Below are 138,650 nucleotides of genomic sequence, written 5' to 3'. Positions count from 1 at the left end.
AAGCGCGGGGGTGCGCGCTAGACGGTCTCACTCAGCCGGCGGCAGCAGACCTGGCAGCTTCGCGTTCCCCAGCACCGAGAGAAGCCGCCTCCTCCCCGCAGGTACTGCCCGCTCCCCGGGCCAGGGGGTCCTTGGGCCGGCCGGCCCGCGGGGTGCCCGGCCGCCTCCTCCGCCGGCTCGAGCCCCGCAGCCGCCCATTGCGGCCGCCTCGCCGGAGGGGGGCGAGCACGGGGCTCTCGCCCGGCGGGCCCCAGAGCAGCGCGCGTCTCTCTCTCTCACCCCCCCCCCCCCCCAGTCCGGTTCGCGGTGGTATCGCCCGGCCAGCCGTTTGAATGGCGCGAGTCTGTGGGTGGGCCCTGGCCGGGCAGGGGCTGTGATTGGTCCCGCTGGCGGTGACGTCACGAAGCGGGAGATTTGAATGGGCGGGGGGGAGGGCGCTGCGGCTGTTGGGGGAGGGCGGGACTGCTGCTTGCGCGGGCGAGGCTCCGTGGGGCGGGGCTGCCCGTGGCCCGGGGAGGGGGGTGCAGGGACAGCTGGGCGGGGCAGCCCGCAGCCTCCTCGTTGCTCTGGCAACAGGCCCCTGGGGCTCTGGGTGGGGCGCCCCGGGCAGGGGAGGGGGGCGGCTGGGCCGGGCCCCAGCCCTGACCCTGCTGCCCTCTCCCTGGAGCTGACCCCCCCCCCCCCCGGCTGCTGGGGTGGGGCCTGGCTGCTGGGGCAGGACTGTGATGGGCCCTAAAACGGGGCCTGACCTGGGGGGGCTCGATGCTCCTGGCCAGCGCAGCCTCTTGTGGCCAAAAGCTTGAGTCTCTTGGGGGGGGGCCCTTGGGTGCAGGCCCTAAGGCGGCCCACGCCCTGGGCCATGACTGGGTGGTGGTCCTGACCCCGGTGGTGGTCCGGGGCTGAGTGGCAGCTGGTGCGCTGGAAGAGGGCTGGATCTCAAGTGTTGCTGACCCAAGGCTGTTCCTGTTTCAAGCAGATTCTCCAAGATGGAAGAAGAAATTGCAGCGCTCGTCATTGACAATGGCTCTGGTATGTGCAAAGCTGGCTTTGCCGGAGATGATGCGCCTCGGGCTGTGTTCCCCTCCATTGTTGGACGCCCAAGACACCAGGTTAGTAGCCCAGCAGTGGAATGAGTGCTGTTCAAATGAGAGCATTCTAGTAGAAGACTGCCAGATATTATAAAGATGGGGGTTCTTAAACTTAGGGCTTCTCTTTTTCGTTTTAAAGGGTGTCATGGTTGGCATGGGGCAAAAGGACAGCTATGTAGGTGATGAGGCCCAGAGCAAGAGAGGTATCCTGACTCTGAAGTACCCTATTGAACACGGCATTGTCACCAACTGGGATGACATGGAGAAAATCTGGCATCACACTTTCTACAATGAGCTTCGTGTGGCACCTGAGGAACACCCTGTTCTGCTGACAGAAGCTCCCCTGAATCCCAAGGCCAACCGAGAGAAGATGACACAGGTACCCTTGCTACAGTACAACAGTGATCTACTTTCATCTGTTTTTTCACAAACCATCTCTGAGTTATGACATCTTTTAAAAACCAAGTGTTCTTTCAATATTTTCAGGATTCTGTACTCCTGGCATTTCCTTCTTGAAGTCTCAGGTTTCTTTTGTCTATTTCTGCCTGCTTTCTTTGCTTTTTCCTTTCTCAACACATCAATTTTTGCATGCCAGCATGTTTTCTAACATTGGCTTGAGGGATTTTTATTTCTTGTAGTAAAACAACTTTTCTCTTTCTAGATCATGTTCGAGACCTTCAACACCCCAGCCATGTATGTTGCTATCCAGGCAGTGTTGTCCCTGTATGCCTCTGGCCGTACCACTGGTATTGTTATGGACTCTGGTGATGGTGTTACCCATACTGTGCCCATCTATGAAGGTTACGCTCTGCCCCATGCCATCCTGCGTCTGGACTTAGCTGGCCGAGACCTGACAGACTACCTCATGAAGATTCTGACAGAAAGAGGCTACAGCTTCACCACAACAGCTGAAAGGGAAATTGTACGTGACATAAAGGAAAAGTTGTGCTATGTTGCACTGGATTTCGAACAGGAGATGGCTACTGCTGCTTCATCTTCCTCCCTGGAGAAAAGCTACGAACTGCCTGATGGTCAGGTGATCACCATTGGCAATGAGAGGTTCAGGTGTCCAGAGGCCCTCTTCCAGCCATCCTTCCTGGGTAAGTATCTGCCAAACCATATTGAGGACCAATCCTTGTCTGGAACACTAGTGATTCAGTGAGACTCATGAACAGCAAGTGTTATCTTTCCAGTTTGCCTGTGATTGCAACCTAAAGCTGGGGTTGGGATGGTGCTTTTGTAGTTGAGTAGCTACCTGTGTACTAAGTCTGACCACTCCTGTCTCTAGGTATGGAATCCTGTGGCATTCATGAGACCACTTTCAACTCTATCATGAAGTGCGATGTAGATATTCGAAAAGACCTGTATGCCAACACAGTATTGTCTGGGGGTACCACAATGTACCCTGGAATTGCTGACAGAATGCAAAAGGAAATCACAGCTCTGGCACCCAGTACAATGAAAATTAAGGTAAATAATTCTCTCTGAAAGAATAGAGCAATGTGTTATGGAGGGTGACTATCTAGAAAGGCAATCTTGGCAACTGACTGACATCTCCTCTTGTTTACATTTAGATTATTGCTCCACCTGAACGTAAATATTCTGTCTGGATTGGTGGCTCCATCCTGGCTTCCCTCTCTACCTTCCAGCAGATGTGGATCAGCAAGCAGGAATATGATGAGTCTGGCCCATCCATTGTCCACCGTAAATGCTTCTAAATGGACTGCTAGCAGATGCACAGCATTTGCTGCATGAATTTTCACTAGTATATGTTTGCCTGGGCAAATTTATACACTTCATGCTAGCCTCATAAAACTGGAATTAAGCCTTCTTTCAAAAGAAACTTGCCCTTGGAAAGTCTGTATCTGAGACAAAGATCGGTGTTGGATTGAGCTGTCACTGATTTGACCCTGTAGTCAAGTTAACTGGTCCCTTGGTATACATATTAGCATAATACCCTGTACATATCTGACCTAAACCTTGGTACAGGTGCCATCACTCCTGTGACAAAATGCTAGGGATAACTTGTATTTGTGGAAGAGAATCTGCCTGTGACACTGTAGTTCTGATAGCTGGCTAGTATTGACTAGTGGCACCTCATTTAAACTCTGCAGGGCTTGAGACTGATTTGTACAGGGTATTTGAGGTCAGACTTCCAATACATACAGCGCTAAGTATTCCAGATTTTGGTATAGAGGCTGGTAGGAGTTCATCAAAGAACTTCTGTTGCTGCCGTTCTAGCAAGGCTGGAAAAAATTGTCCAAGCCTTATGAACCAGTTTTCATTTTCTTAGCCCTCCTGTACCCCAGCAGAACATCCTTGGGGCAAAAGTTACTCAACTTAAGTTGCTGCAACTTTGCATTTACACCTGTAAATTTTACACCAAGTTTAATTTATGTAAGATTTTTGTATGTTGCCTTAATGTTCTCACATGACAGTAGAAAACCAAAATTTGTAAGTCATCCTGAAGTTGAGAAATTGTAATGCCCAAGACATCGTGTAAGGGAGAATAAAGCGCTGCAGTAAACTATTCTGGGTGTGTGTCTCTTCAGAAGGGGAGAAGGATCTTGGACTCCCATGTCCTGGGTTAGACTTAAATAGTGTGCAAGTTTTGTTAAACATTCAGTGACATTCTCAGTTTCTTGTACAGGCTTGTCTGACAGCTCGATTTGTCAAGCTCAAACTGGCTTCCTTGGCCTACGCTGGCTCTAAAGCCAAACCTCTCCTTTCCTACCTTAATTGCTAGCTTTTTTTCAGACAATGACTTGATCCTAATCTAGAGCTCTAAAAATGGAATTTCCTTGCCAAGGAAGTCTGATTTATTAGGTAATGTCTCAAGCTGGTCTAGATCCACAGGCTTCAGAATAATTTCAAGTTCTTGGTCTCTCTGTGGTCTCTAGTACAGGTATGAGAAACATCCCCTGGCTTGTGTGGCCTGGTGCCACTAAACACCAACAGCATAACGAATCAACATTGATCCGGCCCTACTGGCTTACGTGGGGGGAGAGAGGATACTGAATGTCCATTAATGTTTCTGACTTCTGTTAAGCCAGCTTGAATTTTGCATAAAGAGCAAAGCAGGGTGAATGTCTCTCTAGGACACATGAGAGCTTCAGAGATGTTACATCAGTTGGTGATCCTTGAAGATAGGAGTGGACTACTCCATTGGGCCAAGCAAACCTTCTTGGGCTCACTAACTCCCTCAAAGCTAGTGGAGGGGCAAGAAAGCATCTTTAGTTAGGACAGCCCTTCTTCCCTACTGCAGGAAAGGTGATCTGTTAACACCATTATTCATGGAGATCCTGCTGTGAAAGGGGCACACAACAGAATCACAGTCCTGGGAGCTTGGCTCCAGGGCTACCCAACTCCCTAGCAGTGCTGAGTCAACTCTTCCCTGTAATGACTCATACTGGTGCACAGAGCAGTAACTAGATGCCTGATTATTCCCCTCTCCATCAGAAAAACCCAGCAGCTCCTGGTAACTTGAGTAGTATAAACATGTTAATGTACTTCACTACCTGAATTTCTGAACCTTCCTTTCACTGCATATATAATGGTTGTAATAGCTAGGGGCCTTGATGCCCCATGCATAGGTCTTGGCCCTAGAAATGCTAGTAACTTCTGGCCTGTGTTCAGGAGTGATCCTGCAAACGACCCATTTCAGTCTGTGGCTTAAACTTCAGTTGCTCTTTGGCAGGGTTGTTGGAAGTTGATGAATTCAACAAGTGTGCCTACTTTTGCCAAGGATGAAAGTTCTGATGGATGGAAACCTATAGGGTTTGAAATAGACAGCTCACTTCTAGAGCTTAGCATCAGTGTGCTTCCAGTTGGTAGGCAGTTGCCTTGTTGCAGAAGAGATGAGTTTTCAGCCATATGCAAAGGTGCCATGTAGAAAACTAGATGGTTTCCATAACATGGAGCATTCAACAGAAGGCTGTAAATTTCAATGTGCTGCACAAACAGTAGCTCATAGAAAATCCCTGCATGGTAAGTATTGTTCTAAACGGGAGAAGAGATGCTAATTAATTGAAATACTGAAGGTCTTGCAGTGAGTCAGTGGCAGAGCTGCAATTGGGTTCTTGCATTTGCTTCTCTAATTACTGCTGTACCACTGTTCAAAACCTTGCAGTTAAATGTTAATCAGTGGTGCTGCTGTGTTAAAGCTCCATGGCAACTGGGTTTACAGTCTAACATAACTTTCCTTGTCACACACAAGCTGCTGTGGCAAATAAATCAGCTTTGCAGTTGGGGTTTTGTACAATGATGCTCTGATGAACTGCGTGCTTCTCAGCCACTTAGTCTTTCCTTGCAAATAGAAATAAGATGATCAGCCACCCCTGGGGCATGTGATGATGTGGGGTAATGAGTATGGTGAGGTTGGGGCAGGGAGGGCAATAAGCATAGGCTATTGGGGTGGCTGCAGATGTAGGGGATTGGGCTGTTACCTTATGGGTGTTTTGGAGTCCTAAGCTAAGGAGAGCAAAATCACATGATTTGAAAAGCAGAACTCAACAAGGCTGCTTGGCCCAGATCCACAGAGGTATTTAGGCTCCTCCTTTCCATTGGTCATCTGGGCCCTTGTCACTCACAGCTAGCCAGAACTTGGGCACTGTTTGGGAGGTTCTCCAGGGACTTCAATTTTCTTGGATTTTTTTATTCTCCCTTTCCAAGGCCTCCTGCATAGGTCTTTTCTGTATTTGCCTTTCCCACCATTACAGGGATTCTTACCTGACCTTAGCAACAGTGAGTGGGATTAGTGCTTTGTGTAGCCCCAGCCATAATGACATGCCCTGGAATTCATTCCTTCTGTTCCCCTCCTGATGGAGGCAAGGGGCTCCTCACTGACCTGGAGAGGGAAAGCCCAGTCTTGGGGCTGAGGATCCCACCTGAGTCTGTTGGTCTTGACTCCTGATGGCAGCTGGGTACAAATACCTATGTTAATTAAAAACTTCACTTCCAGGCCTGTCTCCCTGAGGGCAGGTGCTGAATGCTTCCAACCAATCAAGCTTTCAGATCTGCGGGCTGAACAAAATGCTAAGGGAGGAGCAGCTTGCTTTCAATGGAAAGTATTTCCATGCAAAATCCTACCTTAAACAAGCATGTTTTCATCAATTGCTAATTTAGAACTGGCCAGATCAAACTTGGGGTTCGTCTAGCCCAGTGTTTTGTCTCTGACAGTGGCTGGCACCAGATGCTTCAGAGGAAGAAATCCTGCATGAGGCAACCTGCCTGCAGGGAAAGTTTCTTCCTGACTCCCACCAGCTAGAGATCAGCTGGGCCCTGGAGAATGAGGGTTTATATACCTGCCAGAGCTCTTCGGCCTGGTCTACACTAAAAAGTTATATCACTCGGGTGTGAAAAATTCACACCCCTGAGTGACATTAAGCCGACTAATCCACACTGTAGACAGTGCTAAGTCGATGGAAGAATTCTGTCAGCCTAGCTACTGCCTTTCAGGGAGGTGGAGTACCTATGCCCATGGAGAACCCTTCCTGTGGACGAAGGGAGTGTCTACACAGAACTTTTGAATCCTCTTACACACCTGGCTGCCGTTCTAACTTGTGCACAGTGCTGAGTCCCACTGGAGGGCTTGGGGCTAGTGCCCTGTCTCTGGTGCATTTAGGCATTTCCACTGGCACAGCAGGCTAGGTTTTCACCGTGGGGGTGGATTTGAAAAACACCAGGTGGCAATGTTTGCCAAGCTGTTCGGTGCCATAATAGAGTCATAACCTGTCTCACGTGTGATTTGCCAGGGAGATGGGGGTGGGGGGAGGGAGCCAACGTGTCCTGTTCATCCATGAATATCCTTAAAAATGAGCAAGAGGGATGGGTAACTCCCAACCAGAGTGGAAGGCTGGGTTGTGGATACTGTGGGGCAGGAAGATTTCCTCTGCCATGGAAAAACAATTCAGTCTTCAGAGATGCCGTTTGGAATGCCTAACAGATGTCAAGCTAAATACGCGGAATCTGTTGGAGAAATTTTAGTTGGCAGCCAGCCGCTTGCTTCTATGTATCCACAAAGGCCTTAGCTCTAAATCCCCTTTCAAGTGTTCGCATATTACAGGATATGATGTACTGTTCTTAACCTCCTAGGTAGAATGTTTGCACATTAATCACTCCAGGAAAAAAAAGAACGAAAGAAAGTCTGCAGGGGAATGTGCAGGAGGAGCGGAAGGATGTGGCTGCTTAGTCAGAGCAGCTGGTACTCTGCATCCCAGACCAGTGAGCTGTGAGATCATCCTGCACCTTCATATTAGAGCTGCAGGCGTTCCGGCCAAGGGCGGCTTCTCACGTCGCTTGCCACATCCCATCGGTCTCTTGCTGGACATATATGGCAATGCCACAGGGGCGAGGCACTCGGGGCCTCCCAAAGCACCTTGGGTTTGTGTGGCAAGGGGGGGGGGAGGGAAGGGACGCGCTGAGCCAGCCCTTGGAATGATGTGGGGGGAGGAGGTTGCAGTTTCTGAACTCCTGTGGGACAGCTGCTCCATCGGTTGACTTGTGTGGCTTCGTAGAGCTACACCGATTTACGCCAGCTGAGGAGCTGGCCCTATGCTGGGATTTCTTAGTGATCCCAATCCTGAATTAATGCAAGTGTGTGACCGTCCTCAGGCTCCTGCAGATAAAGGGGTGTTGTGCTGTTTGCCTCTCTCTGCCTTCGGTGGGCTTGTTAGGATATATTCAGGCCTGTCTGTAAGGGCCTATACTCTAAGAATTTAGGTGTATTCTTATCACTTGGCTAGTTAGAGGTATAAAAGAAAGAATCAAAGTCACTTTCTGCTGGTGTAAGGGCCTTCTCTTACTGTGACAGTCTGAGGCCCTGTGCTTAGGCTAAGGCCTTTGGCTAAGCGACAGAGGCAGCCATAAGCTGGGAAGCGACTGGTCACCTCCTCACATCCCAAACTCGTCACCTTGAAAGAAGGTGCTATTGGGCTGTTAGGAATACAATCCTGTCCTGATAGTGCCTGTTGCCTCCAGAGAAAGGGAAGTGCCTAGAAGATGTAAAAGGAAACTTAGTTTGATAGCATCCTGTCTGGCAAGAACTCACTTATCAATAGCTGGGATGTGAAATCCTCATTTCTGTGTTTGTTCTATCACTGTAGTCCCCATTTCCCTGTTGTTTGTCTGTACAATCTCTGTCTGGTTCTGTGATTGATTCTGTCTGCTGTATAATTAATTTTGCTGGGTGTGAACTAATTAAGGTGGTGGGATATAATTGGTTAAATAATCATGTTACAATATGTTAGGATTGGTTAGTTAAATTTCAGGAAAATGATTGGTTAAGGTATAGCTAAGCGGAACTCAAGTTTTACTGTACAGTCTGCAGTCAATCAGGAAGTGGGTGGGTGGATGGGGGAAATGGGAACAGGGAATGGGGAAATTGGAGTCATGTTTGGCTAAGGGCAGGAATGGGAACAGGGATACAAGTGTAAGGCTCTGTGGTGTCAGAGCTGGGAAGGGGGACGCTAAGGAAGGAAACTGGAATCATGCTTGCTGGAAGTTCACCCCAATACACATCGAATTGTTTGCACCTTTGGACTTCGGATATTGTTGCTCTCTGTTCATGCGAGAAGGACCAGGGAAGTACGTGGGTGAAGGAATAAGCCCCCTAACAGGGCTTTCCCCTGTCTAAGGGCCAGGCACAGGCTCTACACCCTAGAGAACCCTTTCTCTTGCTCTTAGACAGGACGGTCCAAGGATTAGGGCAGTAGCCTGGGACTCAGGAGACCTGGGTTCTGTTCCTGGCGCAGCCACTGACCTGGGGCACTTGCTTGCCCTCCTGGCTTTGGCCAGTTAGCTTGTAAGCTCTTGAGGGCAGGGACTGTCTCATGGTACGTGCATGTTCCTGTTCTCAGCCAGCTCCTTTAGGCACTGCAGTGAGACACACAAATAACGCTATGTACTAGCCTGAGCCATGTCAATGGACATCCATTAATTGTGTTACCATAGCACCTAGGAGCCCCAGTCCTGGGCCAAGCACCCATTGCGCTAGGTGCTGTACATTTGCAGTGCTAGAAGGTGTATTAGTAGCACGTAGGGGCCTGGCCCATGACTGGCGCCCCATCACTCTAGGCCCTGTACAAACCCAGAACAAAGAGCTGACAATCTAAGAGCTGAAAATACTAGAACCCAGAACTGGACACAGGATCCCAGCTGCGGTCGCACCAGTGCCCAGAACAGCAGTGACATAACCTCTCTGCTCCTCCAGGTTCCCGTTGTGCATCCCACGATCCCATCGGCGCTTTTGGCCAGTGTTGCACTGGGAGCTCACGTTCAGCTGATCCCCCCCTCCCAAAATCTTTTATAAAGTCACTGCTCCCCAAAACAGCCCCCCAGCCTGGCATCATGGCCTGCCTTCTCTGTTCCCAGATATGTAGTTATATGTACTTGCACTATAAGGTGGGTAGAAAGCTGGCTTGATTGTCGGGCTCAACGGGTAGTGATCAATGGCTCCATGTCTAGTTGGCAGCCGGTATCAAGTGGAGTGCCCCAGGGGTCGGTCCTGGGGCCGGTTTTGTTCAATATCTTCATAAATGATCTGGAGGATGGTGTGGATTGCACTCTCAGCAAATTTGCGAATGACACTAAACTGGGAGGAGTGGTAGATACGCTGGAGGGGAGGGATAGGATACAGAAGGACCTAGACAAATTGGAGGATTGGGCCAAAAGAAATCTGATGAGGTTCAATAAGGATAAGTGCAGGGTCCTGCACTTAGGACGGAAGAACCCAATGCACAGCTACAGACTAGGGGCCGAATGGCTCGGCAGCAGTTCTGCGGAAAAGGACCTAGGGGTGACAGTGGACGAGAAGCTGGATATGAGTCAGCAGTGTGCCCTTGTTGCCAAGAAGGCCAATGGCATTTTGGGATGTATAAGTAGGGGCATAGCGAGCAGATCGAGGGACGTGATCATCCCCCTCTATTCGACATTGGTGAGGCCTCATCTGGAGTCCTGTGTCCAGTTTTGGGCCCCACACTACAAGAAGGATGTGGATAAATTGGAGAGAGTCCAGCGAAGGGCAACAAAAATGATTAGGGGTCTGGAACACATGAGTTATGAGGAGAGGCTGAGGGAGCTGGGATTGTTTAGCCTGCAGAAGAGAAGAATGAGGGGGGATTTGATAGCTGCTTTCAACTACCTGAAAGGGGGTTCCAAAGAGGATGGATCTAGACTGTTCTCAATGGTAGCTGATGACAGAACGAGGAGTAATGGTCTCAAGCTGCAGTGGGGGAGGTTTAGATTGAATATTAGGAAAAACTTTTTCACTAGGAGGGTGGTGAAACACTGGAATGCGTTACCTAGGGAGGTGGTAGAATCTCCTTCCTTAGAGGTTTTTAAGGTCAGGCTTGACAAAGCCCTGGCTGGGATGATTTAACTGGGAATTGGTCCTGCTTCGAGCAGGGGGTTGGACTAGATGACCTTCTGGGGTCGCTTCCAACCCTGATATTCTATGATTCTATGATTCTATGTAGTTGTATTCAAACACCCATTGTTTGCTTGCACCCAGGTTACCAAGTGATACCAGCTGGCTGTGTATCAGTGACCTGGCCTCTGCATTATTTCCCACTCCCCCAGTTTTTGAATCATCAGTAAACTTTATTAGTGATGAGTTTCTGTCTTCTCCCGGGTCAATGGTAAAAATGTTAAATAGCGAAGGGCCAAGAACCGATCCCTGTGGGACCCCACTTGTAACACGCCCACTCCATGGTGATTCCCCGCTTACTGGTACATGTTCAGACTTACGGTTGTCCAGTTTTTAATCCATTTTGTGTGTTTTGGGTTAATTTTGTATCAGGAGAACCCGGCCCTGTCTGCCGAGGGGGACTCCCAGGGCTGTGGGAGGAATAGGCCGGGCCTGAGGCCATGGCATGGCATTTGTTGAAGGCTCGACAGCTGCCGCAGTGAATGAGGATGCTCAAGCGAGAGCAGAGGGCCCCTCCGAAAGGCACCGGTGAGCAGTGGCGCTCTCTCCCAGCGGCTGCCAAGGGACTGATCACCCACGAGGGGTTTCACAGAACAGGAGGTGAGCACCCGGCTCAGCAGCAGTTCCACGGAAAAGGAGCCAGGTACAAGGAGAACCCTGCCAGGACGTGTAGTGGCTGCCATTAACTGCATCAACCTGGTATAATAAATAAAATGGGGGTAGCTTCCTTTTATGGACACCCAGCCAGCCAGTTAGTTATCAAGGCCCTCTTGGTAGCTGTTCTCTACTTGCTTTACCTGTAAAGGGTTAAGAAGTCCCTCAGGTAAAGGGGAAAAAAGGTGGGCACCTGACCAAAAGAGCCAATGGAAAGCCTAGAACTTTTTAAAATGGGGAATGAAACTTTCCCTTTGTCTGGTTTCAGAGTAGCAGCCAGGTTAGTCTGCATCCGCAAAAAGAAAAGGAGGACTTGTGGCACCTTAGAGACTAATGCTCAAAGAAATTTGTTAGTCTCTAAGGTGCCACAAGTCCTCCTTTTCTTTTTCCCTTTGTCTGTTGCTCTCCTGGAAAGAGGGGAACAGAGGGCAGCAGGAATGCAGTGTAAAGCTTAAGCCAGGTATGATCATAAATCATCAGATCATACCTAGAACTACTTATCCGAACTTCAAATGTGTACGTAGATCAGAATGTTTAGCTAGACGTGATCAGGTTTATTTCTGTTTATTTTTTCAGGCTTGTGGATCTTCTCTGTGCTAACCCCTGATACTTTTGTTTGCTTGTAACCTTTAAGCTGAACCCCCAAGAAAGCTGTTTTGGGCGCTTCATTTTTATAATTGTTTCTTTTAAGATCTACCAAAAAGCCTGAGTTCCAGATAGATTTTTCCCCTTTTTGTTTTTAATAAAATGTACCTTTTTTAAGAACAGGATTGGATTTCTGGTGCCCTAAGAGGTTTGTGCATGTTGTTTGATTAGCTGATAGCCACAGTTAATTTCCTTTGTTTTCTTTCTCAGCTCTTCCCTGGAGGGGGGTGTGAAAGGGCTTAAGGGTACCTCACAGGGAGGAATTCGCAAGTGCTCCTTCCTGGGTTCAAAGGGGTTTTTTTTTGCATTTGGGTGGTGGCAGCGTTTACCAAGCCAAGGTCAGAGAGAAGCTGTAACCTTGGGAGTTTAATGCCAGCCTGGAGGGGCAAGTATTAATTTTTAAAATCCTTGCGGGCCCCCACCTTCTGCACTCAGAGTGACAGAGTGGGGATTCAGCCTTGACACGTGGTAAAGGTCAAACACTACTTTGTGGGCTCCCTGCCCTGCCGGGGCCTCGGTAGGAATGGAGCGACTCATCTCCCCCAGTCCTGAGAGAAATGAAATGCATCAATATCATGGCTACTGCTGCTGTGTGGGCATGTTGGGGGTGGGGAATGGGATGAGGGGGTGGGGGGAAGGATTGGGGGAGGGGGGAGAGTGGGGAAAGGTTAAGGGAGTGAGTGGAGGGGTAGGGTAGGGAGAGAGGGAAGATGGAGGCGGGGGTGGGGAGGGGAAGGGAGTGAAGGCAAGATTGGGGGAGGGGGGACTGGGAAGGGGTAGGGTGAGAAATGGGACTAGGGAGAGAGGGGAGGGGTGGAGAGGAGGTGACTGGTGGAAACTTTACCAAAGCTTCGAAGTCCTGCAGGCTAATGAGGTGAGTGGGGAAGACAATCGAATCCAACGTCCTGAGAATAGCAGGTGGCTAGTGACCTCCTCATTCACACGTGTACATGTTACTCCGTGGGTGACTCTCAGCCCGTGAGACTGGTCCCATTGACAACCACAGGGCTGCCTGCGGGAATAAATTCGACACCCCGGGACTCTGCACCGGAGCTAGGCCTGGGTGTAAATGGGAGGTGAGCGTCAGGACTGGCTCGGCGTGTTACAGATCTCAGGGACGCCGATGGAGACAAGAGGTAATGACGGCCAAGTCTGGAGGGGTTAGGGTTAGGGGTTTTCGTCAAAAAACTGAAAATTGTGGCTCTGAAGCCAAAGCACAGGGTGGGGAGTGGGTTTCATTGACAAACATGGACATTTTTTCACTGACATTTCCATTTAGGTGAACTCCTGGGCTCTTGGCAGTCTGGCCGCTGCTGTCGCTGCCAGGGGTGGAGCACTTGAACCATCTGGGCAAAGTGACTTGGCTGGGGTCACCGAGTGAGTCTGTGGCGAAGCTGGGAGTTGAACTTGGCTTTCCTGAGACACAGCACAGGTTGTAAGCACTAGGCCGAGCTTCCTCTTGCAATTGGTGCTCAGTCCCTCCCTCCCCGGAGTCACTTGGAGTTCTGCTTGAGCAAAGACCAGGCCAAAATAGCATCAACACCTTGGATTTGACCCTTGGAAATTCCTGATGCTGCTGCCCAAGTGCTGCATGGCCCTCCCTCATGCAGGCAGTCCCAGGGGCTCCGGGTCAGTCCTGCTGATGTCACGGCAGTGGACACCCGCTGGCCATGGCCGTTCTCCGTCTCCCTCTGAGCCCTGGTGCCAGAGGACGTTCAGGAGCCAAAGGTGACTCTGCAGAGATGTGGAATTCTTCTTCTCTTCTCTTCTCTTCTCTTAGTATTAACCATTTGCCTGACAGGAAGATTTAAAGAAAAGGAAGAAAAAAATCAATAACCCCACTCTGCTGAAAAGTCCTCCGGGCTTTCTCAGCAGGGCTTTGCGAACCTGCGCTAAGTCATTTCACCAGACGGGGCTCGGGTCAGAGCTGGGCTTATTCTGGTAGCGAATCCCCAGAGCAGATTCGGCTTCAGGAAAATTCTCCCAGCACCTTTTCCTCGCCACAGCCTGGCAGCAGTATGCAGGCGGGAGAGCAGGGTCGGTGGCGATGGCTGCCTGTCCGAGGTGCCGAGCCGTGTGCGATAAGCCGATGGGTAATGTGATTAGAGCGGCTGCAGAGAGCCCGACATTGTGTTCTGGCCTCCCGTTGCTCTCTTGATTCCAGGCTCTTTCTGTTCCCAACTCTCTGGGCTTGACAGGGTCCCCGCGGTGCCAGCATTCCCTGCCTGGCCTCTCTTTTGTCTCGGGATAAAGGGCCTGTCCTCTCGGAGAATTCAGCAGCCAGATGTCACATGTGGAGCCCCAGAGGGGTCTGTCTAATAAATTCTGCTCTCCCCTTTTATAGGGAAATATTGATTCTCTTCTGCCAATAAGGCTGCGCTAGCCCAGCAAATGCCCGTGGTGCCAGGTCCTTGTGGGTGGGGGAGGTGGGCATGGGGGTGCTGTGCCAAGGGGCCAACATCTGGTTAACATGCTCAGAATTAGCAGCCTTGGTTAGGAGAAACAGTCCATGGGAGCCAGGTGGCATCTCATTGCATCAGCTGGGCATGTGGTGGGCTCCAGCCGGGGCGCTGGTTCCGGTCACAGGGATGGTGCAGATGTGCCAGGAGAGGAGTGCGGTGCGCTCCGTGTGTAAGAATCCCCTCCCCTCCCACCTGCTTCTTCCGTTGGCCTTGGGAGCGATTCTCCTGCCACAGCCTGGCCTCCGACCCTTCCCAGGCCCTGCCCCGCTCCAGGTAAGAGGCACAGAGACCTGTGTATGAAAGACCAATCTCCTGCAGCTTCCCACCCCTGCTCCGTTCCTACGCTCAGGGGGCAAGGGCTGTGGCCGGCTGTGCGGGTTTGCAGCCTGCCCAGAGGGCTGCCCCTGGCCTCTGTCTGCAGGGATCCATCCCAGTGTGCCCACCGGGGAGCATTGCTGTGGCTTTCGGGGGATACACCCCCACACACAGCCCCAAGGAGCAGTTTTAGTCTTAGTGTTTGTTTTTTAATCTTTTCAAAGATTTTGTAGGGGTAACTTAGAACCGGCAGTCCTGACCTGCAGTTCCCCTAGATCCTAGTCCTGGGCTCACCCCACTCTGCTGATGCCCCTCAATCCTGACTCATAGCCCCCTGCTATCCCAGCCCGGGCTCACCCCTGTCTGTCGCAGCTCCTCAATCCCGACCCACGGGGCCCTCGGACAGGGCTGAGTTGCTCAGTGGTTTTGTTCAGATGCCAGCTAGGCTGGTCTCTCAGGACCAGGCTGGAGAGCAGGGGCCCTGCTGGCTTCCTGAGGGGAAAGACGGGGGCCCTGCACGGGGTCCCATTTACACTCTTTTACAGCTACTGGGCGCACACAGTCTCCTCCCTCACCCTATGCAGGTTCGTGTTCCCAGCCGCCTGCTTCCGGCCATGGTCACGCCTGGGATCTTGCTGCCCGGAGAATGGGGGCTGCAGGGGTAGGTCAGAGTTCAGGCTGTCGTAATTCAGCCATGCGGACTCAGCAGCCTGCATCGCTCTGCCCACGCCAGGTGCTCTGCGTCCTCCCCCCCGGCCCCCTGAGCTGTAGCAGTGTAGGCCTTGGACACAGGGGCGAGCTGCTCCCGTTCCATCCCGCAGAGAACGGTGGTCATCCAGGTGACACACACGTGCACCCACTTCACCCCAAGCTGCTCTGTGGATGAATCTGAGTTGTTTGACTCAGCAGGGGCATGAAATCCTCCCTGGGGGGCAAGTGGAAGAGGGAAGGGGGCGTTGCGGGTAGTTGGGGCCGTGCTCCCCAGAAGCAGAACGGCTGAGCGTTGGGGAAGGGCCTGTCTCATACAGAACAGACACCTGCCCCTTCCCCACCTCAGACGCTGGTGCCCTCCCCCCAGCCCAAACTGCCTACCCCTGGGTCTCGCCCGCTGAGCAGGGCAATCCCGCCCTGGGTCCCCAGAGCCGGTACCGCCACGTGGTGCCAGGGGCCCTGTGGGTATTACAGAGCCCTAGGAAAGAGGGGGCCTGTCCTCAGGGGGCTGAAATCTCTCAGCCTTTGGAACCTGCAGGAACTCCCCCTGGACGGGGTGACCCTGGGGTGCTGCAGCCTTGGGCCTGGCTTGGCCTGCTGCTCTCACACACCTGAAGGGCACGCCGGCTCCTTGACCCCCTGCTGCTCTAGCTTTACCCCGCAGCGGCCCAGGCCCGGGCCAGCCCAGAGTGACGAGGGACAGCCCCCTGCGTGCTGCCCAGCAGCCCAGGAAGGGCTCCTAGCATGCCCCCCAGTGCCTGTCGGAGAGCCGCTCTCTCGCGGGGACCCAGGAGTTGGAGGCAGATATGTAGCACACCCGCCCACCGCACCTCTCTGCAGTGCCAGCTCCCCACAGATCCCCCCGTCACTCGGGGGGCTGAGTGCTGGCAGGCCTCCCCAGGTGGTGCGATTACCCTGAGTTTGCCGGCTGTGCAGGAGAATGGTTAGTGCTGGGGAGACCAGCTGGGCTGGGGCGTGGAGGGGGAGCGGGGCAAGTTGCCCAGTCTCTCTGGTTAGAGTCCATGCCCGAGGCAGAGCTACTCCCTGGGAGATGGGACAGCCCCATCCCCTGCCCCTGGCTGCGGGACCCGGGAAGGGGATGGAGGTGAGCTGCAGCCTCTGCCCCAGGGCTCACCGCCTCAAGCAAACACAGGCCAGAGCCAACGGGCAAATGCTGCCCTGGCTCATGCACTGCGTAGGACTCTGGCCAGCTCCTGAGACCTGACATGGGCTCCTCTCCTGCGTGGTTATGGGAGGGTCACTCAGAGCACGGGGCTGGATGGTGCATCGCCCTGCACTCATGTGGTGACATTTCCCCGGCTGGAGCATGCCGCCGTTTGGACCCAGGTGCATTTCACACCTGCTTCAGCCCAGTGGCAACGAAGAGCCAGGTAACGAGGACTCGGGCCCTGCAATTTGCTGCCATCATGGCCCACAGCATCGACTCCAGCCTCCAGGTTCTGGGCGTCTCCCCAGGCCGCTGTCCCCCAGGTACCTGGGGCATCGCGGTGGGTCACTAGCTGCACAGTTCGGACGCTTAGCCTGCTGCACCCTGTGTTCCCAGAATCCCGGGGCTTGGCACTGCTGGATCCCAGCTCGGGCCGGGCGGTGCTTTCCCCTGGCGCCAGAAGGGTGGCAGCATCCAAACAAGACTCCACGGGGTATCGGGTAATGCAGTGACGGCCCTGCTAATAGCTGCCTGGCACAGTCATTAATGTTAACCCGCCTGGGAACTGCAGGCTCATCAATGCAACGTCTGACCCCCCCCCACTCAATTCCCCGGGGGCTGCTGGTCACAGGGAGCCAGCAGTCACTGGGTCCCATCTGGGCCAATGTCTGTCTGTCTGACCAGTCATTTATTTGCTAGGAACAGAAAAATCAGAGTACAACCCAGCAACTCAAATGCTGCCCTTGGTTGGATCAGCTCCTGAGAGCTCCAACCGGGGAGGGCCAGGAGGAATTTCCCACGTCAGACTCCCGTCAGCCAGGTAAGGCCACCATATTGCTGGTTTGTTCTTTATCTTCACCAGTGCAGTGCAGAGGAACCCCAGCATGGCCCAGGACCCCGCGGCGCTAGGCACTGTACAAACAGCACAGAGACGGTCCCTGCCCCAAAGAAACACCAGCTGGAGACAGACAGACTAACGGGGGAGCACAAGTTCACACAGACAGTTAGTGTCACTTTCTGGTTCTGGTCGATTTCACAGCTCATCCCCTGGGCCCATCCTACCAGTGATTCCTGCACTGAGCCCAGTAGCTGATGGTGAACCAGAGCCCAGCTCTGAGCTAGAGATGGCCACTTTCCATGTGAGACCTCGCGTCCTGGAGACTCCCTGGTGTCCCTTGCGAAGTTCTTCCCGGAGTCACCATCAAGGGCACGCCTTGTGGCCAGTTTGCATCTCCTCGCTTCAGCTGCCCCCCCGCTGGGCTTTGGGGCGCCCTGAGGTGCGTGTTATATTCAAGAGCCCTCCTGCACCAGCACGAAGTGGCACCGTTTGACTCCTCCCCACCCCTCAGCATTTCTGGTGAAAGTTTAAACTTTTTTTTTAAAACTGGTTTAAACAGAAATTAACAAAGTCATTCATGAAACTATTTCCATTCTGGCTGAGGGGAGGGGCTGATTATTTTTAAGGCCCACGTCTATTACAATCAAATTGAAATTGGGGCCTGACACTAGTGAAAAATAGCTCCCTGGCTCCCTGTTTTGTTGAAGTAACTTGGAGTAGAACATAGCCCTGGTATTTTTTGTTCAGATTTTTTAACAAACTATGGGGACTTTTCCTGCTCTCTTCCCCCAGAGCTCCTCCAGGCAAGCGTATTTCATTGAGAGTAAAGGAGCTGTTAGATTTCTCCCCAAATGTCCCTGATCTAGCCATCTGTCTGTCTGTCTGTCTGTCCCATCCCATCCCCATCTGCCTGCTGGTCTGTGGAGGCTGCCGAGACAGAAGCAATCTCTGTCCCTGGCTGATGTGTCTAGCCTCACTTCTACAGCTGTGCGTGTCAGTTTTCCCCAGGCGAGTGTAACCATAGTGGCTGGGTTCGCTTGGGTAAATATCCTTGGAGGCTGGGCCAGTAAAAGCTATTACCTCACCCTCCTGGTCTCGCTAATATCCTGGGGCCAACACAGCTCCAACGGGCCTGCAAACAGCTTGGTGGGTTTGTGTGTTTGGCTCCTGCGCTGTTTGCAACCAAGTGTAGAACATGGGCCGGAGGCAGGTGGCAGGGCAGCGTTTCCTGCCAGAGAAGACCTGGGAGTGTTTTGATCACCATCCCCTTCCCATGCCACGAGCAATCTGAACCCAACGCTGATGAGTTTCCGCTCCAAACCCAGTCTGTCATCCCCAGGGTGCACACTAGAGGGCAGTGCAGCACTGCTCCAGCCGGCCAGGCGTTTCGGGGTGCCATGCGGGAGATGGCTCTCTGGGTTCTCCTCTGACTTTAGCCACTGGAGCAATGACGGGGGGGGGGGTGCACAGACACGTGCCTAGGGCTTCGGCTTCTCCCAGCTGGCAGGCCTCGCCAGGCCGGTCGTTATTGTTCTGGTAGCGCCCTCAGGCCCCAGCGTGCCGGGTGCTGCACAGAGTGGGAGATGGTTTCTGGCCGGAAGCGCTCGCTGCCAGCAGCTGCGCTCATGCAGTTGGCAAGGACGGCGGCTGCCTCCCTGCTGAGCCATGCGGAGCCTGGTGCCCGGCAGGCGCTGGCCCTGGCCCAAGCCAGGCTCTCTGCTCTGAGAGCCTGGTAGAAACGGCTCCCTCTCTCCTGGTCCTGGCTGACAGCCCCAGCTTGGGGGTAGGGGGTGGAAATCCCCTCCCTGCCCTAGGGCTGGTCCCTCCGGGGCAGCCTGGAGTGGGGGTGGGGGCAGAGGGCCTTGAACATAACTGCAGGGAAAGGCAGCCAGCATCTCTGGCTCCTAGTGCTGGGCCAGCATTAACCCATTGGGCCCCACAACCCACTGTGTTTTAGATCAGTCTCCTTGGGGGAAACTGAGTCACACAGCAATCTAGGCCCAAATGTCCAGCGAGTTTGCATGCCCAGGCTGTGGGCTGGTTTTCAGGGGGTGCTGAGCCCCCAACCTGCTGCCAAAGAGCACTGAACACCACCTGCCTCCCTCAGGAATCAGCCCTGCACGCTAGGGGATGAGCACCCAGCCACCCCCGGCTCCAGCCGCAGCCTACGTCACCTGTCTGCTATAGGGCAGGGTTGAGGGGCACTGACGGACCTCGGTGGATGCAGAGGAGGGAGCCCAGGGCTGGGCTGGCTGGGGGGCCTGCCGGCAGGATTATGGAGGATCAGCAGAGATGGGGTGGGCGAAGCCAGCCAGCCCCATCAGTCCCCCACCCTTATGAGCCGCAAACGTTCACCAAGAAATACCAAGCAAAGTTCCTTAGTGTAAAAGCGAATGGCTGGCTGGGGGACCGGTGGGGGGGCTACTGCCCCATAAGGGATGTGACAGCTCTGGCACTGAGGTTCCTGGAGGCTACGTGCCCCTGGCACAGCAGCTGGGGTGGGGAGAGCAGGCCGGCAGGTTTAGTGCTAACAGGTGAGCGGAGTGGTGGGATTAACACTCCTCAGACCCAGTGTGCAGATGCCCATCTGAGCCACTGCCCCGAGAGGGAAGCTGCCTGGGGTGCTCCTGTTGGGGTGCTGGGTTCCAGTCAGTGTGCAGGGGCCCCACTGGGTTGCTGGGAAGACCCTGCCAGGGTTTTGGGTCCTGTCAGGGCACTGGGGATTTGGGGGTCCCACCAGGGTGCTGGGAAGACTCTGTCAGGGTTTTAGGGTGCTGTGATGGTGCTAGGAACACCCCCTTGGGGCACTGGGATCCAGTGGGGTTAGGGGGACTCGCTGGGGTGCTAGGACATTGATTGGAGCCTTTTCATGGAAGAAGGGAAAGTCTGTAGCTCAGACGTGTCTCCGTGGGGTGTCCCGAGCCCGCAGCGGGACTCAGTCGGTGACTGGGACTCCCTGCCCCCCCTGCAGAGCGGGTGCTAAGGGCTGTCCCAGGGCTCCATTGGGGCACCGTGCCCTGGCAATTGCAGTGGGCACACCAGCTCTCTCTGCCTGTTGCTGTGACATGGGGGGGGGGGAGTTACTTGGGTGAGGGCAGGGAGTGGGGTGAAGAGATGACCCCCTCCCACACCTCCTGCAATCCCCCCTTGGCCGTGAGCCTACGTAAGCCTGGCTGCTTCACCATCCATGCAGGGTTTGGACTCTCCGCCCGTGGGGGTCCCAGCAAGGAGTTCAGGGAAGTAGGGGAGTCAGCCAGGCCCTCGCTGTTCCTAGGACAGATGCTGTCACGTCCTGCTTCCTCCCTGTCCCCCAGAAACCCCTCTCCCTCAGGTTCTCCTGCTCCAGGCAGCGCTCGCGTCGCATTCTGCCCAGTGGCCAGTCTCGGCCCCAGCTGCCTCGGCCCCAGCGTGTGACTAGATCCATCTGTGTGCTCAACTGCCTGCACATCCAATCTGGCCGCAGTCTGGCCCCCGGGCCTTGGGCTAGGCCTGTTTCACTTTTTACTGCTCTAGCCTGGTAGAATTTATAGCTGCTTCTTGGCAAAGTCCTGAGCTGCACCATCCCCAATGTGGTTTGAATTATTAATATTGCCCATTGTCTGATACCGCAGCATGAGTGTTATTGATAATGTGCCAGGCACTCGCTATCCCGCAGGCAGGACAGGCTACTGCAGCCGTGCCCCCTGCCACCCGTGGTGTGGGAATGCCAAACGTTGGCATGGACATCTACAAGGAAATAGCCGATGTCCAGGAGCAAATTTCATTTATCAAAGACATCACCTGTGCCAACAATGCAGAGCCCCAGTCCGGGTCGAGCTCACTCCGCCCCCATCAGCCTGTTCTCCCAAGAAAGAAGCAGCAAAATGCATTTGCTTTATGAACAACAATCCTACATGGTAAAAAAACAACCACCATGATTGGCTTGAAAATAATTTTATTTATTTTTGTAATGAAGTTTGGGTCCTGGTTTGTTTCCTTCTGGTTCTGGAGCCTGTTGGTTGCACCCAAAGTCACAATTTCAGGTTTTTCTCCAGTCACAAGGGCTAGAAACGTCTTGATTTTTTTCAATGAAAGCCAAGATTCTCAGTGACTCAGGACTCCAGGAGCTGGGGTTTTATGAAGACCATCATCAAATTACAAGCACTGGCTGCACTGTGTTTGTGTCCAAATTGCTCCTGCCTTGTGCTCGTCTCAAACAGTTTCAAACCAAAAGGAGGGGGCCTCACATTGGTGCAACCATGCGCCCCACTTTCAGTGGGCCTGCTTCACTGCTAGGCTACGCCTTGGATCAGCACTTACTCCAGTGCAAAGCAAGGGTCTGATTTCCCCCCATGCTGGGCATGCATGTAAATGCATGTATGCGGCAGAGAGACCCCACCAAACCTTACTGCGGCAGAGAGGGCCCAGATACCTCGATGATGGGCATAGGATTGTTGGCTGGAGACACAGATATTTCAATACAGGAGGCCTCTGTGCAAGTTTTGCACCATTAATTCATGGAACCAGAATCAGCAGAAGTTATGGTGAGCTCAGCAAACTGCCCAAGGGGCTACCAGCTGTGAAGGGGGAGCAGAGCCCCCCCAGCTCATCCCAGCTGGCACTGTGGTGGGGATCATCCTGCCCTTCCCCTTCCCCCATTTCAGAGCCAGTGTCTCTCGACACTGCCACCATCCTGCGTCAGTTATGGGGAGATGCCGATGCTGGTGTGTCTGGGAGTGACAGACGTGCCGATGGGGCTCCGCACTCCCCATCAGGTTCCACAGAGTAAGGGAGGCCGGGGGCTGGTCACAGGCTGGCCATGGAGGGATGTTTGCCCAGATCTGAGGGGACCTGCTTGCTCGCTGACTGCTGCTGAGCAGGGGTCGGTCTCTCTGGCCCACCTGCGAGGATCTGAGTCCCAAGGCCCAGCTCTCCCCTGGCATGAGTGGGCACAGGGCAGCCACCTGCCCGTCTGCCACCTCTCCCTTTGCTCCTCGGGAGCCGCTGGAGGAGCCTAGGACAAACCACAGAAGCTGTGATCCAGGCAGACTCCGAGAGGTGTCGGCTCCGGGCCCTGGGGGTTCTGCGGCAGCCAATGCCATTGCTGGCACCGTGAGGGGGGTGTGCCTTCCATGCAGGCCAGGGCATGAGGGATGCCTCCACTCTTGCAGGGTAGATGCCAAGGTCGGGGCTTGGTGAGCAGGAGAGGGGGTGAGCGGCAGTTGCTCTTTGCCGGCACTCTGGGCCCCCTCCAGCTCCCAGAGGAGCCTGGCCTGCAGGGCTCAGGCCCTGGGCCTGACCCTGGCGTGGGGAGAGACCCCTGGCTCCTGCCCCTCAGGCCTGGTGCACGGAGAGCAGGGGACGGTGCATGGCAATGTCAGTTTCCACGTGGCGAGTGGGGCCCCTGCCACTCCGTCACCATGGCCAGGGCTTGCCCCCTCCCCAAACAGGGGCTGTCCCTCGCATCCTGAGAGAGACGGGTTGCAGGGAGAGGGGCTCCTGGGAGCAGGACAGGCTGGGAGACCCCCCTAGATCCAGCGGGGGCAGCCTCAGGAGGGGGGTTGTGGCTGTGTGGCGTTGGGAACCAGACTGGGTGGTGCCCGCCCCCCATTTTTTCGAGATTCTCTCTTGTTCTTGGCAGATGGCGGTATTTCCAGCTCCCTTGGGCGTGAGGCAGGTTGGTCAGCAGGGTGCATGGAACTAGCTGAGTGGGAATGGGTGATCCACAGGGACAGCTTTCCCCGCAACACCACTCCCTATATAAGGAGGAGGGGGAGCTATACCAATCCTTTAGCTCCCAGGGTAGGGAGCTGCTGTGTTGATCCCAGGGAAGGTAAGGGGCTGATTTCAGGGTGGGGGCTTGGTGTCTGGAACATGATGTCTGGCTCCTAACAGGTGTGTCCATGCACTTTGTAGGGAGCCTGGCTGGACGGAGAAGATCAGGGACCCAGGGCCATCACCAGCTCCAGGTCGGTGCATCTGATGGGGGAACAGGGCTGAAGATGTGGCGGTCCCTAGAGAGGGGGACAGTGTCCTTTTCTGTGACGCCCCCTGCTGGCTGCACCCCCTGTCTGAGAGCTGGGCTGCTGGCAGGGGGCGTTTACCGCATCACGGTGCATGCGGTAATGGCCTTTCTGGATGGGGCGCTGTGCCTTGCAGCCCATCCAGAAGGGCCCCACAGAAAAGGGCAGCCCTGGCGCAGTACAGGAGGTACGCGTTGGGGAAGGGGGGGGAGCCGGGGAGGGATGCCGGCTGCATCTGTCAAGGCCCCCCTGGCCCCGGTCTGCACGCTGTGCCTTGCGCCCGGCTGGCTGGGCAGTAGCGATCCCACCACAGCCCTTGCTTGTCTCTCAATTGGCATTCGTCACGGCTTCACCGTAGCCAACTTGGCTGCGGTTGATTGTTCACTTGTTAACTTGCTTAGTCGGTGACTTTTTATACCGTGGTGTTGGAAGGAATTCCCGGCCTGCCTCCCTGCGCCGGGCAGGGGCGGGGGTCCCTGTGGCTGCTGAGTGATGGGTGGCGGGCTTAACCCTTCGTTGGCCTGTAGCCAAACCCAGGGGCTGGTGCTGCAGTGACTGTCGCGCTCAGGGCCATCTGCTCCCTGCCTCGGGGAGGGAACATCTCTCCCCAGCCCAAGGAGCAGCTGCCGTGTGTGGGGTTCCCATTCCTTCCTCCCAAAGAGGTAATGCGCTGTGGGTCTGGGCACCCAGCCCTTCTCCTGGGCCCTGCCTCCCCTGTGCAGCAAAGCAACCTAGACCCTCCATGCCCACGGTGTCCCCAACATGGAGCCAACCAGCAGCTGCCCTCCCTGCTGGGCATCCTCAGGCTCCTGTGGCTGCCTGTCTCCTCCCCTGGCCCCGGTTCAGAAGCCCTGGGTCTCCAGGACTCTCAGCCACCCCACACCCAGCTGCCCCCTGCCCTTGGCGATGGCCTGCTGGGTGCCACCTAGTGGCGGAAACTGGGATAGATTTGTGTGGCTCAGCCTGGGGATGCCGGAGAGAGGCCCTGGTGGGTGGGTGGGTGGGTGGACGGAGGGCTTCCCCGGGCAGCCTTGCAGCCTTATAGCCTGGGGCCATGCGCACCCATGATGCTGGGTGGGTGCCATCTAGGCTCAGGCTTCCTGTGCAGAACCTAAGTGGCCAGATGCATGCCCAGTGCAGCGCCTGGTAGCCCCCAAAGATGAAGCTGCTGGCTGTGCCAGTGCCCAGATCCATCCCTCTCACTGTCCTGCCTAGCTTCTCTGTCCGGCACAGAGCCAGGCAAACGGGGCAGCTGGAGCTCTGCTGTCGGGGCAGTGGGGAGAGCCATTAACAGCCCCAGTGACCTCCTGCCAGCATCCCAGCAGGGCCTAAGGGATGTTGGGCTCACCTGCCCCCGTGTGTGGTACTGTCCTGGGTGCAGAGGATCTGGCTCTGCTCGAGCAGTGGGTTCAATTCCTTTGGCCTGGGGGGGCTGGTCACCGGCCTCCCATGGCCCATCTGTGGCACTGGGGAGGGTGGGGGTCATCGTGGCTCTGCCCCAGTGTGCTGGGGTCACACACTAGTAAGCTGTGTGACCCCCCCATAAAGCTCCCGTAATGGTTTCCCCCACCCATCTGACTGATCTGGGAGCTTCCTGGGCTGCATTTTTGCCCTGGTGGGGAGGAAGTGGGGGCATTATGGGGGTCCTACTGAGTACTCCCCATTGCATCCCTGCCCTGTGCACCACTGAGCCACCTGCAGAGCATGCACCCCTGCCAGCAAGGGGGATTGCAGGGGAAGAGCTTCTGCAGAGAGCCCACCCCCTAGCTAGGTTTCAGAGTAGCAGCCAGGTTAGTCTGTATTCGCAAAAAGAAAAGGAGGACTTGTGGCACCTTAGCTAGGAAGCCAAGGGCATTGTGCCCCGCTGGCAGGTCTCCCCTTTTCCCAGCTTGTTGCCCTTGGGAGTGATGCTGGCTCTGTCCGGCTAGGAGCACCCTGGCTTGCGCTGGCTTTCTGGGGGGCTCCGTCGGGGCGAAGGACATGCTGCCGCCCATAGGCCCAGGCGCTGGCTGAGCCCTGGATCACTGCTTGCCACCGTGAGTCTCCCTGGTCTGTGGCGCTGAGGGGTGGGTAAAGGGCCCCGCGCAGGCTCCTGGGGGGGGTCTCTGCACAGCTGCCTGTGGGACCTGGCCCTTGTCCACCCGCCCCCATTACTCTCCCTGGAGCACGCTGCTGATTCCCCAGCTCCGGGGGCGGCTGGAGCCCTGGCAATGCCCTGCCCTGCAGGGGGCTGGTGCAGGGCTGCCCTCACCCCAGGGGCACGTGCTAGTCCCGGGGCGCCTGGCTCAGCCAGCGCCCCCTGGAGGACAGCGGCTGCCGCGGCCCAGCCTGCGGGGAGGGAAGTGTTAACTGCACCAGGGTGGCGAGAACAAAAGGGAGCCGCGCTGGCCAATGGTCGCGCAGAGCTGCGTTTTGACGCTCTCTGGTTGGCTGCCGCGGGGCCAATGGCGGGTAGACGCTGGCCGCCTGTCCTGCCCCACGTGGGGGAAGGAGCCGCGAGTCGGGTCTCCATTGGCTGGCTGGGGGCCCGTCCATCGCTCAGACCTGTACACGTCACCCCGCGTCAATGAGCCGCGTGCGCGCGCGGCCGGCGTGGGGGATGGAGGGACCCTGTGGGCGGGGCCTCGCGCTCCTCCCTCTCGGAGGCGGGGGCCGGCCCACGGCCCGATGCCCCGGGGATGGGCGCCGCGGGGCAGGGATCGGGGGGGTCGGTCCCGCTCTGGGCGGGCTCCCCGCAGCGCTGCGGGCGCGGGCTCCCCCTCCTCCCCCCCCTGCACAGGTGGGGAAACTGAGGCAGAGAAGGGCCGCGGTTTGGCCCAGGACAGGGAGCTGCCCCCTCTCGTGGCCCTGTGCTGGGGGTGGGTGCGAGGTGGGGATGAGGCGGGCTCATCCCTTGGGCGTGTCCAGCTTCCCCAGCCTGGCAGGGGCGTTCCCGGCTCAGCGCCTCCTGCTGGTGGGAACGAGGAGATACGGGCAGGCCGGGGCGGCTGCTCTCGGGTCTAGTTTAACCCCTTGGCTGCTGGAGGAGGGCATGTCTCCAGGGCCAGGCTGCACTCACCCTTCCTCCTCCCAGTGCAGCAGCTGGAGGGAGCAACTCCCTGGGTCTCAGAGGGAGCCCCCCATGCATCCGCCCAGGCTTGGTGCTGTATGGGGGCGGGGGTGGCTGCAGCCTCGCTTGTGGGGTTCTGGGGGATACGCCTGGTTCTCTGCCCAGGCCCGACCCTGCCCTGGCGCCATCTCCCAGCCGCTCAGAGGCCTGCAGCTGGAAGTGCTTTAGAAACTCTTCCCTGTGCTGGTGTTTGGGTCCTCGGGCCACCGCACCTGAGGGTCTGCAGGCCCCAGCTTGCCCCTCCCCCAGCCCCTCTGTGCAGCATGGCAAAGCTGTCACTGCCAGGCTCTGTGGGGATGGCGTGCTGATTGCAGGTCTGACCCTGTGGCATCCCGGGTGCCTCTCCCTGAAGGCATGAGCCTTCTCCTGGAGCTGTGCCCGTGCTCTGCCCCAGCTGCCCGCGAGGCTGGCTTTCCTCTCCCCCTCGGTGCCAAGCCCTGTGCTGCCACGCGTCCTTGAGACAGGCTGGCTCCAAATCAGCAGGTTTGCCCGAGCCTGGTCCTCAAGCTGTACCCCCACTGCTGGGGGGCCATGCTTTCCCTGCCCCTGGTCCTTGCCCGCTGGGGCCCCCTCCCCTAGCTCAACCCATGGTGCCCCTGCCCTGGCGGCTGCACTAAAAGCAGCGGTGGGGTAGCCTGTGAGCAGGGGCCCCGAACTAGGGGGGAAGGGGTGTCATGGGGCATGGGGGAGTCCAAGCCCTTCACCCCCCTTCCTGGGATTCACCGTGATTCTCAGCCAGCCTGTAAAACAGGTTTATTGGACAATAGGAACAGTCTAAAACAGAGCTTGTGGGTACAACCAGGACCCCTCAGTCAAGGCCTTCTGGGGGGCAGGGAGCTTAGACCCCAGCCCTGGGATTCCCTGCGTTCCAGCACCAAACTGAAACCAAAACCCCTCCAGCAGGCTCCCTCCTGCAGCCTTTGTCCAGTTTCCCGGGCAGAGGTGTTACCTCCCCCCTTCGCCTCCTGGCTCAGGTTACAGGCTCTCAGGTATCCCATCCCCAGTGAAACTCCCCTGCCACATTCCCAGGTCAACACTCCCGCTCCCTGCTGCATCACAAGGGGGATCCATGGGTTCCAGAGTTCCGGGGGAGCTCAGCCTGGTGAATTTCTCGCCCCTCTGAGGCCTGGTGAGCTCTTCATCTGAGCGCAGACTCGAGGCTCTGGGAGGCTCTTTAATCTAAAATCCCCTGTAGCTCTCACTGCCTTCACTTTTGATCCTATAAGCAAAACCAGCCTGGATCTGCTGTCCAGGCCCCACCAAGCTGCTGGCAGCTTCCCCCTCCCCTCCCCCCTGCTTGGGGCAGGGGGGGGGGGCTTTGGAGGGGTCACTTCCCGCTCCTGCTGGCCCCGACCCACTTCTCGGATGGCCCCGTGATCAGCCCCCAAAGGCAGCACTCCTCCCGTCCCCACTCTGCGAGGTGGCCTTCCTCAGCACAGGCTGCAGCGAACCCCCTGCCTTGTGCCATTGGGTCATTATGGCTTTGACTTGAGGAAGGTGATGCTGTGGGGCTGCTGGTCGGGAGTGAGGGGCACCGGCAGAGCTGTGGGGGTGGGGAAGCCCAGCGCTGGCCATGCCAGGGTGCCCAGCCAGGCCCATGAGGGAGGGGTGGGGGAGCCCTGCCATCCCCGTGACACAGGGCTATTTTGTTGGCAGGTTCCGGGGCGGTTCGGCATCCTTGCTCTGTGCTGGGGCATCTCCCCCACTGGGCGGCTCTGCTGAGCTGCAGGGTGGGACGTGCCATGCCAAGGGCTCATCTCTTCCCGCAGTTCTCGGGCAGTGAGCTGCTGCCTGAAATACAAAGGAGGAATCCCATGCCACGGGTGCCTGCTGGCCACCTGCAGCTGGCCCATCGGAGCCGTGGGGAAGGGCAGCAACAGGGACTGCCCAGGGATCAGGCTGGGAGGGGAAGGGCGTGGCACTCTGGTTCTCCCTGCATGGCTGGGGCAGCATCTGGCATCAAAGGGCAGAGCCTGACACTGGGCCCCAGTCTCTGCTCAGGCAGCTCACAGTCCAGCCTGATGGGGAGTCTCAGAGGGGGGGTTAGTTGAGAAGCCGCAGACTAACCTGGGTGCAGGGAGCCTCGCCTGGCCCAGCCAGGGGTCCCTCCTGTCCCTCTGTTAGCCACTGGGGCCGGCTCCCTGACGTGGGATCCCTGTGGGGCCAGTGCATTGGGCTGTGCTCCGCTCGGCTGTCTGAATGGGTGGGGAGTCCTTGGGCCAGGCAGTGCTTGGGAACAATGGCTGTGTATGGGGATGAACTGACACCCCTCAGAGTAGGCCCCCCATGTGCGTGAACAAGGAGAGGTTCAGGACTGACTTGTTCCTTTCCAGGCCCTGGCTGCCCATGCTGGGGAGCAAGACTCCAGGCCTTTCTCTCTCAGGTTGCAGCAGCAGCCTTCTCCAGCCCTCCCCAGAACAGAGGGGACCTGGCCGGTCTCTGCCTGAGGGGCTCTGGGGATAGGTGGGAGGTGGACCAGGGTCTCACAAGGAAAGGGGGTTTGGGCCTCAGACCTCATCCCAGCTCCAAGCTTTTGGCTGGGGCTTTGTTTGCAGCACCCCCTGCGCCTGTGTGGGCACCCCAGGCATCGTGCACCAGAGCTTGCCCAGCGTGGAGCCCCCATTAGCGGGTGAGTGAATAGCAAAGGCTCCCTCTGTCCAGCCTGGCGCAGCCTAGCTCCCACAACAGCCCTGGCCTGCCAGCAGCTGCCTGGCCACCAGCCAGCTCTGCTGTGGCTGATTCAGTGTTACAGGGCACCAGTGAGAAATCCCCTGGGGCTGGGGAGCTGCAGTGGGACCTCATCAAGCCAGGCTCCCTGGGGTCGTGTGGGGAGAACTCCCCGTGGTGCAGCCCCTTGATCTTACCTGCCCTCGGGAGCCTCCAAGCAGCCCCTGTGTGCAGATACCAGAGCCAGCGGCTGGCCTGTGTCCCGTTTGGGTGAGCTGTGCAGGGAAAGGGGTAAGCTAGGCTGGGACCCAGAGATATCTGCCCTCTGCTGATAACAGGCAGGGTTATCTGTGTCTGTCTCAGCTGTAGCCTGTACCCCTACTGGGGGGCAGAGAGAGAGACCCCCCCAGGTCCCCATCCACTTCACTGGGCAGTGCAGAGAACAGGAGCTGGGCCATAGCGCTGGGTCACCCCAGCCCAGCCTGTGGGCTTGGGATAGGGTGGGGAGCAACAGCTCTTATGGGCCCTAGGAGAAAGTGGGAATTTTCTGTAATATTTTCAGTTTCCCCTGTGCTGTATTGGTACCCAGTGAGCCATTTGCTCCGGGGTCAGACATGGCTTCAGACCCGAGATCAATGGAGCATCTGTGAAGACAGTGGCAAAGCCAGTCATCAGGATGTGATCACCTACCAGCTGATGCTGCAAGGGAGCTGGATTTCCCTGCCTCTGCTTAAGGGAGCTGAGCGAGGATCCCCGCTTGAGCACAAAGGCCGGGAGGGGACAAGAGCTGGCTGTTGGAAGGAGTCGGGGTCTCACCTGGAGTCTGGCCGGGCAGAGAGGGAGCCAGAATATGGATTCACTGCAGCTTAGCCGGGCTCTGGGTTGACCAGGAGGCTCTGCTTTCACTGTTCTCTGTGCCACCCTGGGGGTTTCCTGGGCGGTGCTGGGTGACTAATAAACCAACTGTTTTGCCAACAGTATGTGTCACTGTCGTTATGGGTGAGGGGTGTTAATCCTGCACAGGGGACAGGCCCTGAGGTGCAGTCTAAGGAGGTGGGAAACCACAGGGCTTCCCCTGAGAAGGAGTGAGACCCAGAGGGGCTTGGGCCCACTGACAGGCTTCTCCTAGGGGCTGTTCCAAAGCTGGGTCCATGATGGTCCCTAAACAGACCCATCCTGCCTGGCCCTAGCGTCAATGGGGGAGCGAAAGCGCAGGCTGGAGTGATGCAAGCTTCCCCGATGTCCCTCCGTCCTGACCCGCAGGCCCCTGCTAGCCCAGCCCTGCCCCCGGGCCCTTTGATAGGCGGGTTGGCTAGTCCCTGTTGAGCTGCTGTTCTGTAGCTCCTGCCATCCAGCACTGCGGCTCCTTGGCACCCCCCCGGCTCCAGCCTTGGGGTGCTGCTGGCCCCAGCGTGGGAGGAGCAGCCCCTCAAACTGCTCGCTGGGTCCTTCCTGTAGACCATCTCTACTGCCTGGCACTGGGCCCGGGAGGTGCCTGCAGGGACTGTCCAGCCAGAAAGTCACCCCTTGCCCTGACTTCCCTGGCCATGGCCAGTAGCCCTTCCCCTTCAGCGCCTCGTGCCCTGGGGTGGCAGTTCAGGGCCCTCTGCTCGCTGGCTTGGCTCATGGGGCCTCTGGCAGGGTCTCCTGAGCAACTGGCTCAGGTTTGGTGCCAGGGAGCTGCTACCCCGGCTGCTTGGGATCACACACAGTGCTGCCCCTGGCTTCAAGACCCTTCTCCCAGGAGTGTCTCACAGCCTGAGCTGGCTGCATGGGGCCTGCTCCCAGGTGCACAGGAAGTCTGGACTGGTGTCCAGCCAAAAGTGCTTGCTAGGCTCCCCTCTGAGCTGGCAGCAGGGGTGGGAGCCTGGGGCTACCCGTGGGTCTGACTGGATGGTGCCCCCTTCCCGGGAGCTTCCCCAGCCTGGCCTAGAGAAATGGCTGGGGAATATGGAGGCACTACCCAGGCCAGGAGGGGCCCCATGAGCACGCAGGGCCCTGCAGAGCATTGCTCCCCTTGGTTCTAGATGGGGCATCACCTCTCGTGTGCCGGGGGCAGCTGAGGGTGGAAGACAGAAATCCCAGCTCCCTGCCCTAAGCCCCAAGGCTGTAACAGGTGCTGCAAGGCTCCAGTGCCCCAGGGAAAGACGGTGGCCAGTCCCGCCCCGTGGAGTGAACCCCTGGGTGCTGCCTGCTGGGGCCTCTGGTGCAGCTTGGCACTTTCAGGAATGGCTGCTCGGCGTGGTCTCTGCTGAACTTCCTGGGGTTTAACCCCTGTTCCTTGGCAACCCCCTCCCCTCTGCCCTGGAGCCAGCTGGGCTGCGGCAAGGCCTTTTCTGGAGTGACAGGGCTGCCCCCACTCTGGCCTCGGAGCTCCTTGGGACAGGGACCCTCCCCTCTGCCTGGCAGCACCCTGCACTGGGTCACTGTCCAGGTGGAACATGATGCCCTCTGGGGGCCAGGCTGCCCAAGGGAGTTAGGGGCCTAAAGGTGCAGGCAGGCACCCTGGGTGATTTTCAAATGTGCCTGGTATTCTCTGTATCTTGGGGCCCTAATTCCCTTGGACAATCTGGACCCCAGTGCCTGCTGGCTCTGTAGGCACCAGGGTGCGTGCTGGGACTTTCAGGCTTTCTGTCTTCAAGATAAAACAGTGCTCTGCCCTCTCCCCCCACGCTCATGCCTCTTCATGTCCCATTGCCCCTGTTCCCCCACTAGGCTTGGCATCTCCCCTCCCGCCATGATCACTGCCTGACCAGGTGGAAGCTGCAGGTGGCTGTTATGGCCCATCAGGGCCAGCCTGGAGCTGGGCTGGGCAGGGCAGGAGGTTGGGCCCCTCGCCTTTGCCCCCGTGGGATTAGCCCGTGATGGATCCTCCTGCCCTGGGGCTGCAGGGGCTGTGATGGAGGTTGTGGGGGGCCTGGGCGACAGCTGGCACTTGACAAGGGGGTCTGGGTGCATGGGGCTGCCAGCCCCAGAATGGGATTAACTCCAGCCCCACCATCCAGAGGGCACTGGGGGCAGAGAGGAGATGTGGGCGGCTTGACCAGTCTGTGCTCGTCATGGGCTGCTGGTGGGAGTCAGCTCATGCCTGACAGGTGAGAGGTGGCAGCTGCCTAGGGGGCGGGAGGCTGCCCATGTGGCGCTTGGAAGCTTGGGGGGGGCGCGTGTCTGGGAAAGCCCCTCCCCACTCACCCTTCTCCGCTTTGCCCTTGACTGACCCAAGAGCCCATTTCCGCAGGCAAGGCTGGGCGGGCACCTGGCTGGGTGACGCGGCACCCTGCGGTGCCCATTAGGCCCCCTGGGAGAATCTCTGTCCATCGGCATCCCTGCGGACCCCCCCTCCTCTGGCTGTGGGGCACCGGCCAGGGGTGCCTGCTGCTCTCTGCGCAGCTCGGTAGGAGGCGAGGCCAGTGCTTGGTGGATGAATAATTAACGTGCCCTCGTCCCCAATTGGTTTGTGGTATTAAAAACTAATTGCGATCGGCCCCGCTTGTCATCTCTACCTGCGCCAATGTCCCGTTTATTGATCAAAGTCACCCGGTGCCACCATTTATCTTGCTGCGGCAGCTCCCGTAATGCCTCGTTTGTCTTGGTCACAGGCCAGCGCTTCGTTTTTAACCCTGTGTGTTCTGGGAGCTGCCCCCCACGCAGTGCGGGCCCTGCTCCGGGCGGGAGGGCACAGGGGAGACAGGCGTGGGGCAGAAAGCGGGAGGGGAGTTGCACCTGGCCATGGCCTTGGTGGGTGGGGAGAGGAATTTGATCCTGTACTAGCTGGGATGGGCGAAGGAGGGATGGAGACCTCGGGCCCTGACCCCAGGGGCCTGTGGGCCCTGACCCCAGGGGCCTGTGGGCCCTGGCTGGGATGAAGGTGCATGGGACACGGAGAGGTGACATGGTCCCCGGCGCTTGCTGGCACCTGGGCCTGCTCCCGGCTGGTGAGCGTCAGTGGTTGGCTGGCCTTGGAGGACTCTGCCCAGGAGGCATGGCTGCATGGCCCCTTGGGCCCGCCTGAGATGAGGGCGGCTCGCCCCGTGGGGCCCGTCCCCTGGTATCAAGCCAACCATCAGCGCTTCCTGGTGCCCACCCCCAGCTTGGGACGGGGTAGAGCCAGGCCTGTGGCCATGCAGCTCCCCGCTCCACGCCAGGCTCGCTGCGGGCTGGGCCGGCTCCTGTTTAATTTCATCTCTCTTCGGCTGGGCAGAATTAAGCTGAGCCGGCTGTCAGGACAAAGGGGCTGGTGTGGCCTGGGGGGCCCGGGCAGCAGTGCTGGGCTGAAAGCCGAATCCCCGGCCTACATGCTGGCCTCCCCTGGGGCGGGATCACTTTCCACACAGCGCGGAAACACGAGCAGCTGGGCCGGTGGGGAAGGGGGGCAGGCAGCTGGGGTGCTGTGGCTGGCAGTGAGAGGAGGAGACAGAACATTGGACCCCTGCCCCCCAGCAACATGCCCCCACTTCTGGGGGCATTCACACCCCTGCCCGTCGATGCTTGTGGGGAGCCACAGTTGCCCCCATCCTGGTGTCTCACTGCTGGGGTTAGATCTGCCCTGTCTGGGTCCCAGTGCTGTGCTCTGGCCACACCAGCCCCAAAGCCCCATGCAGCGTCCCTGCAGAGGCCTGGCAATGGGGTAGCATCCCTGGCATGGGAGGGGGCCGGGAGAGGACAGCCAGAGAGGAGCTGGGTGCTGCTTGCTGCCCTGGCGAATGGTATTCTATGGTCGTGCTGGGGCCTGGGGGGTTGAGCGTGGCACTGGCAGTCGGGCTCCTGGGGGCTGTAACTGGTCTGCCACTGACTCACAGTGTGACTGTGGGAAGTCAGGTCCCAGCTACGTGCCTCAGTTTCCCTGTCTGGAGAATGCGGGTTGGAACTGAGAACACCCTAACATTTCACCAGCCCCCCCCCCGTTGCCTGTCATCAGTGCACCCATTAATTTCACTGCACCAGCCCGTGTATCAATTTATCCCACCCCCGGTGTCTGTCTGTCGAGCTCGGGGAGCAGATGTGTTTGCCATGGCTGCAGGAGGACTAGGGCCAGCAAGACCCCGCTTGCACTGGGCATCCGGACCGCCCTGTGCCAGCAGCAGGTCCAGCCCCCTTCCTGAGCGTGGTGCTGGAGCCGGGCCCGGCGGGCAGGGGGCTGGCGGTAATTGCATTGGCTGCTAATTACACCTCTCGGTCTCTGCGCTCGGGAAGAGGGCAATAAAATTTTGAATTAAGATATAAAACTAAGTCATTAGCCAGCAGCTGCGGGGGGCCGTGCTGGGATTTACAGCCCCCATGCTGCAAGTGGCTCGGCTGGGAGGGGGCCTGGCCTGCAATCAGGCCATGGGGTGACCCTGACCCCACACTGCTGGAGAAGGGGGTGGGCTGCACCAGGCCAGCCAAGGCCTGAACCCAGGCAGTGCTCAGCCTTCCTGCTCTGCCAAGGATCTCAAAGCACGCCCCTGTGTGAGTCCCAGTCTCTCCTCTGGGGAGGCCACTGAGACTCCTCAGGCAGAAGGGGAAACTGAGGCACAGAGCCACCCTCCCCACCTCCCAAGGGACTTGTCTGCAGCCGCAGAGGGCCTCAGTGGCAGAACTGGGAACTAGAAGCTAGGTGTCTTGTCGGCCTGCTCTGAGTAGTGCTAAGGCAAAGCGAGGTCACATGGAGATGGGTCCTGGCATCCAGCTTTCCCCAGTGCAACACTTGACCCTTGGCTGTCACCGTAACCCCGCCCATGTTACTGATGCCCCTTGGCATGCCCCCCCAGTGCACGGCACCCCCAAATCCTCCCCCCCCAGTGCACGGCACCCCCAAATCCTCCCCTCTGATCCTCACCCCAACATTCCCCAAATGCAGGGCACCTCTGATCCTCCCTCTAATGCCCCCCCACCCGCGCAGGGCACTCCCCATCCGTTCCCCTCACAGCCCACCCCCAGGGCTTGGCACCCCCCGTACATAGGTTAGAGCCCTGCCCCGGTGCCCCGTGCTTGTCTGCCCCTGTGGGGCTGGTTCCTCGCCCCATCCCACAAGGCATGAACACCTGGCGCCCAGCAAGGTTTCATATATTTATTCATAAGCCAAGTTATCGATAGAAAAGTTCCATACTAAAAGGCCTTTACATCGTCTGCTGTTCAGAAAACTGGGGTGTTTCCCCCTTTTTTTGTTGTAGTTTTTTAGTGTTTACATTGAAAAAAACCCTCCCCTCGGCGCAGAACGGCCCTTTACACATTTACAGCATAGCGTGGCCAGGGGGAGGGGGGCACGGCCACTCGAGGGGGAGGGTCCGGGGGGAGTCTTGCACGCTCAGCAGGAATCTGGGTTACTCTGAGACCACCGGGGGGAGGGGAGGCTCCTTTCTCTTCTATCTGGAGCTTTAGGGGGGGCTGGGACGAGCCAGCGTCCCCCTGCCCCAGTGAGGGCGCGGGTCCCCGACTGGAGTGGGCAGAAACCACAGACAGCAAAGTATTGGGCGAGTGGGGGCTGCGGGGGCACCTCAGAACACATTACATCAGCCCCTGCTGCGGCCCTGGGAGTTGGGACGACTGCCAGGCCCTGGGGCAGCACGGGGCCTTGGGGATGTCTGGTCCTTGGTTGGGGGTGCCCAACCCGCTCAGTGGGGCCATGCTACCCCGAGCTGGCATGGGCCACACGGAGCCCAGTAGTGTGCCCAGCGGGTGCCACCTCCCTGCAGGGCAGGGCTGTCATGGGGGGAGTCGGAGACCCCTGGGGGGGAGAGCTGGGATGGCTGCACATCACCCCCACAGAGCAGGCGCGGGGGCCGGCCACGGCAGGGGCCTGCTCCTGAGTGTCCCAGCCGGTTCCCAGCGTAGCCCCCGTGGGGGTGGGTGAGCAGGGGGGTGGTGCTTTGGTTTGACTGCAGGAAGCCACCCACTGCCCCTCTGGCTAACTCGGCACGCCAGGGCAATGGGATCTAAGCAGGGTGCCATACCCACTCCCGGCTGACTCAGCCTCACCTGCCTGGGCACCTGCTCACTGGGGTCTGCTTTCGGAAAAGCCCCAATTGCCCTGCGTGAGCAGCCCGGCTGGGGGGTGGCTGAGCCCCACTGCCAGAGCTGCAAGCCCGAGGGCACTCAAAGGGGAAAGAGACATCTCGGCCCCAGCTGGGCCCCAGACCAGGGCATCGGGGCAGCCACGGCCCATGGGCCGCGCTGGCTCCAGCCAGGCCCCTATGTCTTATCCTGAGAGGGTCTGGGTTAGTTTGGTTTAATGGATTAATGGGATTCAGAAAAGAGGTTTGGGGCTGCCCGGCCTCAACTGAGAGGGGGTGCGGTGCTGTCAGGCACCCCTGCGCTTTGTCCTCTCAGCACCCGCGCACCCCTCCGCGTGCCCACCCCTCCGCGTGCCCACCCTGCCACGTGCCCACCCCGCCGCGTGCCCACGTCCACATGCGAATGCCCCCCCCTCCCACCGTCTGCACACATCCACCCACGTCCTTTAACCGGGGTCCCGGCGCGGCTGGGAGCCACAGGGAGACGCCTAGCCCGGCTCTGTCTCCTGCTTGGGTGGGGCGCGGGTGCATGCAGGAGCGGCAGGTCTGTGCGTGTGGCGGCTGCATGCGTGTGCATGGCGGGCGTGTTTGGTTCCCGAGGGAAGCTAGCTCGGGCTGTGCGCTCCCTGCCGAGCATGGCCTGGCCTCACTGCCCAAGTTTATAATAATATATATACTCTCTCTGTTCCCCCGTCACAGGGCTCGTGCCCCCCGACAGAGCACCGGGGGCACTAGCATCAGAATAAGAATAATAATAATACACCGAAGGACCGAGGGAGCGTGCCCCAGGGGGTCTATATTACACAGTCCGGCCAGGCGGGCGCCGTCCCATCCGCGGGGTGAGCGCGCCGGGGCCCTCCCTGCTCCCTCCCTATGTACAGAAAACCCCAGCTGTCCTCGGCCTCAGCCAGGCTGGGGGCAAACAGTGCATTGCAACCCCCCCGCCCCCCGTTTGTCTGTCGGTTTCTCTGTTTCCATAAAACTTCCCGGAAGAAATACAATATTTACACGAGAAATAAATAGAATAATACACCTGATTTCTGCTTTACCTGCTGGCAAACAGTCCGAGGTACTAGGGACAGTATGGCTTGAATTCAAATCTCTCCGTGCCTGCCAACGGGAAGGAGAGCTCTGTGTGCAGGTCTCTGGTGAGCCAGGCTGGCTCTGCCCTGCGGCCGGGATCCGGGTCGCTGCTCCGCGGGAGCTGCCGGGGTCGTGCCGCTGGGGGGCGGGGGTTTGCATAATTACCGGGCCTGGCTCCAACGGGCAGAGGTGGTGCTGCTGGGAGAGCTTCCGCGATGTCAGCGCAGCCCTTCCGTTGGCCAGCCCACCCAGAGAGGGAGGCAAAAGGCCCCAGGATGCCCGGCCACTCCTGGCCCCAGTTCCCGGCTCCTTTCCCCTGCGTGTTTGCCAGTGAGTGGCCGGGGGGTGGTTGGTTCGCCCCTGACGGGGTCAGCACAGAATGGGGACGCCGTCGGCAGTCACCAGCCGGCCCGTGGTGGGATCGTAAGTCCCCGCTAGATAATAGAGGTCCTGGCGGTCCTGGTACTTCTTGCTCCTGGTCAGCTGCTCATAGTGCTCCCGCCCCACCACCTGGCACTTGTGCGAGATGGTCTGCACGTCGTTCTCATCCTCGTGGCACGACTGGTACAGTGCGTTCTGCGGGCAGAGGGCAGGATGAGGGTCCCCTGCAGGCCCCAGGGGCTTCAGCCACTGGACGGGCTGCTGGCCCGGCCCAACACAGACACTGGGCCCTGTCCGCCATGCTGGGAGCTCCGTGGCACCCTGTTCTGAGCACAGCCCTCGGGTTCTCGGGAAAGGGGCCGCCCTGCGCCCATCCGCCCAGTGCCCCGTCCTGTGCCGGTCCGCCCAGCAACCCCCATTTTGTGTCCGTCTGCCCAGTGCCCCCTCCCATGCCTGACAGCCCAGCACACCATCCTGTGCCCATCTGCCTTGCAACCCCCATCCCATGTCTGTCCACCCAGCTACCCCAATCCCATGCCCAGCCACCCCGTCCTGTGCCTGTCTGCCCCATGTCCCATCCCCTGCCCATCTGCCCAGTATCCAAATCCTGTGCCCATCTAGCTAGTAATCTCTGTCTCATCTCTGTCTGCCCAACAACCCCCATCCCATGCCGGTCCATCCAGCGCCCCATCCCATGCCTGTCTGCCTAGCGCCCCAATCCTGTGCCCATCTGCCTGGCAACCCCTGTCCCATGCCCAGCTGCCCCATCCCATGCCTGGCTGCCCAGCGCCCCCATCCACCCAGCTGCCCCTGTCCCGCACCCATCTGCTCAGCACCGCTGCCCATGTCCAGGATCCATGCCCGGCCACCCGCCCCATCCAGGGTCCATGCCCAGCCGCCCACCCCCTCACCTTGCCGTCGCTCTGCCGCTTGCCCAGCTTGGTCTCCTCGGGGTGGTAGAACCACTTCACCTTCACCACCATGTTGCTGCCCCACGACTCCCACATGCTCTCGATGCGCCCGATGTAGGGCAGGTTGGGCCGGCCGGCCGAGAGGAACACGGCACAGTCGCCGATGCGCAGCGTCTCCTTGCCCCGCACGATGGCCTTGTAGAACAGCTTCCGGGCCTTGCCTTTCATGCCCCTTCTCTGCGGGGGGTGGAGATGCAGTCAGTCCCCAGCTCGCGACCCTCCCGCCCCACACTGGCATCCCGGGCACGGCTGCCCTGGTGAGATGGCGGGGGGCTGGTAGCGATGCAGCGGCTCCAGGCCCCCTCAGCGAGTCCATGGGCTCCCAGCAGGACAGGGCAGGCCCAGGGCTAGCGGTGGGGATGGGGTGCCCCTGGCAGGGGTGGGGCAGTTCTGCCAAGCCCGTGCCCCCTCAGGCAGTGACTGTGCCTCCCTGGCAGGGGTCTGCTTGTGGAGGTGCTGGCCTGTTCCAGCAGCTCCCCGACCCAAGGCATCCCCGTTAAGGGCGCGCCCTGCCCCTCGTCCCACCTACAGGCAGTGCCCACGCTAACAAGCCAGGGACAATCGCATGGGAGGCCTCTACCTGCCCTGTCCTTGAGGCTTCCTGGGGGTGGGGTCAGACATACCAGGGGCGGGGCCAGATGTTTCCAGGGGCGGGACCAGATGTACTGGGAGGCGGAGGCAGATACAGCCAGGGGCGTGGCCAGATGTACCCAGGGGTGGGGCCAGATGTACCTGGAGGTGGGGCTGGACCTACCTGGGTGGGGTTCCCCGACCACTTCCAGAGCTGCCGTGCCGGCAGGAAAGCGGAGATCTTTGGCCGATTTTCCACCGACGGCAGCCGCTGCCTCCGGGAGAACTCTTTGGCTTTGGAGAAGCTCAGGGCCTCCTTGCGCTTCAGCTTGGCCTTGGCGCTGGCGGCGGCGGCCTTGGCGATGAAGCACCTCTGTGGGGTGCTGCTCTTGGAGTGCAGGGCCTGGGGCTGTGCCAGCAGGGTGGGCACGGGGTGGGTGAGGCAGGTCTGCAGCAGCAGGGTGGAGTCCTCGTCGTCGGAGCTGCAGGAGGAGTCCTCGTTGTCGGAGGAGCACAGGCTGGAGGTGGAAATGGAGCCAGAGGAGGAGGAGGTGGAAGAGCCGGAGGAGGAGGAGGAGACCGAGAGGCGCGTGATGAAGCGCGAGGGCACGTTGGCGCCCAGCCCGCCGGCCTCCTCGTCCTCGTCGGAGTAGGAGCTGTGGCAGTCGCTGTCACAGTTCAGGGCGTAGTCGGCCTGGCCCGAGTACTTGCGCAGAGCCAGCCCCATGGGCAGCTGCTGTATGGGGGCCCGCCCCTTTTTGTCCTTGCCCACCAAAGCTGGGTGGGCGTAGCCATGGCTGGGCAGGGGCCGCTCCAGCTTGGGCCCAAAGTCCTTCTCGCTCATCAGCAGGGCCTTGCAGTTCTTGTTCTTGGGGGACGTCACACCCTCATGGTCCAGCTTGACCAGGTACTCGCTGCCCGACTTCCTCCTGCCCCCCTTGCCCACCTCCGCCTCCAGCCTCTCCACCTTCTTGGCCCGCAAGAGCTTCTGGGCACCGGGCAGAACCAGGCCGGCGCCAGCACCGAAGGAGGCGTACGAGCTGGCGATTCTGCTGAAGGAGTCGGCACCGAAGCCGTTGCCGAAGATGGGGGTGGCCACGCTGTGCACGGGGAAAAGCGCCTCTTTGGCCCGCAGTTTCTTGCTGCTGCCATTGAGCTGGAAGAGGTTCTGCAGCACGGCTGGGTTCTTGCTGGCCGCCTTCCGCTTGGTCTGGGCCACCGCCGACCAGCTCAGCAGGGGGCTGCCACGCCGGCCCAGGAAGTGATCAGCCGGCGGCAGCGCCTTGGCACCCATGGCCAGCACATCGGCTTTACCTGCCGGGGGGGGAAAACAGCCAGGTCAGGGCGATGGCTGGCCCTGGGTGCCAAGGCGCTGCTGTGGCTGGGAACAGCTCCGGGCTCTGCCAGGCTCCTGATCCACAGCCAGAGCCTCCCAACTGTGCCACCCCCGGCACCGAGCCCCGCACACGCGGGTCCCCAGGCATGGCTGTGCCAATTCAGCTCTCAAGTCGGGGACAAATGCGCTGGTTGGAGAGGATCAGGATGCCAGCAGGGTGCATGTGGCCCCCAAGGTGCAGCTCTGCCAGCCCAGTCTGACTTGCAGCCCCCGGCTACCCAGCCGTGGGCTCCACCACCCCAGCTCTGCTGGTGCCCCTCACTCCCGACCCGCAGCTCCCTGCTAGGCCAGTCCCAAGCCCCTATGGAGTTTCCCTCCAGGGAAGAGCGTAGCTCTGCTGGCTGGCTTTAGCAGAGCAGGCGAGGGACCCTTGGCCCATTGGGAGGCTAATTCCCAGCCCCTAGCTCTACCTACCGGCTTTCTCTTTGCCAGCGGCCTTCTTGCTGGAGTTTTTGGCTGGCTCGGCGCTCTCACGCCCGTCCACACACAGGCTGGGGACCGCCTCGCTGGGCGGGGGGGCATCGCTGGAAGACCGCTTCGTCCGCCGGCATGTGCTGGATACCAGCAGGGCGGGGGAGGGCTCTGTGCCTGTAACCACAACGAGCGTCAGGGCTGGGGAGGAGACTCGTGCCCACAGCCAGATGGGCCAGCCCAGGCCCCAGGGGCAGGGAGACCTGGCTGAGTCCCTGCCCGGCCCCCTGGCAGTGTGAGGCCAGTACTCTGGCCCCTGGCCCTGCATACCCAACTTGTGCCTCTCTGCGGGGCTTCCCCCCAGCCCCAGGCAGGGCACGGCCCCCCGCCCCCCTTCGGGGCCCAGCTGGGCGGCTCACACTGGATCTGGTAGTCCGGTGGCAGCAGGCGGATGTTGGACACCGAGATGTGGCCCGTGTCCCCGTCGTCAAACTCCACCACCACCGAGTCCAGGTCCTCCTCCTCCTCATCGCTGGAGGGACCTGGGGGGACATGCTGTCAGTGCGGGCAGAGGGGAGGGGGAGCCCCAGCGCTGGGCGAGTGGGGGGGGCCACCCCACTGCCAGAGCAGCCTGGTGCCCCGCTGAGGACAAGGCCCTGAGTAGGTGAGGCTGCACCAGAGGCAGCAGACGAGGGAGGGACGCGCTGATGGCATGGGCATCTCTGGGCCACAGTCGCATCCGCATGCCGCACGAGCGTCCTCCTTCAGCCAGGCCCATCCCCAGCTCCCCCGGCCCGGCACTCGCTCTGCGCTCTCTCTGTCTAGCCCCGGCATGTCCGCAGGGCCGTGTCCCTGGCAGAGCTGAGCTCCCAGCTGTGTGCCAGGGAGATGCTAGCCGTGCTGACCTCCCCTCTCGCTGCCCCTGTCCGGAGACCCCTGCCTGGCACCTGAGCACCCACCAGCCGTAGCTCTGCATTTCTTAGCAGAACCAGGAGTGCTCGCCCTGCCCCACAGCCCAAATGGCTCCTACCCCAGCGCCTGGGGCCTGGCCTGGACACTGCGGGCGCCTCACCTCGCACAACGTTCCCCGGGTAGAGGCAGCGGGATTTCTGGCTCCAGTACGCGCACACCCTGGCGCCTGGTGGGAGGTGGTGGCTGGACTGGGGTCTGACGTCCAGCACCTGGAAGGAGACAAGAGCGCGAGTCACTGGGGGCTCCTCGGCAGGGCTGGGGCCTCCTTCCCCTGCAAGGGGTGTGTGTGTGGGGGGGTGTCTGTCGCACCACCTGGGGAGAGCTCTGCCTGGGAAGTGCACACGGGGCAAAGAACCAGTGGGGTTCTGGGGCAGCTAGTCCTGGTGTGCTCCAGCCGCTGCCCGGGGTGCTCTGCTGCTGTCCCGGCCTGGCTCCCGTCCCCCGCTGGCCCCAGCGCATGGTGCGGGCCTGCCCTTGTTTGCCCCCCCGCTGTCCCGGCCGCTCGTCAGCCCTCCCTTCCTGCCCGCACTTTGAAGGCTGCCCTGCACAGATGGTCGGGACCTTCCGATTGTCTGAGGCAGGTTGTTTCCCTCCCCGGGACTCCGGGCCAAGCTCTGTGTTTACCCAGGGTGAGCAGAGCACTCACGGCTTCCTGCAGGAGCTGCTCCAGGGAGTAGATCCGCTGGCGGTTTCCTCTCTCCCCCTCGATGACAACGCTGTAGCTGCAGGGGGGATTGAGCGAACAAAGGGGTCAGGCCAGCGCGGCGGGAGGAAGGGGCTCGCCTCTGCTTTCGGAGCTCACCCAGAATGGGGAAGGTGGGACATCCGGCCCGAGAGGCCTGGAGCCCAGTGAGTGGCTATGCTGGACGAGAGTCTGGGGTCACAGGGCCAGCCTGGTAATCCAAGGGCCTGCCACAGCAGCCGCGCAAGAGACAGGACCAGGGTGTGGGGGGCTGGGCCGGGACAGGACTCATTTCGTATCCCAAGAGCGCTCCCAGAGAATCATTGCTTTCAGTGGCCTCTCCGAGGGAGAACGGCAGGGAAAATCCAAAAGGGACTAGAGGGCAACCCACCCTGGCGGGCCAGGGGCATCACAGCAGCCCCGCCCGTGCAGGGGTTGTCTGTCCATCCGTCCATCTCCTTCCTTGCAGGTCTCCCCCCCGCGTCTTTCCCCCATGCCAGCGTGGCCCTTACATGTCCGGAGGCTGCAGGGTCTTGACGCTGCCGGCATACAGCAGACTGTCCTCCTTGGGGATGAGCACGTGCAGGCCATCCCGCAGGTCCTCCTTGCGGATAGTACAGGAGTGCGCTGGGGGAGAAGATGGGGCATGAGTCCCCCAGGCAGCCAGTGCCTGCCCCCCTGCCCACACCGTGCCCGCAAGGCAAGCCACACCACCGTCACTCTCACGCTTCACGGCCCCTCCCGTGGCTTAGGGATCCGGAGCATGCTCATTAGCTTCTGGGGGCTGCCCACGGGATGCTGGCTCTTGTTACAGAGTGCTGAAACAAGCCGTGGGGTGCACTGTGCCCCCCGGGATCCTGGCCCGCCACTCTGTGGCCCCACCTCGCTCCAGGGATCCCAGAGTGCTGCAAGACGTAACTGGATTGAGCCCCACTGCCTCACTCTTGAGAGCCCCATGGTTGAAACTGAGGCACAGAGCAGGGCAATCACACACAAACCCAGGGAGGACCCAGGAGTCCTGAGTCGGGTGCCTTAGCATTGACTCCTCTGCCCTGGACCCCCCTGAGCTGTGTCCATTCATCCCACACCCCAGGCTGCATTTGCTGGAGAATGGTGCCATCTTCCCCCATCCCCCAGTGGCCTGGCAGCCCTGGGCTCTGCCCGGGTGGCTGAGCTCACCGTGGGCTGCGCCTTGCTCAGCCCCCAGCCGAGGGCTCTCCTCCTCTTCTGAGAAGCTGCTGTTGTCGTCAAACTCGAAGTCGTCTTCCACGGTGAAGCTCTCCAGCAGCTTGCTGACCGCCCGCCCCTTGCACTGTGGGGACAGAGTGCCGGGGGCCATGAGCAACCCCCCCCTTGTGGTCTGGGGGCCGCCAGGGAGCCCCTCGCCCAGCCCCCAGCCAGGCCACTGAGTGCATCGGTGGCTCAGCCAGGCCTTGAACCTGGGTCTCTCCCGACAGCACCAGCAGGGAGCTCAGCTCTGCCTGCAGCCAGGCCAGCCTGAGGAAGCAAACGTCTCGGGGGCCTGGGGGAAGCCTGGGAGCGTCTGGAGGGAGGGATGGCCCCAAGGGGCTTCTCCCTACTGCTCCTCCCAAACCCCAGTGCCCCCTTAAGGTCCAAAGACAGCCCTGGACAGGACTCCAGCCCCCGCTGCCCTGAGGCCAGCTCGGTCTCTCCAGATGGCTCTCTGCCCACAGGCCCCTGACCAGCCCCTTATCTCTGGACGGCTGGGTGGCTGGTGACTAGTCAGGGGGCTGCAGGTAGCTGGCCTCAGCGTCTCTTCCCAACCGTGGCAGGTTGGGCAGGATGTGGTTCAGGGCTTGGCTCCTATGCCACAGACTAGGGGCCATGGGGGCTGCTGCCAGGGGTGGGGGAGGGGTTGCTGCAGTGGGGGCAGGGCTCATGGAGGTGGGGGAGGGGTTGCTGCAGCGGGGGTGGGGAGCAGGGCTGGCAGAGGTGGGGGAGGGGTTGCTGTAGCAGGGGTGGGGGCAGGGCTCATGGAGGTGGGGGAGGGGTTGCTGCAGCGGGGGTGGGGGCAGGGCTCATGGAGGTGGGGGAGGGGTTGCTGCAGCGGGGGTGGGGAGCAGGGCTGGCAGAGGTGGGGGAGGGGTTGCTGTAGCAGGGGTGGGGGCAGGGCTCATGGAGGTGGGGGAGGGGTTGCTGCAGCGGGGGTGGGGAGCAGGGCTCATGGAGGTGGGGGAGGGGTTGCTGTAGCAGGGGTGGGGGCAGGGCTCATGGAGGTGGGGGAGGGGTTGCTGCAGCGGGGGTGGGGGCAGAGCTGGCGGAAGTGGGGGAGGGGTTGCTGCAGCGGGGGTGGGGAGCAGGGCTCATGGAGGTGGGGGAGGGGTTGCTGCAGCGGGGGTGGGGAGCAGGGCTCATGGAGGTGGGGGAGGGGTTGCTGCAGCGGGGGTGGGGGCAGAGCTGGCGGAAGTGGGGGAGGGGTTGCTGCAGCGGGGGTGGGGAGCAGGGCTCATGGAGGTGGGGGAGGGGTTGCTGCAGCGGGGGTGGGGGCAGAGCTGGCAGAGGTGGGGGAGGGGTTGCTGTAGCAGGGGTGGGGGCAGGGCTCATGGAGGTGGGGGAGGGGTTGCTGCAGCGGGGGTGGGGGCAGAGCTGGCAGAGGTGGGGGAGGGGTTGCTGTAGCAGGGGTGGGGGCAGGGCTCATGGAGGTGGGGGAGGGGTTGCTGTAGCAGGGGTGGGGGCAGGGCTCATGGAGGTGGGGGAGGGGTTGCTGCAGCGGGGGTGGGGGCAGAGCTGGCAGAGGTGGGGGAGGGGTTGCTGTAGCAGGGGTGGGGAGCAGGGCTCATGGAGGTGGGGGAGGGGTTGCTGTAGCAGGGGTGGGGGCAGGGCTCATGGAGGTGGGGGAGGGGTTGCTGCAGCGGGGGTGGGGAGCAGGGCTGGCAGAGGTGGGGGAGGGGTTGCTGTAGCAGGGGTGGGGGCAGGGCTCATGGAGGTGGGGGAGGGGTTGCTGCAGCGGGGGTGGGGGCAGAGCTGGCGGAAGTGGGGGAGGGGTTGCTGCAGCGGGGGTGGGGAGCAGGGCTCATGGAGGTGGGGGAGGGGTTGCTGCAGCGGGGGTGGGGAGCAGGGCTCATGGAGGTGGGGGAGGGGTTGCTGCAGCGGGGGTGGGGGCAGAGCTGGCGGAAGTGGGGGAGGGGTTGCTGTAGCAGGGGTGGGGGCAGGGCTCATGGAGGTGGGGGAGGGGTTGCTGCAGCGGGGGTGGGGGCAGAGCTGGCGGAAGTGGGGGAGGGGTTGCTGCAGCGGGGGTGGGGAGCAGGGCTCATGGAGGTGGGGGAGGGGTTGCTGCAGCGGGGGTGGGGAGCAGGGCTGGCAGAGGTGGGGGAGGGGTTGCTGTAGCAGGGGTGGGGGCAGGGCTCATGGAGGTGGGGGAGGGGTTGCTGCAGCGGGGGTGGGGAGCAGGGCTGGCAGAGGTGGGGGAGGGGTTGCTGTAGCAGGGGTGGGGGCAGGGCTCATGGAGGTGGGGGAGGGGTTGCTGCAGCGGGGGTGGGGGCAGGGCTCATGGAGGTGGGGGAGGGGTTGCTGCAGCGGGGGTGGGGAGCAGGGCTGGCAGAGGTGGGGGAGGGATTGCTGCAGCGGGGGTGGGGGCAGGGCTCATGGAGGTGGGGGAGGGGTTGCTGCAGCGGGGGTGGGGAGCAGGGCTGGCAGAGGTGGGGGAGGGGTTGCTGTAGCAGGGGTGGGGGCAGGGCTCATGGAGGTGGGGGAGGGGTTGCTGCAGCGGGGGTGGGGGCAGGGCTCATGGAGGTGGGGGAGGGGTTGCTGCAGCGGGGGTGGGGAGCAGGGCTGGCAGAGGTGGGGGAGGGGTTGCTGTAGCAGGGGTGGGGGCAGGGCTCATGGAGGTGGGGGAGGGGTTGCTGCAGCGGGGGTGGGGGCAGAGCTGGCGGAAGTGGGGGAGGGGTTGCTGCAGCAGGGGTGGGGGCAGGGCTGGCAGAGGTGGGGGAGGGGTTGCTGCAGTGGGGGGCACCTTGCCTTGCTTCCTTACCTGTTTGGTGACCACCTTGCTCTTCACCTTGCCCAGCTTCTTGCCTTTGCTGAGGATGGTCTTGGCATTCCTGGGAGAGAGGGCCAGGGCCAGCGCCCCATTCTTCCGCTGCCGGGGAGGGGCGGAGGGGGGTGGGGGTTAGCGCACAGCCAGCTCCTGCCCGCGTCCGGCCCTGGCAGCGCATGGCTGTGGCCCAGAGACCCCCAACCACAGCCCACTGCCCTGCACCAAGCAACACGCCCCCCACCTGTGAGCCCCCAGCACTCATCCACAAGAGCCCTCCTGCCCCCTGCATCCACCCACAGGAGCCCCCAGCCCCCCAGCACTCACCCGCAGGGCCGACTGCAGCACCTTGGTCTTGCGGGTGGCTTTCTTCAAGCGCTCGCTGGAAATCTTGGCCCCATCCTCCCTGGGTGTGAACTGTCTGGAGTTGGTGCCGGGGAAGGGGCTGTTGCTGGCTGCCAGGCTGCCTGCGCTGGATTTCACCAGCTGCCGCAGGCTCTCCTTGGGCTTCCCCTTCAGTTTCTTCTTAGCAGCCCCCTCGCAGCCCCCTGTCTTCCTCCTGGTGGGCACTTTCTCCAGCTTCCCCACGCCAGGCTTCCCCGGGCGCCGCTTGATCTTGACTTCGCCCTCTGGGCTGGAGATTCGACAAGGCCCTGCAGGGAGAGAGGGGAGGGACAGGCTGCTTAGGCCAGGGGTCCTGATGACTGCCAGCCTGTGCCTGTCCCGAGCCCACCATGGAGCAGGGGCCCAGTGCTGGCATGTGGGCCAGCATCCTTGGGCACCCGCAGGGGAAGCAGCGACTCCTTTTGCACGGTACCCCCCGACCCGGTGCTCTCCCTGCACTGACTCTGAACCATGGCCAGCCGGCCACACGTTTCCATCAGGGCAGCTGCCGAGCAAAGCATCTGGCTTCGCTCGCTGCCTCCTGAGGTAGGCAGACGGGGCAGGTGCTGGGTACAGCACGGACGGTGCCAGCATGAGCCCCTCCAACGTGCTGCCCCTGCTCTGGGCAAAGGCAGCTCAGCCTCCATGGCCTGCCCCCCGCTCAGGAGGGTCTGTGCCAGGGGCCCCCTGCCCTGTGCTCCCTGCGCCTGGCACCTGCCAATCCCCGGTACCCCCGGCCTGCCTTTCCCGTTACCTAGCAACCCCTGCCTTTCCTTTTTCTTCTTCGCCTTCTGATTGGCCTCCATCTTCACCACCGAGGATGGGGAGGGCCCGACCACGGCGGGGGGCACCGAGGGAGGCAGGGTCTCGTCGGGCGACAGGGCGGCACCGTCCTCGCTCTCGTAGTCTGCGTCTGCAGGGGGAGGCCAGGCCAGGAGGGGTGAAGAAGAGACTGCAATGGCGAGCATGAGGCTGAGCACCAGCCGGAGGGGGCATGGGGGGCCGTCCCCACCCAGCCCCGTCTCCCCACACTGCCCTGCCCGGCCCTGGGATCAGGGAGGGCCCCAATGGGCAGCTGCAGGGGACTCAGCAAGACCCACATGGCAGGACATGGGGTGCGACCTGGTGCCCGGGGAATTTCAGCCGAATTCGCTCAGCTCCTGCCGGCAGCACCTGGCCTGCAGCCACAGGCCAGCCCGAGAGTGGCTGGGGGAGTCTCTGGAAGCCATCCTGGGGCTTGCCTGGGGATACCCCCAGAAGGGTTGGGTGGCCCCAACGCAGTGGCCAGTCGGGAAGTAGGATCCCTCCTGTCAGGAGCAGAGCAGAGCCATGCTGGGCAGGGCTGGGCACCGGGGAGAGGTTTGCTGCAGCCAGACACAACCAGGGCCGGCACAAAGAGCCTTGGATTTCCTCATCTTATCTGCCCTTCCCACTCCTCTGCCCCTTCACCTGGGGAGGACGCTCCCCGGGGATGGCACCTCCTGCTCCTTCGCAGCGAGTGCTTCCTGCTCCAGCTTCCTCCTTCCTGCATCCTGCCCAGGCGGGCCCCTCTCTTTGTTCTGCCGGACCAAATGGCTTTTGGGGAGAGGAAGCCGAGGGTTTTTCCCAGTCTTGTGTGTCAGGGCCTGGCTGCCCGATAACCCTGCCTGGCAGCTGCGGGCTCGCCCTCAGGAACCAGCCCCGGGCCAGGCAGACAGAGCTATTTTTAAATTCCTCATCCCACAGAGATTCCTCCATCCGTTGGCCTCCCCTCCCCTCCCCTCCCTTCCCCCAATAGCTGCAGATATAGCGCTCACCTCTGTGCATGGCCCCCAGCACCCCAGGGAGCCCACGGTGAGCATGGCAGAGCAGCAGCAGCCAGGAACATCTCGCTGCCACAGCAGCCCTGCCCTGCCAGCTGCCCTGTGCCCAGGGAGGGATGCCCCTTCCCTCACCCATGGAGCTGAGACTTGTGCCCAGGGCCTGCCCGGAGCAGCGAGGGCCTCTCTGCAGCAGTATGAAGGGGGGGCAGCCCTAGGGCTGGGTGCCAAGGGGACCCAACTGTGCCGTGGCCCCGCACCCTTGGCCTGTGCCCTGCCCCACTCCCGTACCTGCGCCGGCTGCCCCCGCGCTGGGCGTGGCTTTGAAGTGAGCAGTCTCCCGGCTGCCCAGGTCCTGCTGCGGGTACTTGGTGGAGGCCGCGGCTTTGGTGCTCTTGGCCCTGGAGAGTTTCTTCTGGATCCTGCTGCCGGGGCTGGGCTCTTTCCTGCGGAAGGGGCTGATGCCCGCTGGGAGCCCTTTGCTCTTCACTTTCTGCTTCAGCTGGGAGACCTTGTGAGCCGCCTTGGCAGCGAGTTTGCTCTGGGAGCTGCTCTTCTTGCACCGCACCTTGTCCTGCGTGGGCCGGAGACAGCACAGCCCTGAGCAGCCACCAGCCACCCCTGCGGGCCCACCCGCCACACTCTGCCCTGCCGTCCGGCCCCTCACCAATGACTTCCCCCGTCCCCCGAGCCAGAAGAGGAGCTGGTCTTCCCAGCGGTGCTCATCCCTGCTCCTCCCGGCTGGGGCTGGCTGGAAATGGGGCCCCCCAGGCAGGGCCCCATGTGTGGAGCAACCAAGGCCCCCCAGAGACCCTGAGCACCGTGCCCAGCGTCCTCCCCCAGCATCCAGCTGGAGGCTCCTCTCTGGGGCAGGTGGTGTGGCTGGGCCAGGCTCTGGGCTGGCACCAGTTTGGCCCCCCATGTCCCCCAGCCAGCCCAGTGGGGCTGTTCCCGGCAAGAGCCTGCCAGCAGCAGACACTCACCTGGGCGCCCTTGAGGCCGCTGTAGGTCGCCTCAGCGATCCTGCTCCGCTTCCTCTTGGGCTCACTGTCACTCCGCAGCTCCGAGCACAGGAGGGACAGGCTGGTCTTCACGGCCCTGTGAGCGGGGGAGAGCAGCCCTCAGTGCACCGGGCATGCAGAGCCGCTGAGACACGGGCCTTGTCCCGGGGTGCCGGCAATCCAGTCCCGCCACCAGCCTGCCCACCCCGCCGTCTGCCCTAGCCTGCCAGGAACCCCACCCCGCCGTCAGTCCCACCCTGCCAGGAGCCCCGCCCCACAGCCAGCCCCACCTCAGGAACCCTGTCCTGCCGCCCACCCGGCTGCCCCAGGAATCCCAGCCAGCCTCCACCCCAATGTCAGCCCCACTGCCAGGCCCTGTGGCCCTGTGCAGAGCCTGACCTCCCAAGCTCCCTCAGCCAAGCACTTTCCCAGGAATGCTCCTAGCCCAGCAACACCACTGAGCCTGGGGCCCTGAGCAGCACCATGAACTGCAGCCAGCACCAGGCAGCCTAGGGGGGTGGGGGAGGGATCTGCCTTGCCTCCACCCGGCCCCTTTTCCCAGAGCCATGTTCTCTGGAGCCAAGGCCCGTGACAAACAGCTGGTGATGAGCCAGGTCCATGCTGGAGCACAGAACCAGAGCGGCTCCAAACTCCCACCCCGGCCTGGCACTGGGTTCTTGTCCCAGCGATGCGACTGGGGGTAAGATGCCAGGTCTTTCAGTGCCTCAGTTTCTCACTGTATAAAATGGGGCTATTGTGACGTCTCTGCACCCCTAGAGGGGAACTGGGAGGCAAAATCCATTGTGGTACTTTGAGAGGCTGCACAGACAATGCGAAGTGTTATTACCCTTCAGCCTCCCTGGCACTGGCCCTGTGCCCTTTCCTTCCCTGGCAGATGTATTGGGGACTGGGGGCGGGGGATGGGCTGCTTTGGGATCCCCCCACCCAACAATGAACACAATGCAGGCCGCAGCTGGGGCAGGCCAGATCTACCCCCCGCACCCCCACCCCGCAACTGCTCCCCTTTTGGGGGCGGGGAGTCCTCTCCCTGGGACATTCCTGGGCTTTTGTGCCTTCCTGCCACATTCCTCCAGAGCCCGTGAGGCGGCTGCTGCTGGAGCTAATTAATACGGGGGGTGTGGGGGGGGAACCAGCTCCACGGACAATCGCCTCTTTCACCAAAAATGAATGGCCATCCCCAGCTGTCAGGGCGCTTTATGGGCACGGGGCTGGCAGGGGAAAGGCAGCTCCCACGTGGGGCTGGCCCGCCCCGTCCCATCTGAGGATGTCAGTACTGCCACTGGTGAGCAGGGGGTGGGGAGACCCCCCCCCCCCCGAAGACTGTGGGAGATGCACAGGTGCTGCCCTCCCGGGGCTGGGGGCATTTATTACTGACTAATTGCTTTAGTCATTAGACAGCAGTAAAAACCAGGCAGGGCCAGGGAGCGGCAGCTGGGCCCAAGGGGGTGGGGGATGGGTTGGGATGGGAAGCAGGTCACAAGTGGAGCAAGTTCAGTGGGTATCAGCTCCCCCTTCCTCCCGAGCACTCAGATCACAGCACCTCCCGGGGAGCAGCGCACAGAGACGCTGTGGGTCAGGGTGCCAGAACCAGCCACGCCCCCCCATCCCCACTGTGCAATCAGCTGGACAGACCCTGGGTCCCACAAAACACCAGTGCCCACCCTGGCGGTTCCACAACCCTGCCTGCGGCTCTGCGGGCACTGCCTGTGCATCTGGGCACGAGCTGGAGCGGCCACCCCACCGGGATTTCAAGCCCAGGGGTGGGTGTTGGAGAATGCCCCCACCCGGGGCTCCCTAAATGGGGCTAATTTACCTTCCCTGTTCATTTCTTCCCAGCGCTGCTGCCCACCCCAAACCAGGGCATCTCGCTGCTCCAAGGTCTGGCACCTGGAGCCCCTCCATGCCAGGAGCGGTGCTGAGCCCCAAGCTCCAGGGAAGCTGACTTTGCTTCCCTGCCCTGGCGTTCCTGGCTAGGGTCTGAGGCTGTCCCCTGGCCCCGCAACCACAAGGCAGCTCCTGTTCACACTCCTCTGGCATGGCCTGACGCTTCCCCTCAACCTTTTGACCCAGCGCCCTTGGGTGACCCTAGCACCCAGTGTCAGCTCCAGGCAGCAGGGAGGGAATCCCCAGCTAACCAGAGAGCCAGGAGGGGAGGCAGCAATGCTCCCAGCTCCCCAAGTCACCGGCCGGGGCCCTTGGGCCAGCCAGGGAGGAACAGGGCCCTGTGAGGAGATTCCACGGCCCAAGGCCACAGCTTTGCTCCAGGGGAGTGTCTGGCTTTGGGAGGCATCTCTGCTCAGACAGCTCTGTGCCCTTGGGGAGCTTGAGGAGGCAGGAACGTTAGTGATAGGACAGCAGCCAAAGGGCCAGAGCTGCAGCTGCTGGAGGAGCCTTTGTCGCATGGCTGTGGCCAAGATCCCACATGTGGCACACAGGAAGGGGCAGGGCCTGTGTGTGGGGCTGCAGACTCCCAGCCTGCAGAGGCAGATTTCCTGGGGTGCAGGGCCAGTGCATGTGGCAGGGGCATCTGTGCAAAGAGGTGCGTGCACACAGGGTCACAAGCAGTGTGTGAGCTGGGGGGTGTCAGCACGATGGGTGCAGAGCATGCAGGTGTGCAGAGTGCAGGGGTGAGCACAGGGAGTCCGCCGCAAGGCCGTGTGTGGGTGCATGAACATGGGGCGTGGCTGTGTGCAGTGGGCGGGTCTGGCCAAGTGGAGGGTTGCGTGATTGTGCACTTGTGTGCGTGCACTGGAGCACAGACGCGTCTGTGTGAGGACGAGCATGTCCATGGGTATGCACTGGAGCACACGTACGTGAGTGTGCCGGTCTGTGTGGCTGCATCCGTGCAGGACAGTGTGTGTATGAGCACACGCGTGTGCAACGAGCAGCAGGAACACGCCTTCGTCTGGCCACCGCCCGGGTAAATGGCACAGACCCATCTGAGGTTCCTGTTGGGTTCTTTATCAGCAACTCCAGGAAAGCAGAAGCTCCAGTGACTCTGGCCCATGCACCAGGAGAGGGAAGTGGCCAGATCTGGAGCTGGGAAGGAATTTCCAGGTATGCCAGTCCCCTGACCTGGGCCTCACCATGGCATTTTCTGCCCCTCCTTCCCCACCAGAGAGCTGGCAGCTCAGGCAGCCCTGGCCCGGCTTCTCACACGAGGGCAGTCGTGCTCAGCCCAGGTATCTGTGGAGGAGCCTGGAAGCCCTTTTCTCCAGTCACCAGAGGACACAGACCTGCTCCAGGCAGTGCGGGGCTGACAGGCGGGGCACTCCAGCGGTGCCAGTCGGGCAGTGCATGGTGTCTCTGGGTGGGACTCTCCTCCCAGTTCAGCGTACTGTTTTTCTGAGGGCTGCAGAGCTTTGAGGATGGGGGTGGGGGAGATTTCTCCTCTTTCCCCTGGACTGGGCGGAGGGAGCAAAACCAGTTGTCCAAACAGCCCAGGAGAATTCCCACCAGCCATATGGTCGAGCCATGTTGCAACCCTAAGCCAACACAAACTGCTTTTTTTTTTTTTTTTAACTCTAACCTTCACTCCATTTGCTAATGTTTTGTGACATAAAACCTCGAGATTAATTTTTTTTCTCTGTCTTAATTGAAGGAACCATTTAGTACGGATTTAACTATTATTACCAAATCATCAGGATTGATGCACTGCATGCACACACTCCAATCATGTTTGGACTAGCTCGGAGGATTTATGCAAATGGGCCTGCCGGGAGAGGCAATTTGTAGCAGAGAAGGACAATTATACAGGGCCCGTGAGTGCGAGAATGACTGCGCCGGGCGGCTAATGGATAATAATAAAGCGCCAGCAGCAATGAACAGCACTGCAGCGTGACCAATGACTTTATACAGCACAGATAAAGAGGCTTTTATGCAACGCTGCCTTCCCCTTCGAAGCAGGGGGGGCTCCCTGGAACAGTGCAGGCAAGTCGGAACCGCTCGGCTCGGCGATGGGCTGGGGAGGGAGCACGCCGTATAGAGAGGAAGGAGGAAGCCCACCTTGCAGCCAGCCAGCCCTTTCTTCAGCCCCATTTGGATCCCAGCGCGCTCTGCCGATTGCACACACGGTGACCGCATCTCCTGCCCCCAAAACACTGCCGTTTCTGGGGATGAGGAGCCATGAGGCGGGCAGTGCGACGCAGAAGCAGGAAGGAGAGCAAGGACACGAGGACATGCTTCCGCCGAGTGCAGGGGGCCGCAGGTTTATAGTCCCAGTTGAGGCCCACACACACACAAGGCAGTGCCCAGCACTCGGCGTGCCCCCACCGGGCCCTGAAGGGCTCTCTGCCCTGGGGGCTTTCAGCCTGGGGCTCGCTAAGACAGCCAAGCAGGGGCGCCCAGAGACACATCTACCATGCCGGGGATGGGGAATGAGCCCCCACCCTCGCATGCCACAAGGCAACGTATGCAGCACACCCCCTGGAGCCAGAGCACAGGGCTTCCTGGGGCCGAGCGACCCCCCAGAGCCAGGGGCCCCAGCTGCTGGCATAGCCCCATAATCCCTCCCCGAACAGCACCACACGCAGCGTCACTCACTTGACTTTCCTGCCGTCAGCCCTGCTGAGCGCGTTGCTCTGCCGCAAGGTGCCGAGGGTGCTGGAGTGCTTCCGTTTCCTTGGCCGCCCCGGGCCGCGCCGCGCCGGACTCCGCGAGCTCTCGTCGTGCCTGTGGGCACCAGCCACAACAAAAGCAGAGTGATGCCAGGAGATTCCCTGAGAACTCGCCCCCTACCTGCCCTCTGCTCTGGGCTCCTGAGTCTTCTCCACTGACTGGCTCATTGCATGAAGTAGGCTGAGAACAGCCCCAAACTCATCACACCAGTGACTTTTCACCTGCCTTGTTTGTCTGCTGCTATTACAGGTTCTCCTTGGGGCTCTGACACCTCCTGGAACACCGGGCAGTGTTTCCTTTGTGCCGGCTTCCCCCCGCTCCGCCCCACCTACCCCACACCCCATCCCCTGCCCCTTTCACAGACTGGCCTCCTGGCCCATGCCCTGCTGTCACTGTGGGAGGGGGTGGGGCTTTAAAAGGCCAGTGGGCAGGGTGCGCAGAGGGGGACGTACTCATGGTCATGCCGTCGCTGCAGTTTCACCAGCTCCCGCTGTTTCTCCTTGTAGCGGCGCTGCAGCTCCGCCAGCCGCAGCCGCATTTCCACCTCCTGCGTGTCCAGCTGCTCAATGGCGGCCTTCAGGGGGCAGACCTGGCGGGGCAGGCCCAGCGTCAGCGTGAGGCAGGAGAGCCAAGGGCCTGCAGGTTGGGCGGCCAGGCATCATGTCCCCAGCGGCTCCCTTCGTTGGCATCACCAGCCTGGCCCCCCTTCTCTGCCTGAACCGGCCTTTGGAGCCCAGCAAAGGGCCAAGGGCAGCAGCAGCTTCGGCTGCCCGGTGGGGAGAAGCCCGGGTGCATTCCCCTTGCAGCTGGGACAGCCCCTCTCTCCAGGATCCCAGGTGCAAGGGAGGAATCCATCTGTCAGGGACGGGCCACGCCACCCAGCCAGCAGGTCCCCATGGCTCCAGTTCTCATCGTCCCAACAGGGCGAGGCACCTGGGCCCCCCAGGGAGGAGCCCGATGGGTGACCCTGGCGAGACAGGGAGCGCCCTGGAGTCCCCATGTGCCAGGGAACGCACTTAGCTCTGGAGTGTGGCAGGAGCCGGACAGGGCCCTGGGCAACCCCAGACTAAACGCTGGGTGGGCCCTTCGACTGTCGGTGGGCCCAGGGCCCCAGAGGCCAAAGGGAGGCTGGGGGAGAGAACACGGGGCTCCCAGGAGCAGAGAGAGATGCCGCCATGGGGCCCTGGGGCTCAGAGAGGGGAAAGGGCTTGGGGGCCTTTCCCTAGGGGTTGCTGGTTGGAATCCAGGCTGGCGCGTGGCTCGGGTGGGCCCTGGCATGTATAGCAGAGGCTGGGGGGGCAGCATTGGCTGGGCAGCAAGGTTGGCACTCACGGGTTTGGGTTTGGGAGTCCAGGTGTATTTCCGTCGCAGGCCCCGTGTGCGGGGGGCCAGGGGGGTCGCCAGGGGGCTGAGGCAGGGAGGACTGCTCTCTTCACCGACCGCCTCCACCAGGGCAGCAATGGTCGCCAGGTTCCGAAGGTTAACGGCCACCAAGTCTTCATCCTCTGCTGTGGGGAGCGGAGAGGTCAGGGGAAGCAGAGCTGCCCCCCAGCAGGGATCAGCCCTCCCCGCTGTCTCAGAGGCACTCAGTTCATTAGCTAACAACCCCACTAGCCCACCCCGCAGCACCGAGCAGGGAAGGAGCACAAAGTGGGGTCCAGCCCCCGAGGGCCCTTTTGCAGCCCCGAATGTCAGCGCCTGCTGGCAGACCCAGCCAGTTGGTATAGATGGGCCCTGGGCCCAGGCACCAGGCTCCAGAACCTCTGCCATGGGCATCGGCTACCTCCCCTCCCTGCGCTGCCCACTGCCTGGCTCCCTGCCCCGGGCCAAGCCTGGCACTCTGCGGCTGTTTATTTCTGGCATACCGAGCAACAATCCAGCCGAGGGGAGTTTACAGGGACACCAAATACCTTGGCCTGAGGGTCCTGGCAGCCACCTGGCAGGGGGCTTTTCCAGGCCAAAGGTTGTGTGATGGCAGGCAGGAGTCAGGGTTGGCTATGGGAGGGAGAGGGGGAGGCAGAATGGGGGGAGAGCTTGGATGTGGGGAGCAGCCAGCCAGGCCTCATCCCAGGACAGGCTCCAGGGGGCAGGGTCCTGCAGGTGCGGCTGTGGGGGGGCGTGCGGGATCGGGGTCCCGTGGGTGTGGCTGGTGGGGAGGGGGCAGGGTCCCATGGGTGCAGCGGGGGGGGCGGGAGAGGACAGGTTCCCCAGGGCCCAAGGCAACATAGCTTCTCCCCAGGCTGGTCCATGCTGGATCACTGGAACGACAAGGCCCAGGGACAGCATGATGCCGGAGGCAGGGGGGGTTCAGCACCAGGGTCTGGCCCATCGACTGGGCTCAGGAGCCAGGCTCAGTGAGGACGGCTGCGCCCATGCGTGTGCGTGTGATTGGCATGGGCTGTGTACGAGAAGCGAGTGCACACATGGCGGGCAGCATGGGGAAAGCTGTGTGCTCCGTGCGCGGCTGGGCGAGTGACGCTGGCTTTGGCCACACCTGTGTGAAAGGCGTACTGCGGGTATGCTCCTGCCGAGGACCCGTGCACATGCGTGCAGGGGTTTGCTGGCCTGGCACGCTGAGCACGCCTGTGCGTGTGACAGTGTGGCCTTGATGGGGAGGGCGCAGACACGTGCAGGCGGGTGGGCGCGTGTGCATGGCGTGACAGTGGGAGCAGGCGGGAATGCCTGCGTGCGGTTTCCGTTCCGTTGCGGGCACAGGGCGGGCGGGTTCTGGGAACAGTAACCGTCTGAGCAGAGATGAAAGGAACAGACTTTCCTTGGCCGAACGACTGTGGGAGGCAGGAGAACCGTCAGTGCACAGCAGAAGATTATTTATAGCCCTGCAGTGACGGCGGGCTAGGAGGGCCCGTGGCGTGGCGCGGGGCCGTGTGAGCGGGACGACTGGGCCAGGCTGGCTGGGGGGCCATGTCTGTGGGTGTGGAGCCCCCAGTAACCTCAGCTGCTAGCAGCAGCCAAAGCCCTGGAGTGGGGATCTGGTGACCCAGGCCTGGCCCACCTGTGCTCTCCAGGAAACCTGTATCTACCAGGGCCAGGCCAGACACAGCTGGGCAGGGGAAGTGGGGGGTGATGCTGGGTTGTTTTGGTTCCGCATGGTGCAGGAGTTGGGGGATTTTCTACCTCTAGAATTTAAGGAAATAAACAACTCGATCCCAGAGACAAAGTCCCGGCAAGCTCCCTGCACCCTAAGCGCTGCGCCCTGTGGCCAAACCCCCGTGTGCTGGGTGCCAATTCCCTGCCCTCCAACGCCTGATTCCCTGCCCTCCGACGACCCTTCCCTGCCTTCTGATGCCCCATTCCCTGCCCTCCGATGCCCATTCCCACTCCAGTGCCCATTCCCTGCCCTGGCTCTTGCTGCAGTGGGGTTTTGGGTTTCCTTGTTCCTGCCAGGACACCCAGGTCCCCAAAAGGATCCCCTGCCCTAGAGTGGGGAAAATCCCATCCTCAGGACAGGATGCTCCCCCAAGTCTGTTCCCTGGGGCTCAGAGATGGGAACGGCTTTGGGGGGCCATCTACTCCCTTCCCTTTTTTTCATATAACTGGGGCCATGCCCAGGGGGTTCCTCCTTCTGCTCAGAGCCTGGTGCCCCTTCTCGGATCCTCCTCCTCCCAGAGCCCTGGCTCAGGAACCCCCCTGGCCTGGCAGTGAGGGGCCAGGCTGAGCAGGGAGCCCAGGAATCCCAGGTGTCAGGGGAGAAGGGACACTGGACCTGAAGACTGGCACCCCACCACCTTCCCAACTCCTGCCCCCAGGGGACATCCCCGGTGCGCTGCACCTGTGCCCACTGTGAGCAGGATGGGGGTGCCTGGCCGCGGTGAACTCTCCTTTCTGGGTGACTGGAGAGCGACCTGCGCGTTTGCCGCTCTCCAAACACAGCCTGCAGCTCACCCGGGCCAGGCAGACCCCTCTCTGCGGGGGGTTTTCCTACACGCAGAGCACCCCGGCATCTGGCAGGGCAGCCACCCACCTGCTCCGCTGCACGCCCCGAGGGGCATGCCAGGGACCCAGCCACATCCTGCCTGTATGGGACACGGAGCCGCTCGGCCAAGGTCCGCTAGGGAGCAGGCTATGTCTGGGGGAAACGGGCCCGGAGACGGGCAGAGGGCAACCAGTTGGACAAGGGCTTGAGGGCCAGGCCAGGTAGGGGGCACTACCAAGACAGAGCAGGGCCACGCTGGGACCTGGCTCCTCACCTCTCTCCAGGGGCTGCCCCCTGGGCTCTGGGTGTGATCCTTCCCCCGTGTGTACCCCCTCCAGCAGGGATGCCCACGTGCTGCTCTAACACCCCGCCGCCGGTGTGGCTGGGTCTGGCCCGGGCAGGGGGAGGTGTGCTTTCCCTGCTCCCTACCTGAGCGCCCCAAGAACCCCAGGGTATCCCCAGCAGGGGGAGGAGACCAAGGCAAAGGACTGGGGGGGAGTTCTGTGGACTGGGGAGGAATCTGGGGGACACTAAGCTCTGGGACCTCCCCCTGGCAGCAGAAAGCAGAGCTGGCTCAGTCCCCTCCCTCTCCAGCCCCCTCTCTGCCTTGAGGAGCAGGCGAGCGAGCACAGGGTGGGGGGCCAGGCAGGCTGGGGGAAGAGGGTCTCCCCAGCTGAAGGCAGTGATGCCGGTATCCCAGCCCCATGCCCCCCAGGTTCTCTGCACCCCATAACCCAGGCCTGTGGCGAAATGAACATCCCAAGAGAACTGAGGGTGCTGGCGCTTTGTGTTGGGCAACAGAGCTGGCAGTGCTGGTAGCCGGGGGTCTCCATTGCCTCTAGCGAGCCAGGGAGCTGGGTCGACCCAGCCAGCCCCCAGGGACTAGCCCCTGCCGCCTTTTCAGAGCCAGGATGGTGCCTGTCTGCACTGGGCCACTGCCCCGCGGTGGCCGCCCTGACACCCTATGCAGCCACCCCACCCAATGCCAACCCCACTCTGCACCCGTCCTGACGCCAACCCTGCTCTGCCGCTGCCTGGCCCGGTGCCAACCCCACACTGCACCCACCCCACCCCATACCAACCCTACACTGCACCTGGCCCAATGCCATCCCCACCCTGTGGAGTGGAGGGGTCAGAGCGCACAGGGGCTGCAATGGGGGGGCTCCCAGCCCAGGGAGGGGCCCTATGTAAGGCCCAGGAGGAGGGTGGCAGCTCCTTACCTCCCACCGCCGCATCACACCTCTGCCGCTGCAGCTCCAGGTCGGCCAGCTCGCTGAGCAGGGTGATCCCTGAGCTGCATGGACAGGGCGAGGGGGGAGCCGCTGGGGGGGCCACGCTGGGTGGGCTCGGGGCCGGGAGGTCTCCCAGGTCGATGCCCGCGATGATCAGTGCGTCCAGCCCGCTCAGAGAGCCCTGGAGGCCGCTGCCCGCCCGCAGGAGGCTCAGGGAGTCACTTTCCTGCTCCTCTTCGCAGCCGGCCTCCCGCCCCGCCGCGTGCTCCTCCCCAGCTGCATCCTCCGAGGCCTTCGGGGTGGGGCCTGCCTGTGCCCCCGTGAGCTGCGCTGCCCCCGGCTGCTCCTCCAGGCCCCTGCTCTCCTCCGGAGCTCCCTGAGCCGAGGCCAAGCTGGGCCCCCCCAGCGTTGGGCCGTAGGGCATCTCTCCCAGCTCTGCCACCGGGCCCCGCCCTGACGCTGCCCCCACCAGCTCCCCGGAGGCCTGCCCCGGGGAGAGGAGGAGGAGGTGGTGATGGAGATGCTGGCCCATGGCAGCCTGGGCCTTGGGCTCGGCCGTGGCACCCTGCGCCGCCCGCCCGGCCTCCTCTAGCGGGCCGCTGGCCCGGCACGGCTCCTCCGTGGGAGGGAACGTCCGGGACTGCTCGGGCTCGGCCGCCGGGGAGACGCTTTGCATCGTGTCGGGGTCGGCCGGCTCGGCGGCGTGCACGGCCAGCGGCGAGGAGTAGCCCATGCTGACGGCGGGGTAGCTGTATCCAGGCGGCAGGTCTGTGGGGCAAGGCAGAGCAGTCAGTGAGGGCAGGGGAGGGGACCACGCACCCCACAGCGCCAGGGGCCAGCCACAACCCCATCCCCAACGCTTTCCAGGAGAGGGCTCTGACCCCCGCCACCCTACTCAGTATCTAGGGGTCTCCCACCCTTGAGGCCCTTGCCTGGATGTTCCCCCTGCCCTCTCCCATCAGCCCCATGGGCCTGCCAGCTGGTCAGAGGCGCCTGGTGTCTGCCTGCCTGGGATCCCCAGCCCCGAGCCACCAGAGGCCCAGGGGACGTGTCTAACTGGCCCATCCGTTTGCCAGGTCTGTGCCTCCCAAGCTGGGACAAGGGGGGTGCGTGGGATGACTCGATAGGCCCCTCTGATCCCAGGTAGCCCCTCAGGGGGGCCAGGCCACCCCCTGCCCGGCCTGCTCCCCGCCGGAGCTCCCCACCCCAATCCTCTGGCCCGGCAGGCAGGCCTTAGCCGGTGCTGGGGAAGGGGAGATGGCTGCAGTCCAGGCACCGAGCCCCATTAACCCTGCTGGCGGGTGTCCCCATGGTAACCCTGGGACCAGATGCTACGTCCAACACACGGTTCCAATGTAAATGCTGGCGGTGATGCCAGCTAAGTTAAATGCCCTTGTCTGAGGGCTGGCAGGGCCAGCGGCTGGCACAGGGAGGGAGCTCGGGCAGTGGGAGGCACATACGGCCCGCAAGCGCCTGGTGGATTCCTGGGGCCAGATCCCTAGGGGGCACCAATCAACTCCAGCCCCTCTGCCTGCCCGGGCACTGGGCCACTCCATGGCGGGCTGCACCGGACAGGGAGGCTCTGGCCTCGCTGACGCCCCACATGTCCCCTTAGGCTTCTCTCCCACAAACAGGGCTGACTGCCAAACGCCCCCCACCCCACCCATCCCAGCATGGAGAACCAGGGCCACCAGGGCACCTCATCCTGCCCCCGGTGGCCCTGAGCTCCCCCCACCCCACTGGCCTCATCACCACGATGCCCAGCTGCTGTCCTGACAAGGCTGGATCCTTCTGGCCAGGGCTGGGACAGGCCCTCAACATGGCCTCCCCCCGCCCCACGGCCAGAGGCCCCAGCTCCCCACCCCACAGGACTGCCCTCAGGCACACGAATGGGGTTGGCCCCATTGTCTGCCTCAGGACTCAGGCCCCGGCACTCCAATGGCTCCCATCCAACCCCAGCCCCAGCATGCTTCCCACCTGGTTCCAGCGACTTGGGGTAGCCCCTGGGCGGCTGCCCCTCCACCCGCTTGTCTTCTGCTTCGTTGCCCTTGTTGCTGGGCGAGGGGCTGGGGCTGGCGGGCGGGGAGCGCGGGGCAATGGCCGAGCTGGGGGCCGGGCAGACGGGTAAAGTGCAGGGGGCGGCAGGATGCGCCGAGGGGCATTTTGATGGGTGCCGCAGGGCGGGCGAGTGGCAGCAGGGTGAGAGCTTGGCAGGGCAGGGGGCCGCCGAGGAGAGGCCCTTGGTGGGGGGCGTTAAGGCAACTGGTTTGTGGGACGGCTTGAGGGGCTTCTCGTGGCCTGGCTCCTCCAGCTCGCCAGGCTGCTCCTCCGCCTTCCGCTGTGGGGCAAGGACACAGACAGGTCAGCCCCACGGCCCAGCTCTGGACAGGTCACCCCACCGCCCAGCCCCATACCCCGGCCAGGTCAGCCCCAGGGCCTAGTCCCAGCCCCACACCCCAGACAGGTCAGCCCCAGGACCCAGCCCTATGCTCCAGACAAACTGGCCTCACGCCCTAGCCCGACACCCGCCTCAGAGAGACCAGATGGCCCCAGCCTGGCTTGCCCAGTGCCGGCTCCCCAGGCGTGAGGCCGCCAGGGGCTGGGAGGAGCCGTGTACCTGCACCTCCCTCCTCCGAACACCCCCCCACCCTTGCCCGCCGGCCCCCTGCCCCCGACCTGGATCTGCGACTGCCTCTGCAGCTCCAGGGCTTGGGCCGCCCGCTGCTGCTGCTGCAGGGCGTAGAGCTCCTGCTGCCGGAGGAACTGCGAGCGCGAGTAGACGGGGAGCTGGCCCGCGTGCTGCAGGTGGGAGCTGGGGCCCCGGCCCGGGTACATGGGCGGCCACAGCGAGGCCTGGTCCATAACATCAGCTGCCGAGAGAGAGCAGGGGGTTAGACAGCGCCTCAGCCCAGCCATGCCCCCCTCTCCGACGAGCCCTTGGCCGAGGGAATCCGGGCGAGAGGGAGCCAGGCGCTGGGCCCAAGCTTCGCAGGGGGCAGCGTCTCCCCTGGCGGCTGCCCTTACCCAGCGTGTGGGGGGCGCCGTGGGCTGACGGCTCTGTGGGCAGGATGACCAGCTGCGCTGGGGGGTCCTGGGGAAGGGGGAACACGGACTGCATGGTGCTGGGCATGGAGGCAGGGAAGCCGGGCGGCAGGTTCTGATGCAAGGCCGGGTGGCTGATGCCTGTGGAGGGAACAAACACAGAAGGGTCATAGGGGCTGGTGTAGCCAGAGGCACCTTCCCAGCAACCCACTCTAGAGGGCTGGCACCATGGCCAGACTCAGGGACTTGTCAATGACAGACCCGGGCCGGGTAGCGAGCCCCCGGGCCACGCGCCAGGCTCCGTGTGGCAGCTGAGACGCCCAGACCACGGCTGCTGGGAGCTGAGTTAGAGCAGGAGCCGGAGGAGTCTGGAGGACTCTAACCCCAGCGAGCCCTGGCTCCGATTCACAGTGCCTGCGAACAGGAGGCCAGGGTGGGTGCAGCAGGGGATTGAGGGGCGCCAACAGAGGTGTGTGGCTGGCAGCATGCCCAGCCCCCGTGATGCCAGGGCCCAGATGGGCCCAAAGACCTGGAGCGAAGCCAGGGGCCCCGTCTCCCCAGCAGCGGCCAGCTGGCCACGCCCTGCACTGACCATATGAGTGTCCCCCCATCCAGATGGAGGGGCTGCGCGTCCGGGGCAGCCAGTGCGTGTGGGCCGGGTGTGCGTGGGCTGCGGGGTCCCCACCCAACTGGCCGGCCTGGAGGGAGGAGCCGCCGGCAATCATGAGGTGGGGGGTGAGATCGCCCGGGCAGCCGCTGGATGGGTGGATCCTGGCAAAGTCCACGAGGTCTTTGTTCTCCCTGCAAAACAAAGGGGAGACACAGAACAGGGTGAGAGGGGCCACAGGTCGGCCTGGAGCCATCTGTGCTAACCGTGCCCATTGCTCCCCACCTCTGCCCACAGCTGCCCCCATCGCTGGAAACAGAGACAAGATGCCTGGTGACAACGCGGGCACCTGGCTGCCCCCAGGCATGGTTCCAGGCATGCACCATGCCGGTCACTTGTCCAGCCGGCTCTGGGCTCCCTCTGCCTCGTTAGCCAGGATGGGACCAGCCCGAGGCGCCTGCACTGGGCCAGCTGCCATGTGAGTCCCACGCTGGGCCCTGAGCCAGAGACATGTGCTCGGCTCCATGCACATAGCAGGGGCAAAGCAGTTCCCAGGGAGGGTCCGCCCCACCCCTGCTCTACAGGTGGGAAATGGGGGGGCCGATAGACCCCCACCCAAGGCCACGCCCATGGCAGAGATGGGAGCAGAACCCAGGTGTCCTGGTGCCCTGCACCCCTGGCCTGTGCTGCCCAGCCCCGGAGCTGCAGGGTCTGGGAGTGACAGGGTTTGCGTCCAGCTCCGAGATTGCTGCCTCCTTCCCTTGTTCCTTGCAGCTGCGAACGGGCCCAATCCTGGGGGGCTGAGCACCGTTGGGCCCCAGCAAGAGCTGCCAGCATGCTGCACCATTCCAGATTGGGCCCATGGTTTGTAGAATGAAGCTAGGGACTTTGGCGCAGCCTAGCCCCGCTCCGGCACCCACCCACTGCCCAAGCCCGTTACTGGCCCTGCTCCAGCCAGGACCCAGAGGCCTTGGGGGCCACCCATGGCCCGTTTAAGACCCAGGGCAGAGAAATACCGGGGACGTGGGATCCGGGCAGCCCCGGAGGGGGTGGGGGAGGCCAGCCAGCCTGAGTTTCCTGCCGGCGTGTGCCAGGGCGCGCTGGCTTCTTACTGGAGAAGAAGCTCTCGGCCTGTGATCCCCAGTCGCTCCTCGCACAGGCGGCTCCGCTCCTCCTCTGCCTCCAGGTCGATGACGTGCATGGGTCGCGCTGAGCCGGCTACAGGACACCCCGCGAGAGGGAGATGAGAGAGAGAGAGAGACGTGAGGGACAGAATCCCTCACCCCATCCCCGCCCCCCCACAGGGTGCAGGCCAGGCACGCGCCTCTCGCCCTGGGTTCCCGTGTTCACCAGTACACACATGACGGGGTCTGAGCCTGCCCCTGCCTGTGCCCGTCTCACCCCCTGGCTGGGGCTGCCAGGCGCTCTCGACAGGACACTGCACAGGGCTGGGAACCTGAGGGTGGGGCTGAAGGATGGGACTAAGGAGCACCGACAGGGCTGTGTGGGGCAGGGCTCGGCTAGCAGGGCTGTGGGTTGGGACTGAGGGGCACTGGAAGAGGTGTGGGGGGCAGGGCTGGGGTGGGCAGGGGCTGTGGGTCGGGACTGAGGGACACCGGCAAGGCTGTGTGGGGCAGGGCTGAGCTAGCAGGGGCTGTGGGTTGGGACTGAAGGGCAGTGGAAGGAGTGTGGGGGGCAGGGCTTGGATGGGGGGGCTGCGGGTTGGGACTGAGGGGCCACCGGTAGGGCTGGGCTAACAGGGGCTGTGGGGCGGGGCTGAGGGGCATACACTGACTGGCAGAGCACTGGTGGGGAGGGCTCAGGATGGAATAGCGGGGGGCTTTCAGCCGAGGGTGACACTGGGCTTTGGGGGAGGAAAACAGAGAGAGGGGCTGATGGGTGGGGCCCAGGGGACTGTGCAGCCCGCAGGGGGCAGCAGGCTTGAGTGCAGGGTTCCCTGGCCTGTCAGTGCTTTCCCCTGGGGACGGCCATGCCCCTCCCAGTGGGGCTCCGGGCAGAGGCACGGGGGCCATGAACTCGGGGCAATGCCGGCCGGCAATAAGAACCGGATGCTCGCGGTTTCTGGGAAGCGCCCTCCCACCCCCACCGGCCCTGCGGACACCCCCCACCGTTGCTGCTGCTCCTCCCAGGCATGGGGCTGCCCATCCCCGGGGCGGCGTGTGGCTGGCCTGGCCCCGTTACCTTTCAGGCCCACGGTCGCCCGGCCCTGCCGGCTGGAGTTGGCGCCGTACGAGGGCTCCGGCCGGCTCAGCGTGTCCTTCTGTCGCGCCACCGCCACAGCGATGCCCACGGGCGGCTGCCGCACCTCGCCCTCCCCGTGGGCCAGCTCGTGGTCTCTGCTGCGGGCACAGTCCGGCCGCTCCGGCTCCTGCTGCCCTTTCCCCACCGGGAATTTCCCGTCCTGCTGGGCGCAGCTGCCCTTGAGGGTGCCCAGCCCCACGAAGGGAGCCTTCTGCCCCACGATAAGTGCTTGGTTGCTGTATTTCAGCAGGTTCTTCATGGCCGACACCTCGTCAGGGGGGCTCTGCATGTCCTGGCTCAGCACCGAGCCCTGAGTCATCAATGCAGCCTGCTGCAAACTGGTGCTGAAGGGGTCGAGATAGGAGCTCTTCCTCTCCTCGCCCATGGGCATGGGCGCGCCCTGCCCCTGCATGCCCCAGGGGGGCAGGGGGGCTCCGTTGTAGCCCATCGACTTCCTCCTGGCCTCGGAGCCGCTCCCCGCCAGCTCCAGCTCCGGGGGCACGTGCTGCTGGTGCCGTATCCGCGCCACCTTCTGCACGCTCTGGCCCTGGCAGTCCTTGGAGCCCTTGTCTAAAGTGCAGCAGGACTGGCTGAGTTTGACGCACAGGGCGTCCTGGTGGCTGGCGCGGGAGCAGTCCTGAGACGGCGCCACCTCGAAGTAGCTACCTTTCTCCAGGCCCCCCTTGGGTGCCTGGGGCAGGCTGGGGAAGGGGGCCTCGGAGCCACCGCTGTTCAGGTACTCCAGGCCTTTCAGCCGGGCGTTGGAGCTCTGCACCCACTCCAGCCTCCGCTCTGCCTTGCCCTCCACCTTGAGATGGTGGAAGGAGTTGCTGTAGGCGCCCGTGTGCTCCGAGCCCATCTCGTGCCTTTCCTTGGCCTCGCCGCGCTCCAGGCTGCAGGCCTCGGACGCCACCTGGAAAGACCTGCTCTTGTCGGTTAAGTGTCCCACCGACGGCACGAACGTGGCCCCGCTGAGCTTCAACTCGCGCCCGGCTTTGTCCTGCAAGGGGCACAGCCCGTCGGGGCCGGAGTGGAGCTGCAGGCAGGGGAAGGTGGCGGCCGAGGTGCTGAGCGGGGGCGGGATGGCGGGCAGGCTGGACGGGACGGTGTAGGAGACCGAGTGGTGCAGCATCTGGCGCTGCTCCAGGCACTCGCTGTAGGGCTGGGGCGACTCGTGGGGAGCCAGCTCCCACTCCGACCTCAGCATGTCCTTGGGGCAGCGGCTCTGGGCCATGGCGGTGCCAGCGTGCCGGGGCAGGGCACCGCCCGTGCAGCTGGGCAGCACAGCCTTGTGGGCGTCACCATTGAGCATTTTGGAGCTCAGGAGGCAGGAGTTGAGGTGCTTGGCCCGGTTCTCGCACGAGCTCCTCTGGTGGACCCCCTCCTTGCAGTGCCCCTCGGGCGTCATGGGCAGCACCAACTTGTGCCGCTCCTTCACGTCCTCCTCCGCCGGCCTCTCCTTGGCCTCCCCCTTGCCCGCCTTCTCCTTGGCCAGGAGGTAGCGGTCATATTCCTTGTGGCTCTTCAGCCCATGGCTGGCCTCGCGGTCACGGCTGCAGGACCCAATGGGGTGGCCGGGGGCTGCCCGGGCAATGCTGGGGAAGTTGTGGTTGGCTGACAGCAGGGTGGGCTGGGCTGGCAGGTTCCGCAGGTAGAAGTTATCTGGGGGGCAAATGCAGCCGGTGAGCGTGTGGCCTTCTGCACCAAGGGGCACCCGCCTCCACACGGGGCCCAGGACCCGGCTCTGGCTGGGCTGGACGCTGGTTGTCTCCCCAGCGCTCGCCCACCACCAGGCCCCGCTGACCCTGCGCTACGCTGCAGCCCCCTTCGCCCACGGGAGGCATTCGACGTCTCAGCGCCATGGCAGTCGCCTCAGCGATGCTGGAGCCCACCCCGGCAGCACCCCCATTCCGCAGCCTCCTGGCCCCAGCCCTCCCCACCCCAGCACCCTTCATCCCAGCTCCCTAATCCTCCCCCCAGCACCCTCTTATCCCAACCCCACAGCCCTTCCCGTCCCAGCACCCTTCATCCCAGCCCCCTTAGTCCCCCAATCCTCCCCACCCCAGCACCCCCAACCTTCCCAATCCAGAACTGCCACTTCCATTAACCCACCCTCCCCCCCGCTCAGCACCTCCACAAATCGCCCCACCCCCCACCAGAAGTTCCCCACTTTTTGGTGCGAGCACCTGAAAAAAACCAGCCTGTGGCCCAAATCCCTCGATCCTCCGTCCCAGCACAGGGCTAAGGGCTGGGCCGGGGCATCGCAAACCAACCCTGTGTGGGCTTGCGTGCTGCCCCCTCCTGCCACGGCCAGGGGGCGAGGGGTACTTGGCCCTTCCTTTGCCACATGCAAAGACCGGGGGTATCTCTCCATCAGCTGGGGTAACCAGCCCTGCTCCACCAGCATCAGTGGGCCAAATCCCCAGCAGGAAGCTCTCGCGGGGCACAGGCTTGTGCCAAGAACTCCAGGTGGCTTCCTGCCTCTTCCCCCCAGGCTCGGCTGGTCCCCTCCCAGGGCACCCCGGCAGCCCCTCCCCGCCCATTGCCTTGGGGCCCAGGAGCCCGGCCACTGGGGCACAGATTCCAGGCTGGGGGACCCTGCCCCAGCCCCTCCTGGTACCTGCCTTTCTGGCTTTCGTAGAACCGATGCTGGCTGTAGAGGACGTTGCTGTTTCCATGGTGATCCAAATGGCTCATGGGAAGGAAGGTGGAGGCCAGACTCCCCGAGAACCTGGGGTACCCCGGAGCTGGGGAGACAGAGCGAGCGAGTGAGCCGGCCCCACGATGGGGCACAGACGGGCAGGCAGGTCATGAGCACAGCACAGGTGCCCGCGCGCAGGCCAGTGGGACGCCCTCGGTAAATGGTACCACCCCCCCCCCAGTGCATTCTTCTGTCATAAGGCTTAGCCCTGCTGCCCATCCCCATAGCATCTGGGCACCCCCTCCAGATGGGCCACAGGAACACCAAAGCCTGCATGGACAATCCAGGCTCCTGGCCCTTCTCCCTGGGCGGGTTGCTGCTGTCAGGGCTCTGAACGGGGCCCCCAGAGCCAGGTCCCTGCTCTCCACAGAGCCAGCAGTCAGACAGCCCCACCCCACCCAGCTCCGGCCAGCGGGAGATCGCCCTGGGGCCTTTAGCTGCGCACGCTGGTGACATGACACCCTTCCCCGCCATTCGCACCTGGGCCCCCTGCGTGCAACCCCCCCCCCCCGTGCGCAGGTGCTGGGGTGACGCGGGGGGCAAGGCAGGAGAGAGCCAGTGGAGAGGACACAGTCCCATGGTGCTTCCATCAATCCCCCGGATGCCAGTCTTGTGGCGGGGGCAGATCTGGTCAGTTCACCTGCAATTGCACAATGCAACCCCCCCCCACGCTAGCCCATCCCGATCTCCTCTTGGCGCGTCTGCCCAGCACCCTGGCAGCCCTCACAAGAGGGGGAGCGAGCTGGCACGCACATGAGTGCTCAGCTCACTGGCTTCTGTGCACTTGCCCCTGCAAGCTGGACAGTGCCTCAGTACCGGGGGATTGTGCTGTGCCCTCCCCGTGCTCTCCAAGGCCAAGGGACCAGCACGGGGCACCTGGTATTTCTCCATGCACCAGAACCTGTGCCCACACAGACCCTTGGCACCACTCAAGCCCTGCGTAGCCCTCAGCACTCGGCACCACCCAGCCCTGTGGCTGGCCCTGGCACGGGGCAACTCCACCCTAGCTAGGCTGTGTGATCCGCCAAAGCAGCTGGGCAGTTCTCGTTAGACTCTGGGCACACTGCAGCGCTCACTGCTAGGCCAAGAGCACCCCCTCTTCCCCACGTGGTGACAGCCCCATGGATCTTGCCCGTTACACCCCCACGAGCAGCAGCTGGCTAGCCCAGGCCGCACCCAAACCCGGGCAGCATAGAGCCCAGAAAGCAGCGAAGTCAGGAAACAGCAAAGGCAGGATCACGCAGCCTCCACATGGAGCTAACGGGGGCTCTGCTCCCGCCTGAGGCCTGTTAGCCCCGGTCTGACTCCGGCAGCTCTTCCCTTTGGCCCCAGTCAGAAGGACCCTCGATAGCATCCACTACTGCCTCGTCGAGGGCACCTTTCTGCCCACTCCAATGCCACCTTCATCCCGCGCTGCACCTGCCATGTCCAGGGGCTGTGCCGCGGGGCGGGGCTGGGCAAACCCTGCGGCTGTCCCTCTTTCGTTAGCTGCTGTTAGAAGTTTCACTGGCCCTCATGTCAGTCAACAAAGTCTGTCAATTCCTCAGGCCCAGATGCTGTCACCCCCTGTCTCTCCCCACCCCACCCCCAGTCCGGCCAGGCTTCTGTGCTGTGTCCTCGCACGGGGGCCAGTGCAGGCCCCGAATCTTGTGCAGGGCCCAGCCCCCCTCGAGTACCCTGCCCGAGAACTGGGAACCCCGTGTCCCGGGACAGCTGTGAATGGCTGGGTCAGACAGACGTGCACACACAGACAGAGACTGACGCGCACTTATCGACACAGAAACACGCACACACAAACGCAGACGCTCACGCTGACAGACATGCACGAACTCGGACGCAGCCGGCCGGACGCAGCCGGCCGGACGCAGCCGGCGAGACACCCACCTGCTTTGGGAGTCGTGGGGGCCCAAACTCAATGCATGGCAAGGGGTCTAAGCCCCGCTCAAATAGCCCCGAGCGCTGGGTACCAGGGCTGCAGCTCGGCGCCCGGTGGGTGGATCACCCCTGCTGGGCGAGGGGCCGTACCGAGTGGGCAGGCGCCTTCCTCCCCCAGCACCCAGGAGGCCCCGGAAGGTCACGTTCCCCTCCACACCCATGTCTGCGCTCAGCCAGCAGAGCTGGGGGAGAGACGGCCAGCAGGCAGGGAGTCCTTCCCCCTTGGGGGCGGGTTCCCTTTGCCCTCTGGGACCCAGGTACCCACAGGGCACCTTCCCCTGGCTGAGGTGTCAGGTGCAGTGGTGAGGGAGGGGCATTTTCAGGGAGCCAGGGGTCTGAGCTCTGGCTCACCCAGCTTCAGGGGCAGAGCAGAGCGGGCTCAGCCCGGCACTCTCCGGTTACCCAGAATCCCTTGCCACTGGCAGCAGTGCCTGTCTCGGGACACCTGAGCACCCATCTCTGCCCGGAGGGGAAGGGGGCACAGGAGCAGGCGAGGAACCAGGAGATCCAGAGCTTCTGCCCGCCGGGCCCAGCCCACCCTCAACCGGCTGACTCCTGCACTGGGCACTGAGGGGTCAAATCCAGCCCTCCCCCATGGCTACAACATGCCTAAATGCGCACGCGTGAGCATATCCCCCACCCCACGCACAGATACATACATGCGTGAGCACATAGGCATATGCACGGCCTGTCTCCGTGTGGGTCTGTGTCCCTCCCCGTGTGCACGGCCTGCCACCCACACCCAACCATGGCCGTGCACACGGGGAGGGACACAGACCCACACGGAGACACGTGTACAGATACGCAGTGATGTGAGCACAGCCATAATCCACACACATCAGCCTTGCATGGCCCAGCAGCCTCGGCACAGGAACACACCCGCTCCTGCTTGCCTTGCCCAGGAGCTGAGCACGCCAGGCTGCTGGTGAGATATGCTGCAGCAGGCCTGGAGGGGCCCAACCTGTCCCTGCTGGGTGCTTTGGTCACAGGCTGCCAGACGAGCGGGGCTGAGATGAGCCAGTGCCTGGCAAAGGGCACAGAGACATAGACGCAAGCCCTGGGCACAGATGGGGACTGGGAGGCACAATGCACACCGGCCCCAAGCCCTCGGCGGGGACGCTGAGCTGGGCAGGGTCGTCCCTCCCAGGGGCAGCAAACCCAGGAAGCCTGCGGTCATTCAACCTCCACCGGCGTCAGCGTCCACATCCTGGCCAGATCCCAAAGGGGCAATTCCGTTCTGCTGCTCCAAACTCACGTGCAGCTTCAGCGGGGCATGTTGGCTCCCTCACTCCTTGTCCTGGCTGCATTGATGGGAGCGATTAAACAGCTGCTGCGTGGCAGCCCAGAGGTGGCTGCATTTCAGTGGTGGGTGAGGCACTTTCCCTGTACAGTCACAAATGTCCGACAGTGGCAGTAGGGCCCCGATTCCCCTTCCTCTGGTGGGATGGGACCACGAGCTGCTGATGGGGCTGGGCCCAGTGAATTTGCTGCACTCCCTCCTGGGACAGCTTCACCCCAGACTCTGACCCTCTTCCAAGCCTGGACCCCACCTATGTCTGTCCAGCCCTGGCCTGGACCCCTCCCCCCACATTTTTAGATGTTTCCTATGGGGCGTTCTGTAGACTCACTCTTACTCTTGGGGTCACCAGTCCCACCTGCCTCCACCAGGGGCAGGCTTCCGGCACACACCCCGGCCAGCCCCATGGCCCCGCCCCCGGCCAGCCCATCCTCTCCCCATTACTGCTTCTGGTGGCTCCCCTGCTCCCTGCCATGGGACACAGCCACACCCCACCCCTCTGGCCCAGGGCTCAGGGCCTCCCAGGGAAGCCGGCGCAGTGGGGCCCAGCAGTGGGGTCTGGGCCCAGGACCCAGCAGGTCTGTGTGGAGCAGGAAATTCCCACTAGCCGGGGCTGGGATGCAGCGCTCTGCCAAGATCCAGAGGCCCCATCCTGCCCCTCTGCGCAGCGAAGTCAAACCTGGGGCTGCAGAAAGAGACCAACCAAGCATCTGGGCCAGGGATGTGCCAGCCCCATCGCACACCTCCACCCCGCCCCACCCCAACGGGCCCCATGCTGAGACCCTCCAGACTTGTGTCACTGGTGAAAAGAGCTGAGATGACAGCTCACAGGCCCTGCAGTGAGATGCCAGGGCTTTATTCCAGGTGCCTGCAGCCCCATCTTCTCCCGCCCCCCTTCACGCAGACCCATGCCCCTTCCCACGCTGCTGCCCCCTTCCCACCCAGCCCCCAGGGCTCTGTGAGGCCCCCTCTCTGCTTCCCTCTAGCGCAATAGCGAGCCTGGCGCAAGTGCCCTCCTGGAAGGCTGAGTTATGAGCCCCATGCCGCGCACCGGCCCCTTTCAGCTTCATTAGCTGCCGGTGCTCAGTCAGGCTGCCCGTCAATAAGGCCTCTCGTGATCTTGCTCATGCAGCCGTGCGCTGCGCCCCCCCGCCCCCGGCCGACGTGCTGAGCAAGCCCCGGCATGCCGGAAGCCAGCTGGCACCAGTTCAAACTAGCAGCCGGGCTCGGTGCCAGGGCATCCTGCCAATACCACCTTGCTCCTCGCTCCTTAACTCTGCATCTCCCTCACTTCCCGGCGCTGACCCAGCTCACTGGACAGGGATCAGGTGGGGACACTGCAGACTCAGCACCAAACCCAGGCCGGGGGGAAGGGCAGCAACGGGCTGCGGGTTGGGAGTGAGAGGCACCGTCCGCGCTGGGGTGGGGCAACGCTGAGATAGCAGGGGGCTGCGGGCCCGGATTGAGAGGCACCAGCAGAGTTTAGAGGGCAGGGCTGGGATAGCAGGGGGCTGCGGGTCGGGAGTTGGGGGCACCAGCAGAGCTGGCGGGGCATGGGGAGGGGCTGGAGAATGGAGCCAGCTGTCCAGTGGGATACCAGTAGTTCTCCTTTGGGGGAGCAGGTAGCAGGCTGGGGTTAGGGAGTGAGCTGGGATCGGACGTACAGTCAGTTCCGTGAATTCTGGGGGTTTGCCCAGCCCAGAGTGGGCACTGGGGGTGCTGCTCCCCACCAGTGAGTGAACCAGTTCCCTGGGGCCAGTGTGGGGGGCAGGCAGGCTGCATCTCCCCAGCACAACCCCCATGATGCAGAGCAGCGTGGCTGGGGGGCTGAGCCAGGAGCCCCCTTCCCCCCCCAGTCTGCGGCAGCAGGATCCCCCTCCCCCCGGCCGTTAGTGGCACAGGAAGCCGGGGTGTCGCCGGTTTAACCACAGAGGCTCTGTGCTGATGAGCAGGCGGTGGGGGGCAGGGACAGGCGCCAGCCCCCGAGTGGGCGATAGCACCCCAGCCCAGCTCCGGGAGCCTGGGATAGTGACTCCGGCTGGGCTGGGTGTGGGGTGAAAGGCCGTGGTCACCCCTGCATCCCGGGCTGCTTCTGGAAAGAGGGAGGGGCCCTTCAGTCCTCCGCCTACCCAAGGCCCCTCTCCCTTCCCCTGGAGCCCCTGCTGCTTATCGCGGAGATCGGGCCCCGTGGGCAGCCAGTGCGGCAGGCACCTGCAGCTCAGGGCCTGGTGTCGGTTATGCCGGCTGCTCCCTGCGCTGTTTCCTGGCACCTGCCCCGCTCCCCACAGCCTGCTACAGACCCACCCCCACGTTGGCCAGCGACCCAGTGAGCTGCTGGCCAAGGGGCCGGTTTGCCCAGGCCCAGCTCACACTGCAGCGCGGCCTCCATGCTGGACTCCTGCCTGGGAAGCGACAGGCTACATGCACTGCACTGACAGGGACGGCCCCCGGGTGCTGCCAGGAGGGTGCCCGGCACAGCGAGCTGGCAAAGCAGATTCCACATCCCAATGGTCACAAGTGGCATGAGTCAGACTGGCCTCAGCCCAGTCCCTGTTTGTGCACATCACACAAGCCATGGTGGGAGCTGGCAGTGTCAGGCACTGTCTGGGGCAGGGGAAGGCGCGCAAGGCGTGGCATGGCACAGCTGTACTGGGCTCCCCTGCCCACCCCCCCTCAGTTCTCTCTAACACTTTTCAGTCCTGAGCAGTCAGGTCCCTGAGCATCATGCCCCTCCAAGCCCCGTCACGCCAAGCCCCCAGCCAGAGACACACAGGCCCCAGGAGGGCGAGAGGGCTGCAGAGAGCCCCGCCCTCCCACACACACACCTCATCGCCTCTCTAAACACTCGATTTGCAGGAACCGTCGCATTACAGTGCAGTCAGGTGCCAGTAGCACAGAGCCCACCGCTCACTCACGCTGCCAACTGCAATGACCTCTCTGCATGCCAACCGTGCCGAGAGCCAGCGTCTCCAAAGCTTTAACCCCTTCGGTGCCACCCTGCCCCGCCGGACGTGCTCATCCCCTGGGATGGTAACCAGAGATGGGGTTACCAAAAGCAGCCGGCTGGGGCCAGTAAAGTCACCCTCACCCTTCTCCTAAGGCACAGCTAACCCAACCGAGGGGCAGGGCCACACAGCCAGCCGGGCAGAAAGACATACCTGGCACATCTGGGGACACATGACCCTGGGGGCAGCCGGCACATCTGGGGACGCGGAGCCATGTGGGTGGCTGGCACTTTTGGGGATGCACAGCCAGGGGGGCCACCAGGACACAGATTTATAGATTCCAAGGCCAGACGGGACCGTTGCAATCACCTCGTCTGACTTCCTGGATAACGCAGGCCAGACTCAGAGACCTGCCCCACAACAATCCCTAGGGCAGAGCTTTTAGCAAACATCCAGCCTTCATTGCAAAATTGCCCGTGATGGTGAATCTACCAGGCCCCCTTGGGGAAATTACTCCAGTAGTTAGTTATTCTCATCATTAAAAATGTCTGCCTTATTCCCAGGCTGACTGTGTCTAGCTTCAGCGTCCAGCCACTGGATGGGGTGAGACCTTCCTCTGCTAGACTGAAGAGCCAATTATCAAAGTTCCCCAGGTCGGTACTTCCAGACTGGGATTCAGTCCCCCCTGGACGTCCCATTGTTAAGCTAAATAGATTGATCTCCTTGAGTCTGTCACGACAAGGCAGCTTTTCTAACCCTTTGATCATTCTCGTGGCTCTTCTCTGACCCGTCTCAGATTTATCCACATCCCTCCTGAATTGTGGCACCAGAACTGGACACAGGATCCCAGCAGCAGTCAGACCAGGACCCGGAACAGCAGTGACATAACCTCTCTGCTCCTCCTCCAGATTCCCGTTGTGCATCCCACGATCCCATCGGCGCTTTTGGCCAGTGTTGCACCGGGAGCTCACGTTCAGCTGAATTCCATCTCCCCACCCCACCCAAATCTTCTACAGAGTTGCTGCTCCCCAGGTCAGAGCCCCCCAGCCTGGTAGCATGGCCAGCGTTCTGTTCCCAGACGTGTAGTGACATGTAGCTGTATTAAAATACCCACTGTTTGCTTGCGCCCAGGTTACCAGGTGATGCTGATCGCTCTGTACCAGTGACCTGGCCTCTGCATTATTTCCCACTTCCCCATGTTTCTGTCATCGGTAAATTCATCAGGGATGATTTTATGTTTTCTTCCAGGTCATTGATAAAGATGTTAATTAGTGTAGAGCCAAGAACTGATCCCTGCGGGACCCACTGTAACACACCCGCTCAATGGTGATTCCCCACTTGCAGGTACATTTTGAGATCTACCAGTTAGCCAGTTTTTAGTCCATTTCATGTGTGCAGGGTAATTTTATCTCATTCTAGTGTTTTAATCAAAATGTTGTGTGGTACCAAGTCAAAGGTCTTAGAGACGTCTGAGTGTGTACATGTGTGTACATGTGGGGACATGTGGCCCTGGGCAGCAGGATGCGCCTGACACATCTGGGGACACGTGGGCCCTAGGCAGCAGGACGCACCTGGCACATCTGGGGACACGTGGCCCTGGGAAGCAGGATGCACCTGGCACATCTGGGGACACGTGGCCCTGGGAAGCAGGATGCGCCTGGCACATCTGGGGACACGTGGCCCTGGGAAGCAGGATGCACCTGGCACATCTGGGGACACGTGGCCTGAGGGCGGGCAGGCACCTCGCTGCCATTGGTTCACTGGCCAAATCCCTGTGGTATGCCAGGAGGAGCAATGAGTCGAGGCTGGATGGCTGCTGCTGCTCCCTATGTCCCCACTGTCTCCCGTGCCCTGCTCCCTCCCCAGTTCACCCGTGGCGCTCTGGGCCGCCGAGCCCTTACCTTCGTGGGAGTGTGAGAACCAGATCTGGGAGGTGCCAGAGTGTGGGCCCCGGTAGGCCGGCTCCGAGGGGGACGAGGCGGGGCCCGTGGGATGCGTGGGGGCGGCCGAGCCCAGGCTGCTGGTGAGGAAGCTGCCCATGAAGGACGAGGCGGGCGTGTTCCCCATCAATCCACTCCCTGCTGTAAACACAACAAAGGACCATCAGCTCCGCCGGGGCCAGGGTCTTCTGCGTGGGCACCCACACAGCAGCACCCGGGCACCCACGTGCTCTGACCCATTCACGCTCCCCCAGAAAATGAGTGCCCACATGCCCGGGCATGCACACACCCACTCACACCCACGTCTGTTGGGAGGTTCACCCTCGGCTCCATGAAGTCCCTGAGGGCCACCCCCACCAAGGAGGCCATGTGGAGCCGCAGGGCCATCGGGGAAACGCAAGGAAATCTGCCCCTTCCGATTTGCACTCTGAGCCCGGGGCGAGGGCTCATCTCTCACACGGAGGCATTTGGGTGTGTGCACCAGCTGGCAGAGGCGTGCAGGGCACATGAGCGTTTCCACGTACATGTCTGCGGGCACTTGTGGGGCCGCATTCACCTGCCGGTTCTGGCACGTGCACATGGCTAGGGCTGTCCATCTCGGTGGTTCTAAGGAGCCGACAGTGCCTCTCTGTGTGCCTGCCCATGGCAGAGGGCACCCCGCTGCTCATGCTGATCGGGGGGGAGCAGGCAGCTCCGTCTCCCCTCAGCAGGACCACGGAGCTGTTGGGCAGGGAGCCCCTGCTGGTCTCCCCCCGTCTCCCCCAGGCAACCCCAACGGGACTCCCTCCACGGTGCCCCGCCCAGCCCAGCTCCCCTCCCCCAGCCCAGGAGCCACACACGCATGTCGTCACGGAGGCCGGCAGGGCTGTCCAGGGAGCGATGCGCCCTTCACTCAGTACAACCCCCCCACCTCGCTCCCCAGGCAGCTGCCAAAGGGTGTGGGGGCCCAGCCGCCTGGCCACGCACAGAGAACGTCCCTGAGGCTCCCAGCTCCGGGCCCTGCTCACGCTGCCACGGGCTCCGAAGGGCAGGTGCCACTGGGGCAGCAGGACAGCTCGGCACCCCCCTTCATGCCTGCGCATGTCGGGCAACAGGTGCTGCAGTCAGTGGCCTCGAGGAGCAGCCCAGCGCCGGCGCTTCCAGGGGCTGGGCCCAGCACCGAAGGTGGAGAGGCTGCGTAGGCGGGCGTCAGCCGGGGCGCGAGCGTGCGTGGGCCACGGGGCAGCCTGTGTGCACAGGAGTGCAGCCCCATCCAGGCCCTCCTGCGTCCGGCTCTGGATTAGGAGCTGGCAGCACCCCAGGGCAGAGCAGGTGTCCAGCCCCACCGGCCCCCAGCCTGTGAGACACCAGGTATGGTTGGGGTGGGGCAGGGAGCAGGCTCAGCGCCCCTCCAAGCCCTGCCACACCCACCCAACAGCAGGCAGTTGTCTTCTGTACCACACACAGCCCCCACACCTCAGGGCCTGGCCAGGGGCTGGCAGCCCCAACCCCCCAGCAGGGACAACACACCCCATGCCAGGTGCTCACCCGGACCAGCAATGGGGGCAGGGGGCTAGGTCCAACATTCCCCAGCCTGCAGGCCCCCGGAGGGGCGGGAGAGCAGCGGTGCTGGGGAGCGGCTGGGGCTGGGGAGGTGCAGGCTGGAGGAGGAGACGAGCGTGGAAGACCGGCCTGTGAGATCATGTTGGAAACATCGCAGCCGGTAACCAAGGGCCGGGCAGGCTGGCCCCGGTCCTCTCCCCGCCCCAGCACATGTGTTTGCAGCCGGGGGTGCGGCTGAGGAGCGGGTCATTCCCTGATGGGAAGCCCGGCGGGGCCTGGCCAGACGCCCACACGGGGAGGAAGTGAGCTCTGCTCTCTAAGCCAGCCCACGCTCCGGAGCTAATCCCCAGGATGCCTCGGGGATGAGTGTCGGGATGTGGTTACGCTCGCCCCAGCCTTCCCGCTCGCAGAGCCAGGGGCTGGGGCTGGGCACCGCAGAGCAGGCGGGGCGAGGCCGCGCCCAGCAGCTGTGCTGGGGGCGGGCGCCCGGGCCACTGCTCAGTGCGCGTCTCCGGGGCAGCCGAGCAGCCAGCGGGGCCGGGATGCCAGGGCCCAGCTCCAAGGAGGAGAAGGATTTTCCAGGCTGCAGCTCTGAGAACAGGGAGCCTGGGCCCTCCCACAGGCAGCGATGGGGGATTCCCAGAGGAGCAGGGGGGCCTGGGAACAAGTGGAGGCCAGACCCCAAGCGAGGGAGCTGGGAGCCCAGGACCCCAGAGCCTGCACTGGCAACCATGGGGCAGGTGATGGCCTCAAGGCAGGACCCACGCCCCCACCTGCTCCCCAGAGCAGCATTCAGCCCCCACAGGCGATGGGGGGCTCGACCCGCTTTGCCAAGGAGCGCCCACCCACAGCTGCAATGAGGCAGGGATAGACTGGCTGTAGGCTCCCCTGCGCCTACAGCCAGCCCAGCTCTGTCCCAGCCCCCAGGGCGGGGGCCAAACCTGCCACGAACCCTGGAAGCCACCCCCCAGCCTGGCAGGGACCATATATGTGGGCGCAGAAGGGGCTGGCGCTGCCGAGTCCTCGGCACTCACCAGCCCCAGCGACCTCACCAGGCAGCTGCCCCCTTTGGCTCAACAGCACGGCCGCTCCCAGCTCAGCCCTCTGTCCCCAGCTGGCAGGGCCCGGCTCAGCTCCCAGTTCTCCAGCCCCCCCAGCCCACGGTGCCAGCTTGGAGCATTTGGGCACCCCCTCAGGATTTCCCCCCTCCCGGGAATCTCCCTCCTCCCCTGCCCCCCACATCCAGGCCCCCCCAGCTAGGCCTATAGCCCTCAGACCCGACCTGTGCTGGGCCTGCTCACTTCTCTTAGCCAGGGCTCCGGCCCGTAGGCCGTGGCTTCACACAGGGGTTGGCTGGGCCGGGGAAGCAGCCAGCAGGGGTGGGGTGTTTCCAGACTCCCAGTCTTTTACAATTAAATGTCACTGGCTCCTGATTTTCACCCGAACCGTCCCGGAGTGGCTGGCGGCCCCCTGGCTCTGGCTGGGACCCCGCCACGCCCGCCAAACCATTTCCTAGTCTCCTGCCATCACAGAGCCAGACAATGACTTTCCCTGCTCCATTTGGGGTCGGAGATTCTGGCGTTCGCTCCCCCTTCCCAGCCCCACGCTCTGTGCCAGCAAAGGAAGAGAAGCGTTGCGGGCCAAGAGCACCCCATGCCAGCTCACCGTGGGAGGGGGAGGCCAAGGGGCTAGGATGGGTGGGCTGGAAGCCAAGAAGTGGAAGTGGAGGAGACAGACCATGGGAGAGGAGATCTCAGCTAATGAAAAGATGGAGCTCGGCTGATGCTCCCAGCCCTGGGTCTCTGCCTCACCCTCCATTTCACTCCCCACCCCTTCCCAGCTCCAACATGCTCTTGTTCTGCAAACATCTTCCCATGTCACCCCATCTGCCCCTCGGCCTATCCCCAGCAAAGCCCCACCACGGCTCTTCATGGCTCAAGACAGAGGACAGTTCTAATGGCCACACTGGCAGAACGTGGGGTCAGTCTCTCCCATCCTCGGCCCCCCAGCTCTCCCCGCAAACAGCTGCACCCCCAGCACTCATTGAGCCCTGGCAAACCACCCCCGAACACACGCTGCCCGCAGGCGCTCCCCGCCCCCCCCCCGAGTGCTAGGCAAGCCCCCATGAGCCCACCATACCCTGGCAAGCCCAGCCTGGTTAGAAGCACTCTGAACTTGATTTAAATCAGATGCGATGAGGCAAAGTGTTTCCATGCATCCGTGGCTCCAGCCAGGAGCCAGGCCGCATTATAGGGCCCGGGCAAGCAGACAGCTCAGGAGAAGCAGCAAGGGGCTGGATTCCAAACCCAGGAATCACTGAGTCACCGAGAGGGGAGGGGGAGTGCTCTGCGCTCGGGGTAGAGGTGCCAGCCTGGCCCCCCAGAACCGGATGTGCCCCCTCTCTAGAGCAGGTGCCAGGCAGGCAGGGCCACCCCCACCCTGTCGTGTACCACTTCAGCCTGGGGTGCCCTGCCCCATGGAGCTCACACTGGAGTGGGGAGGGGCACCATGACCTGGGGTGATAGGAGAGGGGGGTGCAGCATCCCAGGGTGGGAGCAGAGGGGGGAGCAGGGTCCTGGGGGGGGAGATGAGAGAGGGGTGCAGCATCCTGGGGTGGGTGGAGTGGGGGTGCAGTGTCCTAGATTGGGGGATGAAGGGGGGCATGATATCCCAGGCAGGAGAAGAGGAGGGGCATGGTGTCCTGGGGTGGGAGCAGAGGGGGGTGAGAGGAGAGGGGGTCATGACGTCCTGGGGGGGATGAGAGAAGGGCGCAGCATCCTGGGGGGCAGGGTGAGAGGGGGGCGCGGCATCCCGTGGTGGGGATGAGAGGGGTGTGTGGCATCCTGGGGGTGTGAGGGGGGGCACGGCATCCCGGGGTGGAGTGAGAGGAAGTGGCATCCCGGGGTGGGGGAGAGGGGGCTGTGGCATCCCAGGGCAGGAGCAGAGAGGGGCCGACGCATCAAGCTGATGCCCTGAGCCGCGGCCCGGGGCGAACAAGGGTTCTCTAACGGAGTAACCTGATCGGCTGAGCCAGGTTCAGAGTCTAACTTTCCCCCCAGTCTAGTTCCTCAGTGTGTGGGTGGGGGGGGATTTACCCCGGCTCCCCCCAGGGAGCATGGGGGCCGGGCAGCAGGAGGAGCTGGGCAGGGGGCCAGAGCTGCCATGTGCTGGGCAGGGCCGGCCGAGGTTCCAGGCCCAGCTTGCTCTGGAAGCTGGGAAGCAGGCGGCAAAGCGACCCAGGCTCTGCGCTGGCTGGCTCGGGGCTCCCTGAGAACAGGGCCCCGCCGGCCGCTCTCACACTCCCCCCCACGTTTCCGACCAGCTGACTCACAGGCCGCTGGCACCAGCTCTGCTCCCCAGGCTCCGGGTCTGGCTGCCGAGCCGCGCGGCCAGGCCTGCGCCAGGTTCCCACCCCCCTCCTTTCACACACTCCCGAGCAACCCCCCCGCTCCCGCCCGCCCCGCCAGAGCTCTGCTCCCACAGCCCTGCCAAGGGCTGAGGAGACGCACCCACCTTTCCCCCATTCCCAGCCCCGGCCCCGCTCTGCAGAGCAACACTATCAACCCATCAAAGAAACCAGAACCGTCAGAGAGAGCCCCCGGGGCGGGGAGAGGGAGGCCCAGGCCGGAGAGAGCCCCAGGCATGGCCCCGGGCAGGGAGAGGGAGCCCCGGGCGGGGAGAGGGAGCCCCCGGTGCTGCCCCGGGCGAGGAGAGGGAGCCCCAGGCACGGCCCCGGGAGGGGAGAGGGAGCCCCAGGCACGGCCCCGGGAGGGGAGAGGGAGCCCCGGGCGGGGAGAGGGAGCCCCAGGCCGGAGAGAGCCCCAGGCACGGCCCCGGGCAGGGAGAAGGGGCCCCGGGCTAGGAGAGGGAGCCCCTGGCAGGGAGAGGGAGCCCCGGGCGCGGAGAGGGAGCTCCTGGCAGGGAGAGAGCCCCAGGTGAGAGGGAGCCCCCGGCGCGGCCCCGGGCGGGAAGAGGGAGCCCCTGGCGCGGTCCAGAGAAACGAGTTCTGCTGAGCTGCCAAAGCGGCACTTTCCTGGTGCCTGCTGTATTCGGGGCATGCTGCGTGCTTACAGATGGGCCAGGCCAGCAGCAGGAGTGGGCAGAGCACAGGACAGACAGACAGAGAGCGGGGGAATGGACGGACCGACCTCAATGTACAACCAAATCCTGGGAAGGTCAAACCCCACAGAGCAGCAGGAAACAAACATTTCCACCTTAAATACTTTCCCCTTTCCCCAGCTCAAAGGTGATGGTAAAAAAAAATCCACCTTAAATCTCCTGTCCACACTCAGAGCCCCAGGAGAACCGAGAGGGGGGGAGCGGGGGGCCGTGCTGCTCCCATCTCGCCAGGCCAGCGGGGCACAGGGCAGCAGCCGGGCAGGGGGCGAGGCTGTCACAGCCCCCTACCCCTTCACACTGCTGGCTGATGAGTTCCCATCCCAGCACCGGATTGCAGCTGGCCGGGGTATCCTCTCCAGAACTCCTGGATCCTTAGGGGAAAGCCCCAGAACAGCGGGGAGGATGTGTCCTTCCCACGGCCGGGGCCTGGCTCCAGCTCTCCCACCCAGCCTGCAGCCAGTTCTCACTGGCTGCTGGATCCACACCACAGCTACGCTGGCCCTTGGGGGCTTCTGCAGGGCAGGGGCAGGGACGGGGGGGGCACCTGCAGCCTGGAGCAGGGGGAGGGCCACACCCCCGCATGGCTACTGACTGCACAGGGCTGGCCAGTGAGTCCTCCCACCACCAGCATGTCCGGGGGCTGCTGGGCAAGTACTGGGCCTGCTCCGGGGGGAATGGGGGGCTGACAGGCTGGGGGACCCATGCGCTCATGGAAACAGCACTCACCAGAGCCAAAGCATCTTCCCTGCTACCTCCCCAGCTCTGCCGGAGCCCCTCAATCCCGACCCGCAGCCCCCTGCTAGCCCAGCCCTGGGCTCCCCCCCCCCCCCCACTCCAGCTCTGCCGGAGCCCCTCAATCCCGACCCGCAGCCCCCTGCTAGCCCAGCCCTGGGCTCCCCCACCCCACTCCAGCTCTGCCAGAGCCCCTCAATCCCAACCCACAGCCCCCATTCTCTGTTGCACCAAAGTCACCAGGGATGAGTTGGTTTTTTTGATGTGGAGAACGGGGGCTAAAACGAGTCATTTTCCCTTGAGAGAAGAGGCTGGATTTGAATTCAGAGCAGCTCCCAACCCTGCACGCACCGGCTCCCATGAGTTGGCCTTAATCCAGCACAGCTCAAGAGAGGCTTCCCCGTGATGAGATCCCCCAGCTCCCTGCCTGCCCCCAAAGCAGAGATCCAAACCCACTCCCTGCCCCTGGAATGGAGAAGGTCTCCCCCAGGGGCTGGAGGGAGTCCACAAGGCGGGCTGAGCAGCACCCAGTGCCCACATAACAGCCCCTTTTATCCACCCCTGTGACACCAGCAATATAGAGGAGCACCCGCCCCAGCCAGCTGATCGCCAGCCCTCCTGCTCAGTCCGTGTCCGTCTGTTCCAAGCCTGCCTGCTGCAGAGACACATGGACAGAGATGGAGAGCCACAGGGGCGGGGCTGCTCCCCAAGCCCCATTCCCCCACTCCCAGGCTGTTGCTCTCACTGCCAGGCTCCGGGTATCAGCTACTGGGGGGTCCTGGTACCTGCGAGGGGCGCTGAGACCAGCCAGAGCATGGCCCAGAGGACGAGAGAGACTCGAGGGAGGGGCACCCACTCTGCCCAGCTCAGGCCCTTCTCCCTGAGGGAGAAGGCCCAGGGAGCCCAGCAGACCAAAGCCCCTAGCCAGGGCCGGATCACACGAAGTTCGGCCAACAGGCCTCCAGACCCCTGCTGGGGGCCCCATCCGCCCGGCGGCCTCACCCTAGGCAGGGCGGTGACTGAGGAGCCTAGTGGTTGGGACTGAGACCCCAGCACAGGCTTGGATGTCTCCCCAGATGGGCCTCAGGCTCCCCCCAGCTCCTCCCCGCCCATCAGGCCCTGATGGCGCCATTCCCACCCCGTCAGGTGCCTGAGCCAGCCAATGTGCCCAGACGAGGGCAAGCCGGGGCAGATCCAGGCCATTTGCAGGTGCGTTATCCAGGAGCCGCTCAGGGCTGGCTGCTCCCAGCGCTGGGCGGGGTGGGGGACCCGCTGCCTGTCTCAGCAGCAACCCACCAGGTCTGTCCTCCCCTTGGAGAGTGCCTGGCCCCAGCCTGGCTGCAAGGCAGCACCCCACAGTCTGGGGTCACTCTATACCCCCCGGGAGCTGCTGCCCGCATGCTCTGACCCTGGGTGAGACCCGCCAGGAGCCCTCTCCTCCCACATCACTGCCATCCCATACGCAGTCACAGCTGGGCCCAGCCCCCGGCAGCGAGGGTGAGTAGCGGGAAGGCTGTGCGGATGGATGGGGAAGCAGCCCCCTGCAGACGGGCATGCCCGGGGCTGGTGATGGCTGCAGAGGGGCAAGCTGTTCCCATGTCCGCTGCGTGACTATTCCAGCCCATCTCAGCTGGAAGCAGGGAGCCAGGTAGTGCAGGGCACCCCCCATGGGCACTGACCCTCCCTTCCTGCACACCACCCAGCGAGCCAGGCCCAGGCCGAGCCGACCCCCCCCCCCCCGTAGCTCCTCTCCCTGGCAGGGAAAGTGCTTGGGAATGAGGCAGCTGGCCGAGAGCCCTGGGAGAGCCCTGCAACCCCATGTGCTTTCCATTAGCGTACTATGGGGCCAACTGGGGTGGGGCTCTCTCCTCCTACCACCCGAGAGCAGGGCTTGCTCTGGTGGGGTCCCAAAGCATCGGGGGAGGGCTAGGCTGCCCCAGCCTCTCGCCTGCCAGTCCCTCCCCAGCTGAGATCCACAAGAAGCACTTGGCCTTGCCCCCAAACTGGCAGGTGCCACCCACTGAACCGGCCCAGCCCCTCACCCTAGTCACCCACCCCCAAACCCACCATTCCACAGAAGGTGGGTCAGGTGCTCAGAGGGGTGGAGAGCAGGAGGGAACCACCAGCAACCCAGAGGGGTGTCACGGGGTCCCCCGGCTTCCACCTTCCTGGGTCTGACCTCGGAGCATTCAGCCTCCTCTGCCCCTCCGTGCGCTTCCCACAGCCAGTCCGCCCAGGCAGGGTCCTGGGGAAGCCAGAGGGTCCTGCCCCCCAACTCTGCAGTCAGACGTGACTCTCAGCCAGCCAGTAAAACAGAAGGTTTATTAAACGACAGGAACATGGTCTAACACAGAGCTTGTAGGTGCAGAGAACCGGACCCCTCAGCTGGGTCCATTTAAGGGGGCACTTCACTCCATGTCCAAGCCAGCCCCAAACTGAAACTCCCTCCAGCCCCTCCTCCTCTGGGCTTTGTCCCTTTCCCCGGCCAGGAGGTCACCTGATTCCTTTGTTCTCCAACCCTTTAGCTCTCACCTTGCAGGGGGGAAGGGCCCAGGCCATCAGTTGCCAGGAAACAGGGTGTCGGCCATTCTCTGTGTCCAGACCCCTGCACACCCCTGCCCTCCAGGGCTCTGCAATGATCATATACGCTTACCCCACCACCTAGATACTTAAGAACTGCACAGAGGAAACTGAGGCACCCCCACACTATTCAGAGGAAACATTAAGAACAGTCCCACTTCATCACAAGGGGAGACCCAGGAGGGTGGGACCCACCAGGGTTAGGCACCAGGGGCAGGGGTTTGCGCCTTCCAAGGCAGTGAGTTCCTGGCGTGGACATGGGAGAGAGTGTCCAGAGCTAGGGCTGAGCCTGGTTTCAGGGTAAAGCAGGGTTTGGGGTGGAGGCTGACAGCTCGCAACTCCCCACGTAATAACCTCGCAACTCCCAGTTTGAGAACCCCTGGCCTAGAGCATCCTGCAGCACCAGGGACACTAGCAAACCCTACAAGGTCTTACAAGAGGCTGGGGGCCCCAGTCAGACCCGGGGCACAGCTGCCCACCCCAACCATCCCCTGATGGGCAGTAACCAGCCACCCCTTTGGGTCAGGCTGGGCCCCTTGGTGGACGGGCAAAGCTGGCTCAAGAGAGGACCTCAGTCCATGGCCTGTGCAACACTCGGCCTGTCTGTTCAGGCTGCCAGCAGGCCCCAATTCAGGCCCTCTCCTCACACAGGGCTGGGGCTGTGCATCCCATCCCCCCATCTCAGTCACAGCCTCCACTCTCTGCATTGTCTGTTGCACCCCTCCATGCACAGGCCCCCCACCATCGCTCGCCTGGCTTGGGGCTCCTCCCTGACTGGGGCCTGGCCAGGCTGGGCCATGGGACTGGATGCCGAGGTCCCTGGAACAGCTGCTGCTCCCTGACCGGAAGTATAAAACAGGACAGCCAGCCCCAAGTGCTCTCCTCCCAGGAGAACCGGGCCCGGGCTTGGGGTCACTGGGTGAGTCACACCAGGGTCCCCAGGCTGCAGCCAAGCTGGGAGCTTCCCTGTGTGGCACTCTGGGCTCCTGTCTGTGCAGGGTTTTCTCTTTATCCCAGCCCAGGCTGCAGCTAATGCCCCCCGCCCCCCCACGGCACGGCCCAGTCGCCCCCAGCCCTGCTGGGGTCCTGGCTACGCGGGCCCAAAGGGAGACGCAGCAGCAGGCAGAACCTGCTCCCACCCCCAAGCCTGGCCGACCGCTCTGAGCCACTTGGCTTGGGCACTCGCCATGGCAGAGCCACAGCAGAACTGGAGCAGAACCACCTGGAGCCCAAGCCAAGCCAGCACGAGGCAAACCCAAATCCCCTGGGACTGACAGAGCAGCCCACGCACCCTCCCTGTCGCCACACACAGCACAAGCAGAGCAGGCCACAGCCATGCTCCCTGCTCACGGGGCATTCCTGGGGCACGAGGCAGCACGGACGGCCTCCTGTGTCTCCGGAGATTCACGCTCAGGCCTGCAAACCTACCTGAGTCCTCCCCGTGAGACTCCTCCCGGGATGCTGGGGCACTGGGTCATTTACCAAAGGGACCAGAGGTGGCCGGTGCCGCCCCTTCTGGGCCCAGAACTCTGACTGGGGGCACGCACTAGCCAAGAGCATCCTGCCCAGCCACTCGCACTGTCGCTTGTCCAGGAGCCACAGGCTTCGTTTCCAGGAGACAGATCAGCGGGAGGACGCGTATCTGGGCAAGGGGGCCTAGTGCTGCATGCCACTCTGCAGCCCTGGGGGTAGCTCTGTCATGGGGGGGGACCGAGCTTGGGGGCATTTCTGACTCACATGCCTGGGGGCTCGGATCACCAGCCTAATTTATCCACAAGTCACTGACCAGGGTCACACCCTCTCCCCCTCCAGAACTAGCCCCAGATCCCAGACGCTCACACGCAGAGCTGCATTATAATGATTTATTGCAGTGCCATCTCCAGACCCCCACTGCACCAGGCACTGCAGAAGCAGAGAGCCCCCGGTGAGTTCACCATCGAACCAGGCAGACAAAGGGTGGGAGAGGAAACCAAGGGACTGAGCAGGGGAGTGACTTGTCCATGGTCACCCAGCAGCTCAGTGGCAGGGCTGGGAATGGAACCAGGAGCTGCTCCTCTATGGCGGCCCCCTGCCAGCAGAGAAAACCGCCATGCAGCTGGACTCAGGGGACTGGGCTGCAATGATGGCTTTAGTCCAAGTTTGCACTTGTCCTGGGCTGGCTGTGCACACGTTCTCACACGCACACACACACGTTCTCACACGCAGATGTGTACACACGCACATACACACACGTTCTCACACGCACGCAAACTGACTTCGCAACTTTTTAGAGGAAACACATGAAACTCTGGGCTAAGGGAAGGGTTAAAACAAAACCTTGGAAAACAAGTTTAGCCTCATTCTCCTCACCTGCAAAGAACGAGGGGGAAGGGCAGGGAGGCTGGGAAGCCCTGGGGGAGGCTTGGGGGCTTTTCACATACCCTTGTGAAGCGAGCCCGGCGGGTCTCAGCACAGTCCCCTGACGGGGGGATTGGTGAACCCTAAACACAACTGACCAGTGCAGCTGAGCCTGGCACTGAGAAATGGAACAGCATGAAGGGACACGGGCAGCGCTGGGGCTACGGGTCGGGAGTGAGGGACACCGGCAGGGCTGGGTTTGTGGGGAGCCCGGGGCTACGGGTCGGGAGTGAGGGGCACCGGCAGGGCTGGGTTTGTGGGGAGCCCGGGGCTACGGGTCGGGAGTGAGGGGCACCGGCAGGGCTGGGTTTGTGGGGAGCCCGGGGCTACGGGTCGGGAGTGAGGGGCACCGGCAGGGCTGGGTGTGTGGGGAGCCCGGGGCTACGGGTCGGGAGTGAGGGACACCGGCAGGGCTGGGTTTGTGGGGAGCCCGGGGCTACGGGTCGGGAGTGAGGGGCACCGGCAGGGCTGGGTGTGTGGGGAGCCCGGGGCTACGGGTCGGGAGTGAGGGGCACCGGCAGGGCTGGGTTTGTGGGGAGCCCGGGGCTACGGGTCGGGAGTGAGGGACACCGGCAGGGCTGGGTTTGTGGGGAGCCCGGGGCTACGGGTCGGGAGTGAGGGACACCGGCAGGGCTGGGTGTGTGGGGAGCCCGGGGCTACGGGTCGGGAGTGAGGGGCACCGGCAGGGCTGGGTGTGTGGGGAGCCCGGGGCTACGGGTCGGGAGTGAGGGGCACCGGCAGGGCTGGGTGTGTGGGGAGCCCGGGGCTACGGGTCGGGAGTGAGGGGCACCGGCAGGGCTGGGTGTGTGGGGAGCCCGGGGCTACGGGTCGGGAGTGAGGGGCACCGGCAGGGCTGGGTGTGTGGGGAGCCCGGGGCTACGGGTCGGGAGTGAGGGGCACCGGCAGAGCTGGGTGTGTGGGGAGCCCGGGGCTACGGGTCGGGAGTGAGGGGCACCGGCAGAGCTGGGTGTGTGGGGAGCCCGGGGCTACGGGTCGGGAGTGAGGGGCACCGGCAGGGCTGGGTGTGTGGGGAGCCCGGGGCTACGGGTCGGGAGTGAGGGGCACCGGCAGGGCTGGGTGTGTGGGGAGCCCGGGGCTACGGGTCGGGAGTGAGGGGCACAGGCAAGGCTGTGGCCTGGGGAAGCTTGCACCATGCCTTCCTGCATCGTATCTCCTCCCTTTTGAGAGCACCGAATTCTCACACTCACACCAATGCGCTGGGCGGATGGAAAGTTTCGCTCGTCCATTCAGCTGGGCTGGGGCTGCGGGTCAGGGCTCGGCATCTCCTCAAAACCCCCTCGCTGGGGAGGCCTCGCCCTGGCCGCAGACCCCAGGGGCCACATGGGAAATATGGAGGCAACATCTGTTTTGCGACTAAGCAGGTTTCTGGCCAGTGGCTGAGAGCCGCCAAGTTCCAGCGGAGCAATAGGAGCCAAACCAGCGCTGCCAGGAAAGGGAGGGGACACCTCCGAAATAACCTTCCTCTCCGGGCAGAGCCCGCCCCTGGGCTCGTAAATAACAACACCGGCTCCCCACTTCATCCCACACGACCCGCCTCTCTCCCGTCCCCCCTCCCAGTGCAGGTCAGACAAGGGGCAGCTCCAGCCTCACTGACCCCCCCTCGGCAGCTTTTGCCCCTCCCTCCCTGAGAGCAGCGTCCTGAGTGGACCCAGGGAGCAGACACCGGATGAGGCCAGCAAGCCTGTGGGGAGGCATTCACAGTGCAGAGCGGCCAGGGGAGCAGCCTCCTGCCCCCTTGCTCGGGTGGCTGGTGGGGGAAGAGTCATGGGAGCGGGCCAGCCCCCCAGGCGGGAGACAAGCAGTGCCAGGCTCTCCCCAGTGCCCACCACCCCGGGGGCCCCTCCCAGTTAGGGCCTCCCCAGAAATCTCTGTTGGTGGGAGCCGTGTTTCACTCCCTTCTACAGGCAGGGCAGGCTGGGAGCTGGCTGGGCACCAGGTGCCCAGACCCACAGGCCTCACTAGCCTCCTGGACAGCTGGCAAGGCCCCAGCCCCTCCTCCACGCAGGCTCCTTCGCTGCCCCGGGGTCTCAGCTCGCACCAGGGCAGAGGCTGGTAGCACCAGCTGACTCCCATGAGAAACGCAGGGATTTGGGAGGCCGTGTCCCCCATCCTGCATTGGGGTGGAAGAGTGGATGAGTTTCTTACTGATACAGCTTAGCACAGCCTTTCGCAAACAGCTCATTCACCTGCAGGCTCCTGAGAGGAGCTGCCATCCCTAACTCCCTGCGACAGGAAAGGGAAACCGAGGCAAAGGGTAAGGAAGGGACTTGCCTAAGGAGGCCCCACCACACAGTGGCAGAGCCAGGATTAGGCCTCGGGAATTTCTGGCTCCCAGTCCTGCGTGCGGCCTGCTGGCTGACGCCTCCCTGCCGGGGACTATCTGGCTGGGTCGCTGCCCTAGAGAAATGCCAGAGCGTGACTCAAACCCCAGCAGAGAAGCCGGGGGAGCAGCCAGTCTGGGGGTGAGTTACTCATTCGTCTGTTGCAGGTTTAGAACATTCTGAGCAGGGATGGGGTCCCCAGAGCCAACAGGGAGCAACCTGTGTCTCTCCTGCACTGCCCGCTGGAAGGCTTTGGGTAACGCCAGCCTGTCCGATGCTAGCCAGTGCTCTCAGGCACTGGACAAATCTGCCTCCCCAATGCGCCCCCCCCCAGGAGTCTAATGCCCCAATCCTGCCCTTCAGTGCTGCGTGCACCCGCTTCCCCCTGGGATCGCTGTATGCTGGGCATACCAACGTGCTTGGGGGGATACTGACAGGTCTGTGTGCACACACGTAGATACAAACATACTGACGTGACACTTACGTGCCCGTGTGAGCACACGTGCGGATACACGCAAGACACGATGTGCGTGAGAGCATAAGAACAGGCACTGCCATAACACTGACGCGTGTGTGAACGCCCATTCACATGAACATGCACTGTCCTGGTGCTAATGTGTGGGAAGATGCACGTGTGAACACATGCTAACGTTAGGCCAACAGGCATGTGCATATGAACACATGTTGACACGAGACTGATTATTCCCGCATTCCTTCTCCCCACCAGGCCCTGTCTCCTTGGCTGATGCCTCCAGGCTCTGGATTCCCCTACAGGAGACGTTTCCTCGCTAGCACCCACAGCTGACCCACAACCCCAGCCAGAAGGCAGCGGGAGGGACTTTTTTAAAAAGGAGAGAGCAAGGCACAAACACAAAAGAAAAGAGCCTTAATCTGGCCTGAATGACAGGTAATTATCTGTAATGGACTAGAAACACTCCTTGGGTCTGTGTACACTGGCCAAATGCCTGCGCTAGATTTCGCCGGGTACATTTCAGAATTCCTCCCAGCCACATCAAGAGCCTTGAAGACAAGGCCCAGCAAGCTGCCCAGCGGGTTCCCCTCCTCCCGCAGCAAATCCCTCCCCCCGGGGAATGCACTCCCGTTCGCCCCCAAAGCCGCTCACCCTGGGGAGCTGGGCTGGCCCCTGCCAGCCCCTGTCCTCCTGGAGAGCATCTGCCCACGACCCTTTTGTCCTGCCCCTTCCCCACGGGGACAGGGCGGGACCCAGCTGGAGCCCGGAGGCAGGGGGTAGCTTGGCCATGAGACCATCCCCTCCCCAGCACAGCAGGGGATTCGGAGCCACGTGCTGCCTGGTACCAGCCATGGCGCAAGCCCTGAGCCTTGACCCTGCTCTCCCCACCTTCCTCCCATCCTGTCCCTCCTTGCCACCCACCCCCTGCCCCAGCAACACCTCCCCCCGTGCCCACAGGCACGATCCCCTGGGGCCCAATGGTCCCCCACTGACTCTAGTGCCCTGTCTGCCCCCAGCCAGAGCAACTGCCCAGCCCCACTAGGCCAAGCACCCCCCCCCCCCCCGGAGGCTGGGGAGGGAACGTTGCACAACCTCTTCCGCCGGGGCCGGCTGCTGGCCGGGTTCTTCCCAGATTGACTCAGCTCCCTGCTGCGGGAGCAGGGCGGCACCAGCTCTGAGCTGAAGCGTTGGCCAGCTGGAGAAAGGTTCCATAGGCGGAGGGGGCTGACTCCTCTTGGCCGGGCAGGAGGGGGCCGGGCCGGGGCAGGCAGCCCCCAGGAGCTCCCCACAGCCTCGCCATCCTCCTTCAGGCCCCGCCGGAGAACTGCCGTGTGCCATCACACCCACAGACCCCACTGCCACAGGGTGGCTGCTGGCAAGCGAGAGCCACCGCCCGTAACACTGCCAGCTCTCTCCTACTGTCCGCTTGGGCTCCCTCATCTGGCCCCAGCTTGCCTCCTGCCCTATATGTAGTGCGTCAGCTCGCTGGGGCAGGGACCGACTCTGCTCTGGGTTTGTCCAGCGCCTGGCACAGCGGGGTCCTGCTCTGTGCCTGGGGCTCCTGGCACTACGCGAACACAGATGCTAGCTCTGGGGGGTGAAGAAGGGACCTACAGAACAGGCAGCCCAGCCCGCGTGGGCCCCACTGTCCACTGTGCAGGGGCCCGGCTACGGGGCAAAGATGGAGTCCAGTTGTTCTGCACCCGTCCCCTGCTCTCCAACACACCCCTGGTTTTCATACCCCCCAGCTGGACCGGGCAAAGCGGGACAGCTGGGCAGGCGGGTCAGGAAGCAAGGAAGGAGTTAAATAAGAGACAAGGAATCTCTCTTATTGGCCCAATTTCTGCTGGTGAGAGAGACAAGCTCTCCAAGCCCTGGCGAAGCTGGAAAGCGAGTCCCTCTCTCACCAACAGCAGTGGGTCCAACAAAAGTATGATCTCCCCACACTTTGTCTCTCTCCTACCCTGGGACCAGCCCGCCTGCACCAACGCTGCATACAGCACCAGAGAGTTAAATGCTCACGCTCCGGTTCCAGCCAATCAGCGCCTGGGGCCGTTCACACCTCCCCAAGCCCTGGCGTCAGGCTCTCTGCAGACACAGGCAGCCATGTTGCTTGCGTTCACACTTTGGGGCTTTTCAGGGCTCTCTTCGCCCTGGGAAGGCTGCAAATATTTTTTAGACTGAAATTCGGCAGCATCTGGAAGCTCTCAGGGCCCCGGCCCTCCTGGCTCCATGTCGAGAAGCAGTGTGTCAGAGACACCTGGCCTGGGGGGTCCCGGCTTTACACACTTCCTCAGGCTTTTAAAGGGGAAATAACTGACAGACCTGGGCTGGCGTGGCTCTGCACAGGGATGCAGTAGGACCTGCATGGAGGGGGCCCTTTAGAACCAGGTCAAGGCCCTGGAGTGCACCGTCCTGCCCTGCCCAGCCCAGGATGATGGGTGGGACGATCCCCGCTCTCTCCTTGCCCAGGCCCAGAGCTGGGGGACAAGCCGAGGGGCACAGACGTTATTCCTGCAGGAGACTCCAGCTGCAGCGGGGTCCTTCCTCCGGCTGCAGCCCCAGCAGAGCCGCTCCACACTGCTCAAACGCAGGATTTCGCACTGATCCGAGCCAGGAGCTGACCCACATGTAAGAAGCACAGGGAATCTGGAGACAGTGGAGGGAAGGGGGAGGATGAAACAGGACTTTTCCATGTGACTCCCACTATTCTCTTGAAATCTGCCAGTGCGATCCCTCACCTGCCCCTGCAACCTGATATACGTTATTTCTAGGGTGCCAATCACCAGAGTCTTTACAGCGCCACCCTCACACGCATGCTACTGATCCTGACGTCCCAGCGGCAGGAGACAGAGGGAGACTGTGACAGGCTAGCTGCGAGCCAGGAGCACCTGGGGGCCACCTCTCCCCTTGTCGGATACATGTTTATTTAATTCTTTCACTGCAGGATATCCAGGTCACTGAGTTCTAATCTCGGCTCTAACACTCACTCCCTCAGTGGACCTCAGTGAGTCACTTCCCTGCTCTGTGCCTCAGTTTCCCCATCTTTCAGGGATAATACAGCTCATTTCCCACACAAGCAGCTGGCGCACCCAGTGTTACTCTAAAGAGAAGACGCTCTCACAGGCTGCGCAGCGAACAGAACAAATATTTGAGGTTCAGTTTGCTGTTAAAATGCTATAATCTGGAGATATGTTGTCACCAATAAAACACTGGTAGATTACATTGGAAATAGGGAAAAACAAACAAAGAAAATGCAATTAATTCCCCTTCCACTGCAAAAGAAAACCCCTGAGAAAGGCAGAGCTGGGAGAGACGCCTGTCACCAAAGGCACGAGCTGGTGTTCCAAGTCGACAATGTTACATTTTATGGAGACCATTTCTTTGAAGTTTTGGCCCTGAAAACGTGTGAAAATTGCTCCGGCAAACCCAGAAATCTGTCTGTTCATTTGCAAGCCATTTAGCAGGTTCCATAACCAGAATGAAAAGCCGAGGGATGTAAATTAGCACCCAAGTAGCATTGCAACCCCCACCACGGATGTGCAGCCCGCCCTCTTCCCCCCCCCAGCTGGTACTCACAAGTATCAGCAACCTGCCCTCTCCAATCTAATCTTTCCCCATCTTCCTCATCAATCAATTTGTCCCATAAAGCTCCCTGACATGCTGAAATATCGGCTAAACATCCACTCCATCCATTTATGCAAATAGAATAAATCCATCCCGGCTTCTCTAAATATTGATTATGCTTCTTAATTTATCGCAAAATAATAATAATAATAAAATGAAAAGTTGGGAGCCGTGCTGGGGAGAGACGGGGGGCAGGGGGAACAGTTTGTGTCTGGAAAATAAATGGCAGCGAACACAGAAAAGGTGGAGCAGGCTGTGTGGCAGGGACGGGGCGAGAGAAACTCCTGGACAAGGCTGTTCATTTCTGTCCCCAGCATGGGGCAGGGGCTCCAGTATTTTCACTGGGGCAATGATGCGAGGGACGACCGAGGCTTGGCCTAGCTCTGAGCATTCAGTGGGAACTGCCTTCCAGACCCTGGATCTCTCCAAACCTCCAGCCCTTTAGACCATCACAGGCTTGGTGTCAGGACTCGTGGGTTCTACTCCCAGCTCTTGTGTGGCCTCGGGCAGTCACTTCCCCACCCTGTGCCTCAGTTTCCCCACTCAAAGTGGAAGCTCATGGCACCAACTTCCCCCCCCATTATAAAGTACTTTGAGAGCCACAGCTAAAAGCCCGATAGAAACAAAGCCTTCTGTAAACAACAACAGTGAAAGTTTGTCGGGCCCAAGCACAGACCATTGGGTGCTGATCCTCAGCGCCCCATCCCGACTCAGCACCAGCGCGCGCCCCCAGCCTGACAGCCAGCTGGGGGCTGCGGACGGCCACGGCCACGAGAGCAGGTTCCTCCCAGGTTCTAGGGGCCCAGGAGGGAACAGCTGCCCAGAGGCGCTGGACTGTGCTGGAAGGAGAGGAGCGTCACTGCAGCTCGTGAATTGGCGTTGAGGCCAAGTCGTGGGCTCCAGGCGGATGGCGCTGCTCTCCCCACCTTGCCTCCGACAGCCCCGACCCCACCGTGCACCGCAGCCCGCTGCAGCCAGAGCGGGCAGGGCACGCCCAAGAGGCAGGGAGGGCAGAACATGCCACCTCAGCCACGGCACAGGGCGACGGACCTCGCGGTGCTCTCCAGTGACCCCGTGTAGCCGGGCCAGAGCACGGGGGCTGGTGCCAGAGCGAGCCACCTGCTCAGTTACCACCAGCAGACGGGGGCCGACGCTGCCCTCAGAACCCTCTGTGGCTCTGGGAAAGTCACGGCCAGAGCTCTGCCTGCAGGATGCCCCAGTGCCGGGGCCAGGAGCACCTCGGGAAGGGACCCCCTTTCCCTGCCCATCGGAGCCATCCGGGCTCTAGCATCCTGGCTACTTCTCCCCTGGTCCTGTCCACACTGGAGAGATTCCCGGGGGGCGGCCCTGGGGAATCCGGTGCTTTATTTATCCACAGGCAGAGGCAAAGCAAGTCTCTGTTCCCCCCATGCACGGCACCACCACCTGCACGGCACAGCCCTGGCCTGCAGAAACCCCTCCTCCCCCTGCAGCCCCTGGCCTCGGCAGCACAGGGACCAATTAGCACCTCTGCTCCTGGTGTTTCTGTGAGCTGGGCACCTGCCCCTGGGGAAAGGGCTGAAGCCAGCAGCTCACTTGACACAGAGGCCATCCAACAGCTGTGGGGTGGGGCCAGCCGGGTGGCTGCAGAACACATCCACAGGCTGGGGGGCCTGAGCTCGCTCCCCGGGCTCCCCTGTGCCTTGCACTCAGAGCGCTGGATCTTTGTAAAGCCCCGAGGGCAGACAACGCTGTGCTCCTCTCAAAACCCAGGTTTCAGAGTAACAGCCGTGTTAGTCTGTATTCGCAAAAAGAAAAGGAGTACTTGTGGCACCTTAGAGACTAACCAATTTATTAGAGCATAAGCTTTCGTGAGCTACATCCGATGAAGTGAGCTGTAGCTCACGAAAGCTCATGCTCTAATAAATTGGTTAGTCTCTAAGGTGCCACAAGTCCTCCTTTTCTTTTTTCTCAAAACCCAGTATCCTAGGACCTGGAAATGCAGCATTCTCCCTACTTTACTGGAGTTTTGCAGAGGACGGGAAGGATTTTCAGTCCTGTTCCGTGGGGTCAGCTGGTGGGAGGTTTGTTCACATGGGACAGGGTGTCTCCGCAAATGCTAAACCTGGCTCCCTAAAAGAAGCTCCAGGAAAGGAAAGATACATAGAAAAGGAGATAAGGAATGCAGTTCTGCGTGCGCACACACGTGTGAACACACACACGCAGACACGCCCCCTTCTCTCCTCTCTGCTGTTCACGTGTCCATTGCTCCATGAAAGACAGGGGAGAAATAAAGCAAGGCTGTTCTTGGCCCCCCCAAGGGCATCTCTCTCCTTGGGCACTTGCCCTAGGGCGTAGCCATGTTCACACTGATGTGAGCGTGAACCATGAACACCGAGGAGGGGGAAGAGGACTCCCTCCATCCCCTGCCTGCTCTAAGAACCGAATCTTTGGACGGAGAAATACCGGACTTGTCACTCAAAGCTGCTCCCAGGACAGCTCAAGCTGCACTCGGCCCCAGCCCCAGCCGTTTTCATCAGACACCCAGGGTTCATCTGAAAAGATTCGGCCAAACAAACACACAAAAACAAACAAAGAAAGAAAAAACCTGGCGCCAAGAGAAATCAGCGACCACCTGATTATTTTTCTTCGTAACAATGAAACCCAGTTTACATCTCAAGTTAAACCCCAAGCCCTTCGCAGTAACTGCTACCTGCCCCTTTCACCAGCGCCCAGGCACGAGACCGAAAACTGACCCTAGTTAGGAAGCAAGAGCCGGATAACTCCCCACCAAAGGCCGGAAATGCAAAGAGAACCAACAAACAGGGTAAATAATGACAGTCTTTTCACGTCCTTCCCTTGTACGAATCTAAAGTGTTATCCCAGATCCCACACATGAATTTCCTTTGTTTTTCCCTTCAGATAACGAGATTTTTAACCTGATGCTGCCCCTTTAAATATTTGGCAAATAGAAAATAAGTGTAATACAATTTCCTCAGTGTTATAATTTAAGATTAATCCATATTGTTATGGCACTAAATAAATGCTGTAATATTGAAATGCAGCTTGACAGAGTGCCAGGCGTACAATTAAAATGTTATCCAATGGGTAATCACAAGCTAGTTTCTACGTTATAAGTGCCACTTGCAATCTGTCGCCTTTTGACTGAGAGAGAGAGAATGGAGGAGCGGTTCTGATCAGCACCACTTCACGTCCCAGTGCTTAAAAAGCCAGACAAACACAACCTCCAGAGCAAACACCTCCAGAACTCCCCCTGCCAAGCTCAGCTCCCCCATCATCAGACTGGTACCACTCTGAATGCACTCCAGAGCCAGCAGAAAGGTGCCCGTGGGACGCAACAAGACACAAGCTGCTGAGGATGTGGGTCTAGACTGAGAAATGACCCACTGGTCACACCCCTCTCCCCTCTTATGGTCGTAATCGCAGCACTGGTGATCCCATTAGCCTGCGACTTGGCAGACTCTGGTTCAAATCCCTGCTCTGCCAGAGTGCCAATGGGACCTTAATCTCTAAATTCTCTGGCCTTGCTGCATGGGGAGGAGGAATCTATCAAGACAGTAAGGTGCTCGGATATCCCCATAACAGGGTCAGGAAGCAGCTGTTCTGGACGGACAGTGGCTGCCCCCCAGGGGTAGGTGCACTCAGGAAGTGGGGGGGATGCACAGCTCTTCCCTGGCTGCAAGGGAGTGCAAGACGACTGGGCACTTGCTCCCTGTGGGGACAGACAGCGCCCCGGGCCAGCTGGAATCAGGGCAGCTTTGTGAACCAGGTCAGCTAAGGGATCTCTTGGGTGGTGCCTCTACCAGCCCCCGGGCTACTCACACAGCAAGGTGCTACTTGAACCCAGTCACTGCAGCCAATAAACCCTGGGAACTGAATCCAACCCCAGCCCACCTGGAGCTTCCTGCGCACCTGCCCCTGGGTGCGATTCTCCCACCGCTGCTTAGGCTCCGCGCCCTGCTTCTCCCGCCTGACCCCTCATGTCACCATTCGCCCCGCACGCAAGGGGTGTCAAACGCTGCGACTCTGAGCTGAGCGGTGTCATGCCCACTTTGGCCAGGTGCGAAGGACAGCGGGCACAGAGGGGCCGGGTGGGGACAATCACACCTGGAGCTTCTTGCATCCAAACCGGGGCCGGGAAATCCTTCCTGACAGCCTGCTTTGCTCCCTGCGTTTCTGGAACACAAGCAGGAGGCTCTGACCAAGGCTGAGCACTGCCACCCCGGGTAAATCCAAAGGGCCTTTGCCGACGAACTGCAGTCTGTAGGGCTGAGAATCAGCCCTGGAATTGCTACATTAAGTTCTCAGAAAGTGTTTCAAATACATAAAATGCCCACAAAGGGCGAGAAGGCCGAGCAGCCCCTTTCTCTCAGGCCCCGAGCAAAGCAACAACAAAAAAATTACCAAAACAGAGTGTAAGCAATAAAGCAAAATTGATAGGTAGGCCAGCTCTAAGCCCCGCTAACATAAATATTGGTTTTATTCAGTGAATCCCACTCCAGCTTCAAGAGGAGAGCTTCTTCCCCCTGCTATTTGATGACATATTCCTGATTTCTGAGTTACCCTACAAATAAATAAAACAGAGCTGGGCTTTGATCCGTGCTACACACACATGCTGAGATTTCGCTAAGTCTGGTGGCTTCCAAAAGGGGGCTCTGGTAATGGTGCAGCTCAGCTCACATGGGGTGTGGTCTGATGCCTGCTGACATCTGTCTGTCCATCTCAGAGGATGCTGGAAGACGTGCGCATGGTACCTTATATCTGTAGCCCTGGCACAGCTGGGAATAAGAACACGGGACTCCTGGCTGCACTGCACCTCCCGCTAACTGGGCCTGCCCCTGGAGCTGCCGGCTCTCCACAGCAGAGGCCTCAGCTCTTTGCAGGTGGGGCGTTGGCTTGGTCTGTGGAAAGAGTCTTTGTTTATCGAGCCAGCTCCCCAAGGTGTTTCCCTCGTGGCTGCCCCCGGAGATTTGTTCTTTTACACAGCTGTGGTCCTGCCTCAGCCAGAGTGCTGAGCCCCGATTCCCTGCCAGGGGGGCGAGCTCACCAGTGTGGGTACGGGCTGCCAAGCCCAGCCCAGCCCCAGCCCAAGGGCTGCAACTCACCCGCCTGCAGAGAGCATGCAGCAAGCCCACCACACTGCAGCATGGGGACAGTGGTTTCTCTGAGGCCCGTGAGCAACGGGTCCTGCCTGGACTCCAACAGCTGCTTCTCCCTCGCAACTACTGATAGCTCGCAAGCGGTCGCTGCACCTCAGGTGGGCTCCTCGGCCTCCCCCAGGGTCACCCCCACCCCCCTGCATTTCTCCAGCCCCGCAGCCCCTGAACTGGGCAGGGACACGGCCTGGGAGAAACGGTTCAACACACGCATCCCACAATCAGCAGCTGGATTAACACAAGGCCCAGCCCCCCCACCTCTGGGCACTGAGGCAGGTTAAGAAATCCGGGGGTGAGGAGAGACCAGCCAGGAGCTCAGATGCGTCCCCAAAACTTGGGCCAAGCTGCTTTGGTCTGACCCATGGGCCGGATGTCTCCCCAGGGCTGTTTGTGTGGCCATCCTGCCTCCAGTCCCAGCCTGGGGGAGGAAAAGGGCCTGGGAGGGCTAGAAGTGGGTCAAGCCCCCAGGCAGTGGAGAGCGGGGGTGGGGAGAGACATGAGGATACCACCTTCGGTTCGATAAGCTGTGGCGGGGAGAATCAGTCTGAGGCCCCAGAAGGGAAGGAAGGGGAAATGGGGGTTTGATCCCCTGGGATCGGCTCTTCTCCAGTCCAGAGGGATTCCCACATCCTGACCTGGGTGTACAGTCCAGCCAGGGCAGAAGGGAGCTGAGAGTTTGCAACTCTGGGCCCATCTGTTTTACTGTATTTTACAGAGTGGATGAAAAAGAAACCAGCCCAATAGTCCCATTCTTGGCGAATGGAGTATTCACACATTCTGCCCTGTGCGCTCCACGGGTCTTTCCAAAACAACCTATCAGCATTTACAGGAAGTGCATTTAACACAAGTTCCTTTGCCCAGCCCGGCCCTGCCTCCTCCCTATGTTCCATTCTGAAGCTGCCTGTTTAAACTCCGGTGCTAACAGCTACAGATTCCCCTTCCCCTACATGCACCCCTGGGATACTGGGTTGATCAGGTGAAGGGGACATTTGTTCAGATCTTGGGGGCTCAGCACCATGGGGTCCCTGGGAACAGAGATCAGTGACTTGCACAGTACATTTTTCTTCCCCTAATATACACGTCCCCCTTCCCCACAGGATCTCTCTCTCTCTCTCTCATGCCTAGACACACACAATCACTCACAGGATCTCCCTCTGACATCACCGGCAGCTGGAATATTTATATCTCTTTCACCATGATGAATAACAAATTTATACCGAAAAAAAAAAAATCCCTCAGTACATCAAAGAGATTCACGTCCCTGAAACAGGAATCCAATTTCATGTTATAGCATGGCCGCTCTGGCACCCCGGGGTCAAGCATTCATTTCCATATTTTGGGGCAATCGTAACAGTATTTATTAGAGACACTTAGTGTCCGCAGGTGAGATCATAAAAGGTGCCGTTCATCTAGCCCCGGCCGCTCTGGCTCCCCACAGACATGCACACACCAGTGTCCCTGCCCAGATCCAAATAATAACTAATGAACAGATGAAACCACTCCAGCGTAATTCCACAAGATTTTGGTTTCTTCGTATTCTGCTTTTTTTCTCCCTGACACATGTGAATTTACCTCCCGCCTCCCCTCCTCAGTAATCTTCCGCAGGAGGGTCCCTAATAAGGAGCAGACAAGTTAATCTCAAAATCTGTTTTAACTCTGACACCTACTTCTTAAAATGCAATGCAGAGGCTGGGCCGGCAAGCCACAGTAACACACAGGCGGAGAGGAAGGAAAAGCTCCTTTTGGGATGATGGATAGCTAACTGGTCCCTGCAGCCCTGGATCTTCATGCTAGCTCAGGCTGTGCCTGTAAAAGATGGAAGGCTGTCGTCTTCCACCGCGCCCAGCCGGTGTGACTGGGGCTGGATGTACACAGTCCCCCACCCACCTATCCACTTTAAACGAGTCAGATTTAATTTTAAAGTAACTAAAAGACAGTTGTGAGGCGGTTTGCCTCAAGTTCCATTCTTCATTCTCGCTCCCACCCAGCACTGGCTTTGTTGCTTCTCTCCTGCTCGGTGAATTGCTGCTGAAGAGACACACAGCTGCACATGTATGTGTGTGTGCGTGCGATCAAGGGCTCCTGTACCCAATTCACCAGCCTCCGATGACGGGGATTTGGCTGCTTCCAAGGTCTTAGGAAATTAGAGAAACAATCTCCAGCCCGTTTAAAAAAGAAAACACGGCCCCACCTGTTTCTGACCCATCCCTTTCTCGGGAATGCCGGAATATAAAAATTAAGTGTTCGGACCGATCCCAGTCTGGAATTTAATCCACCGAGACAGCTGCAGTGAGAACTGGAGCAGGAGATGCTGGCAACTTGGGCCCTGAGGGCTCGTAACTGACACACGATGGGGCCTGATTGAAAACCAGAAATCACCAGGATCACGTCACAGCAGTGCTCCGGGGCTCCCTCAGCTACTCAGCAATGTTTGGCCTCAGCAAAACTCCTGCTCCTGCCTTATGTAAAATCCCTTCCAGGCTGCTGCTCTCAGGGTACGGTATTATTATATATTACAACAAATAGAAAGCTTTTCTGCAGTGACAAATAGCACTACATGAGCTAACCTATATATTAGCCTATAAAAATGTCACAAGGGCAAAAATTTAGACTCCGTGTAAAGTATCGAGTTCACAGAACCTCTTTGTCGAAGTTTTCCACTTCTTCTTTCCCTTATTTCATTTATTTATGGGCATTTCCACCATGGTGTCTGAGCACCACGTGAGATTCAAGGTCCCAGGCCAACCTCCACCCTCTGCCAGACCAGTGTGAAGTTGGAGTAAGTTTGCAGATTTACACCAGGAAAACTTTGATGAGGCTGATTTGCTACTAGCAGGACTCTCTCCGGTCTCTTTCCCAGACAGTGATGGGGTCTGGCAGGCTTTTCATATTGATCCAGCGATAATCTTTCAGTTCCTTCACAGAATTTTAATTGTGGAACAAAGTGACTTTTATAGAAAATCTGTTCTATATTACAGGGTATATTCCATGCGGGATTGTCAGTGACTTTAATGGGAGTTAGGCAGGAAAATTAAAATATGCCCCTATAGGTTCCAAAGGACAAAATCTATTCTGTTCTGTTTGTTTCTCTCTGTAATTGCATCAGAAATAAGAAATGTCAAGCATCCAAACTCTGACGTATCAGAAGTCACACGGGCAACTTCCCAGAACACAGTGCTGCGCCTATAATGCATAAATCACACTTTGCTCTTGTTTAGTAACTTGCATTAGAGAATTTCAGCGCCCTTTACAAAGGTGGGTAAGTGGTCTCCATATTGTACAGATGAAGAAACTGAGGCACAGAAAAAGACTCAGAGAGCAAGGAAGTGAGGAAGTGAGAAAGCTGGAAATGGAGCCATGGGGTCACGATTCCCAGTCCTGTGCGACAGAGCTGCAGAACATTCTCTGACATATTCATTTGCATGATCTTTGCGCCAAAACCAGATGCAAACCGAAGCATTTGGCTGTTCTAACTCCCAGCTTTGAATGATGGGTTTAATAAAATAAAATGAAACCTTTTTATCTTATATTCTGCGCATCCTCCAAGTTACCCACAACCTTGGAGCCATCTGCAAAGTATTCTGGGACGTGTAGTCCCACGCTTGAAGGGGCAGCAGGGGAGGGAGCCATGTTACAGACAGACAACCCTAGGGCCTCATTTCAGGGCCACACATGACCTGTTAATTGCACTGTGGATAACCCTGACCAAGAGGCAGCCGGTACCAAAGCAAAGGAAAAGACAGATGTGGGCGAGACATTGGGTCCTCTCCTCAACGTGTGTAAGTCGGGGCAGCTTCCTGACTTCAGGGGAGTTACGCTGATTTGCACGAGTTGGGGATCCGGCCCTATCCTGCAATTAACGTTCTGCACCTGTCTTTCCACCTTTTCGGTTTACCGCAGCCAACCCACTATTTTGTCTGGTTATTTATCAGGGAGAGTAATTATTAATCATCGTTCATTACCGTTAGCCACGTTTCCAAAGCACTCGGCGCCAGGCCATGAAGCAGCAGCGAGAAAAGAATGAAACTGGGTTAACAGCTAAATAAGTAAACGTACGGAGTTCTAATGTCTCTTCCTTGCAACCAACTGGGCTACTTCTCCCCCCTCCAATTTAGAGACCCAGCCATGGCTAGCTGGAGGGGTTACACCCAGCTTTCCCAAGCACACATTTGGGGGCTCCATTACCCTTAATACGTTTCTATTGTGAAGGCTCGCTGCTGGCAGCAGCTACAAAAGGAGTGTGTCCTGAAGCGGGGGGTGGGGGGGGCGGGATTCTAACTTTGCTCTCAGACGTCTCCCATTTAAAGGAAGGCGAGAGGGCTCTTTTGTGGGTACCGAGCAGAGGAGTGCAGGGTATTCAGAGGTGCTCTGTCGTCCCATTATTAATGCTCGCAGGCTGCACTAATGACACAGGTAAGTTGACAGCATACATCCTAGCCGCCTGCTGGACTGCATCTCGTTTGTTCAAACATACTCTCAAAGGTGTCCAATCATTTATCAAATTGAAATGACCGTGTCGCGTTCCAAAGGCCCGGAGCATCCAAATCGCCTCCTCATTTCCTAGCACCCCCTTCCCAAAACTCCACCACCGCATGGGCTGGCAAAAGGGAACTGTTTGCAGGGCAAGTCTCCTTGTCCTGCCTGTGCCCAGAAATATGGCATTTCATGATTCTGCCTTTTTTCATTCTCTGCCGTGTCACAGACTCCAATACAAATCTACTAATCCAGCAGGAAATGATGGACTCCAGAAGCCCAACCAATTAAATTTAGACTCATGAAAAGCTCGGTGGCTAGTAAATTATAATTTTTATTAGCTTGAACAATGTTCCCGTAAGAGAAAGTGGAGACTCTCCCATGAATGGCTCTTGTATAATTTATTTAACTTCATGGGCCTTGCCAAAGCCCGGAATATTTTTAGATCTTTCTGTTGTTGGGTTTGGCTTTTTTTTTTAAGCGAGTTTCTGGAGGGGTATTTTTAGACTCATACATGTTATTTTAACAGACTTCTTTGCATTTGGACTTCCATATGTCACACAGCCTCTCCTACAAGGCTGGGCAGGTTTCTAAGAATTGCTGGAGTCAATTTCTTCGGATGCGCTATTTGCATCAAGGCTCTGCCTGCCACTAAATTAGCATCACCCAGCGTGGATAGTCCTATAGAAAAATTCCACTTCTTATAGGAATAATTAGACATGATGGTGTAGCAATTCCCAGTGGAAAAATGCACATTCCAAAATTGAGCTTTAATTTCCCAGTGTGTGTGTTAACCGCAGCTGCCTTGCATAACAATGTATATCTTACAGTTCTTGTGCAAAAGATCAGCCCTGGCAGTTCCTAGCTGTTAGCTGTGCATTGCCTTTGATGTCTCATGCTACTTGTCATTTATAAGTAAAGATGGTTAGAGTCTTTAGAACATGTCTTTGAACAGTAACTCTTTTAGCACCTATTTAATGCTGGTAACTGTGTTGCAAAAACACTCACTGGTGTCATGCAGTTAATGAGGTATTTACTAAAATGTATTTTCTTTTTTAAAAAAGAAGAACACTAAAGGCAGTGGGGGGAAACCCCTTTACAGGGTTTTTCTCACCAGGAAATTACTGGATTTAATGATAGCTAAATCTATATGAAGATCTATTATTCCTTGCAAGTTTCAGGGCTTGGACGGTGGTGGAGTAAAAGATGGAAGTACTCCACCAGAAATTCTCGGCTTGCAGTCCTTTATGGTCCCTGCTAGAGACGGCTGCCATTCCTGATTACTATTAATCTTTATTAATTAGTATGATGATTATATTTGTGTTCCTAGCTGCAGCAGTTCACAGATTATTTCTTATTGTCAGCCCCATTCAAGCCGAAATGCTGAAACATGCAGCTACCTTGGAGGGGTGGCAGGGGAGAGAGAGACAATGTTTATATTTGGAGGTTTCCCTAAAAGATAAGAATGTCTCTCTTACTAAATAAGAGTCTACAGCAATGTTGAAATTTCAGCAGCTCGAGGCAGCAGGACTGCTAAATAACCCTGCTCCTCTCTCTCTCTCTCTCTCTCTCTCTCTCAACTTTCACAGCTTTGACTTTGGACCATCTGCATTAGAGACCAAAAAAAAATCTACCACTGCACTAAAAATAACGCTACAAAACATTTTAATTGCACCTTTTGTGACAAGGTTACTATAACAGCACTTTACCATAAAATTTCTACAGCAGGATTATAAAACTCTCAGCACTCCGTTTTAAGAAAAACAATTTGTGAAACATTAAAAGCTAACTCCAAAATCAAGGTCTTTGCAGCTGACTTAAAAAAAAAAAAAAAAAAAGGACAGTTTGAGGGGAGAGAGGAAAGCTTTCCGCGGGGAGAGAATTCCACAGCAACAGGAGTATTACAATAAATGCTTGATCAACTATGTATGCCTTCTGGAATTTTGCCTGACTAGAAGAATGACTGGACATAAAAACAAAGTTCATTCTGAGCAGCGCTTTTCTTATTAGAACCAATATACCCCCAATGGATCTGTCTCATTTGGGGGCCTTCCAAGCCGTACATTTCAATTTTTATCCAAATCTCAACCTGAAAATTGAAGGAGTTAAAACAATTCCGTCAGGACAGGTTTTGCTCGTCGTCGTTCCTAAGACATCCCATGTGTGTATGTTTAAAAGCTGAGAGCAGGGGGTTAAGAGACATTAATAACCTTTTTCAGATTAAAAAAAAAAAACTGGCAAAGCTCCATCCAGTCTAGTCGGTATATTCCTACTCAACGGCCTCTGGTCCTTGTGAGGTCGTTCCCTGTATTATAATTAAATACTCAGTGTCAAGATACCATCAATAATTTATTCTACAGGAATCACCAATTTGCTTACCTGCAAATTTTCTCATCTCCCCCGAATTCCCCAATGAGACTTAAACACAACGCTGAGGGCTTTAGAAAGAGGGTTTCTCTGAGCTACATGAGGGACTATGTGCTTGATCCAGTGAAGACTACATGGGGCTTTGGATCAAACCTTCTCTGAAGCGGGATGGGGCACTGTCTGAACTAGGGGCACTAACCAAGGAGCACAGAAGAAACAAGATTTAAACACAAATCTGACAATTTGCCCTGTTTGTCCAACTTTATATTTTAAAATAAACCCTGGTGTCATTTGGGAGCATCTGTTTCTGAAAGGCTGAGCTGCAATCAGCATATTGCAATTTTGAAAAAAACAAAGGGGAAGGGAAGAAACAGTAAGAGGAAATACACATTTCATCCAGGGAAAATTCTGCGAACATATGATGTAATTATTTAAAATACAGCACATTTAAGAATAAGTATGTCTAGATCATTGCGTTTGTTATTGGCACTTTTTTTCATCTCATCATGCTAAAAGCCCATTAGTAATTATGCAATTTTTGTGTGTCATTTTTTTCTTTTTAGGAAATTTACAGTCTTCTTTTGACTGCGCTCCCAGATGACAATTCTCCATTCTAGTCCATCTCATGCCGTCCTTTTTAATCCACGCACTAATTGTAATCCCATTAAAGCAGATATAATTTTATTAGTATTCACAGTTCATCAAGCTAGCAATAATAACTCTTGCTGCTGAGTTTAAAAAAACTGCAAAACATTTACTCTGATGTTTAAAGCAAACTGTAAACAAACCGAGCTAGCTATATGCTTGTGCAAGAGTAGCACTGCATCCATCCATCCTTAAATGTATCTCATACATATATACCGTGCACACAGCCCTTCTTTCTTGACATTATAAACCAGCTAACAGATTTCAAATCCAGCAGTCTGTGCAGAAAAACTTTGAGGACAAAAATATATTCACTTGCGGGTTAATAGGGAGGCAGCTGAGAGTAGCACACAAGAATTCCACCATTCCCACTTGCAAATACATTTGCAGAGGGAATATGGAGGAAATAAGATTTCTAACTCCAATCTTCCATTTCGCACACAGCAGAAGCTCCCTTTAAAATCCAGTCCACGGCGGATCAACCCTTTGGAAACCTGAGGAGCCCACAATACGCAGAGCAAAGGCAAAATGTGAGGGCCAAATCCTGAAGCCTCAGTTCCATTTTCCCTTACTCCTCTCTCAGGCCAGTTTCCCACTGCCTGAGGCCTGAGAACAGCACTATAGTGGGGATTGACCCCGGCCCTTTGGATATACATCAGTACTGAAGACAGTGAATACACACCTTACCTCCCCAGAAACCCCGAGCTGCTCATGCATATAATTGACCCGCTGATAGTTTTTTATTGTGTTTTGTTTGATATTAAGCATGTAGCTAGTAGGTACCTGGTAGATTTCCCCTCACCCCTCTCTGGTTGCAGGCTGCTCTGAAGCATTAGTTGATTAAACGGCCACTGCCGATGATCTCCAAAGACCCTATTGCATCTCACTGGGTCTATTTTTCTTGCCACACTTTGTATGCCTTTAGCAGGATACCGGAGGCACTTGTTAAAGCTGTTGCATGGCCCTGCAAACCCATTCGCACCCTGACACTTCAGGGCTTTATATAGAAACAGGATTTTCTAGTCCTACACCCCCAGCCCCATTAACACAGCCCGGCACACGCCACTGCCCCAATCGGCAAGGCCCCAGCCAGCCCCTCGCTGCTCCCCGCGTCCTGGCACGGAGCAGCCCTTTTGCTCAGCCCCCCGAACGCCTCCTTGTCGTCCCCCCGAGGTTCTCCGGGCTCTGAGGGCAGCGAGGGCTTTTCGGCGGGGTTGTTTTCCTTTCGCCGCCTCTCGCCTCCAGCCCAGCGGCTGCACAGAACAGCTCCCGCTCGGGGACACAGACCGCTAGCGCCCCGCACGGAAGCGGCCCGGGGGACCGAGCGGGGCAGCCCCCCGCGGAGCTGCGCGCTCCCTCCCGCCGGCCTGGCCGCCGCGCAGCCCGGGGACCCGCGGCTGGCTCCGTGCACGGCCGCTGGCTGCGGGGGACGGCCGGGGACCCCACTGACCTGTGTGCGCCGCCATGGAGATGGGCGCGGGGAAGAACTTGCCCGGCTGGAAGTGGCCCGGGTGCTGCACGGGGCTGTGGCCGGACGCGGCCAGGCGGCCGGCGCTGCTGCGGTGGCCCACGCTGCCGCGCTCGGCGAGGAGGTGAGGCGGGGGCGCGAACTCGCGGCCCTCCATGCCGGGGCCCGCTGCACGCACCCCGGCGGGCGAGCGGCGGCGGCGGCGTCTCAGCGGGGCAGCGCTCGTCCTTCAGGGCTCCGGCGGGCTCGGGCCCCGCTTCTGCTCCTGGCGTCCCGGCTCATCCTCTGCGGAGGGGAGAGAGACAGAGCGTGAAACCGGCTGCAGCCCAGCTGGGGGACGGGAGAAATCCCCGGCCCTGGCTCCGGGCTGATCACCGAGCCGCGGCGTTGACGGGGGCAGGAGAGGGTTTTAAAAATACAGAACCCGCGCAGCGCCCCCCCCTTTTAACTGGCACCTTGAGGAGACCAGCCCCCCACCCCAAGGCAGAGCAACATTTTACCCAAAACGTGAATTGCATCTGCGAGGGGGAGACAAAAACCTGCCCCCGGACCTGAAAATCCCCCCGGATCTATGGGCCCCGGGCCGCCTGGGTCAGGCCTTTTGACGGGGCTGGGCTGAAAAATAAAATAAAATAAAATCTCTCCCCGTTCCTCGGAGAATGTATTTCCCCGGGCCGCCGACCGCCCGGGCCAGCCCTGCGCGGAGCCGCCCCGCGGGCGCAGGGGACACTTCCCCCCAACTCTGCCTTCGGGCAGGTCGCGCTGGGCCGCGGCGGGGTCAGTTCTCTGCCGCAGGAGCCGGGCCTGCTTCCCCCACCCTCCGCCCTCGGGGGGAGAGAGAAGTCGCACGATGGGCTCCGGTGGCTCCCCGGGACAGCCCGTGCAAGGAGCAGACCCCAGCGCCCGGCCTGGGAGAGAGAGGACGGGGCAGAATTCGTGCCGCTGGCCCCGAAATAAATCTCACCCTCCGGCCACCGCGGTGGCAAACCCTGCCTTCGGTGGGCAAGGCCGGGGCTTTAAATTCTTCTATACACTGTTCCCAGACCAAACAGTTATGTAAGGTGCTTCCTGGGCATTCACTCCGTTTGCACACAAGGCTGTTTGGCTCGGGCCCAGCGCCTGTAACATTAGGCCAAAAGGAGGAGGAGGAGGGCGGGGGGTCTTGCTTCATAAATGTGGGAAAAAAGCGAACGGTCAGGTAGCATCTACGAATTTCACGAGCTCCCTACTCCCAGCATTTTGCCTGCGTGTATAAATAAATACAAACAAAGCGCCGGCCCACCCGGGACCCGAGAGAAGCCAGCAGTGGGTTCTGCTCCTGCCACACCATTCCTCGCCGTTCAAATCCCAGCCCCCCGCCCCAGTCCAGGGCTCCCAGACACTCGGTTTTGCCCAGTCTTCTCCTTCAATCTGTATTGTTTTAACGTTTCATCTCACCTCCAACCAAAGGAGAATAATAGATTCACTACCCTTAATTGTTAACATTCCAGGGGGGAGAAAGGATATTATTTTAACCCGGATCATAACAACAAAGCAATTAAGATGTTTTTCATTTAGCGAATACCCTTTTCAATTGCTATATTTAATGCTTCCAGCCCTACAGTGTCTTATTTGCAGACTACTTTTGTGTTTGATTTAATCTATAACCGAAAACACAATGTATTAAGTGAATACATATTTGCACAGCTGATAAGTATTTTATGTATATATTTAGATGGGGAGCTTTTGCATTGTAAATAAATTCGAACTAACACAATGAGCTCTCTTTGGTTTACAACTTAATACAAAGGGGGGGTGGGTTTTTTTCTCCCCCTATTGAGATCATAATCTCTCTCTTTTAGCCTAGCGAATATTTCCTACTTTGCAATTACAGGGAATTATTGGAAGGATCCTTCGCTTTGCAAGAATCTTACGGAAGGGGTTTTTTTCTCAGCAGTCAGCCGAAATCACCTAAAAAGCAGCGGAAATGGGTCTGGGTGAGAATACAAGAAAACACCCACTTCAAAGCAATATATAGATATGAAATTCACAGGGGGAAAAATTGCAGCCTGCAAGACAAAGCTCAGTTCGCAGTTTCAGCAGCCTGGCGGGGTGAATGGTTTCACATAGCAACGCGGACGGGAAAGCTTGTTTTGCGGAGGGAAAGATTCCCACTCTCTGATTCATCTCGGGTTCAGATATTTTTAAAATGAATAAAAGGACAGCAATCTGGCCAGGGCCTGGGTGAGCAGGAAAATGTCCCGGGATCAGTTACAGGAAGGGGGGCTGGACACCCCGCCCCGCAGTCCGCTTTCGGCTTTGTTTGCACGATGGAATTATTACTCTTATTTGTCAGGATCGTGTCCTGTTTGCAGGCCCGGGTGGAGCAGGCAGCGGAGAAGGGCTGGGGCCGAGGTGTTACACACGTTCTTCTGCCTGAGACCGGCGGGGGTTCGGTAACCCCCCCCCGCCCCGCTTCCAAACATGCCCCAATCTCCAAACCCCATTCATCAAATCCCCTCCCCCACCCCCCAAAATCTCTCCTCCCGACCATCTCCCGGCAGCCAAGGGCAGGCGGGCCGGGGCTGCTCCGAGTCAGCCGCGGCTGGAACAATGCGAGGAAGGAAAAACACGGAGCGGGAAGCGGTTAAAAATACATCGCGGGGAGAAGGTGGGAACCACCGCAAACGGCCCCGAGTCCGACCCCCCGGCCCAGTCGGGCTTCCACGGACCCCCGCTTCTGCTGGGCCTTGGCGGGGAGGTTTGGTCCGGCCCAGCCCTGCTCGCCTCGGCGCCGGAGCCGTGCGGCGCCGGGGCTGCCGCCCTCCCGCCCCGCGCCAAGGCAGCGGGCTCGGCTCCCCGGCCTCCCCGCCTCCGCTCGCCGCTTTGCGTCCGGAGAGGCGAGGGGCGGCTCGCGGGGCAAGCGCCTGCCCCAGCCCGGCCGCGAGAGCTCTCCGCCGGCAGCCGCGGGGAGAGCGGGCCGCTGGGGAGCTGCCGGGATCGGCCTCGCAGCAAGCCCGGCGAGAGCCCGGGGTTGGGGCCGGCTGGGTTCCTCCCCACCCCGAGGCTTTCTCCTGCTTTCTAGCTGGGTTTTACAAACCCCCTTTTTGCACCGAGAGGGAAAAAGCGCCACCAGCCGCCGCTCCTCGGAGAAGAGGCGCAGCCTCGAGCCCTGCACCCCGAGATTGTGCATTTGTCTAACAAAAACCTCCCCCGCTCGCGTTTCCAAATGAAAATTAAACAAACAAAAAGCAGCTTCCCGGTTAGAGGGAACACCCTCGGACCCGGGCAGAGAGGAGACACACAACGACCGCCACGGCCAGCAAACGCAGACAGATTTGCAACGAGCTGGCCTCCCTGCGACCAACAACAAAACCTACCGAGCCCGAAGGTTTAAAAAAAGCCGGATTTTCTCCCCAGTATCTCCAACTCAATCTTCCTTTAAAATCTGTTAATTAACAAGCAAAGTCCGTGTGACCATAAAAAAAAAACCAACAGCCTCAACTTGCACCTTCCCCCAAACCTAATTTTGTTTTGGGTTGGGTTTTTTCCTTTGGATTTTTTTTTTTTAATTCAGATTTGTCCTCTATTCAAATTTAGCAAATGCGCTGAGGGAGAAAGAAAGCACTCCTCGGCGCTCGATGCAAAGCTAAATCTCTCCTGCAACCACGTATTTATTTTTTTAAAAAACAGAAAGGCTGCAAATTTGCGTCCATTGCCTTTTTTAAAGTGCTACAATGGCTCTGTTTGTTTTTCCTTGCAAAGCACCATTCATAGCTGCATTTAAAAAACCTTAGAATTGCATTAGAAAATTTGCAAACAATTGTATTTTTGTTGGTGCTACCCGGCGCTAGGTACAAATTTCCAGGGGTAGAGAAAGCAATTTACTGTAACCATTAAAAATGCCCTGTAGCATTTCTTTTCATTGGAGGTGCTAAGTGTAGCGTATTCCAACATGTCTTTTTTAGTCTTATTATTATTTTCAATTGATATGTGTTATAAACAGTTCCAAGCAAAACACCGCTACTAAAAATTTTTTTTTTACAGATGTAACATCAAACAGAACTACAGAATGTTCTCAAAAGAAAAAGAATAGCAACATGGTATTTTCAACCATCAAAAGTTCTCACTATGCAAAAAAAAATAATAAAATTTACAATCCTGGATTTTATTTTAATTCTAAAAAAAAAAAAGCATTTTTTTTAAAAAGCAAACAAAAATAGAATTGCAGTTACTTACTGGAGATATGTTCCTTGCACACAGTGAATGCAATACAATTAAATCAGTAAATGGGACTTTGCATTGTATTCCTATTGGTATTTGCACTGTGCTGACTGTTGCACTGTAAATGCACTGGCTGCTCTTGCAGAAGGGAAAGGACCCTACAGTGGGTTCCTTCCAGCCTCAGCAGCTCCCCAGCCCGCAGCTCAGTCCTGCAAGCAACTCTCCCTGCATACTAATAAGCTCGTGCCACTCACCCAGGGTGAGCACGGTCGCTGATTGGACGTCTGGCCCGCCACGGTAATAAACTCGTGCCACTCTCCCTGCGTAAACAGGCCTCCCAATAGGCTGGCGCGGGGCCAGCGAGCTGCCAATCAGAGAGCAGCAGGGCTACTACTCAGCCCAATGGCGCCTAATTCAAGCCTTGCAGCTGCGCAGCTCCTCTTGCGCAGCTGCCGTCCCCGCTTGCTTGTGAATGGGGATGTACAGCGAAGGCAGCGGCGGGGGGGTCGGTGTTTGGGGGGGGTGGGAAGGGGGGGTTGCAGTGAGTTCTTCCAGGGAGTCGCTCCAGCCCACGCACGCTCCGAGCAGCTGGGCAGAGAGCGTTTTATTTTTTGCTTTGCTGGACTGGGCCGAGCTGGAAGCTCTGGTAGCAACCACTGCATGGAGCTATTGCGCAGTCTGATACGTGGGGTTGTGGACTGGGCTGGGTACGTGGGCGTTGCACCAAACCGAGCATCCCTTTTCACACAGACGTGCTGCAGTCTTCTAATGGGCCCCTGGCACGCTAGGGCTCCTGTCCTGGTTTGGAGGCCGGCTGGAGAATACGGGCACGGCTTTAGAAAGAGCAGGGGCTGCAGAACGGGGACAGCGACCTGCAAACTCTCTTCCCGGTCACCTGCATCATGCCCGGTCTCAGGGCAGGCTCTGTTGGTGCTTTTTTTCTCGAGAAGCCGGAGACTTGTATTCGCTCCCATGCATTCTCTTTCGCCCTCTTCCCCGAGAGAGGTAACCAGCAAAATTAAACCCTGCCCGTCCTGGGCAAGAGGGAGGATCACACTCCCGTCAGCTAGACCCATCCCCCCCACAGGCGTTCACAGGGAGCATGTCGCGCCCTTGGACGGTTCCTGGGAAAGCCACGCGTTGATTGTAAAGTCCTTGGGTCGGTTCGCAGAGAACGAGCCGGAGCGAAGGCAGACACCAGAAGAGACACTGCGGTTGCGACCATTCTGGGGATTTGCGCTACACCCAGCGCCCTGCGATTTATTTACAGCGGGGGGGGGGGTCACAGCCCCCTCCTGTAGCTCCCATTCCCTCCGCCCAGCCCCGTGAGAAACAGATCTGAAGAGCTAACAAGACACACGGAAATGCAGATTCTCCCTTGCTCGATTGCCCTTTGGCAATGCAGGGGTTAACCCCACCGATTTCAAGTTTCTCCCCCTCCCTCCACGGGGTGGCGGCGATTGGTTGGCAGCCTGCCAGCCCGCTGTCAATCACCCAGTGTAAACAAGGCGCTGATTGGCTGTTAGCCAGTCCGCACTGGGCTGCCTGAAAAAAGCAATTACTGGCCCCGCGGTTTCAAGGCGGCCCGGGGCCGCTCGATGAAAGGAGATAAGATGGGGGCTGTTTCCAGGAGGCCCCGAGGCAGACCCCACTGGCCCAGGAGCCAAGAAGAGCAAAGAGTGAGAGGATCAAAGGGAGAGAGAAAGGGGCCACGGACTGAGCCACTGTTAGTGGTTCCCAAAACAATGCAGGTTTGGTGCAGGGGGGGGGGGCGGCAAGCAGGAGGATAAGGGGGGAGGGGGGGAGAAAATCCGCCGGTGCACCCGGAAAGTTTGCAGCGTGCGGGGCCGGGCTGGGTGCGGGGAGCGGCCGCGAGCCCCGGGAAGCGGAGCGCGGCGGGGTGCGTGGCCCCGGCAGCTCCGCGCTGTAACTTGGTAAGAGGTGGGGGGGGAGGTCCGAGGGGACCGGTCCTGCCGCGGCTGGGCAGGGGGAGGGCGGGGCGGAACTATCGATGCCAATCGCGATGTTCAGAGCGAGCTGGCTTTCTGGGAGCCTGGGCAGCTGGGGGGGGGTATCCGTGTAGGGGACCCCCCCCATTTCCAATGCAGGCACCCAGCTTCCCAGACCTTTCAGCCCAATTATCAGTCGCGGGGTCTAACGAGATCAGGCGCGTCCATTTGTTTCCCTGCCAGAGCGCTGGGTTGGGATCTTCCCAGCCGTAGGATCCGGGGGGGGGGAGCGTGCTGGGGATAAACCGGGCAGAAACCAGCCAATGTCACCGCTAGCAGTCCGGGGGTGGGGTGGTGAATGGCCGGAGCGATTCCCTAGAAGGGCGATTAAAATTATTTTTTAAAAACACAAGGCTGTAATTGATTGCAAACGCCGAATAAATCAGAATAACTCGTACGAGAGATTCGATTACCAGGGAGCTATTCATTAGGCGAAGGAGCAAATTGAATTAGGAGCAAGACCGAGCGCGCAGACCGGCTGCGGGAGAGAGCAGACCGGAGCGGCCAGAAACCCCGCAGAAAGGCCGATCCTTCCCAGCGCAAAGCCGGGGCCAGAGCCCGGCGGGATCCGGCGGACTTTCCCGGGCTACACAACGCGCCTGAGCTACACACAGGGGCTCGGGCGGGTGCGTAGCGGTTCAGCGGTAACAGGAGGCCGATAACACAGGGCCCGAGCCCGGGCGGAGACACCGACCCGCGCGGCGCAGGCCCGAAGGGGCGGCTTTCCCCAGGGACCGCGGGGATACAAGCGAGATTTGGGGGGCCGGCCTGCTGCTGTGGCTGACACCGCTGTAAGAAATCGGGCTGAAAAGCCCAGCAGGAAAAGAGAAAACCCGCGTCCGAGCGGCGGAGAGCGCGGGGCTGGCGGGTGGCTGAGCTCGGAAGCGAGCTCACACTGTCGGGCCTCTTCGCAAAGCAGCAGCCGCTACCCAGGGGCAGGGTGTGAAAGGGGGAAAGGCAGCTGCCAAGCAGGCAGATAGATGTCCCGCTCTGGGCTGTGTGGGTCCCGAGCATGGCCCCTACACGCCGCGTTTCAGGGGTGCGAAACTCCAACCCCTGCGAAATAAAAGATCGGAACTCAGGAAATGTCAAGGAGACAGGCTCCTTCCTCTCCGGTGCTGTTCCCGCGGGCCAGCCCTGTGCCTCGGCCCCAGTCCCCTTGCGTCGCTTACATTGCAGCTCCGCAAAAGTTCTGTTTCTTTCACCCCCTTCCCTGCCCCTCCCGCAGCCCGCTCTCCGGGGCGGCTGCATTGTGGCTCGGGCGAGATTGCGTTCGTCTTTGCTTTCGCTGGAGATCGCCTGAATGAAATCCAGCCGCACGGGAAAGCGGGCTTTGTGTCTTTCCAAGTTGCACTAATTTTTTTTTAAAGGAGCTCCTCGTTTTGAAAGCGGGACTTCAAATCCGCGTCCCTAGTCTCTGTGGAGAACACTGGTTCCAACGCCCCGGCTTTCTCTCTGGGTGTGTGTCTGGATTTGGCTCTCCGGGTACTGTAGCACCGGCTAAATTAGCAGCCCCGGCCTGTGACTTCCAGGCGGTTCCTAGCAGAGCCAGTTAGAAGCAAGGCACTGAAAGGGCTGTTTAAACCAACACAAACAACCCGGTGGAACATTATCAAATATAAATTCTGTCTGGCTGCTGTCGCTTGTACATTGATGTGATATGGGGCGGAGGGAGGGGGAGACATTAGCAGGGCTGAAAAGCTCTCGGGGCTGCCTACAGGAGGGAGGGATTCGAAGGTCCAGACTTCTGAAGTCCTTTTCCTTTCTGGACTCTTTGTTTTTGGGGAAGGAGGGAGGGGGGAAGGGATGGATTGCTCCATTCTTTCAGGTGGTGCCATGTAATGAATGTGCCAGGTCTCTGAGAAGCAGCAGTTGCCCTGCAGTGGGGAATGGATGGAAGGGTAATTAATGCAGAGTGACTGATTGCTCTTGAGGAAGGCCAGTCCTGCAAAGAGGATTGTCCCTGATCGCTGAAGCGTTTCTGATTGACACTTCCCTTCTATCTTCTACCCAAAGGCAACTAGCAGAGCGGTGCATTTGTCACCGGCTTAGGCCGAGGGTTGCAAAATCTCCAAACTCTTAGCATTAAAAAGATTGGTCTATTTATTGGACCAATGAGGGAGGGGATTTTTTTTTAGAGGGGGTCACTTTTGTTTGGCCAGGAGCACGATCCAGACGAACAATGCGCAAAACCGACTGGAAATACAGCCGCGCTTTGCCCGGGGAAAATAAGGGTGAAATGTACCAGGGGGGAACTTCCCGAGCCCTTCTTCAGTGTTTATTCCTGATTCCCGACATCGCTGGGTTGATTTTTGCTTTAAACCCGTCTAGATTTCGCCCCACCCCTAAAACAAGCACTTTGATTAATATCATTTTTTTAAAAATTCCTTCCAAGCAGTTGTGACAGCAAAGAGCTGCAGCCAGGACGGGTGGACCAAGCAGGGGTCTGCTGGCAAATGACCCGCCGGCTCTGTGTGCTCCTTTCTTGGCGGTAGTAAGGGGGGGAACTAGATCACGGTAGTTTCCACACCAAGGGAAGGAGGCGGGGCGGAGGGTATCTGCACCCGGGCAACCCGCTATCAGCAGAAGTGAAGGCTTCCCTGAAGGACGATTTTTCAACTGTCCAGACCTAGCAAATGTTTTCCATCGAACAGGAACCAACCACTGGTATCTTAGCTTCCTTGAGACAAGAGCGAGCGCAGATAATGCGCCCAGAAATAAATATTTACGCTGCTGGGAGAGTGGCCTTAGATTGAGCAACCCTCTCACCAGCGATTTGCAAATGAATCCTGGCGCCCCAAAGCCCCCTCCCTTCCCCCCATCTCTGCTCGTCACCGCGCTGGGGAAAGACCGAAGAGGAAGGGGCTGCAAAAATCCGGCTTTGTCGACATCCCCCCTGCCCGCCCCGTGATTGGGAATCTTTGGCACGGTCCTGGCCTCCGAGCGCCGCCCGGGTCCCTGCTGCGGGTTTGGCAGGACGTTTATTTGAGCAGCACTAAGGAGATTGAAAATCAGACTTGTCCCTTTGCTCTGCAGCGATTCTCTCTGTTCAGGGTCTGATCCGCAGCCCGGTTCTTTTTAATGGCTGAGGGAGGTTTGGAGCTGTGCGTTCTGCGGTGAGCCCTCTCCATGCTCCCGGGTCGCCCGCTGGACTAGCTCCTAAGCCAACCGGAGTGGCTGGCGAGCGGCATTTTGCTCCGGGTGGCCACCCCAAAGCAGCTTCCTTTCCTGTCCAAATGAATATGCAATCATTGGAAATTCTCAGCCCTCCGCCAACCTCCCCACTCTGGGGAAATGGGTTAAAATATTGCAATTGAATATCGCTCCATCTGGAAAGGAAAAGGGCCCCGGTATGTTAAATAATATTGTAGATTAAGCCAGCACACTAAATAATTGCCTAATAGGGCTGCAAGATGCAAATCTCTGCATTTGGGTAATTGCACGTTGGGCGCCTCTGAGTAATGCAATTGTTTGGGGCCGGCTCATTGTTCCAAGTGCCATTAGTCAAAGAGCAAATTAGAAACAATTTCTTGACTACAAAAAATGACTCTTAATTCTTCAAACCCAAGCGCTCCTGGCACCCGAGGGGGGGCAGTGGCCTTTGCAACAGTCCCTCCCCCAGCGTCCAGATCCAGCGCTTTGGAAAAAGCGAAATTCCCCGCCCCCCCCCCGCTCCCCGAAAAAAGCCCTCGTGCTCCGATCAAAATGCAAACAATCCAATAAATCAGATCCTCCATTAAAGCCGTGTTTATTTGCTCGAACCCAGAGATCTCGGTAAACACAGGAGCCGGCTCGCGAGTTTTACATTTTTTTCTGAGGGGGGGGGGAGTCAGCACGTGCTGTAACTTGCTGCCAATCTCCTGAAAATGAGCGCTGTTTTGCATTACTTGTTACAAAAACAGGCTACTGGGGGGGAGGGGGCACAAACCCACAGAGGGAACGAGTCAGGCCGCATTGCTGGGGGTCTCTGCCTTCCACACAAGCACCGACCCGCCCCTTTCCTGCCATCGTGCCTTGCCCCCAGAGTTTTACATGTCCCTCGCCCCTCCACCCCCACAACATGCACTGCCCGCGCTAGCCAGCCGAGAGATCGGGAGTTGACCCCCCCCGGGCTGGCCTAAGGACCTGGAGAACGTGTCCCCCTGTGCGGGTCTCACCTAGCCCGGTCCAGAAGTCAGGGCAAACTCTGCGCAATGCAGATGCCACAGGGCAAGCTGCCCTCTGACTGCAGCAGAGGGTCTCTGGACCCTAGAAGCACCAGATACCCCACGGGGGTGGGAGGGATTGTCCAGAGAGCTACTAACCCGCCCCCCCCCCAGAGCCTCGAGGTGTGTGCCTCCCTCCCTGCCCCCCCATCCTTGGGAGCTGGGAGGACAGGCGATGGGCCACACTCCAGTCTCCCGGAGAACAGACAGCGGGAGACACAAGGCCCTGCAGACTACACCCCGGGAAAAGACCTTCCCGCAAATTAGGGCTGTACCTTGTTGCCACCTGTCCCTCAAGCCAATATCTCTACCCCTCCTTTCTGGGGGGTGGCATCTGCCTTAGTCTGCCCCCTTCCAAAAGCGCCTCAGCCAGGGCCAGGTAAATCAACCAACTGGGGGGCTCAAATCATCCGTCTAGTCATTCCCGTCATTCCCCTCCCCTGGCCAGGCCCACAGGAGGAAGATTGAGCTAGCCTCAGGAGTGCTGCGTGGGGTTATTCCCCAGTCCAAGCCCATGCCCTGGGGACCCCAGACAAGGAACAGGGGCTTCCCCCACCCCCTTTGCTAAACACCAACAGATGCAAGCCCGAAGACCTTGTGCAGGGGCATTATTTATGGTGTCTGGGTTCCCATTGAGACCCAAGAGTCAAGAGGGGGCCTGGGGGGGGGGAAAGGGGGGGCTTGGAATGGGTGATAAAAACGCAAAATATCCAGGGTAGAAACAGGTCATTTTGGGGGGTGGAAGCCCGCCCTGGCTGCACTGGTCACAGCAGACTTAGCCTGGAGAGGACAGCAGCCAGGAAAAGGCAAAGAGCATCCTGACAAGGCGACCTTCCCCTCCCAGTCAAACCAGTTCGGGCTAGTTATTGCCATTCACCTACAAATATCACTAGCCAAGGCAATAATACAGCCCTGCCCCTTCTGGCCTCCCCAGAGCTAGCCACATCTTGCAGGAGCCCTGGCCTCCCTCTTTGTACAGGAGACTGACAAATTTGTTAATGGAATAAATCTACCTCACTGAAGTGTCTGGGGACGAACAGACGGACAGACAGACGTTGCACTGAAGCCCCAAATACATTTTTAATCTCAAAAGAAGCCTGGCCGCTTCCTCACAAGCTCGTTGCATTGTAGGAAAGGACTGAAACACAACTAAGGGGCAATGAGCCTTTATAACCCAAACAGGATTTCAGCGCACACACCCAGAGGTACAGTCGCACACAGTGTTACATATACAGACACCCGCACACATCATAAATGGTGCCCTTATTTACTATAGCTGGGGGGGGGGGCAGAGTGGAGAGAATCCCCCCCCGCTTGAGAGGAAGGCCTGGAGTCCAATCAGCCCAGAGCAGAGGTTTTTAGGTTAGGAGCTCAAAGAGCTTTTCCACTTCCAAATGCTTAGTTAATGCCCTGTACAATGCATTAGGACCTGAACCTAATGTGCAGCTAAATATATCCTAGCGTGTTCACACCCCCAACACACCCCTCCATAGGTTTGTTGTGTGAGGGTCTTAATGAAGCGACCCATCTGGGGTAAATTCAAGAGAGTTTAATACTCTGCCCCCACTCCAGAGTTTGGGAATTATTATGAAAAGGCAGGAGACCCAGGCACTGGGTGGGTGGGGGGGAGAGACACATTAAAGGGAAGGAAGGGGCTGAAGTGACAGAGGGTGGCAAAAGCAGCAAAGCCAGCAGACCCAGTTCAATAAGAAGCAGACTCTTCCAAGGGGAGAAAGCCCCCAGCACATGGCAGGGAGAAGGGGAAGCTGGATTTTAGATGCAGAGTGATAATAAATAATCCCAGTGACAGGCTCCCAGATGCACCTTGTCCCTACAGCACCCCAAAGACCCCTTTGCAGGGCATCCCAGGGACCCCCAAGTCCTGGCTACCTGCACACCCAGGCATATTACACCAGCCCTGCCTGTCACCCAGCGCCCCTCCCGCAGCACGGGGGGGGGGGGGCGCACCGCGTTCTGCACAAATATGTTTTGACATGTCAAAAGGGGGCATGTTTTGATAAACACGCAATTAGTGCCAGAATCCTGCAGCTGGCAGCCAGGCCCGTGAACAGCGGCTCTGCGCCGCCAATAGGAATGGGATTTGCAAAGGCAACCTTAAGTGATCATTAGGGCCGCTGTTTGACTTGTGTGTCTGTCTGTGTGTGCATGCTTGCTGGGCCTGCAGGATGGAATAACTCAGGGCCTTGGGAAAGGGAGGCTGGCTTCAGGGGTTGGCTGAGGAGGCCCGGGATGCAGGGCTGAAGCGCCGGGGCTTTTCCTTTGGCTTCCCATGGGAAACCGGCTGGCTGAGGTTTGACTTTTTCATTGTTGTGTAAAGGGCAGGCCAGGGTGTGGGTGTCACAGCTCTGGGCAGTGAGTGTGTGTGTGTGTTCGTTCCTGGCAGCACAGAGCAAATCCAGCTCCCAGCTCCTGCATTTTGGGGTTCACATTCTTTGGGCCAGACAGACCATGTTCTTTCCCTTAGGAGGGGATTCACAGCTACCCCCACCGCCCCAAGTCCAGCACAAAGTCACCAAGAAAAAGGGCCCAGAGCCCTTCGTTTTCCTGGTGTTTGAGTTAAAAGCTACCTCCTGCTCCATCTCCCAGTGCAACTGTGAGCAAAGAGAGCGAGCAAGCCAGCAGCTTGCATCCACAATCCCCATTGAAAAGAAACTGGGGAAAAGCCGAGAGGGGTGGGTGCTAATGAGCAGCCTGTCCCTTCAATGCAAACCAGACCCAGGCATCCGATGGTGGACTTACAGCCCGGAGAAGGGGCCAGAGCTCCTTGCTTTCTCTTTCAACTCTTTTGTTTTGGACTTTTAGCTGCCCCCCAGATTGGGGGGCGGGGGGGGGGAAGCCAGGACTGGAAGACCCCTCCTGCCTTATCTGCTCACACAGCATCAGAAAGAGTGTGTGTGTGTGTGGCTAAAAGACACAAGGCCTGCACCCAGCAGCCACGCAGGGGGACTAGGCTGCACATCAATTATGAATGGCTTTTTAAAACCACAACCAAGAGAAAGAAATGCTTTTAGGGAAGCTGAGCGTGGCTGGTGTCGGGGCTGCTCTCTCCGCTTTGCTGGCTTTGCTCTTGCACGCCAGCCTGCCTCTCCCGCCAGCTCCCCGGCCCTGTTGGTGGGGTGCTGGCTCCGTGGGTCCCGGCTGTTAGCACTGACCGGCCTTTCCCGGGGAGCCGACTGGAGAAAAGCGGGGAGCTTTGGTTTTGCTTTTTTCTGTCACAGCCCCCGAAAACGGGGGGAGGGAGGCGAGAGAATTAGCCCCACAAGCCCCCCGAAACCAGCCCACCGAGCGAGCTCTGCCTTTGCACCGGGGAAGGCGAAGCCGGCTTGGGAAGGCCCCATCCCCAAGCTCGCATGGGGGAAGGCGGGTTCCTTCCCTCCGGAAGCCCGGGGCCGTGGGGCAGGCAGGGCGCTGCGGGCCTGCAGCTCCTAGCGGAGCCTGGCGGCTTGATTTCCTCGCCCCGCTGCAGCCCCGGGTTTTGTTGTGAAACTTGCAGCGACCCGCGGTGGCTCTGCGGTCCCGGCGGGGAAAGGCCGGAGCCCTGTGGGCTGCAGGCCCCGGAGAGCCCCCTGCCCCCGGCTCGGCGGAACCCGGCCCGCTGCCGCGCACAACGCGGGCCCCGGCGAGCCGGCCAGGGACCCCCGAGAGCTCCCCGCGCCCCCCGGGAGCCGGCGCACGCTTCCCCGGCTCGCCGCCCTCGCCCCGCCGGCCATCTTCCCTGCCCGTTCCCGCTCTGCCCCCGGCCGCCTTCGTCCTCCGCATCCCCCGCCTGCCTGGGGAGGGGAACCCGCCTCCAGCTACGTTTCCAGGCCTTTTCATCCACAGCGCAACGGGGCTGCAAGCCAGGGGCTCGGGCTCCCCAGACTAGCCTGGGACCCACTGGCAACAGAAACCCTGGGTTAGGGTTGTTAGGTCAGAGGCTGCCCCCTGCTCCGGCCTGAACCAGCCCCTAGGCCCCTTTAAATGCACCCCCCCAAAAAAAAAAAAAAAGAAATGTCATTTCTTGTTTCTTGGCTTTAAAACAACAACAAGAACCAAGCAGAACCGAGCCTGCCCGCGGGTTTTCTTAACGAGCCTGGGGGGGGGAGTCTCCTTCCCTCTCCCTTTGCAACAGACTTTCACCGAGCCCAAGAGGAGAGCGGAGAAGAAACAAACGCCACAAAACACCAAGTCTGACCGAACTCCCCTCGAAAGGGACCAACAGCCGCCTGAGGACGAGACGGCGGGTGTGTGAATCAAAGCGGGGTCGCTTCCCGTGAGCGGAACCCAGAGCTTTAATCCTGGCAGCTCCGGCTTTCACTACCTCTTTTGTTAACAGAAAAGTCGATCACTTTAATTAAAAATCGTTACATAAATCTATGTTTTACTAGCACAAATATACTTTCTACTCTGAATTTGCAGGACGTCGATATAAACTTTTAGTGGCGGCTTCCTGCGATCAGCCTCCTTAAAGAAAACAGAAACAAAAGACTGGAGAGTTGGGGCCGCATTTTTAGGGCGCCCAGGAAAGCACAATAACCCTGTTTTACTTCTTCCCTTTTATAAGTATTTTAGCCCCATCTGGACTGCAATTTTATATTGTTTTAAAAACGTGGACAATTGTATTTATTTGTAATTCGCTTCCCAGTTTGGGACGGAAACACAGCTGTGGGTTTCCTTGGGTATACAGCAGCTGGTTAGCCAGCCCACATTTGGAGCGTAAAAATAGCCATGCAAAGATTGCTGCATTACGGGGCTTTTAACCTGCAGATTTTACAGGTCCCGGATCAGATTTTTGTTTGTACGAAGCCGGGGTTTGCTGCCCGCTTTACCCTGTCCTGTTTTCGGGCGCAATCATTAAATGCAATCTGCAGCACGAGCCGTGCCTCCCTCGCGTTTTCCTTGTTAGCTGTAAATCTATTTGCAAAGGAAACCTGGAGACATGATATATTTTGTTCTATCGATTTATTTTCGCACAATCTTGCTGGGATTTTAAATGTACAAAGACGAAAATAATTATTAAAAAATAACCCAGTCAAGAATTAAAACTCCCAGCCAGGAATTTTATTTGCAGAAGAAGAAGAAGAAGAAATCTCTCGTCTCTCAACAACAACAAAAATGTCCGCAGTGAGTCTTGCTTTAAACACAGCCTGCAAACTGCAAAAGAGACTCTCCGGGCCAGGCTCCGGGGCTCAAAACCCCCCGAAGCCAGCTGCGCTCTGAAGACAAAGGTTAAGTTGGGACCAGGCTCATTCGGCGGCTGAGCCGTTGCGGTTTTATGTAGCAGAAGCGATTTATTTTTAAAAAGTTGGAAATGAGAGCCATGTGTCGGCTGGGCCTGGCTCGGCGCTGGAAGAGAGCGGAGGCCGGCGGCAATTATCCCGCTGGTCCCTACACAAAGTTAGTAAACAACACGCCGCTCCCTAACGACACCGCGAGCGGGCAGCGGAGAAAGCGGGGCTGGTTTTAAACCCCCTTTGTTGTGGTTTTTTTTTGGGGGGGGGGGGGGTTAGGGTCGCCATGAAAGCTCCTTGAACTGCACCGGGGGAGGGGGAGTGGATGTAGAAGTGGACCAGGGCAAGGGGGCCAGTTTCCCCCTGGAATTCAGTCTCCATTCATTTAGGAATTAATGGGGGGGGGGATGGGGCAGAAGGAAATGCGGCAAAAAGACTGGAACAAAAAAAAAAGAAGAAGAAGAAGAAGAAGAAGAATGAAAAAGGCAAACAAGCCCAAAGCACCTACCGCCAGGTCGCCGCCTCCCGGGCCGGATCTGCGGGATAAGCCCAAATCCAGGGCAGGGCAGAGCCCGGGGCCGCTGGAGACCCCGAAGCCGGCGTGCGGCGCGGGCCGGCGGAACACGCCTCGGAGCAGGGCAATTTCTGGGGGATGCTGCTTTGATGCGTCCGCTCGCTCTCCCGAAAGCGGAAACTGCTGCTCTTGGGGGGTTTTGGTGCCGGATCCCGGATTTTTCCACGGCGGAGCTGGAAGCTGCGTCCTGGGGCCGGCTCGGCTGGGATTATTTTATGATTTTGCTCCGGTGCCAGGGTCCCCTGCCTGCCTGCGTGGAGTAAATCCGGTCAGTCAGCGCGCCCGGGGGGCTGGAGCCTCCCCAGTTACGGCCGGGGGACGCGCCTCGCTCCCCCACAGTGGGGCCGGGGGACACGCCGCAGAACAGGGATGGGAGAGAAGCGACAACATCGAATCTGTCCCCCCCGCTGCCGCTGCCTTTGCCGGGTGGGGGGGGGGCACGCGTGCAGCCCAGGCCCCCCTGCAAAGCTGAGCGGGGCTTTTCATTCATTGCCAACCCCCCCCCCCCAGCATCGCGAGGTGCGGGGCGCTGCCCCAGCCCGGCTCTGGCTGCCCGGGGTGCGGGGCGCTGCGCCGGGCACGGGACTTACCTGGCGGGGTTTGGGTTTTTTAGGGCCGAGTCGCATGTTCCCCCTTCCCCGGGAGAGGAGCGGAGCCGCCGCCGGCCGGGCCCTGCCTGGCGCGCGGCGCGGGCCGGGGTAACTCCCGTTTCTTCCTGCTCGTCCGCCTCGGCAAATGCAAACGGTGCGGCTGCGGCGCGCATCGCCCCGGCTACATGCCCCCCGGCTCCCCCGGCCCGGAGCTCGCGCCCTCGCCCTGGCAGCCGGCCGGGTCTGCTGGGATCAAGACAAAGTAACGTCCCCGCTGCAGCTGCAGAAGCCACCCGGGCTGGGGGGAGGGGAGAGGAAATCCCTACATCGCACCGCGCAAAACAAGAGGAGGAAACAGAGATTTGCTGCTCGGACTTCTGCACACACGAAAAGAAGAAGCGAAGGCAGGAGCCGGGACCCCCCACCCCGCTCCAGCGCCCGGCTCAGCTCGTTCCTCCCAGCCGCCGTTCCCCTCGGGGCTGGCGGTGCACCGGCCCCTCTTTCCCTGCTCTCGGGGCCCGCTGGATTTTCACCTTCCTTCCCTCACAGCGAGCTCCAGCGGTGCCCTGAGCGCGGCGGGGTTGCAGGCTCCGCTTTCTTAAAGGCGCCGGGCTCGCCTCAGCCTCCCGGGGCTCCTCTTGCCTGCTCCTCCTGGCAGGTCACTGGGGAGGCCAGGGACCTCCCTGGGGTGGGTGGCCCCCAGCCGCTGGAGCCAGCCCTGCCAGGGTCTCCCGCTCCCCTCCCTTGGACTGTGGGCAGCTGTGTAGCACCTAGGGGCCCCGGCCAGATCTGGTGGTACAGGGCGCTGCACATACATGGAGCCAGATACAACCCCCCCCCCCCACACACACACGCTTAGCTATGCCCCCGTGTAGACCCAGCCAGGCCCCTGGAATAGTGCTTTGGTCACATCTGCACCAGCAGGAACACCGCCTTCGGTGGGTGCAGGACGCGACTGCACTAGGGAGCTCTGCGGCAGACAGAGGCCTAAAGCCCCATCCTGCCATAGACCCTTGCAGGGTCAGTGACCCAGGGCCCTCCAGTAAACCCCCTGGAGGCCCGTGAGTCATTTGCAGGATCAGGGCCTAGACAAGGCAGGTACATGGTGGGAGGTGGGCAGCATTATCGCTTGTGTGGCTGGGCAGTCCAGGTGCAGAGAGACTAAGGGACTTGCCCAAGTGCACACAGGGAGTCTGTGGCAGAGCCAAGAATCCAACTGAGTCCCAGACCAGTGCCTTTACCACAGGCACCACAGTCTTTGTCTCCCTCCTCCTTTGTACAGAAACCAAGTAGCTCTGCATTGGACCCCTCTGTGCAACTTTAACAGTGCAAACTTTTTCCCTGTGGGGCCAGTTTCTATGGCACTCCCTGCTTGATGCCGGGGGCCAGCCCGACACTGGGTGTGGTCTGAGACACAAGTAAACACGGTGCTGGGCCCAAAGCACTTACCACTGAAAAGACAGACAAGGTCATACAGAGAATCTTTAGGTGCCAGTTGTGCAAACAGACCCATGAGGGCAGCCCCCTGTGCCTACATGTATGCGTCTGGCAGTTTATTAATTTACTATAATTTATTCTATTATAATTATATTTTATTATTATATTATATATTAATTATCTGGCAGCTTAAATATATTTTCCTTTTGTGACATCATAGAAAAAGTGAGATCTGGATTCTGATTTCACTTACACTGCTGTAAACAAGGAGTAACTTGAAGACAATGAAGTGAGGCTGGTGTGAAAGCAGCTTGAGATAAGAATCAGGCCCTGAGTCTTTAAGGGGGTTGTTTATTGCCACTGCAGGGACACAGAGAGCAGGGAGCATTTAGTTAGAGTGCAGTGGCTTTGGGGCAGAGACCTCCTCTTTGTACTCACTTGTAAAGCATCCAGCGCACAGGCAGAGCTAGAGAAATAACAATAAGCACAACAAAACCTTTCTAATTCTCACTTGGCTAATCCACAAGCCCCAATTAATTCTGACAAAACATCCCATCTAGTCTCCCTGCTTCTCAGCAAGGATTTCACAGAGCTAGTCCAAGTCACCAGGGAAGGATCCAGAGCAGAATCCAAATGTCCCCGTCTCATAACTCCAAGCATTTTATCTGAATCACTAAGCCCTTTCCTCTTAATAGTAGAGAGGCCTGGTATTACTCAGAGTGCACGACTTTTATTCTGCGGTTGGGATGCAGCATCCTGGGTGATTTTATTGTAGGCTTTTAAAATTATTCTCATTGTGCTTACTTGCTAATTTGCAAATCTGGTGGTCTGCGACACTGAATGAGTTTCTGCTCTGGATGCTTCATCAGTTTTCCACTGCCAGGGTTTAGTCTCTTTCCGAGGTGATAGGAAACATCTCCTTCCCACTGGGACTCACCGGAGCCCTGGCCATTCTTATAAAAAGGGGTGGTTAGAATAAAAGCTGCACGCGTTTGGTAAAGGTGTCATGTAAAGGGAGGAAATTTAAACTCGGGGCAGAGGGGTGAGTAGAAGAGAGCGAGAATGCCAAGGTACAAGCTTCATGTGAGTCCTCTAAGCCAAAATAGTGCAAGGCCCAACCCAGCCAGGTGTCTGATAAGCAATCAGCCTCTCCTTTGCACAGTGCCTGGAAGGGAAGGGCAGGTCTCCTGGCATTCAGGCTTCCCACTAATTTCAGATTCACAGAATGAATGAGTTTTATCTCTGCACCCAAGGCTATGTGTGATCAAGGCTTGTATTGACCCTCAGTGGGACTGGAGGCCATGGTGAGTCTTAAGCACAATGCTGCTCCGGAGGGCTGTTGAGCAGGTGATTAGAGTGACAGTAACTAGTTACAAGTAATCAGATTAGTATTCAAAATATGTAACCCTGTGACACACTCCGATCCCTTCACCCACCAAAGGGGAGTGTGGATTCCTCTGTCCTGCCCCACACTAACGGGGTTTGTGGGCATCAGGGAACTTAGTATGGAAGACTGTAGTCTCACTGTGCATCATGGGTGCGTCACGCCTTCAAAGCCCTGCACATCTTCCCCTAGCCAACATTTCAGACCTCACCTTCCATCGCATCTCCTTCCACCCTGCCATGCCCATCTCTGTGTTTTCTTCAAGGCAGCTCCCTGTGCATGGACTGGCCTCTATTCTGGGCCACTTTCTAGTGTAGCAAAGTTATCTATCTATCTATCCACCCCCACTACACGTACATACGTACACTGTGTAGATCTATACATGTACTCATCCATGCCACGTATATTCTGCCATCTTTCAGGTGCAGGGTGGGAGTGAAGTGGACAAAACAGCCCCACATGAGAAGGAGGGATATTAGGAAAAACTTTTTCCCTAGGAGGGTGGTGAAGCACTGGAATGCGTTACCTAGGAAGGTGGTGGAATCTCCTTCCTTTGAGGTTTTTAAGGTCAGGCTTGACAAAGCCCTGGCTGGGATGATTTAGTTGGGGATTGGTCCTGCTTTGAGCAGAGGGTTGGACTAGATGACCTCCTGAGGTCCCTTCCAACCCTGATATTCTATGATTCTACGAGGGGAGTTTGAGTCAAGGACACCAGGACCTGCTGCAGAATCTTAACATCCATGCCCAAGAGACAGGGCCCTGGTTGTAAGGCCTCACCCCAACGCCCTCACTGAGTAAGCTGTGTGCTCCTTGATAAATTCCCTGAAGAAAGAAGGAGGGGTGAGCAGACCCTAGGTTTGGACCTGTGGTTCTAGAGAATCTGATATGCTGGAGCTCATCTGACGAAGCCATCCTCTCTAGGATTCATTTTCCATCCAGACTTAAAAAGGCTGACAAAGATCAGGAGGGAGCACATGAGGAGCAATAGAGGATGCATGTTCTGGTCTTGAAAGCACACGGCTGGGAGTCAGGAGGTCTGGTTTCTAATCCTGGATATACAGCTTTCTCAGCTATGGGGATACCCCTGGTGGGGACACACAAGAGACATGGAGAGGATTATTTCTTTTCTTTGCAGGGAGGTGATGTCTCTCATTACACAGCTCAGAGTTGCATTGCAAACTCACATCACATTGCAAAGACGTATCTAATTTGCTGTCCACTTTCACCCCAAGGTCTCTCTCTTTCTGTTTCCCCCTCTCAGGTACACGCACATCTATGGCATCAGGTGCAATCCGATGCAGTCCAAAGGCCGATGAAAGACTCAGCCAGGTAGCTGTGATTGAGTAGATCCAGGAAAGCTGCATGAAACTCATGAAAGGCACGAGAAGCCCCCCCATTACCGTCTACAGTTCAAACACTGTGTGAGAAAGTGAGATATGTATATAGGATTATGAATGCTTTGCCACATTGCATTTAGTTTTCTGGTTAGCCCTGGGAGGGGCTGCAGGAAAGCAATCCGCAACTGTTGCATGTGGTGTCTGCACTGACAATCCAGTGTGTTGTACAGAATGCAGGTGAACTGTCACTTAGCCGTCTCTGTAACAGCAAAAGGGGCCTGCTCCTGCGAATACTTACACAACAGGACCTGAGCCAAAGCCCACCGAAGTGAAGGGGAATTTTTCTCTTGACCAACTTTGGATCAGGCCCCCAGTCTTCTAATTGTCCATAAACATTTCCAGTTGGATGTCTGCTTCCCGTGGCTTGTAGCGTCCATTCTGGCAGGGTCTGTGGTTTGGTTTGTGAGCGTTTTTCTTTTTGGGAGAGGTGAAGGGGAGAGACAGAGCGCATCAGCTCAGGCTGTAGTCCTGAGAAAAAAGGAACCAACTTAACTCCTATGAGCCCTTTCCATTGTCTCAGATGTGTTAATAATCGGTTTTGCTAATGCAATTGCTACGATGATGCGAAAATCCTACTGGAAAATGTATTAGAGCAATTATCCTTCTTACTGCCGCAGCCTGGTGTAGCATTAATATTCAATTTTGATGTGGAAGTCCTATTATGTTAATGACTTTTGTGACAAAAGTCGTTAACGTGAGACTTTTTCTATGGTGCAGTATTAGCCGGGGTTGAATCTGCACGTGATGCCAAGTACATCTAACAAGATCAAACAGAAACTTTTGACAATGCCACATAGTCCCGTCGCATATCCCGAGTGCGTTCGCGAGAGCTGCCATTGCTGGGCTCCGACGGGAAAGGCGATGCACTGCAAAGTCTATAAAATGACAAGACAGAGCCCTTTCTAGCAACAGGCCTTGTGCTTCAGAACCACAGCCTGTCATAAGAATCTAAAATAAAGCTGGTTTGTCGTAGCACGGTGATTACAGAAATCGCCTGGCCGGACATACAGGAGGGCAGCTAGTGCAGAGCTCTCTGGACCAGACTGCACAACCCCCTCCCTCATGACAAGGTACGTCATTCATTTTAGACCCAAATTTGCCTGTGTCCCGTGTAAAGCTGCGGCTGTCTCACTGGACATGACTGTAAATTACACATGGCAGAAACGCTGAATCGGGAAAGTGGGTTAAAGAAAACGTTATAGCCATTCAAGCAGCGAAGCTGGCGTCGTTGCCCGCTCTCTCCTCTGCTCTCCTGCCAGGCGATTTTTTTGTTGTGTCCCTTGCCGTGAGTCTCCATCAGACAGGTGAAAGGTCAGAGCTGCCCCAGGAGGTCTCGGAAGGTTGAGCGAGGCAATGTCCCTGATCCATTATTCCTGCTCGGGCCCTTTTCATTTAGAAACTGAGCCACATCCCCTTTCTGAAGGAGCAGAGCAGACCCATAAGGTTGGTAAGATAAAGTGCTATCTGCTAATGTCTCCGGAGGTGTGAACTGCACTGACTCAGCCCAAAGGACTAAGCGGAAACACAGAGCTGAAGATGCTCAAAAGCCAAGACTACAAATGAGTTCAAGAGACACCTTCATTTGTTTCTGGGTGTGAGGACCTGGCGAGAAAGCAGGAGGGCTGGATTACAGTGCATTTTAAAGGGTCGGAACATTCAGCCCATGGCATTTCCCTCTTCCTGAAATGCAGGTTCTTCCTTCGCTTTTAAAGGATCCAAAGGAGCAACCATGCTCTGACCCCTCTGAGCAGACGGTTCTGTCTGTCTGTCACATTTCCAAAGTGCCGAACGCCCACCACATCTCCTCTCTGCACACAGATCCCCATGCGCAGTGCGATCTGGGCAGATGGGACAGTCAGTTCCCCGCCTCACTGCCTGGCGTAGCTGTTGGGACTTCCTTCTGCTCTGAGGATTTTGGGGATGGCTGGCAAATAGGTGGGAGGGAGGAATGGATGTGTGTCATCGCCAGGCAGCCCCTGCTCTGACAAAGGAAAGAAAACACAAAGCCTGTTGTCAAATCCTGTTTCCACAGGCACTGAGCTGCACTCATTTCTGCCGGGTGACCTTGGCCTAGACACCCTGTGCTGTGCTGGGAGAAGGAAAACCCGGAGCTGATCTGCAGCCCAGTCTCTGCAGCCCTCTTGGTTCCGGAGCAGGGCCATGGCGGGGAACAAAAGGAAAATAATGTAACTAACATGAAAGATAGACCACAAAACAACACAAGTGGATCTCTGCAATAAACAGCAGGGTTCCCCCAAGTGACATCCCCCTCCTGTTGCTTACTGCCTTCTCTCCCCATCTCGGCTTCTCTCATTCTTTGTATCCCCTGTATGATAGAGGCTTCCTTCTGAGAGGCTAAAGTTAAGGGGGTTGAAGATGCTCTCAGAATCACCCTCTTCCCGATCTGATTCCTTTCACCAGGGCCTCACCCCACACATCCTTATTTACATCTGTGAAAATCAGTGCACCCACTTTGCATTCCATTTCCACAGGTGTGAGCGACGAGAGAAGGTGCCAGGGGCAAGACTGAGCCCCTGGACTATGTGTGTCTGAAGCCATATGCATGCACATGGGACTGTCAACATAATGACAAATAATGTTTTCTGGAAGGAAAATGCCTTTTTGGGGAGGGAAGGGAAAACGTACCTAGTTATGCATGAAGTTCCCAAGCCTGAGTGGGGAATAAAGGCCAGTCAGTAAAATGAAACGTGAGGTGTGCAGACCTTCATTTGCAAAGGAAGAATTTGGCAGTGCAAACAATCAGGACTTTTTGTTTGTGGGGTGGAGGGATGGAAGGTAGAAAGACACATGAGCGCTTTCTCAAGGAGGGGTTTTGCAAAGGCTCCTGGCGAAGGGTAGCATTAAAGCCATGGTCAAAGGAAGGTCTATTCCATAACTAGGGCCCTACCAAATTCATGGCCATGAAAAACGCGTCATGGACTATGAAATCTGGTGTCCCCCCCATGAAATCTGGTATTTTGTGTGCTTTTACTCTATACTATACAGATTTCACGGGGGGAGACCAGCGTATAGCAAATTGGGGGTCCTGACCCAAAAAGGAGTTTCAGGGGGGTCACAAGGTTATTTTAGGGGGCTCCCAGTATTGCCACCCTTACTGAGCTGGGCAGCTGGAGAGCAGCGGCTGTTGGCTGGATGCCCAGCTCTGCAGGCAGCCCCTCGCCAGCAGCAGTGCAGAAGTAAGGGTGGCAACACAATACCATGCCACTCTGAATTCTGCGCTGCTGCCTTCAGAGCTGGGCGGACGGAGCGTGGCGGCTGCTGACTGAGGGCCCAGCTCTGCAGACAGCACCATACCAGGCCACCCTTACTTCTGTGATGCTGCTGCTGGCGGGGGCTCTGCCTTCAGAGCTGGGCTCCCCGCCAGCAGCCGCTGCGTTCCAGTTGCCCAGCTCTGAAGGCAGCACCTGACCAGCAGCAGCGCAGAAGTAAGAGTGGCCGTACCGCAACCCCCCCTACAATAACCTTCTGACCCCCCCATAACTCCTTTTTGAGTCAAGATCCCGACAATTACAACACTGTGAAATTTCAGATTTAAATAGCTGAAATCATGAAATTTACAATTTTTAAAATCCTATGACTGTGAAATTGACCAAAAATGGACAGTGAATTTGGTAGGGTCATATCCATAACTTTGTTTTTCATTTGCTAGCAGGGGTCAGGTTCTACCTTCTTGCACTGATTGGGGGATTCAGAAAAAGTTAACCTGGGGGCTCTGATCAAAATGAAAAGAAAAGCAGCCAATGCCGCAGGGAAGAATCAAACATTCTGCAGCACCATTCCGGCCAGGTGCTCACAGCTCCTCCGGTAACAGTCTGCTGAGTTAGATATGATCAGAATCCCAAAGGGCAGAGGGGGAAGCCGAGACACAGACAGGTGAAGAGACAGACCCAAGACTGCTGAGCGCCCAGTTTCACCCATCCGTACTCAGGCTGAGTGGCATGTTACTCCTCCCCAAGGGATGGTGCAAAGCAGTATGAATAAGGAGGGCAGAATTGGTCCGAGAGCTAGGACTATCACCCAGGCATCCTGACTGCCAGTCGCCTGGTCTAACATTCTCTCCCATTGCACGGGGGTAACAGTTTGGCATTCTGGCTGTAGCATTTCTTCTATTCTAGTTTCCTGTCATCCAGCAATTTTGTAGTTCCGTCAGGGTTAATTGTGCTAGACTCAGGAAATTTTGTTAGATATCAGCACCAAGATTTCTGTCTTTCTGCCCATGAGTTTGTGTTGCTGAGCCTGACAATTGTGCTAGACCCAGGCCAGTTGGGTACAGCAGAGTAGTCTTATTGGGATCCAGGAAGTGGGCGGGCAAAGCCCACCCACTGCTAAAAGATTCCCCCCAGCCATATTGGGACCCAGCCGAGGGCAGATCTACTGGCCACTGAATAAACCGTTTTCTGTTCCCTGAGTGAGGAGAGCAGGGGCTACGCTAGAGCAATCAGGAACCTGCTAGAACCAGTTAAGACAGGCGAGCTAATTAAGACACCTGGAGCCAATTAAGAACATACTAGAATCAATCATGGCAGGTAGACTAATCAGGACACCTGGTTTAAAAAGGACCTCCCGTCAGTTAGTGGAGGGCCTGCAAGGAGTGAGAAGGTGTGCTGCTGGAGGACTGAGGAGTACAAGCGTGATCAGGCTTCAGGAGGAAGATCCTGCTGTGAGGATAAAGAAGGTGCTGGGGGAGGCCTTGGGGAAGTAGCCCAGGGCGTTGTAGCTGTCACACAGCTGTTCCAGGAGACACTGTAGACAGCTGCAATCCACAGGGCCCTGGTCTGGAACCCAGAGTGGAGGGTGGGCCCGGGTTCCCCCCCCCCTCCTCTCTATCTGATATAAGAGGAGTTGACCTGGACTGTGGGTCCCACCAGAGGGGAAGGTCTCTGGCCTGTCCCCTGACCCATTAGGTGGGCCAGCAGAGACTGTGGGGATTGTTCTCCTCCTTTTCCCCATGCTGGCCAGTGATGAGGTTAGCTGAGTGAATGGCAGGTGTGAGCCACTGGCAAAAGTGGCCAAACTGAGGGCTGCCATGAATCTCTGAGGTGAGCAAATCTGCCAATAAGTGCAGGACCCACCAAGGAAGAGGAGGAACTTTGTCACACAATGCATTTTGCATGTGCTGTGGTGTTCCAGCAATGTGAGGATGGATCCCTTGAATCCAGTGGGAGTTTTTATTTTAGCAAGTTATTTGCTATTTGTACTGGGTTGTTTTTTTTTTCTTTTTTTCGTAACCCATTTGACTGTGCACAGTAAGGAGGGCTCATCCACACATTCCTGAACCGAAATATCAAAGCAAATGACCACAATGAGCCACTCATTAATTGTGATCCATTATCAGTTACGAAATCATCTGGAATTACCTGGCCAGCAAAATACGATTGACAGTGTCTTACCCGGCTACTTGATGTGTTGTGCAACAGCTCAGACAAAAACCCCAGTGAGGCAGTAACCTATTAACAAGAGTTAATCTTTCCACCAGCTCATCAGCATTGATTATTACTTTTGTTCCCCTAGCACCTGCAGCTCCCACCCAAGGTCCGGGCCCCAATGTGCTCGGGGCCGTGGAGCACTGTTCCTACCGGGTGGACTCGTTCAGATCTCTTGGCTCTATTCAAATCCTTACACTATTGCTTCCATTCCAGCAACCATCCCGCTAAGCCAGTTGCCTGGTACCTGAATTCACTGAAAAGCATCTGCCATTTGGTCAGGTTCAGTTGTTATTGATGGAGGAGAACTCTGGGCTATTGTGGTAGGCAAATGAACCTGAATTTGGGGCAGTCTCTCCAGAAACAGGAATGCTGAGCTCTGGGGCTGCCAGGGATGACCAAACACTGACCTGGCATAACTGGACACAACAACGCTGATGTCGGCAGGGTAGCCGCCTCTTGTGGGTTTAGCCCAGAGCCTCCTCGCCCATTTCTGACATTTAAGGCAGAGGCAGGTCTGAACATAGGAGTTTGATATCAGAAGGCATGTGGGCTCTGGGGGCTAATGATCAATTCTCTGCACTGCCCTGAGGAAGAGAGGCCAGGCTGCTCGGCCTGATCTCCTGCTCCCTGGATCTGCAGGGGGAAGAAAGCACTGAGGAGGCGTCTCCCCTCCCTCCCTGAAGGAGGGGGAGAAGAAACTCTGTGCATGTCCAACAGCCTCCATGAGTGTCTCGCTCCCACGGCAGCCCAAGAAGACACTCAGCACTTCGCCGGATTGGAGTGCATGCTGTGGAGAAGGTCTCAGGGATTCAGGAACCCTTTCCCATAGGGGCAGTGAGATGCAGGTATGAGAATCCCAAAGTGAAACCCAGGGGCAGAGCCGTGTAACCTGGGGAGATGCATGATTTGGAACCAGAGCAGCAGAAGGTGAAACAATGCAGCAGAGCACTGCAGGGATCTGGGCTAGGGTTCTCCTGCAGCTCTGCAGGCACAGACGGGTCCCTGGGCGGGTGAGGGGATCCCTGCAAGGAAAGTTGGGCAGCAGAAGAATGCAGGTGGAGAAGGTGCTGTCGAGCAGTAACTCTGGCGGGCCAGGGGAGCCTGACTCTTCCATGCTGGACCTTGAAATCTCTATGTCTACGTCCTGATTTATTACCAGCTCAGTCAGTATGACATTAATTATATTCTGCAACATCAAAAGGTTTTCACTTGTAGATCCACTAAACAGAGGGCTTTTCTTCCCAATGCCATGGGGCAATTTTTCCTATCAATGTCGATTTCAGTTTTGCCCCCGAGTTAAATGCAAACTGCTGACTCTGGGATTTTTTGCTACCTCTCTGTGTTGTCTCCTGTCCCTCTCGCTCCCTCTTCCACTGCAGCTTGTATTCCTCCAAGCAGGCACTCCCACCTGCAGGCTTCAGTGGCAGCTCACACAGACAAAGACCAGGGGCAAAATCCTGGCCCCATTCGAATGAATGGCAAACGTCCAATTAAAAAAGGAGGACTTGTGGCACCTTAGAGACTAACCAATTTATTTGAACATAAGCTTTCGTGAGCTACAACTCACTTCGTCGGCTTATGCTCAAATAAATTGGTTTGTCTCTAAGGTGCCACAAGTCCTCCTTTTCTTTTTGCGAATACAGACTAACACGGCTGTTACTGAAACGTCCAATTGACTCGCAGGGGGCCAGGATTCCACTTCACTCTGCTCAAGGCCTGAGCCTGTGGTCATGAGCCAGGCAGGGTGTAAAATCTTTCCTACCACTTCTCCTTCTGCCTGCTCCAAGTCACCAGGGGCTGGGGGGTTTCACACTTGCCTTTGCTAAGGCTCCATGCCCTCACCCCCCACCCAGATGTCTCCCAAGCCCGGTGCTGTGCTTTAGGGGAGAGGGGAGTTTTGCACCCTGATTCTTGGGGGATAATTCACGACCCAGTGGGCACCTGACCCTCTCCTGGTTGGGGATCTTATCAGGAAAGAATTTACATATGCTTTCCTCCTTCTGATGCCACCTTGATTAGCTACCGCGGCAAAGCAACAGCACCCAGTCTTGTCACCACAACCCTGCCATGTGCGCCAAGACTCCTTGACAAATTCCCCAGTAGACTCATTTTATAATAAGCTCTCTTCTTCTCTCTCTAGGTGAATTCATGTATTGATCTGATTGAAGCCCTTCCCGCCCTGTATCCCCACACCTGCACTCTGGGCGGTGGCGTCAGGCGAACGACACCGATGACCTCAGAAGCATGCACTAGAAATACCCGGTACCCTGGTGCGCGGCACTTCACACCCAGAACGGCTCGTAGTGCGTTACCGGGCTACACTTCCATCCCGGGGCCCTGACCACCTTGCAGTAACTACCAGCAGAGGACGCCACGTGTCGCCTTCGGCCTGGTCGCTCTGTGGTGATTTTGCAGAGTGTGGGTGAATTCCATGAGCTTTAAAGCAACGTGCTGGGCAAGCTCCCGACAGGCCTTCCTGGCCTCGTCTTCATGGCAGCAGGACAGGCACCTACGGTCACTAGCGGTTTTACCTCTGTGCTGTCTGGCCCTGATCAGAGCAGGGGTGGGCAGCATGATGGGAACGAATCCCAAGTCCTGCTACGCTTGTTCGCACAGTAGGGGGATATGCAAAATAACCCCCCCATACATGGACACAGCCATTCTGCAGAAAGGCAGGCAGGGAGATCTCTCATCATTCCGGGTGGAGCTGTCATGACACTTCTCCAGGCTTGGATTAGGAGAAAACAAGGCCCCCGCAGATCAGCAAACAATATCTCACCGGTTGCAGATTTACATACATGAATGGAAATGCCTTGCCGGCCCTCATCGCGGACTGAGGGGTAGGCCTGGATTTGACACTGACCGTTCTGGAGCACTGAAAGGGACTTCAAAAGTCAAACACAGGAGTCAGGCTTTGTCTGCAGTGGTAAAGATTACATTGACCTTCACCTTTTTAGCAACGGGCTCATTTCAAACAGCAGTAATTTACAGACACGATCCTAGGGAGCATTAGCTTTGCCTGGGCCGTACAAGTGCAATAGGCAGCCATGCATGGCATGCGCTCACTCGATGTGTCTTGATAATGTTCTAGCCGTTTGGGAAGCAGTGCGTTTCAGCCTGCTCCAGGGAGACGTACTACCCCTAGCCAAGAAGCCATTGCAACCAAGGGTGGCTCATAATTTGGGGTGCCTCATTTTCGAAGAGCCGGCTTGGGATGCCTGGAAAGAGCCTGGTTTCCTGAGGGGACCCGCTCAGCACTTTCTGAAAAGCAGGTCCCTTTGAAATGTCTCAGGATGAGGCCCCACAAATGGAGGCCTCAGCAGTTGCCAGTCACTCCTGAGAATCTTGCCCCAGGAAAATATTCAAATCCTTAACTTTGCAAGGATTGGTCCTGCTGTGAGCAGGGGGTGGGACGAGATGACCTCCTGAGGTCCCTTCCGACCCTGAGAGTCTGTGATTCTATGAATGCGAAGCGAAATCCCGCCTGTTCGCTAGCAGGGCCTGGAGTCCCTATGCTGGGCGCAGCTGTCCTTTAGCAGCAATTTGCAGCACAAAAGCTGTGAAACAAGGTGATGTTCAAAAGTATCCGCAAGAACAAAACACCCTGGACATTTATTTGAACCACCAAGGGCCTGATCCTGGCCCACTCACCTCAATAACGTCTCAGTCCAATTACCCCACTCCCAGAGCAGACCCATAGGGGTTTGAGTAGGACTTAAATGATGTCTAGGCCTCTGCCGAGGGGAGTTTTGCCCACAGTGTATGAACGGAACTGTGACGAAGCGGGACTGTTCTTAATGTTTCCTCTGAATAGTGTGGGGGTGCCTCAGTTTCCCCTATGCAGTTCTTAAGTAGCTAGGTGGTGGGGTAAGGGTGTATGATCATTGCAGAGCCCTAGAGGGCAGGTGTGTGCAGGCATCTGGACATAGAGAATGGCCGACACCCTGTTTCCTGGCAACTGATGGCCTGGCCCTTCCCCCCTGCAAGGTGAGAGCTAAAGG

General features: G+C 59.1%; 2 protein-coding genes and 1 long non-coding RNA gene across 13 annotated transcripts in view; 2 read left to right on the top strand and 1 right to left on the bottom strand.

Moving 5' to 3' along the window:
• ACTG1 (actin gamma 1) overlaps positions 1 to 3,618 on the top strand; it is a 3,624-nt gene extending 6 nt beyond the window's left edge. Inside the window, exons 1-6 of one of the 2 annotated variants that reach the window (XM_073310181.1) lie at positions 1 to 101; positions 977 to 1,109; positions 1,228 to 1,467; positions 1,750 to 2,188; positions 2,377 to 2,558; positions 2,663 to 3,618. The exon at positions 1 to 101 is cut by the window's left edge and continues 6 nt beyond it. In XM_073310181.1, the coding sequence (XP_073166282.1) occupies positions 987 to 1,109; positions 1,228 to 1,467; positions 1,750 to 2,188; positions 2,377 to 2,558; positions 2,663 to 2,806 (1,128 nt within the window). In that variant the 5' untranslated portion in view covers positions 1 to 101; positions 977 to 986 and the 3' untranslated portion in view covers positions 2,807 to 3,618. Of the gene's footprint in view, positions 102 to 973; positions 1,110 to 1,227; positions 1,468 to 1,749; positions 2,189 to 2,376; positions 2,559 to 2,662 lie in introns of both variants that reach the window. The other variant, XM_073310182.1, reaches the window with a different exon arrangement.
• Positions 3,619 to 23,048: 19,430 nt separating this feature from the next.
• LOC140897862 (uncharacterized) lies at positions 23,049 to 30,052 on the top strand. The gene is made up of 3 exons (XR_012154836.1): positions 23,049 to 23,117; positions 23,201 to 23,253; positions 29,646 to 30,052. It is a non-coding gene; the product is annotated as an uncharacterized lncRNA (long non-coding RNA).
• Positions 30,053 to 35,118: 5,066 nt separating this feature from the next.
• BAHCC1 (BAH domain and coiled-coil containing 1) lies at positions 35,119 to 125,707 on the bottom strand. Of its 10 annotated transcripts, none has more exons than XM_073311311.1 (30): positions 124,985 to 125,707; positions 124,329 to 124,644; positions 108,155 to 108,457; positions 76,214 to 76,393; positions 68,059 to 68,181; positions 65,375 to 67,096; positions 64,285 to 64,390; positions 63,158 to 63,366; positions 62,548 to 62,706; positions 62,200 to 62,393; positions 61,501 to 61,861; positions 59,512 to 60,291; positions 55,690 to 55,898; positions 54,810 to 54,946; positions 54,283 to 54,411; positions 49,702 to 49,816; positions 49,010 to 49,292; positions 48,369 to 48,494; positions 47,674 to 47,871; positions 46,863 to 47,188; positions 46,533 to 46,640; positions 43,721 to 43,853; positions 43,054 to 43,168; positions 42,506 to 42,581; positions 41,960 to 42,068; positions 41,307 to 41,429; positions 40,891 to 41,064; positions 39,265 to 40,394; positions 38,451 to 38,687; positions 35,119 to 37,734 (listed from the first exon to the last, which is right to left on the bottom strand). In XM_073311311.1, exons 3-30 carry the CDS (start codon positions 108,327 to 108,329, stop codon positions 37,528 to 37,530), a joined length of 7,944 nt encoding a protein of 2,647 aa, XP_073167412.1. In that variant the 5' UTR covers positions 108,330 to 108,457; positions 124,329 to 124,644; positions 124,985 to 125,707; the 3' UTR covers positions 35,119 to 37,527. The 10 variants fall into 10 exon arrangements, with proteins under 10 accessions (XP_073167412.1, XP_073167418.1, XP_073167416.1 ...); XM_073311317.1 differs by having other exon boundaries at positions 47,674 to 47,832; XM_073311315.1 differs by having other exon boundaries at positions 55,690 to 55,865; positions 124,985 to 125,706.
• Between the last annotated feature and the right edge of the window lie 12,943 nt (positions 125,708 to 138,650).

This window comes from Lepidochelys kempii, chromosome 14, assembly GCF_965140265.1.
Source record: "Lepidochelys kempii isolate rLepKem1 chromosome 14, rLepKem1.hap2, whole genome shotgun sequence".
NCBI classification, from domain to species: domain Eukaryota; kingdom Metazoa; phylum Chordata; order Testudines; family Cheloniidae; genus Lepidochelys; species Lepidochelys kempii.
This window is presented reverse-complemented; position numbering and strand designations above follow the sequence as displayed.

Excerpts from the sequence above, each read along its gene's own strand:
- BAHCC1 (XM_073311311.1), bottom strand. The coding sequence starts at position 108,329 with ATGGAGGGCCGCGAGTTCGCGCCCCCGCCTCACCTCCTCGCCGAGCGC. Across the intron at positions 55,899-59,511 it reads GTGTGATGCGGCGGTGGGAG|CTCTGCTTCCCCTGACCTCT; the intron begins GTAAGGAGCTGC and ends GCTGGGGGGCAG. Across the intron at positions 49,817-54,282 it reads GCTGACGGCAGGAAAGTCAA|GGCCGTGAAGACCAGCCTGT; the intron begins GTGAGTGACGCT and ends CCCCGCTCACAG.